This window comes from Paroedura picta, chromosome 9 (genome assembly GCF_049243985.1).
Source record: "Paroedura picta isolate Pp20150507F chromosome 9, Ppicta_v3.0, whole genome shotgun sequence".
Classification (NCBI taxonomy): domain Eukaryota; kingdom Metazoa; phylum Chordata; class Lepidosauria; order Squamata; family Gekkonidae; genus Paroedura; species Paroedura picta.
Genome location: NC_135377.1, coordinates 16,636,876 through 16,781,054, shown reverse-complemented (window position 1 = coordinate 16,781,054; position 144,179 = coordinate 16,636,876). Strand labels below are relative to the sequence as shown.

General features: G+C 45.2%; 3 protein-coding genes across 4 annotated transcripts; 2 read left to right on the top strand and 1 right to left on the bottom strand.

Moving 5' to 3' along the window:
• The first annotated feature begins 23,424 nt into the window (after positions 1-23,424).
• TRHR (thyrotropin releasing hormone receptor) lies at positions 23,425-44,964 on the top strand. Its single transcript, XM_077351650.1, has 4 exons — positions 23,425-23,909; positions 24,655-25,496; positions 39,432-39,818; positions 40,344-44,964. Exons 2-4 carry the CDS (start codon positions 24,714-24,716, stop codon positions 40,350-40,352), a joined length of 1,179 nt encoding a protein of 392 aa, XP_077207765.1. The 5' UTR covers positions 23,425-23,909; positions 24,655-24,713; the 3' UTR covers positions 40,353-44,964.
• Positions 44,965-90,439: 45,475 nt separating this feature from the next.
• Positions 90,440-137,240, bottom strand: NUDCD1 (NudC domain containing 1). Its single transcript, XM_077351647.1, has 10 exons — positions 136,982-137,240; positions 130,773-130,927; positions 123,890-124,075; positions 120,768-120,951; positions 116,757-116,945; positions 112,069-112,279; positions 106,398-106,542; positions 103,458-103,583; positions 93,919-94,075; positions 90,440-91,560 (listed from the first exon to the last, which is right to left on the bottom strand). The coding sequence occupies exons 1-10, from the start codon at positions 137,103-137,105 to the stop codon at positions 91,268-91,270; spliced, it is 1,770 nt and encodes a 589-aa protein (XP_077207762.1). The 5' UTR covers positions 137,106-137,240; the 3' UTR covers positions 90,440-91,267.
• Positions 136,031-142,629, top strand: ENY2 (ENY2 transcription and export complex 2 subunit). 2 transcript variants are annotated; one of them, XM_077351649.1, is made up of 6 exons: positions 136,031-136,053; positions 139,534-139,604; positions 140,136-140,234; positions 140,945-141,015; positions 141,987-142,061; positions 142,309-142,629. In XM_077351649.1, the coding sequence occupies exons 3-6, from the start codon at positions 140,167-140,169 to the stop codon at positions 142,383-142,385; spliced, it is 291 nt and encodes a 96-aa protein (XP_077207764.1). In that variant the 5' UTR covers positions 136,031-136,053; positions 139,534-139,604; positions 140,136-140,166; the 3' UTR covers positions 142,386-142,629. The 2 variants fall into 2 exon arrangements, with proteins under 2 accessions (XP_077207764.1, XP_077207763.1); XM_077351648.1 differs by lacking the exon at positions 136,031-136,053 and adding an exon at positions 137,409-137,547.
• The last annotated feature ends 1,550 nt before the right edge of the window (positions 142,630-144,179 follow it).

The window sequence follows — 144,179 nt, the reverse complement described above, 5'->3', positions numbered from 1 at the left end:
GCTCAATGCAGGATCAGCCTAAAGCATCCAAGATAAATATCTGTCTAGCCTCTGCTTGAAGACCGCCAGTGAGAGGGAGCTTACCACCTCCTTAGGCAGCTGATTTCACTGATGAACTACTCTGACAGTGAACATTCCCCCCCCCGCCCCGATATCTAGCTGATCCTGTTCTACATGTAGTTGAAACCCATTACTGCAGGTCCTATCCTCTGCTGCCAACAGGAACCTCTCCTTGCCATCCTCCAAGTGACAACCGTTCAAATACTTAAAGACAGCAATAATGTCCCCTCTCAACCATCTCTTCTCCAGGCTGAACATTCCCAAGTTTCTCAGCCTTTCCTCTCAGGGCTTGCTCCCCAATCACCCTCATCACTCTCCTCTGCACCCTGTCAATTTTGTCCACATCCTTTTTGAAGTGAGGCCTCCAAAACTGTGCACAGTACACTAGGTGGGGTCTGGCCAATGTGGTATACAGCAGGACTATGACATCTTGTGATTTCAATGGGATCCCTCTGTTGATACAGCCCAAGACTGCATTCACCTTCTTTACCACTGCATCACACTGTCTGCTCATATTTAGCTTACAGTCCACCAGTACCCCAAGATCTCATTCGCACACAGTTCTACCCAGAAGCGTATCTCTCATTCCATCCATCCAGTTATGAAAATGGGCTTTCTGCTAGCTCGTATTTATCTCTTGCTTGGAATTTTGACGTCGTTTGGTTCTTTAATTAGAAAATGTTGCATACCCCTGGATTAGCCAGCATAAACTGTAGGCTCAAAACCAGCAGGGGACATATTTTAATATTTAACGACAATGTGATTATGTGCAGCCTTAGGAAGGGGTAGATTCTGATCAATGAAGAGATCAGTAGGATAATGAGATAGGCCACATGTCTATTCATATTAAGGATTTCACAAGGATAGAATAAAAACATATTATGGAAATACTGGACTAACCCTTATCTCTGCCACAAGGTTAGAAATTTGTAGAAAATGGGAAAGAATGATAAGACTTTTTGCTGAATTCTGCAGAAGGCACTGATAAGATAACTTTTTACATAGAATGCATGGAAGTCTATTTGCAGTTTGATATATTCACTGGAAATTGGTCAATATTCTTCCTCTATCTTCATGAAAGTCTAAATATTGTTAGACCTATTTCAAAACTGAATTCTTTTGAAGCAGGTACGGTCAGTGGGAATTGCTAAGTGCCTTAAAAGAGTCTCCCCCCCCCACACCCATTTTAAAGAGAGAGAAGGGCTCTGTTGATACAGCCCAAGACTGTATTTGCCTTCTTTACCTCCGCATCACACTGTCTGCTTATATTTAGCTTACAGTCCACAAGTACCCCAAGATCTTGTTCACACACACTGCTGCCCAGAAGTGTATCTTCCATCCTGTATGCATGCTTCTCATTTTTGTGACCCAGATGTAGAACTCTGCACATATCCCTATTGAATTACATCTTGTTTTCATTTGCCCACTTTTCCACTGTGTTCAGATCTTGTTAAACTCTATCTCTGTCTTCTGGGGTATTCGCTACTCCTTCCAATTTGGTGTCATCTGCAGATTTAATGAGGAGTCCCTCCACTCTCTCTTCCAGATTATTGATAAAAAGGGATAAGGTAAAGGTAAAGGTATCCCCTGTGCAAGCACCGAGTCATGTCTGACCCTTGGGGTGACGCCCTCTAGCGTTTTCATGGCAGACTCAATACAGGGTGGTTTGCCAGTGCCTTCCCCAGTCATTACCGTTTACCCCCCAGCAAGCTGGGTACTCATTTTACCAACCTCGGAAGGATGGAAGGCTGAGTCGACCTTGAGCCGGCTGCTGGGATTGAACTCCCAGCCTTATGGGCAAAGCTTTCAGACGGCTGCCTTACCACTCTGCGCCACAAGAGGCTCTTTTTTTTTTAAAAAAAAGGGATGGCGGTATATAAATATAAATCAAACAAATAAACAAACAAACAAATAAAGATGTTTAAAAGTACAGGACCCAGTGCCTGTGGAACACCACTGCTCACCTCCCTCCAATCTGATGAAATACCATTGGTAACTACTCTTTGGGTGCGGTTTCTAACCAGTTTCCTCTCCACCTAACCATCTGAAAATCCAATTTGCAGTCCTCCAGTTTATCCATCAGAACATCATGGGGAACCTTGTCAAAAGCCTTACTGAAATCCAGGTAAACAACATCAACTAATAAGGCCACCCCTTGGTCAAAGAAGGAAACCAGGTTGGTCTGGCAGGACCCCTTGTAGACAAATCCATGCTCACTTCCTCAGATCAACAAATTGTCCTTCACATGTTTGCAGATCACCCCCTTTCAAATCTGCTCCATTATTTTCCCTGCACTGAGGTCAGACTCACTGGCCTGGATCATCTGTCCTAACTTTTCTGAAGATTGGGATGACCTTTGCTCTCCTCCAGTCTTCTGGCACATCTCCAGTCATCCAAGAGGTCCTAAAGATGATGGATCTTGGAGCACTCTTGGGTAGGAAGAGAGCATTAGGAAGATTTTTAAATTTACTAACTAATTAAGAAAAAAATGTTTATTTACTTATTTCATTAGTGTTGTAGGCTGCCACTCCCAGACAGCTGGCTGGCTCGCAGTGGCTAACATTAAAATTTCAAAGACATGTGTAAAAACAATAAAATACCTTACAAACAATCAAACCCTCTCCCCAAAGTCCTCCCCTCCCTACTCCCCGACTGCCAATACACAAAAAGAAAATGCAAGCCAGATAGGAGGAGTGGTCTATGATACCCTCCTCAATCTGACCTCAACCAAAGGCCTAGTGGAAAAGCCCATCTTGCAGGCCCTGTGGAACTGCATTAGTTCCTTGAGAGTCCGCAGCTCTTCTGGGAGCTCATTCCACCAGCCCTGGTCCTTGTCAAGGCCAGGTGAACCTCATGTGGGCTGTGGATCACCAACCAGTTGGTTTATGCAGAGTGAAGAGTCCTGTGAAGGGCATAGGGTCCTTCAGATATGCTGGGCCCAGAACATGGGTGGCCTTAAAGGTCAGAACCAAGACCTTGAACCTGATAATGACCAACTCTTCTTCTTCTGAACTTGATCTGGAATTCAACTGGCAACTGATGCTGCTGCCTTAGGGCTTGATCCATTGTTGTCAGTGCTTTGCTAGCGTAATAGGAACTTCCCTGGTGCATGAGTCTCTTCCACACATCTTTTGACAGAGTGTGGCTCCAGGTGGCTATCCAAACAAGTGGGAAGGATCCAACCCAAACTTCCCTAATCAGATAAGTAACTTCTTACATGCATGCAGAGAAAAAGGTGGTGGGAGCCAATTAAAAATATTGCTTCTTCCTCCTCTTCCTTCTTCTCCTCCTCCTTTTTGCAATTTCAAATAAGATCAGTTGCAGAGAGTGTTTTCTTTGGGGACAGCTCGCTAATGAAACAAGCCAAACAAGTCAGACGCATCTTTGCATGCATCCTGAAAAATACATGAATCTTTATATATATATATATATATATATATATATATATATATATATATATATATATATATATATATAATATAATAATAATAACAACGAAAGAACAGAAGCATACGTGGGTGTCTTGCCTACAGTCCGTGTTCTTAGGTTGTGCACAGTTCGTTAGCCATAAATAAATAAGCGCTTTCAGAAAAATGTAAGATTTACAGTCAAATTCGGCAAGAGCTCATAGCCCCCCTCTCCCAATCAGGCTTTCCTATTAACAGAGAAGCACTAAGCATATAAAATGCTTTCAGACAGGAACCGTGAGCTCTTTCTTTAAGCTATCAAATTTGGCTGGCTGGCTATTAAGATTAGAGGATCCTGGCCTGTTATTTTATTACATTATATTAATAATTAGCTAACTATATAATCCTAATTAATTATGAGATGTTATTGTAATTGCTATGGTTTTATAGAAAGATTTATTCTATTGTTTCTGTTTTATTATATCTCTTAAGCGTTGCTATTGGGATTGTATATAGTATTTGATATTCTGGTCAATGACTGGAATGAATGAATGAATGAATGAATGAATGAATGAATGAATGAATGAATGAATGAATGAATGAATGAATTCCTGGGATTGGAATAAAAGCTCAGTGCAGATTCAGCCTAGGTCTCCATCCCTCCATTAGAAATCTCTTATTTTCTGGGTGACCATTCATTCATTCATTCATTCATTCATTCATTCATTCATTCATTCATTCATTCATTCAGGAAAATATAATTTTGTGAAGACAGGCTGCATAAAAAAATCTCCATAGGTTACTTACAATGCAGAGTGACACCAGTCTAATGTAGTTGCGCTATCACTGGTTGCAGTGGCATGTTTAGGGTATGGCGACCGGAACTCAGTGGGGGCCTACTGGGCCCTATCGAGCCCCATGGGTGGTGGGAGCCACATCCCCCAACCAGCCCACACCCAGTGTCACCCACCCCAGAAGCTTGGGAGCAAGTCACAGGTTCACTTTGCTGAAACCATTTCTTGAACTTTGGTGTGATATACAAGTGTAGAGTCTCAATATCGAAGGGAACCTTCACACTTGTGCTGCTTGGAGTCTGCACACATGTTCAATGAGCGATGTGCATGCTCAGCTACTGACAGAGCATGTGTATCACTCTGTTTTGGTTCTTGCAGTCCACAGGCTGCATAAGTATGACATGCCCCTAACAATCATGGATATAAAGGCCCCATTACAGTGCAGCTGGCACCACAGAGCATGTGCTATGTGTGCTACTAGGATAAGGCACTTCTGGATGTGTGATGCAGCGGTAAAAAAGGTGAATGCCATTTTGGGCTGTATCAACAGGAGCATCACATCAAAATCACAAGATGTCATAGTCCCATTGTATACGGTGCTGGTCAGACCACACCTGGAGTACTGTGTGCAGTTCTGGAGGCCTCACTTCAAGAAGGCCATCGATAAAATTGAAAGGGTACAGAGGAGAGCGACGAAGATGATCTGGGGCCAAGGGACCAAGCCCTATGAAGATAGGTTGAGGGACTTGGGAATGTTCAGCCTGGAGAAAAGGAGGTTGAGAGGGGACATGATAGCCCTCTTTAAGTATTTGAAAGGTTGTCACTTGGAGGAGGGCAGGATGCTGTTTCTGCTGGCTGCAGAGGAGAGGACACGCAGTAATGGGTTTAAACTACAAGTACAACGATATAGGCTAGATATCAGGAAAAAGTTTTTCACAGTCAGAGTAGTTCAGCAGTGGATTAGGCTGCCTAAGGAGGTGGTGAGCTCCCCCTCACTGGAAGTCTTCAAGCAAAGGTTGGATACACACTTTTCTTGGATGCTTTAGGATGCTTAGGGCTGATCCTGCGTTGAGCAGGGGGTTGGACTAGATGGCCTGTATGGCCCCTTCCAACTCTATGATTCTATGATTCTATGATTCTAGGAACAGACTGGGGTCTGAACCTTTGTGTTTTGATATCTTAATCTGATAGTTTAGTGACTCTAGCCAGGGGTAGGCAAACTGTGGCCCTCCCAAGCCTCACTGTCTTCCCCCTAACCTACAGGAATTCCCCAGCATGGAATTGAGAAGCCTAAGGGGAAACAATCTCTGTAGTTGGGAGTTCTGGGCTAATTCTGCACTTACTTTGTTTATTCTGTTGTGGATCCTGCTGAATTCAAATTGATTTGAACTCGGATCTTCCTCTATCCCCCCCTCCCCATTGAAACAGAAAAGTGTTCTGCACATGATTAGGGAAGCTCAGAAGGGGGGAAGCCAAGCGCAGCAGGAGCCTCTTTCTTTCTATTCCTGAAGGGGGGAGGGGAAGGATTGGAAACAGCAAAAGAGGGGGAATAAATCCAAGAGGCAAATCTCTACCGAGAGAAGTTAGGACTTCTGGAGTTTCTGTCGAGAGAAGTTAGGACTTCCCCTTTAAGGGAAGCCTTGCAACATGGGCATGAGGAAGCCTTTGAACTGAAATCCTGGCCAGTCAGGGCTTTTCTTCAGCAGTGGAGGCTCAGCAGCAAGTTATTTCAGGGAAAGCAGAGAGCTGCACCTTTAGTCATGCCAATTTTTCAAATATTGAGGGTTATATCCAATCAAGGATATTGTGGGGAAAAGGTAGGGTCACTCTGGATCAATCATGCTTGATCCAGAGGGAAAATTTAAATCGGCCAAAATCAAAATTGAAATTGCATTCAGTGTGGATGGCAGGGATTAAATCGACCTGGGATTGGAATAAAAGCTCAGTGCAGATTCAGCCTATGTCTCCATCCCTCCATTAGAAATCTCTTATTTTCTGGGTGACCAACTACAATAAGGATCTCTAAGACAACAGAAAATCAGTAAAGCTGTATTGCAGGAACTAAACTTTTCAATATATTACAAAAGTTTGCCAATCAATGTCACCTGTTATATTTAGGCTTGACTAAATATTCCAGGTGTTGCCACAAACAAACTGAAGGTCATCCTTGTCAAATGATATTTGTTTGGTTAATGAGTTGCCTTTGGAACATATTATGTTCATTTTGGTTGGGAACAAAACATCAGCGGCTGCAGAGTTTAGCCACATATTGCTTGGGCTGGATCCCAGTGACCTTTTCTGCCAGTGGAAGGTTTTGCCAGTCCCCCCCTCCCTGCCCCACAATAGACTCTCCCCATTTCTCTCCCATCTTGACCTTGAAGGGACCCCTGTGGCCTACAAGCAATATTCTGAGGGCTCAACCATCTATACACGGTTGAGATCTGTTGTGCTGTGCCAACAAAAATGATCTGTAGGTTCAACTTGTGTTTTTTAAAATGTCAAATGAGTGTTCCTAGTTCTGCTTCGATAGCTATGGCTGCATCCAGACATTATGGTGAGCTTTAATTAAACCGCAGTTGGGCCTGAATACAGCTTGTTTCCTGCTCTTGCATTCCCACCTCCCTCTTCCTCCATTGCATGGAACTTGATGAAGCACAGCAGCCCAGTTTAGTAAAGCTCCGCTCTGCCATGGGCCCTGAAAACAGAGATTGGGGCAAAGAGTCTGCTCCCCACCAGCTAGGAGTTGAAAGTGCAGCTGCATCACCACATCCTTGAGTCTCTCACTGCTCACAGCACCCTCCCAGTTGCTTTCAGAGAAGGGCACCAAACATCAGCTCACCATCCACCAGTGGCAGGTGGCCACTCTCACCCCTTCCCTAAGCATCCAGTTCACAGCTTGCAGATCAGGCAGGTATAGGGACACCAGGGCCTAGGGATGCCAATCCCCAGGGGGGACATGGGGATTGCTTGGAATTACAGCGTATCTCTAGACCTTAGAGATCAGTTCCCCTGGAGAAAATGGCTGCTTTGTGCAGTGGATGCTATGGCATTGTACCCAACTGAGATCCCTGTTCTCAGGCTCCTTCCCCAAATCTCCTGGAGAGTTCCATCCTTGCTCTGACAGCCCTCCCCCACATCCCTTGCAGGTGTCTGGGAGGGGGAACCTGGCAACCCCACCTTGGCCAGAGGTGATTTTACCTGATGTTACCTGTCCTGAGTCAACCAGAAAAGGACAGACTATAGAACTGAATTTGTTACTACTACTACTACTACTACTACTACTACTACTACTACTACTACTACTACTTATTTGAGCACAAATATCGTATCACCTCTGGCCCCCCTCTTCTCCAAGCTTCACAAACCCAACTCTCTCCGTCTCTCCTCATAAGGCATGGATACCAATCTCTTAGCCATCCTAGTCACCCTTGTCTGAACACGTTTCAACTTATCAATATCCTTATTGAATTGAAGAGCCCCAAACTGGACATAATATTCCAAACTAGCTTCAAAGCCCGTTCGCTGGCCGCACCCTGATTGGCCCTATTCCAACTCGGACACCCCGGACACGTTCCACCTCCCAGGCTGTTTCACAAATATTAAGAGGAACAATGGATAAGGATGAAGTCCTGCCAATGCTGAATAGAGTGGTATTAGAACTTCCCTTGCTCTACATTCTATGCTCCTAGCCTGATAGAGCATTAGCCTTCTTAGCTGCCATATTGCACTGTTGGCTCATATTCAATTTATTGTCCACCATAACTCCTTTGTCCCTTTCACATGTGCTACTATCAAATACCCCATCTTGTATTTGTGCATCATATTAACCAAATGTAATACTTTACACTTCTCCCTATTAAAATTCATTTTGTTGGCTATGAGTGCCTTCCAGCTCAACCTCCTATCTGATTAACTGTGCTGTCCTGAGCAGAGTTACACCATTGAAGTTAACGGTCATTGGAGGATGTATCTCTTCTTCAGTTTACACGGTGATTAACAAGTCTTACAAAATGTCCCTTAGATATTGGTGATTTCAGTTTCACACTTTGCTTTAATTTTAGAAGAACTATAATAACCCATTAAACGTTGAGCAGATTGTTTGATCAATTAGTTGCTTTGTTGTCAAGGCAACATATGTACTTATAATAAAGTAACCTGTGATCTTTGTTTATGTTGTTATTGATAATTTTAATACTGGTTTCCTCCAAGGGGCTTAGGACAGCCTGCATAGAATCCGTTTGTCCTAACAACAACCCTGTGGGGCAGGCTAGACTCACAAGAGAAACTGGGAAACTTAGTCTGTTTCATGTCACACTTATGGTGCACAGGGCTTTGTGGTTTTGGCAAAAAGAGGCTGACATGGCTTTTCTTCTAGAATTTAGCTACTGCTAAGGCTATTGCTGTGAGGGAGGCAAGCATGATACTGCCCAATCTCAACAGATCCTGGAAGCTAAGCAATGTCGGTACTTGGAAGCAAGACCACCAAGGAAGGCTCTGCAGAGGAAAGCAATGGCCAACCCCACCGGCTTCCAGCTTGCCCTTTGCTGGGGCATAAATCTGTTGTGGCTCAATGTGGGGATCTAGAAGAAGAAGAAGAAGAAGAAGAAGAAGAAGAAGAAGAAGAAGAAGAAGAAGAAGAAGAAGAAGAGCTGGTTCTTATATGCCGCTTTTCCCTACCCGAAGGAGGCTCAAAGCGGCTTACAGTCGCCTTCCCATTCCTCTCCCCACAACATACACCCTGTGAGATGGGTGAGGCTGAGAGAGCCCTGATATTTTTTATTGTGTTTTAACTATTTATGTTGTAAACCGCCCTGAGACCTATTGGGAGAAGGGCGGTCTAAAAATTAAATAATAATAAAAAAATAATAATATCACTGCTCGGTCAGGACAGTTTTATCAGTGCTGCGGCGAGCCCAAGGCCACCCAGCTGGTTGCATGTGGGGGAGCACAGAATCGAACCTGGCATGCCAGATTAGAAGTCCACACTCCTAACCACTACACCAAACTGGCTCTCTAGCTGGGGTTGGGTTGCCATGTGGTGGTTATTGCAGGCAATGCAAAAGCCAGTTGTCAATTTGATTCCCAGTGATCAGTTTGCTGTAAAGGTGCAACTTCAGGTAAGACACCTGCACAAGCCTACTTTATAGAGGAAGTCCTACCACCAATGGAAGATGCTCAGTGAATGCAATGCCCAATGGCAGTGGGGACAAGAAACACACACGATTTGTGCACTTGGCTGCTGTCTCAGAATGGGAGATAACCCAAGATGTCTGCAACGTGGCAAGGGCTTCTGGGACAATGTCTCACCCTAGTGGGAGAAGGGCTAGGATGAATGGTGGTATCCCCTTCTTTTGCTCTCTGCTTAGGCCTGCGGGAAACATAAGGGATGAATGGAATGTGAGGAAATCATAGAACCATAGAATCATAGAGTTGGAAGGAACCTCCTGGGTCATCTAGTCCAACCCCCTGCACTATACAGGACACTCACAGCCCTATTGCTCATCCACTGTCACCTGCCACCCCCTTGAACCTTCACAGAATCAGCCTCTCCATCAGATGGCTATCCAGCCTCTGTTTAAAAATCCCCAAAGATGGAGAACCCACTACCTCCCGAGGAAGCCTGTTTCACTGAGAAACCGCTCTAACTGTCAGGAACTTGTTCCTGATGTTTAGACGGAATTTCTTCTGAATTAATTTCATCCCATTGGATGAAATCATGTGCTACTCTCTCCAGCCTAACCACAAAAAGAGAAGAAGAGTGTTGTGACTGTAAGAGCAGTCTGTGATCAACCATTGCAGAAGGATCCATAGAAGCCTGCAGGTGACCAAGGACATTTATAGAAGAAAACCTGAGGCCAGTTCAAGACTTAAGAAACAACATATAAAGCTAAGTATTATTTCCCCTCACAGGTACCTTGTCACTCCTTTGGAGGTGGTTGCTATTCATTTTCTGTTTGACATCACCATCTTTAGATTAATCCATGAATCTCACTCAAAAGCTTCTGCCCTTAAGAATGTACATAACTTCCCTCAAAGTTTCTTGGAGATTGGAATGCCCATCAACATTTGCTCCAGACCTTGCTTTGGGCTACATTGGACGACAACTTAGCAGGTTAGGAAAACCCTCTTGGGAAGATGCCTAGCCTTGTTGACTTCCTTCAAAATCCCTCCAATGTTTTGCCTCAAGGATTCTTGATTCCCCCTTGACTTTGACCTGGAGCCAAATTGGGTGGCCACATTCAGCTTGTCCTCCTGACACACGTCTCCGGCATCTGGACCTCTAGCAAAAAAAGCGAAGGAACATGTCTGCTTGGGAAAGGAGTGTGGGTAAAAAAAATACTCTCCCCTCGCTAATATCGTTAGATGGGGGAACAGTGCTGAGGCGAGAATTGCTCAGAATTTTAAAGCTCTGAGATCCGCAGAGCTGCAGGAGGTTGAGGCCAGGAATTCAAAACTGCCTGTTATGAACACCGGAAAAAGAGACTCTCGCTGCTGGCCTCTGATGAGAGGATCAAAAAGCACAGCAGGGGAGACCTAACCATTGTAAAACCAGCTTTGTACCTTGGCGACTGACTTCAAAACATCTCCTGGGCTTCTCGTTCCTCCCTGTCAAAGAGAGGTGTTTGTCCTATTGTTAACAGCCTTGCATGTCATTAGCTGGACAGAAAACATATTTAAGCCAAACATATAACTAATGTAGGTTATATATTGACAGTGTGGTTTAGGGGTGCAGGGGTAGTCAAACTGCGGCCCTCCAGATGTCCATGGACTACAATTCCCATGAGCCCCTGCCAGCGTTTGCTGGCAGGGGCTCATGGGAATTGTAGTCCATGGACATCTGGAGGGCCGCAGTTTGACTACCCCTGGTCTTTACGGTGCCGATGGCCTTGAATCTGGCTCTTCTACTGGAGACCAAGACGACTAGCCGTCCGAAACTTGGCTTAGGGTGATACAGCAAGGGGCTTGCCTCTCAGCTTGGTGATAGCCAGCTTGATGTTGTGGTTAAGAGCAGCAGATTCTAATCCGGAGGGCCAGGTTTGATTCCCCGCTCCGCCACATTGGGCTAGTCACAGTCCTGATAGAGCTGTTCTCACAGAGCAAGCCTGCCAGGAGTCTCTCAGCCCAAGCTACCTCACAGGGTGTCTGTTGCAAGGAAGGGAAGGCGACTGTAAGCAGCTTCAGGTTGTGAAAAGCGGAGTATAAAAACGAATTCTCCTTTTTCCTAGCATTTGTTGCCAGGGGCTCATGGGAATTGTAGTCCATGGACATCTGGAGGGCCACAGTTTGCCTACCCCTGGCTAGAGTCACTAAACTATCAGATTAAGATATCAGAACTCCAAGGTTCAGACCCCAGTCTGTTCCTCTGGAAGGTCCCTGGGTGGCCTTGGACCAGCCACACAACCCTCAGCCCAGTCTGTCTTACAGGGTTGTTGGGAGGATAAAATGGAGGAGAGGAGAACAATGGAAGCTATTTTGGGACCCCATTGGGGAGAAAGTGCAGTTGCCAGCCTCCAGGTGGTGCTGAAGAGAGACCGTTCTAGATGGAGACAGAGCTCTCTGTTACTTTGCAAGCGCCACGTCCCCATCACTTTTGCCAATGTGATACTTTGAGATTATAGCTAATTAAGCATTATGGACCCAATGGCAAAATTTAATATATGAGAAAATAGCCATTGAGGAGCAGTTTCTTCTGAAAACATAGTGACAAGCCTAGGGACCCGTTCTGGCTGCTTTACACAGTAATTTTGTTCTTGTTGGAAATAAAAATAAAATTTTGAACTGCCATCGTCGATGCTCTTCTCAGCTAGCTTCCAGGTGGTGCCTGGAGCTCTCCCACCATTACAATTGGTCTCCAGACTACGGAGATCAATTTCCCTGGGAAGGCAGATGCTATGACATTATACCCCACTGAGGTCCCTGCCCTCCCCAGGCTCCACCCCCAAAGTCTCCAGGTATTCCCTTTTTTAGATCTTGCAATCCTAGGAGAAAAGCAGGGTATATATGAAATCTATAGTGCTTCACAGTCAGAGTAGTTCAGCAGTGGAATAGGCTGCCTAAGGAGGCGGTGAGCTCCCCCTCACTGGCAGTCTTCAAGCAAAGGTTGGATACACACTTTTCTTGGATGCTTTAGGATGCTCTGGGCTGATCCTGCGTAGAGCAGGGGGTTGGACTAGATGGCCTGCATGGCCCCTTCCAACTCTTCTATGATTCTATGATTCTATGAAATGTTTTTTGTACTTGAACACAGAAGGACCAGGCTGACTTAGATGTCATCAGACCGCACCTAAAGTAATCCCACTGCAAGAATGATCTCCTAGTTAGAAACATATGTTGCACGAACCGGGTTTTTAAAAAAAAACTTATTTGAATGTCCATATCAAATTGCAAAGTATGAATGCAAAAACTATGCACCTTCCAGGTAAATACATCGGAGAGCAGGAACAGACTGCAGGGAGAGAGATGTCCAACATTTCTCGACAAAAGTGAAATGGCATTGCTTCGATGGCAAGATGCAGCCCTCCCATGCCCAGATCCATGACATGGTGGCAACAGGTCTTGCTGGCCTGAGAAAATAGCCACTGTTATTTTGCTCGTTCTTTCACCGCCGCTGTGCTTTCGGACTGTAGCAGCTGAGCCTCAGGAAGCCTCCTGCGTGGCTCAGTTCTTTTGCAAAGAAAGATGAAGGGGGAAGAAAATCTCCAGCTGAGATGACGGTGCATTCGTTTGGCTTGCTGAAGTAGACACTTCTTGCTTCCCGTTTTCATGAGGCCCTCTGGCTAAAAGTATCAGTGCTGAAGCCTGTCAGCTGGACTCGTTCTGCCCTTTGCTAGGAACCAAGGATTCAAGGTGGGAGGGAGAGAAAAGAAGAAGAAAAAGCTGTTTTTTTAATACCCTGCTTTTTACTACCCAGACTGGCTCTCACTACACCAAACTGGCACAAGGGACCCAATAAGCAGGAAATGGACATGGTATATATTAACGGGCCTGGGGGTGATAGGAGGCCTTCCATTGGCCACAGAAAATTTTAAAAAATGCTCATGGAAACAGGTCATTTTTCTGATGTCAGTAGTTTTGAGCTTCTTGCAGATGAATAAACAGCTATCAAGATGCAAAAGGTGTTGTTAATCGGAACAGATTTGGAAAGTAACCCCCTGGCTTGCTTCTTAAAAACCTGTTCTTGATTACTGCTTTTGTACAATTACCTCGGGAAAAGATGAAGGGGGTTAAAGATGACTGGAGGAGGAAGAAAGGATGGATACATTTCTGAAACCATTCCATTTGCAGAGGGGAATTATGGCTTTTTAGCTTTCAGACGAACAAAGAGAAGAAACAGAACCTAGCTGCCCCAATGACTGCAGCCCTGCAAGGTTTGACATTTGAGCTGGGCAGTGAGAAAAGCATTCTGAAGAGTTTGTCTCATGGACAAGGTGGGGCTATCAAAGAAGGTAGTCTTGCCTGGCGAATGTGTTCAGTACAAAGTTCTCAGCCACCATTGCCAGACTGTGCCTGACAGTCAACCAATGGGAAGGTTGTGGGGTGGGGACATGTTAGGGAGTGGCAACGTGAACACAATGACATCACTGCTGGAATCAGGAAGTGACGGCCATTGTTCTAGGGATAGCAAGAAACTCTATGACCAAACCATAGAGTTTCTGGTGATTCCTAGAACTGGTGCCATTGCTTTGGGCTTTCCCCCAGAAGTCATGTCCTCACACTCATGGTCCCAGTGATGTTTTCCTTGACTTCCCCCCACACACACTGCGTCTTGGAGGGGGGTAGGGAATTCTCCGCCCCATCCAAGGACTTGGTAGCCCTGTAATCTCAGCACATCTCATGATTTTCCCAAGGTTACCTAGTAATCTTTTTAGTTAAAAGAGGGTTACCTAAGAGCCCTAGAACCTAACCTAACCTTACAAAGTCTGCACCACATGTAGTAGACACAGTCACTCACACAAGCCAAGGTCTAAACACAGCCCAGCTCATGTCCAGGAGTCCCAAAGGAGCACAAGAAACCAGGCAGCAGTCGAATTCAAAGTTGCAAGCCAAGGTCAAGGCAAGAATACAAAAGATGAGAGCACAGTCAGTGGAGTGTGAACACAGCATTGCTGCCACCCTGCAACTCTCTCCAGCACCTTTTCAAATCACAGGCCCTGCCTGCTGGTGCTAATGTTATGCCGCTGGTTTGTGACTCCTGTAAGTACTCTGCATTGGAGCTGAGGCTAGCTCAACCCTGAGCTTTCATTCTTGTGCTTCATTTCCATGCAGCCTTCTCCTTTGCTGCTCACAGGGCTCAGGAGGCAAAGGGGGGTGGGGGTGAGTCATCTGGTCTTGGGACTCCCGTGAGCAGCCTGACACCAAGGGGTTGGGGGACCTCAGGACTTCGGCCTGGTTGTATCTCTGGGTCTTAGTTTGTCTGTACTTCCTGAGCCAGGTGCTGCAGGTGTCTGGGAGTCTCAGGTGCTGATCCTGCAGGTGCAGGTTCAGGTTCCTGTAAATACTCCCACTTCCGACTCTGTATCCAAAGAGTCCTCTGCTCTACCTGGCTAGACCATGACACCACAGGTTCCCACTCTTTTCAGTGGGAGAGTTATAGCTATCTGTAACTCTTTCCCACGGAAATGGAAAGTTCAACATTCTTTGCTTTAGCTGGATTGTGCCGTAAATGCGCACTCGGAACACTTGGCCCTAATAGATAATTGTCATGAAAAGCTTTCATTATCTAAGCCCTTGGTCCCCAACCTGCGGGCCGCGGCCCAGTGCCGGGACGCAAAGGCCATGGCGCTGGGCCGCGGCTCCCTCTCCCCGCCCCCCCCCCCGCAGTAAAAAACTTCCCAGGCCGCAAGCTTGCGGCCCGGGAAGCTACTTACTGCGGGAGGGCGGGGAGAGGGAATCAGGGCCGGGCCGCGCCCGTGCAGGCCGCACCCGCGCGGCCCGCGGGTGCGGCCCGATCCACGGGTGCGGCCCGCGGGCACGGCCCGATGCCCTGCCGGTCCCCAGCCAAATAAAGGTTGGGGACCACTGATCTAAGCCAGTTTTGGTACTTGTAGAGAACATGACATTTTGAGACAGAAAAGAAATGTCCTCTCCTCCCCCTACTTCCTGTTCTTGGGGGCTTTCAGCAGCAAAGCTCCCCCCCCCTTCCCAAAGCGTATTTTTGTAAAACTTCAAAGAAAACCTGGCTGAAGTTTGCTCAGGTAGACAATGCTGCTTCACAAAAAGTACGATTGAACTCTGTCCACAACAATTATGGACAACTGGTCATTGTTTGGAGGTTAAGGCAGAGAATCCTTTTAGCTACTGATTCGAAGCTTAGTGAAGGGGAAAATAAAAGATTACGTAGGGCAGCTAATGACATTTTGTGTATTCGCTGGACAAAGGAGAGAACGGATCATTTGATGAAAGGAAATGGGGGTTGGGCCCTTGCTCTGGTAGAGGAGTGCTCTTCTTAGGTTACCTGGGGAAAAAAATAAACTGGCCAGATTCATGGAAGGTACATCTATCAACAGTGTCATAGAATCATTAATAGAATAATAGAGTTGGAAGGGATCTCATGGGCCATCTAGTCCAACCCCCTGCACTATGCAGGACACTCACAACCCTATCGTTCATCCACTGTAACCTGCCACCCCCTTGAGCCTTCACAGAATCACCCTCTCTGTCAGATGGCTCTCCAGCCTCTGTTTAAAAATCTCCAAAGATGGAGAACCCACCACCTCCTGAGGAAACCTGTTCTACTGAGAAACCGCTCAGGAACTTCTTCCGGATGTTTAGATAGAATTTATTTTGTGTTAATTTCATCCGATTGGTTCCGGTCTGTCCCTCTGGGGCAAGAGAGACCAACTCTTCTCCATCCTCTATATGGCAGCCTTTTAAATACTTGAAGATGGTTATCAGACCCCCTCTCAGTTGTCTCCTCTCCAGGCTAAACAGACCAAGCTCCCCCAACCTTTCCTCATATGTCTTGGTCTCCAAACCCTTCACCATCTTTGTTGTCCTCCCCTGGAGAAAAAAAACAAAACAATGTTTTACTACCACAGTCTGTTCCAGATCTGGCTATGGCCCCCGATAACTTCTGCACTTTCTCAGACATTGCAATCCCACTGGAAGCGCTGGCAAAAGTTACCAACAACATCAAAAGGAGGGTTTCCCTTTTCCCCAGTTCATTAATCCCCACTCTTAGCACACCTTGAGAGGGGGAGATCCTGGTGGATCTTCTGACTAGCAACACAGACTTTCTGCCCCCCCCCCATTCCCCAATGAGAAAAGCAACTATTACATTTCTACTGCTGTTTGCAGGAATCCGGAGACAGATGTTCAATGCATAAAGTTTTTAGCAAAACATAAATAATAAATTCAAAAATGATAATAGTCATGCCAAGAAAAAAAAAAAAGGAGGTTCTAAATAATGCCAAATGAACTGCATTTGCACAAGAAATAATGCATAGCCCTTAGAAAAGACCGGCAATTAGCAACATGTTCGTAATATTTCAAAACGATCTCATCATAGCTGCTAATTAGTGAACACTATTTTCCCCCTCAGGTGCTAATCAGCTTGCAAAATATTATCAAGAATATTAATGCAGCGTCTATTTAAGACATTACATTTGGGGCTCCAAATAATGTGCTAGGGTTAAAGCCAAGTTTTTAAGACTGAACATTATGAGGGGCTTGGTGGGGCAGAATTCTAGGCGAAGGAGCTGTTGCAGCTCTCAGGAAGCCTCTTTCACAGTTTCCCAACCATTGTTCACTCTAATATCCAAATCCTTGGCTGAGTGATGAACACAAGGATTGCCAAATGAGAATATTCTCAGAAAAGGCAGGAAAAGTTGCCTACTCATGGGACTCTCTGGGTGCGGAGAGGAAGACTGGTGTATAAGTTAAAAAAGAAGCAGCTCCTTCCTCCAGGCATGATGATATACCTGGGACATGTAGCCTTTGAGATGTTGGAAGAGATGCTGGGGGTTTGTTCTATTTGTGCCTGGCTGCCAAAGGCTTATCTGGAAAGTTTCCTATATGATAAATGGCCAGTCTGTTGACAGGGTGCTTAACATAGCAAAGGTGCACAACCAGATTAAGGTGTTGGTAAAGTTATTCGGTAACTGACATGCTTGTTAGTGAAGAGGAGAGACAGGGATAGGGTCCTACCTGCATCACTCGTGGAAAGAGACTAAGAAGAAGACAAAGGGTTGGTTTTTATATTGGATGAAGGAATCTCAAAGCAGCTTACAATTGCTTTCCCCTCCTCTACTCACAACAGACACCCTGTGAGGTAGGTGGGGCTGAGAGAGCTCTGGAATAACTGCTCATTCAGAACAGAACTATCAGAGCTGTGACAAGAAGAAGAAGAAGAAGAAGAAGAAGAAGAAGAAGAAGAAGAAGAAGAAGAAGAAGAAGAAGAAGAAGAAGAAGAAGAAGAAGAAGAAGAAGAAGAAGAGTTGATTCTTATATGCCGCTTTTCTCTATCCGAAGGAGTCTCAAAGTGGCATACAGTCACCTTCCCACAACAGACACCCTGTGAGGTGGGTGAGGCTGAGAGAGCCCTGATATTCCTGCTTGGTCAGAACAGCTTTATCAGTCCTGTGGCGAGCCCAAGGTAACCCAGCTGGCTTCATGCAGAGGAGCAGGGAATCAAATCCGGCTCACCAGGTTAGAAGCTGCTGCTTTTAACCATTACATCACGCTGGCTCTTCAAAGGAGCAGCAGAATGTTGCCGTAAGAATAGCAATTTGGAGACGGCCAAGGAATGATACCTAACAAGAGAGAAAGTGCTGTCCTCACTATCCTAATTGTCTGTTTGTTGCCCATGCAGAGTCTTCTTCTCAAAGGCATGTTTAGGGTATGGCAACTGCAGTTCCTGCCCTAACTGATGGGGGTTCTGCAGTTCCTGCCATAACTGATGGGGGTTCACTGGGCCCATCAAGATCTTGTGGGTGGTGGGAGCCACGAGCCCCAGCCAGCCTGTGCCTGGTGACACCCACCCCTCTAGTTGGAGGATGGCCTGACTTCCTTATGGTTTGGACCTGAGCCTGGGCATGATGACCTCTTAGGACTGTGTGATGCTTGATGGCCACCTGGTTCAACCCTCCATTGCCTTCCCTATGGCACAGGTGTCAGTGTGGGCTGCCCTCCCTACAGCAGCCTGTCCTTTCCCACAACAGATAAGCACTGGCTGGCCTGATGCAAGATGGGATTTTATCAATGGGATGCCTCCAGCTCAGTTCAACGAAACCTTGCATGACAGACCATGGCCATGGCTTAGTGGTAGAACATTTGCTTGACATGCTGAAGGTCCCAGGTCCAATATCTAGCGCAGGACTTTTCAGCCTTTTCAACATGGAGGTACACCTGAAATATTTTTCAAACTTCGAGGTACCATTACAGTATGTTGACACAATTCATCCTATATAACACTGTGTGGTTGTTTTTTCTTTCTTTTGTTCCAGCTGTTAATAACTGTGCAGAGTTTTAACCCCTGATGAATCGTCGAAGGCTTTCATGGCCAGAGTGACTGGGCTGTTGTGGGTATTTTGGGCTATGTGTGGTCGTTTTATACCCTGATGCTTTGACAGCAAATGTGGCTGCCATCTTTAGAGGCAGGACATGGCAATATGGGAATCTCTGCAGAATATCTTGCCGTGTCCTACCTCTGAAGATGCCAACCACAGTTAATGGCCAAACATCAGGGACTAGAACTGCCAGACCATGGCCATGTAGCCCAGAATGGCCACAACACATCCAGAAGGATATAATTTTAGTTAGGATTGTGCTGTGGGTAGCTAGGCTGTGGTGTACCCAGGGGTCGCCTAACTCCCTCAGTCTTGGCTGTAATGAATTATCTAATTATCTAAAAATTATCTATCTCTCTTACTTAATAGCCTGCTTCTGTCTTGCAGAGAAACAATAAAGCATTTGAACTGGCTAAACAGCTGACGAGTTTAGCTTCATCAAAAGTAATGAGAAAACAGGCAGTTTAATGTAATGAACCATCCATTTATGCATCCTTTAATTTTTCTCGTGCACCCACGAGAAAGTGGAGTGAGGGTGCCTTTGATCTCTTTCTCAGACGTGACTTGTTTGGAGAAATAATTTTTCTGCACAGACATCCCCTTCCTCCATCTCCAGCATGAGGGTTTTTAAAAATAGCTCTTTGTGCAAGCGCCTGACCCCTGGACAACTGGAGCACCATTACTGTGGTTTTGTTAAATGCTGCTATCAGCCTTGTAGGGCAGAGAGGTCAACCATTCGGGATGTTGCTGGCATATTGCTGGGTCTTTTACAGAAGTTGTTGTTGCATCTGAAGAAGGGAGTTTTGACTTTCAACAGCACATTTGCTGAAACCTGGGCTGAATCTGAATGGAGCTTTTATTCCAGTCCCAGGCAGATTCAATCCCTGTCATCTACACTGAATGCAATTTCCATTTTGATTTTGGCTGATTTAAATTTTCCCTCTGCAACAAGCGTGATTGATCTGGAGTGACCCTACCTTTTCCTCGCAATAGCCTGGAGTGGATATAACCCTTGATATTCCAAAAATGGTCATGAGTAAAGGTGCAGGTCTCTGCTTGTCCCGAACTAACTTGCTGCCTCGAGCCTCCAATGCTGTAGAACAGCCCTGATTGGCCAGGGCATCAGTTCAAAAGCTTCCTCATTCCCATGTTGCAAGGCTTCCCTTGAAGGGGAAGCCCTAACTTCTCTCGACAGAAACTCCAGAAGCCCTAACTTCTCTGGCCTTTTGGACATATTCTTCCTCCTTTGCTGTCTCCAATCCCCCCTTCAAGAAAAGAACAAAAGAGGATCCTGCTGCACTTGGCTCCCCCCCCTTCTGAGTTTCCCTAATTATGTACAGAACACTTTCTGTTTCAATGGGGAGGGGGGGATAGAGGAAAACCAGAGTTCAAATCGATCTGAATTCAGCAGGATCCACAACAGAATAAACAAAGTAAGTGCAGAATCAGCCCTGGTCTCCCAGGGGCAACTGGACTCCAATCCAGCTCTTCTATGCAGACCAACACAACTACCCTTATGGATCCTTACAATAAGTCCATAAGGGAGGCTAGTATTTCTATGCCACTTATCACAGATGGGCCGTGGGTTTCAGTCCTAGCAACATCCATAAGGCCCACTGGTGTATTTTCATGCCTTAGCAGAGGTGTGAACCTTAGTTGTGTTCTTCCCTACTGTGATTCAAAGCTTAGGCAAGTTTAATATAAACCATGAAGACACACGTTAGTAGGTGAGACTGAAATCCAAAGGCCTGTTATTTTGGTCCTAGTCATATTGTAGGGATGTTAGCCTCCAGGTGGGATCTGGGACCCCCTGGCATTACAGCTCATCTCCAGACAACAGAGATCTGTCCCCCTGAAGAAAATGGCTGCTTTGAAGGGTGGCCTCAATGGCATTGTACTCCACTGAGGCCCCTGCCCTCCCCAGGCTGTACCCCTAAATGTGCTGGAGGTTCCCAGCATGGATCTGGCTGCTCTACCCTCCCATCCCCCCACTGGTGGCTGGTGGCGACGAAACCTGGCAACTCCATTGCAATGTCATAGAAAGACAAAAAGAAAATAGTCAAAGTGAGCTATCTTGCTAAAAATATGCTTTTAATTTTTTTTTAATTTCTTGTTAGATTTCTAGACCTCTGCTCTCCAAAGATCTCGTGGTGTTTTACAATAATAATTAAAATACAATAAAATCCATAAAAACACCCCATAATAACAATTACAAATTAATCACAATTAATCCGATAGCAATTTAAATCATGTAAGACCCCTAACCCTCACTCCCCTCTGTTCAGTCCAAGGGTCAGTTCTCTTACACTAGGAGTGAGGGGCAGATGTAATCAACATTGGGGGGGGTCCTCTGATGAACACATCTGGATGCTGCTCCAGCCTCAACTGTATGCATGGCGGAAGAGCTCTGTCTTGTAGGCCCTACAGAAAGCTGGCCACTCTGGCAGGGCCCTCAGATCTTCTGGGAGCTCATTCTACCAGGCTGAAGCCAGGGCTGAAAAGGCCCTGGCCCTGGTTGAGGCCAGATGATGCCATGTACATTGACTGTTGATGTCATAGCCACATGTTTTCTTCCAGTTCTCAAATTGGTTCCAGATTTTGGTCATGTGCACATTTCTTACCATGTCATTGATGAATGAGCTAGTTGGAAGCCAGGAAGAACTGCAGTTCATCAGTCCTAAAATGGTTGCATTAAGATTGCAGTATTTATTTACGAGATTTTATTTACCAGATTTGTATCCCACTTTTCTGCTCAGTTAGGATCATGAGTACTTCATTGGTATTCCATAACCCAGTTGACAGACTTAGCATTGTGCCTGACTTTAGATATTCTGCTACCATAGTCTCCCATGTCTGATGGGAGATGTCCATAGGGCATACTGTCACTGAATACCTGCACAATGCTGTTAAGAACATCAGAAGAGCCCTGGTGGCTCAGGCCAGTGGTCTATCTAGCTCAGCATCCTGTAGACTCCTAGAATCCTAGAGTGGGAAGGGGCCATACAGGCCATCTAGTCCAACCCCCTGCTCAACGCAGGATCAGCCCAAAGCATCCTAAAACATCCAAGAAAAGTGTGTATCCAACCTTTGCTTGAAGACTGCCAGTGAGGGGGAGCTCACCACCTCCTTAGGCAGCCTACTCCACTGTGAAATGCATCCAGATGTTAAGGCATCAATATAACCCTGTCAGCTCAGATTGCCATCCATGTTGCAGGCACATGACTCACACAAAGGCCAGCCAGTTATACACAAAGGCCATCAACAGGGCATAGAAGCTGAGGTCTTCCCCTGAAGCATGGGTAGTCAACCTGTAGTCCTCCAGATGTCCATGGGCTACAATTCCCATGAGCCCCTGCCAGCAAACACTGGCAGTGGCTCATGGGAATTGTAGTCCATGGACATCTGGAGGACCACAGGTTGACTACCCCTGCCCTAAATTACCCTGTGGCTCTGGGATCCAGAGATTTAGTGCCTCTGAATGTGAAGGTACCCCTCAGTCGCCACTGATAGACCTCCATGAATCTATTTGATCCTTTTTAAAGGCCGTCTGCTCCTGTGACCACCACTCCATCCTCTGGCATCAAACTCTACATTTTAATCACTTTCTGTGCAAAGCAATATTTCCTTTTGTCCATTGTGAATCTGCTGCCCTTCATTTCCATTGGAAGCCCTCCATGTACTTTGAGACAGGGAGTAATTGGATTGTCCTGCATTGCTATTCTGGTACAAGCACCTTGTTACCCAATCCCACAAAGGGGATACGTGCATAGACGCCATTGCTACGTTGGGAACCACACAGCTCACCTGAGTGCCAAAGGGCATCTGCATGCACATCTTCCCTGTGAAATGCATCCAGATGTTAATGCATCAGTATAACCCTGTCAGCTCAGATTGCCATCCATGTTGCAGGCACATGACTATGGGCTGCATCCCGGCAGCTCTCCCACTCAGTCCTGCCCAGGTCACCTCTTGACTACAGCCCAGTCCAACATCTCTTTTGCCTGTGCAGGTGCCTGGCGTAGCATGTTTGGTGACTTCTCTTTCCTTTTTCAGTAGCTGAACAGCTGGTTGGATCCAGTCCTCTATCTGGATCGTGTTTGGTGTCAATGTGCAACATGCACACCATCCAGGTGCTTCAATGATGCCAGGAGCCTGCTATTGCGCACCTGACACTGCTATTGCGCATGATCTGGTCCTTTCCCCCTACTCTTTATGGCAGGCTACAAAACCCACCCGTCAGCACTGTCAACTGTTGCCCTAATATGATGGTCCCTTGCACCAACTCGCTTTAAAAAAAAAGCTTATGTTCAAAGGAAATCTCTTCCCACCCCAAAGGCCTTTGTGTCATCAACAACAGCCTCTTCACCCCAAGCCAGTTCTGAAATCCAGCTCAACCCCCCCTTTCCTTCACCCAACCTGCTGTTTCTGGAACGGCTGCCGTTGACAGGGAAGCGGAGACCCGCACATTAAAAAAAGAAAGAACTGCGGAAACTGTCAAAATGAAAACAAACCGAAATAACAGAGAGAAACAGGCTATGTCTCTTTAGCGAACCTGTGGGAAAGGGAGGGGGAAATCAAGTCATTCTCTCTCCCCCTCTTTCTCCTTCTCTCTGTTAGATGTGAAAATCCTAACAGGTTAGTGGGAGAGGAGGAAGACAGAGCAAGAGAGTTACCAGATATGCAGTCCAAATGCACTTTCGTAGGGGAGCATAAGCAGTACATCATGCTTCGGGTTTTCCACGAGCGCTCCGGAGAGAACTGATGCCTCTCTCTCTCTCTGTATGTTCTCCCTTTTTCTTTTCCTTATCTTTTTCCCCCTAAGCCATCCTAAGTTTAAACCGGGTTACCCAGAGAGATCTGTTTCTTTCTCTCTTTGTGGGAAAGGACAAGCCGGAAACCAGCGACAACTCGATCCTGTCCGCGTTATTGGGGTGTTTGTGATTCGACAGCTTCTGAGCTCGGAGTTGATCAGTCACGTCCGCTTGAAGGGCAGAGAAGATGCTGGCTCTGTGAGGCACGAGCCAGGAGGTGCGCGGCATGGTCGAGGAGCGAAGGGCCAGGCGCGGGGCTACCTGTGGCAACTTGTGACGGAGCGCACTCCATCCACTCCGGTCAGGCTGCCGGTCCCCACTGAGCCAAAGGTGAGTTCTTTGCAGCGTCTTTTCTACAGGGACAGGGGAGGGAATGGAAACAGTGCTAAAGTCTGTGCTGTGGCGATGAATGCATGCTCCCGGGGAGAGCGTATAATGCCGCACGAGAGGGCTGTGACCCTAATGCTCCCGACAGCCAGACAGCCCTTTCTTTGCACTCTTTTGTCTCTGGCTCAGTGACCAATCCTTTGGGTTACCTCCCAGGGACTAAGAGAAAATGATCGGTCCTGTTTGGCTGCAGATCCAGGCTAGTTTTAGAGCGGCAGCAGGAGCTCTGCAGCCCTCCCTTCTTACCCGTCCCCACGCCACTGGTTTTGCCCCCTTTTGGATTTGGCTTCGTGAAATGCGGTGAAATGCTTCGAGGCTCCTGCGGTCCTGTTTCCAAGCCTCCTTTCCCCACCCTGCCTCCCACCTTGTTTCCCTGCCTCCAAATGCCCAGGAGTGAGAAGAAAGAGCCCTAACTTCACAATTCTCCTTTCTCTGGAGGCAGCCTCCTCGACGCTCCCTGGAACGCTTTCTCCCGCTGCAGTCTGAGGGGCGTTGTGCAAAATGGGCGTCAAAGCTGAAAGAGTCCATGGCAGACTGGGAGATGGAGCTTCTTGTGTGGGCAGCCAAAGTCGCGTGGGGGCCAGGGAGGGAGATCCACAAACACGTGGAGACCAAGGGAGGGAAGGGCGTAAAGGCATCCAAGGGAGCTGCGTCTCATGCACTGTTCACTGTGGACAACTTTTCTTAGGGAGGCGAGGAGAAAATGCGCTGATCGGGCGGCTGAAGAGCAGACGCGGCTGGCTGAAGATGGAGAACAGCACGGGAGGTGGCCAGAACCAAACGGGGTTCCTGCCCAGCCGAGAGGCCGTCACCGTCGAGTACCAAGTGGTCACCATCTTTTTGGTCCTCCTCATCTGCGGCTTAGGCATCGTGGGCAACATCATGGTCGTGCTGGTGGTGCTTAGGACAAAGCACATGAGGACCCCCACCAATTGTTATCTGGTGAGTCTGGCGGTAGCGGACCTCATGGTCCTGGTGGCTGCAGGACTCCCGAACATCACGGAGAGCATCTATGGATCCTGGGTCTATGGCTACATCGGATGTCTCTGCATCACTTACCTCCAGTACCTTGGCATCAATGCTTCTTCTTGCTCCATCACCGCCTTCACCATTGAGAGGTACATAGCCATTTGTCACCCAATCAAAGCCCAGTTTTTATGCACTTTCTCTAGAGCAAAAAAGATCATTATTTTTGTCTGGGCGTTCACCTCCATTTACTGCCTGCTCTGGTTTTTCTTGCTAGATCTCAACACGATAGCCTACAAAGATGCCACGGTGGTGTCCTGTGGATATAAGGTGCCCAGGAGCTACTATTCTCCCATTTATATGATGGACTTTGGAATATTTTATGTCATGCCCATGATACTTGCCACCGTCCTGTACGGCTTGATCGCCAGGATTTTGTTCCTCAACCCCATTCCTTCAGACCCCAAAGAAAACACAAAGACATGGAAGAACGATTTGGCTCCCCAAAGTAAAGACAAAGGGACCAACAAGGGTATCAACAGCGCAGTGGCTTCTAGGAGGCAGGTAGGAAAATGGGCTCGCAAACATTTTTTTTGGGGGGGGGGTGTTTTTAATGAATGTTGTATTGCACGAAGGCTTTCCTGCTGGATTCGTTGAGGTGGAGCCTCTATATCCAAAGGCAGTTTACCTTTGGTACAAGCAACAGAGCATGTTGGCATGCATGTCCTAGTTGTGAGTTTCTCAGCGGTATGTGGTCGTTTGCTATTGGAATTCTGAACCAGATTCTTGTTATTATGCAGTCCAAAGTGTCTTCTTGCATGATTAAGGCCAGTTTGGGCATCAGGTTTTCAGGATGGACTTCAGAACTGTTTGGTTTGACCCATGTTGCATACCCGCTGCCTAGGTCTACCTGCAAGAGCAATCAGGGGTGGGCATGGGGTGGGTATCCAGGCAAGAGAGGGAAGCCCAGAGCAGCGTCTGGGGAGGCATCTCTTCTGCATATAGTTTTGGTTCAAACTGTTTGTCACGAAAGGGGTGTGTGTGCAGACAGCCTGTCTAATGCAGGCAGCTGAAAAGAAACTATTGGTGAAGAGTGCAATCAGATCTGCATGGTCCCAGGGTTGCATGGCACAAGGGGACCAACTGTGCACCTTTAACAGGGCAATTAAGAAAAGCGTCTCTCAAATGCTTTTTTTGGAAACCATTGGAAAAGAGCACTGTGTGTGGTGTTCTCAGGGGTTCAGTGTTGGATTATGTAAGCTGTGCAATGTGCATGATTGGATGTAATGTGAAGAGTGTCCTGCAGGGGGCGTGGGAGGACATGTGTATTTAGCATAGTTAGATCAGGAACTTCCTGATACTTTTCAAATAATCTCCTCCAGCATCTTGATTGGATCAGCTGGACACTTCCTGCTCCTTCAAGCACACTTCTTCCCTGCTTGCCTCCAGGACTGGCAGAACAGACTGAACTCATAGCATAGATATTTCAACAGGACTCTGCCTCTCCTTTTTCCTTACAAAGTTGTTCCTCTTCGAAATAAAACCATGTTATCCTTTTAAGCAGCTTGGAGCTCAGCATCTCTTTGCATATTGAAACTCTGCCAACTCTCAGTGCCTTGGGAGTCCATGTGGGTCCATGTCGCCTTGACTGAATGCCCCACTGGCAGGCTTGCAGTTGCCTATCCCTCTACTGGGGCAGAGAAGCACCTTTCTCCTGGCTAAGGAGTGGCGAGGGAAATTCTTCCTAGCTTGTAAGAAATGGAACCCCCATGTTCAGAGGCAGTTCCTCTTTCCAGGAGTTTCCCATCAAGCTTAAGTTCCTGCTAATCACCTTTAAGTCCATATGCGATCTGGGCCCTGCCTCTCTGCCCATGCCCCTCAAAGAGCACTACTCTCAGCCAACTCCGACCGGCTGGTGGTCCCTGGCCCCAAGGAAGCTCATTTGGCCTAAACCAGGGCCAGATCCTTTTCTGTCTTGGCCCCCAACCTGGTGGAATGAGTTCCCAGCTGAAATCGGGGCCCTGTCGGTGCTAGCATAACTCCGCAGGGCCTGAAAAAGGGAGCTCTTCCGCCAGGCATTTGGTTGAGGTCAACTGACTCAACAACAACAACAACTACTGCCCCCCCCCCCATATGCCCACCATGTACGCCAAAGGCAAACTGCATTGGCCAATCTGTGGGGTTGCAGCTGATACGTTAACAGTTCAGCTATTAGTTATTAAGGATGTCATTGTTATTCCTGTTATTGCTGTTATTATTAATTGATGTGGTTATTGAACTTATACTGCATGTGTCTTTTAGTTTCATGTTCTTTGTACACCGCCCTGAGCCACAAGGGGAGGGCAGTATATAAACATGAATGAATGAGTGAGTGAGTGAGTGAGTGAGTGAGTGAGTGAGTGAGTGAATGAATGAATGAATGAATGAATGAATAAATGAATGAATGAATGAATGCCAGGCACTAGAGACCCACAAGAGCAGAGGTATCATGTTAAGATGTGGACAAGGTGACATCTCATTTAAAAGGAAGCCAAAAGTCATGTAAAGTGATTTTTGCTACACCGTAAAGCTGCTTAACTCCTCCTGATTTGAATGAATGGGATTGAAGCAGCTTGCGTCCAGAATGGCAGCCTTCGTGCTTACCTGACTACAAAGCTTGGAAAGAATTCTGGACATACCCCAGATTAAAACTTGAATCGATGCCCCACAAGGACAAAGGAGGATTCCCTGGCGGGGCCTGAGTCCACTGGACTCCACAGAATTCCAAAGCTGTGCAGGCTCTGAAGCTACACCAGCTTGGTGTAATGGTTAAGAGTAGTGTCTTCTAATATGTCAAACTGGGTTTGATTCCCCGCTGCTCCGCATGCAGCCAGCTGGTTGGCTAGTCACAGTACTGATAGAGCTCTTCTCACAGAGCAGTTTTGTCAGAGCTCTCTCAGCCCCACCTACCAACAGGGTGTCTGTTGTGGGGAGAGAATTGAAAAGCGGCTTTCAGACTCTGTTGGGTAGTGAAAAGCAGAGCATAGAAAACAACTTTCTTTCTTCCAAAGATAAAACGGAGGAGAGGAGAGAAGAATGGTGTTGTAAGCTGTACAAATCCCCATTGGGCATAAAGTGGCAGAAATAACTAAATCCTGGTTGCCAGTGTTCTGTCTGAAACTGGTCTTATGCATCCAGCCCCGGTTAAAAAAGAAAAATCACCAAATCTGAATTAAAGAAAAACAAAACGTTTTCCTGACCTCTGCATTTTTTGGTTCGTTTTTATATGAAACCATCACTCTTACGACAGGTTAAGTGGACTGGGCACTCTGTGATCAGGCAGCAAGCAGAGCTTAGAACAGGGGTAGTCATGTTCATGGACTACAATTCCCATGAGCCCCTGCCAGTGTTTGCTGGCAGGGGCTCATGGGAATTGTAGTCCATGGACATCTGGAGGACCACAGGTTGACTACCCCTGGCTTAGAAGAAAGGCAAGCCGGTGACAGCCATTCCTTCCTTTTTGCCTCCAGAATTTGGGAATCAGAGGCAGATTGACTGTTTTAGAAGGCGGAAGTTCCATTCCCAGCTTTCCTAGTGAATGTAGCACATCGTTTCTGGTCCCTCCAGGGAGAGACCCAACTTGAAAGTCGCTTCGGTAGTTCTATCATCATCATTATCATTGCAGTCCATACATCCCATAATAACCCTAAGCAAGCACTATGCAGCAGTCAAATCAACACTTCTGTGGCAGCAGGCTCAGTCAAATGACAGCACAATAGCTAAAGAAAGGAGATTCTGAAAGGGAAAAGGAACCTCTTTGCCAAGAACTGAGAAACAAGCAAGCAGGCAAGCAAAAAACAAAAACACTTCTTCAAGAGCTCAGCTGGCTACCGTGCAACTCGCAGGGATGACCTCTAGTTTAAACTGAACATAAGTAAATGTATTGATGCTCATTCAGAGAGCAGATTTTTTCGTCAATATGCAGGCATATATTCATATACAATACCAGGGTATGCGTCAGTACGTGGTGTGGGGCAGCTGCTAGGGTCCAGGGTTTGTGGTGGGGCTGACTGTCACAGACCCACCCCCAATGCACACACCCCTGTTCTCCTCCCCTGGTGGGATGGAAGGGGAGGCATGGGGGAGGGGGTCTGGGGTGGGTGGAAGGGGCCACAGGGCACTCTGCCTGGGGCCTCTCCAAACCTGGAACCAGCACTGTACACTGGCATATGTTAGAATGAAAGCAGCCAGTGAACACGCCCTGTGGTAGCCTCAAAGTTGGAAGGGCGGGCTACATGCTGGTGCACACAGTTTTGTAGATTAACACTGGTCCGTGGCCATCCTTGTATCTTCACACCAACACAGCACAGAGGACAGACAAGGCAGTGGTCCTCCATGCTGACTATAGCCCAACCAGAGGTTGCCGCCTGAGAGACAATTCCTTTGCTTTTGACACAAGGATGGCACATCAGATGTCTGTAGATTTGGCATGGATATTTAGGCTGCCTCTGCCTGTGCACCTGATTTAGAGAGAAGGAGGCTAGATAGGTAGAAAGAACTGGACAACCTCAGACTGCGTACCACTGGCTGTAGCACTTGTTGACTGTTTCCCCCATGAAGCAGGGCTGTTGCTCAATGGTGAAACCCCTGTTTTTGCATGCAAGAAGATCTCAGAGTCAACCCCTGGCACCTCTGGGGAACAGGATCAAGTAGCAGGTGACATGAGAAAACTCTACCTGAGATCCTACATGTGGTGTGGTGGTTAAGAGTGACAGAACTGGGTTTGATTCTCCACTCTTCCACAGGAAGCCAGTTGGGTGGTCTTGGGTCAGTCACAGTTCTTCCAAACCTCTCTCAGCCCCAACTACTTCACAGGGTGTCTGTTGTTGGGAGAGGAAAGGAAGACAATTGTAAGCTACTTTGAAAGCCCTTTGGCTAAAGAAAAGTGGGGTATAAAAACCAGCTCTTCTTCTTCATCTTCTCTTTGAATTGCTGCTCGTTTGAGTAGACAATACCAGCCTTGTGAGGGTTAGCAAAGTGTGGCTCACAGTTCTCCTGGAATTACATCTCCAGGCTCCAGAGATCAGTTCTCCACTAGCCACGAAGTACATCTTTGCTTTAATCAGGGGTAGCTAAACTGTGGCTCTCTAGATGTTCATGGACTGCAATAACCATGAACCCCTGTCAGCTTTGCCAAATGGCAGGGGCCCATGAGAACTGCAGTCCATGAACATTTTGAGAGCTCAAGTTTGGCCATGCCTGCAGTGTATGTTACACTGTAGTAAAAGAAAGGGACATCCTACAGTGACATCATATCTTCCCTCCAGCCCCAAACTCTCCCCTCCCCAAAGCTCTGCCCTCAAATCTCCAGGCCTATTCACTCAATCTGGAGCAAATAACCCCAGCCCTGATAGCGCAGCGGTCTGACTCCATAGAAGGCAGCTTCAAGTATTTACCTCAGAGAAGAAACATCTCCTTAAAATAGGACATTATCACAGAGGGAAGGAGCTTTCAAGGGTAGCCTTTTGTCTGCTACACTGATTTTTTTTTTATTTGCAGAGCATCCTTCATATATGGGAGCGTTTGAAGACCGTGATAGCTTAGCTACAGCCTGAAGTGGTTCTCTGTGTTTATCCACTTTGGCCAGCTTGCAAGTATAAATCAGGCCTCGGAGGTTTCAAAATGATTGGCGGGAGATCAGCCTTGCTTCATCCATAAAACATAAATTGTTGTGATTCACCCAAACTCTCTTATCTCCAGGCAGAGCATAAAGGTGAATCTCAGTTTCCATGATCCATGTACACCTACGGTAGCTAAAATTTTAAAGGAGAAATTTTGCTCTTGTCCAGAACAATCAGTGAGTCTGGTTTCTCCTAACCAAACTTGGATAGAATTAGGGGCTTTGACCTTTTGATCTCCATTTGCTTTCACTGCTTGAAACCAGGCTCCCTGATTACTATTGCCTTTTTAAAGCAGCTGGAGGGCTTTTAATGGGGATTTTAATGTTTTTTTTTTAACTGTGGGTTGTTGTTTGTTAACCACTATGAGCAGTCACATATGGGAGAGGCGGGTTATAAGTACAATGATAAATAAATAAAATAAATACAATTCAGGTCCTTTTTTAAAAGGATGCTTCTTTTTTCCTTTAAAATAACCTTTAATGTCCATGAGCTGGATTCATTCCTGTACTCAACTCTGAAAAGAAATTGGGCAAAGATCCCTCAGAACATCACTCGCCTCATGACGAAAAGTTCCCTGATCTTTTGAATGAAAGGCAGCATCTACAGGGAAGAGAGACGTTCTGCTACATATTCCATCCAGGCTCTCACATTATAAACAAAATATCACACAGAATCCACAAAGCCCTTCTGTGCTCCAGCCTGCTGAGGGACAAGCCCTCTCATGGTTGCTTATTGTATTTGCCAAGTCCCTCTGTTCAGCCCTTTATGCGCTGGTTCAGGCATAAACACCTCACTCCTCCCACAGAAACGTTTTTTAAAACATTCTTCCCAGATGCCTCCCTGTCTCTGGACCTACACCGGTACATAAAGCCATGCTAGCACGTGTCAGAGATCATCTTTTCATCACTGCCTTTCGAAATCAGCATCCTTTTCAAAACCTGGAGTGTTTGGCTGCTTGATAGGATGCATAACTGAAATCTCCACGGAGCGCACTATCCCCGAGAGCTCTTAAGAGTATAAGAATAATCATGTTGGATCAGACCTACAATCTATCCTGTTTTCCACAGTTTCCATTCTATGGTTGCCAGACCCATCAGGGTAGGGTTGGGCAGGGCATTCTATGCCACTCAGGCTCTGTTGCCCACCACAGCTGCAAGTAAGTTTGGGAAATATGTGGAAGTTTTTGGGGTAGAGCCTGAGGAGGGTATAATGCCCATTCTCCAAAGCAGCCCTTTTCTCCAAGGAAACCAGTCTTGGCCATTTGCAGATCAATTGTGATAGCAGGAGATCTTGAGGTGGAGGGTAGCAAGCCTATCTCCAAGGGGATTTTTTTTTTTAAGGGGGAACATCAGCTATGTTGCTATGTCACTTCCAGGAAATAATCCCTATGTGACATTAAGTAGGGTCATTTTCTTCCTAACAGATGATTCGCCAGGCATGATGGAGAATAAGTAATTCTGCACATGCTGGATAATGTATTTTCTGTGCACTTTAGCAGTAGATGTTCCTGTTTTGCACAGGAAGGTCCAGCTGCAACAGCACATTGGAAATGGAAGCACAGGGGTGGAAGGGACCATTGAAGGAGTTGAAGGTTTAAAGTGAATGCAAGCTGGTGCAGAAATTTAGGGAGAAGGGTATGGTGCCTGGAGAAAGGATTTTAGAAGAGGTACTTGGAACAGGAGGACACGTATTGTGTCCATTTTGCAAACTCCACATACTGGATATGTTTGGTGTAGTGGTTAGGAGTGCGGACTTCTAATCTGGTGAGCCGGGATTGATTCCGTGCTCCTCTATATGCAGCCAGCTGGGTGACCTTGGGCTCATCACATCCTGGATAGAACTGTTCTGACTGAGCAGTAATGTCAGGGCTCTCTCAGTAGTGCTTGCAGCAAAAAGTGGTGCTTGTAGTCTCTCAGCCCTACCTCCCTCACAGGGCGTCTGTTGTGGGGAGAGGAAAAGGAAGGCGACTGTAAGCTGTTTTGAGACTCCTTCTGGTAGAGAAAAGTGGCATATAAGAACCAACTCTTCTTCTTCTTCTTCTTCTTCTTCTTCTTCTTCTTCTTCTTCTTCTTCTTCTTCTTCTTCTTCTTCTTCTTCTTCTTCTTCTTCACAAATGCATAAAAGGATGGACATCATCTCTTCTGCTGAACTGCCCTCTTCTGATGTGAGCAGCCATTCTGTTCTCATTATTTGGTCCAATTAGGCCAATTAAATGAGGCCACATTTAAGGAAGAGTGTAAAATCTGAGACGGTAACCTTGGCTAGGATCAATATAGCCCAAAGGGAAGAGCGTCTTTTGAAGAATGTCAGATCAAGGTCTCATTTTTCTTATTCAGAACAGACAGCTGCTGAATGCCAATACCATGTTGGAACATATTTCACCATTTTGTGATCACAAGGCAAATAAATTAGATCTGTATGGTCACACTGATGTGATCTTGTGTTGCAGAAAATGAACAGATGCAGATCTGTTGAGGTTTTTTGTGTAGCTTGACACTTAAAGGCACTTGTTTAATTATCTCAGAGGGTCAGTCACCTGGACAGTATGGGAGGAGGCAGTCCTTCGAGAACTGGCAAGATGAAAATGATGGGCAAATGGATTTTTCATTGACTTGACTCTCAGAAGTTCAAAAAACATTCCCCAAGAATGTTCATTCCACTTGCTAATGCCTACTTTCCCCAATGCCTAATAACTCTGTACGAGATTCAAAAGATATGTGCACAAGGATTTTCAGGTATGCACTGAGCAGGGCATTTCTCAAAAGCACCATTGAATGACCTTGGACAAGTCACAGTCTTAATAGAACTATTATTGCTGAGCAGTTCTCCTAGAGCTCTCTCATCCCCACATATCTCTCAGGGTGTCCATTGTGGGGAGAGGAAGGGAATGGTGATTTTAAGCCTCTTTGGGACTCTTTTGGGTAGTGAGTAGCAGGATATAAAAAACAGCTTATCTTGTTCTACCATCTTCTTATTAAATGGGTCCCCCCTGCTGAGAGGAGACATTAAATTAAATTCTCTTAATTGTAGCTTGTACTGTGTTTGCACGGACAGAGGAATGCCATTATTCAGGGGAAAGAGAAGTTTGGAATCCTCGTGCTCCTCTGATTTGTGGCTAATGCCTATTCCAAGGTCCTGGGCACACTGCTGGATCTTTGCATCTACCTAAATAGCCTCTTTGACAGAGAGACAATTGTAGTGTGGGACACACACTGTGCAACAGGGGCCCGTGAAAGGACAGGTGTCATCAAATCAGCCATTAACTGGGACTTTTCAGCAAATCTGTTTGGCGTGAGAAGAGAACGCTTGAACTTCCAAGGCCGTGTAAGACCACAATAAACAACGGCCTCAGCATCCCCTCTGCCTGCCACCTATCACGTATCATGGAGACGTGCAGCTATGCTTGTGTCAGATGTGCCGTTTCGCTTGCATGGGAAGCGCCTTTTGGAGAGAGGACAGGTGTCCTAAACTTCACCCGAAACTGCCACAATTATGTTTCCCTTACAAAACGAAATCAAAAGGAACTCGGGTCCTTGCTGGCCAGGGAAACCGTGGTTCAAGCACCTCCCTCCATCGCATTATGAATCGGCTGGCAGCTTCAAAGGACGTGACATTTCACAAGGACAACTAGACCTGAGAGGCATCTGTTTGCCCCAAAGAATGTATTGTCGAGGGCATGCTCTATCTTAATCAAGCTTTCTTTCTCATTTTTAAAATTAAATTTCACTTGTTGAGAATGAAGGGAAAGATGAGGGAATGCAGGAGAGACCATGCTTAAGGAGGTCTGATTTATACATTTTAAAGCTCATTCATTCATTCATTCATTCATACGCCAGCATTCTCACAAATGGGGGCACAAAGCCACTTAACTGTCATCCCCCTCTCCTCCATTTTATCCTCCCAACAACCCTGTAAGGTAGGTCAGACTGAGAGAATGCAACTGGCCCAAGGTCATCCAGCAGGTTTCCATGGCACCAGTGGGGATTCAAACCTGGTTCTCTCAGATATTAACCCAACACTCTTCACTGCTGCATCTTGCTGGGTGCTAGCTATGTTTGTATTAAATATATATTGGCAGTTCCCCAATGGAATTCAGTCCCTAGATGTACAGAGGCTAGATTCAGATCAGGACTATTTTCCCAACCTGCAGTGGCCCCAGGAATAACACATTTACACAGCCATCTGTTTCCGCAGCAGGCCTGATAGAACATCCCCCGCCCTGCAGCTTGGCTGTCTAGTGAACCCCCAAGAGCAGGGGTAGTCAAACTGCAGCCCTCCAGATGTCCATGGACTACAATTCCCAGGAGCCCCCTGCCAGCGAACGCTGGCAGGGGGCTCTTGGGAATTGTAGTCCATGGACATCTGGAGGGCCGCAGTTTGACTACCCCTGCCCAAGAGCATTTGGCTCACCACTTTGGAAGGTTCAAAGCTAAACTGGATCAAAGCAAGCGTGATTTTAGGTGCCTGCAACTTACACCTTCCACAAAACAATCAAGGCTCTCTTTCTGCAGGAGAGAAATGGTCCTCGAAGAAGCACAGTGAATGCTTTCACTTCATCTGAATGTGACCTGCGGCTGCTAAATATCATTAAGTAGATGAGAAACAACCCTGCATAGGAGGGCCCAGGCCAGCCTGATCTCTTCTAGACCTTGGAAGTCAAGCAGGATCACCCTTGGTCCATATCTAGATGGAAGGCCACCAAGGAAGGCTATAAAGAGGCGACAATTACAAAACACCTCTGTTCATCTCTTATAGGGTCGCTAGATGCTGGCTACAACTTGATGCTACTTTCCACCACCAGACATTAGGAAAAACCAGTGACCCATTTCCATCCCCGAGAAGCCCTTCACGAGAAGAGTCAGACTATATAAGACTCATTTATTTGTGTGTGAGTGAAACAACCACAGGGGGCCCCAGGCCATGACACGAGGAGGCGTAATAGCTGCTGGGAAGGTATTTAATCAGGAAACTGGGGCAAGGGGCAAGGATTCACCTTCTCGCAGAGTGGGGTGATGCTGCCCTCAAACCACATAGCTGTTAGTCCAGGAAGGTCCCACAACTTGTGGGACTGACTTTCCTGGGACTGGAAAAGATAGCTGTGCAGGTGAGAACACAAAAAATCACCTCTATCCTGCTGTCTCTGGAACCAGCCCATATTTGTTTAGGCATGTATCAATGTGGCACAAAAAATACAATACAATGCAGAAACCTTTGATGGCATCCAAGATATAAAGCAACATACAAAATTAATTTGAGGATCTATAAAACAATAAAAAATGGCAGTTGACCAAAGAATAGTAGGTACAAAGTCTCAAAACCAGTACCCTTTACTACTTTAAGCTTGGGCCATAACTATAGATAAAAACTTGGCAGAGTGGGATGAAGGAGACCCAGGTTTATATTCTCATTCAGACTTGTCACTCCCATCAAAGCCTCTCTTTTGATGGCTACTTAGAACAGCCTTTCTCACTCCAGAACACCCTGGAATATTCTTCAGGCTTTGAGGAACCCCAGAAGTGATGTCAGCAGGCCACATCTCCCTGCCACACCCCTGGAAGTCACATGCCACCAAGTGGCATCATCCATACATTCCCACCAGATGTCATATCATGTTCTTCTACCTGCACTCCACCCAACACCAGAAATGGCGCAGCAACTTACTCCGCTGGGCCAGGAACAGAGCTTGGGTAGGTATTGACCACTCCATCACCCTCTGGACTTGAGTCACTACCATGTGTGATTAGACTAGGCCAGCAAGCATTTTTATGACCGGGTCCCTGCCTCTTTCCATTCCCCCAACAGGCCCATGATTGGCCATTCTGGGAGGGATGGGTAGAGTAGCAGATCACTTTTATTGTATAGGCCAAAAATCTTTGACTAAAAAGATAATAGATAAAATTCTATTAACAGTTCCCATAGACATATGTAGTCACATCACCTGATAATTTATAATTAACTAAGTAATTAATTAACTCCCACCCAATCGGTGAAACCGTTCTGGGGCCAACAAGAAATCTCAGGGTTTCACAAAAGCCCTGTTGAGAAAGAAAATCTACCAGCTGTAGAAGCACTATACTAAACAAGAGAGTCATCTTTAGGGTTTCTCTAATGTCGAGTTGTTAATTAGTAAGGAGGGCTCAACATTTTCTGGAGCTGACATTACAAGGATGTAATTGCAAGGAAGCAGCAATTATAACCCTGTGCTAATTGGGAATATTGTACACTTGTGGGTATCTTTTACTTCAACAGGGAAGTTGTTGTGGTATAAAGGAGGTGGCCATAAGAGAGAAAGGAAAGACCAAGAAAGCCTCTCTCTTTTCTAAGTATCACTTCTCCATGCGAATGTGAAGAGCTTTGTTAACAAGGACCTTTCAGACTGTTTACTGAACTAAAGCTCCACCGATGAATGGCTTGTTGAGTGCTTTCAATGCAGATTGCAAATGGTTCCCTTGGAAAAATTGTGCTGTTCCTGAGAACGTGTTAACGAGTCTAGGTAGAATGTATGAGTTTGAACACTTCAGCCACGTTCGTAATTTCCTTTTTCCGGAGATAACTTGCACACGTAACATAATGGGTAGAATATGAGTCAGGTTAAATCCCCTGTGAGCAATGGATGAAGTAGCCTCCAACATCCAGACCCAAAGGAAATCAAAATCTCCAGATGAGCCAGCAGAATCTGTGACCATCAAACTGTACTTAGCTGCATTTTAGAAGAACAGTTTTTTATACCCCACTTTTCACTACATTACAGGTTTTCTCAACAAGGGTTCCATGAAACCTGGTTTCTTGACAGTCCTAAAATCACCAACAAGATGAAGCCTCATACAGGTTGACTCTCTTACCCTTTCTAAGTCATACTAATATATTTGCTAGCTGCAGGAGTGGATTCGCAGGGCCCTAGCAGATTATAATTACTGTATGAGCAGGCAGACTGGGGGCAGAGGGACCCCCACAGTGGAAATTTCTGTGCTTCATTTGATGCTGCAGGTGCTTTCCATGGCCCTGCTGGGTCAGCCCTGTTCATAATGGAAGAGGGAATCCGGCAGGGACATCAAATGTCCCTGTCAGCCGCAGAGCTGGACGGGGCGTTCTCTCACACCGACACTATCGAGAGAGTGGCATGCCACTCTCTTGCCAGTGTGTGGTGGAGCCCCCATGCCCCCTGCTCCCCCTTGCTGCCACCACCATGCAACATGGTGGACTCTCCCAGCCCCGGCATTGTGTGTGCGCTTGCACTACATCAGTGCAGTCCCCCGTGCATTCTTGGGATGTCGCGGGGCATGCCACCCCATCGCAAAGACATGGCAGCAGCCTGGCACAGCTGCTGCCGTGCATAATTGGTTAAGAAGTGGCAAATCATGATTTTGTGATTTCCCTCATCTTGAAGCAAATCTGGGGAAAACTCACACCAGCCACGTGAGAGCTTTGGGTTGCTGCCAACGTCATGTGGAAGCAACACTAAAACCTGCGAGCAACAAGAGTCTGTCTAGGGGCAAATTCCTCATGTGGAATCGGTCCTAGGTTTTTTCCCCTAAAACATAGGACTTCGGTGAGGGGACTTGAATTCTCTCTCTTTCCGCACCATCGCATGCTGATCTGTTTCTTCCAACAAAGGAAGCATTAGCCACCCCAAACACTGAAAGAGGAGCCAAAGGCAAAGCCCAAAAGAGGATGGCTAAAAACTGAAAACTCTTTTTTATTCCAGTCAGAAGCAAGTTTTCGAGGCATTTTGCAATCCTTCTCCAGAGGAATCTGTGTGTATTAAGTGCTGCCAAGTCACCTCTGGCTTATGAATCAATGATCCCCCCCCCAACAGCCTATCCTTAAAGGGCTTCTTTAGGTCTTATAAACCTTGGCTTCCTTGACTGAGCTTCCTTGACTGAGCCAACTTGTTTCATGTTGGGTCTTCCTCTTTTCCTGTTGCCTCCCCTTTTTCCTAACACTATTGTCTTTTCCAGTGAGTCTTGTCTTCTAATAATCTGACAGAAGTATGTTAGCTTCAGTTTAGTCATTTTCACTCCTGGGGAGAGTCTTGTTGAGCTTGTGGGCATTTTTGGAATTTTGTGTCAGTGCCACACAAAATGGCTGCCATTGGTGCTGAAGTCAGTCATAACATGGTGGAAGGTTGCAGGTGAAGCCAAGCACACTCTCAGTAGTCTAGAGTTCAATTGCACTCATGGGAGATTGCCAGGTCCTACTTAGAGGTTAACAACCCAAGGGTCGAATGAGGTGTAGGCAATCCAGGACTGGCCATTTGCTTTCTGGAACAGGCTCTTTGAATAAGAAGTGAATCTCTTACAGGAAACCCATCAGCAGGTCCCTTTGTGACCATGGGTACCACACTGGACATCACTGCATTAATGGCTTTATCCTACTGCAGGGCAAGAATTGATTATGCCTGCCTTATCTCACTTTAAGTCCTTGGATAGCTATCTGAAATATGCAGAGGATCACCTGTTAACATTCTTACTGGCTAATAGTATAAAGTCAATCTTGAATGAAGCTGCAAAATTCTGCTTCCTAGCATCTAGGAAACATAAAGTCTCATTGCAACAAAATTGATAATTTTAATGTTTTGCTGTCTAGTTATATCTTATCATTGTTGATTTTTTAAAATAATCAAATGTATTTTTGCTACTATTTGCTACTATTACTAAATCTAATTGACCCTACTGCAGGGATGGCTAAACTGTGGCTCTCCAGATGTCCATGGAGAGGCTCATGGGAACTGTTGTCCATGGACATCTGGAGAGCCACAGTTTGGCCATCCCTGCTCTACTGCTCTCCTGCTTTGTTGATTTCTGTTGCTGACAGGTTATCCCTTTCCATTTCCTCCAAGGTCACCAAGATGTTGGCTGTGGTGGTCATTTTGTTTGCATTATTGTGGATGCCCTACCGGACCCTGGTGGTCATCAACTCTTTTCTGTCGAACCCTTTCCAAGAAAATTGGTTCCTGCTGTTCTGCCGAATCTGCATTTACCTGAACAGTGCCATCAACCCTGTGATTTACAACCTCATGTCCCAGAAATTCCGAGCAGCCTTCAGGAAACTCTGCAAATGCCAACAGAAAACACCCGGAAAGCCCACTAACTACAGCGTGGCCCTCAATTATAGCGTCATCAAGGAGTCCGATCACTTCAACACTGAACTGGATGACATCACCATCACAGATGCTTACCTGTCATCTTCAAAGCTGTCTTATGAGGACGCCTGTATATCTTCTGAGGTAAAGGCCCACTCCTGGTTAAGCCAAAGGGAATGAGTCATCCCCCACAAATTAGTGAAATCTGTATTCTTCCACAGCCAGGGAGAGATCTTAGAAAATGATAGGATGAGATCATTTCCTCAGGACCCATAAGCTGTAAAATCTTACTGCATGGGTTATGGAAACATTGACTCAGACACGTTCGAACTCTCATCAATCACCATCATGGGTGATCACCCTTTATTTTCCTGAAAAGTTTGAAAGCAGCGCTCTATGTAATCTGCTGTGTGGGAGCTACTGATCGATCGTGGTCACACATTTTTAAGCGGAGATGGGGATTACTTCTTGATTCGTGTATTTATTTCTTATTTGTTTGTTTTATCACATTTGTACGCCGCCCTCCTCTAAGGCTCAGGGCGGTTAATGTGGGAATTAAGTTTTATTAAATATTTGGTATTCTTCAGAGGCAGGGAAGCTTTTGACTTGTGTGAGATGCTTTAGGCTTGCTTTCCTCTGACATCTAAAAGTTTCCATTTCTCATTTCAGGTCATGTAAAGATGGAGAAGATTTGTGTGCTCTGTAGCATGGCTGCTTCTTCTGCCTTATTTGAGATCACAGAGTTATTCAGTTCTGAACCGTTCTGGTGGTGTTCTTTCTTTAAAATGTGATCAAAGAAGACTCCAAAGGCTGCATCTTGTCATACCATCTGTCATTAAACAGGGCATGCTTTACCGAGCTAAGAGGCCAAACAGTGTATGCCATTATTTATGTGCCACTTGTGCATACTTTTCTAAATCATCGACTGTATATAAAAACTGCTCCACTGAATCCTATAACACAACTTCAGACTGTGGTTTTAGGTTTCCAGCCTTAGCGTTTGGGATTGACTTCAACAGTATTGGAAGGATGTGACTTTGCCCAGATAAGGTCACATTTTCAGAGTGGCATTACCCAGCATGAGAAGGAGAGATCACTTGATGTGTTTGTGTGTGATTTTTGTTTGTTTGTTCTTCCAGTCACTTACATATCTCTACATGCATTAGACTTTTTTTTTTGTGGGAGTGGGGGCATAAATCAATCAAACAACCAACCAACCAACCAACCAACCAAACAAAGAAACAAACAAACAAACAAACAAACAAACAAACAAACAAATCTTGTAGGGTTTTCAAAGGCAAGAGGCATTCAAAGGTAGATTGTAATTGCCTTCCTCTATGTAGCAACCCTGAATTTCTGTGATGGGCTCCCATGCCAATACTGACCAGCATTGAACCTGCAAAGATTGATGAGATTGGGCTATCTTGGGCTATCTAGGCCAGTGCATTAGACATTTAGGCTCTATTGATTTGTTACTTGGGATGACACAGGGCACCACAGAGACGTAAAATTTGGTTGGTCTTAAAGGTATCACTGGACTCAACCTTTGTCCTGTTGCTTCAGACCAACGTGGCTACCCAGCTGACTCTATGTACATGACGCTGTTTAGGTTTCCTTTCCCATATCTGCCCTCATGTTGAGCCAGATTTGCACAGGGAATTCACAGAATCATAGAGTTGGAAGGGGCCATACAGGCCATCTAGTCCACCCCCCTGCTCAACGCAGGATCAGCCCTAAGCATCCTAAAGCATCCAAGAAAAGTGTGTATCCAACCTTTGCTTAAAGACTGCCAGTGAAGGGGAGCTCACCACCTCCTTAGGCAGCCTATTCCACTGCTGAACTAATTCAGTATTTTATTTATTTATTTATTTATTATTTTTATACCATCACTCTTCCAATGGTCTCGCAGCGGTTCACAACAGCATAAGATCAAGAAAAATAACTTAAAAACCCCATAAAACACCCCTTGTTGAAACGCAGTTGTCAGGAATGCTTTCAAGCGTGTAGGAGTGGAGCATTTGATTCACATTAGGGCCATGACATGAAGGGGGGGGGGGTTAAGCCTTCCTGCCAGCACTGCTTTCCTCAATGACCAGGGGATCTACCATTTGCTCCACTAAAGAACTTCACATGTAGCCCATCAAAAAATGCAAACCTTGACTTGGACATCAGAAAAGTTGGTTCTTATATGCTGCTTTTCTCTACCCGAAGGAGTCTCAAAGCGGCTTACAGTCACCAGCTGCAGGTGAGGAAAATAGCACGGGGAGTCACTTCAGACAACTTAATAGTTCTCTTTCCAGACTACTGATTGGTTCTACAACCCTGATTCCTATTGGGTCATTTATCGACTGTCCCATTCTGTGGATTGTACTGATTCTGTGTAATCCACCTTAAATCCCAGTGAAAAAGGCGGATTATAAATAAATAGATAGATAGATAGATGATAGATAGATAGATAGATAGATAGATAGATAGATAGATAGATAGATAGATAGATAGATAGATAGATAGATAGATAGATAGATAGATAGATAGATAGATAGATAGATAGATAGATAGATAGATAGATAGATAGATAGATAGATAGATAGATAAATAAGCCCCTCTCCCTGTATGCTAAGCACCCCAATCTGAAGTGGGTCTCTGAACATCTGAGAATTTTTTCCAGGTGGAATTCCTCTCACACATGTGGCTCAACAGATCCTGAGGCAGATATGGGAAGGACATAAACAGCATAACACATAGCTTGGCCGCCAAGATATTGCTGCTTCCAGCTTTGCCAGGTAACCAGCAGGTGCTTGTGGGAAGGGACATGGAGGGCTGCAATGCCAGCTGCAACACTATGCCACTTCTGGTAAAAACCCAGAACTGCTGTTAGGAATTCCTAGAAACTCTATGGTAAAACCATAGAATTTCCACTGATTCCTTGTGCTATTTGTCACTGCCATGTTTATACCAGAAGGGATATAGTGACATTGCCATTTAGATTTTTGCCTCCCCTCACCACTTGGAGTGGCAGAAGATGGGGACAGGAACCTGAGCTACTTCTGTGAACTTCTCATAATGCTTGAAGGACACCAATCACATCAATGCGATTGGCAACATTTTTATTTCCCAAATCAGAGCCAATGAAACTTGGACGGCAAATGGGCAAGGAATCACATGCTCTCTTCCAAGTATTACTCGTGATGTTGGCATGCCAGCAGCCACATCACAATGCATTCCAGGCCTTCTGGGCCTCCCAGATTTTCTTTTGCAAATTGCCCTGAGAATCCCAAGGTAGAAATGGAAGCCACTCGTACATCTTGTTTCTTCTGCTCCTCTTAATAGTTAAAGTGGCTCGCTATGGAGATTCACATTGTACATACTGTGATTCTAAAAGGAATCTATGGGGTAGGTCTTGCCCTCTGAAGAGTTTCAGGACTGGATTTTTGACTACTGCCTCAGTGGGAATACATCAATGTCAAATCATGAAGATCCACGCTAAGGTCCAAAAGGAAAAGAGAGGCAGGAAAATACCTGTGATGACTGACAGAAGGTATGATCTCATCTGCTCATGACATTTCAAATTAAGCATGGATATGAACAATGGATTTCTTGTGGAGCCCAAGCTGACTGACCTGAAGAAATCTACTGCCTAGCATGCATTGGGGGTGCAATTGCAAGCCACTCTCCCACATTCTTGTTTCCCTGAAGTCAATTGATTGCCCTGTCAGACAGAAATTCAGGCCACAGAATCCATTTCTCCTCAGTTAAGACAGTGTACAAATTCAGCATTACTGCATTTATAAAATGATTCAAGTTAAATACCTTTTAGGAGGATTTTGGTCTACGTAGCTGCATTATTTGCCATTTGAATTCCAGGGTGTGTTGGAAAGAACTTTGTGTGGTGGATCTATTTGTTTCCTTCTAGCTGTCAAAGCAGGCACCAAGAGTTCAAGCAGAACAAGAACTGATGCTTGTTACCATAATGACCCACTACATATCATCTGCTTCCAGACTAGGACAGATATCATGGTACTTTGTCAAGGCACGACAGTGAATGGATTTTGGAAAGTGAAGGATATGAAATCTGTGTGTGTTTCCTAGGGCTGCTAGCTCTGGGTCGGGAAATACCTGGAGACTTTGGAGGCGGATCTGAGACTGGGTGGGATTTGGGCTAGGGACGGACCTCAGTGGAGTGTGATGCTATGGAGTCCACCCTCCATTTTCTCCAGGGGAATTGATCTCTGTTGCCTGGAGATGGGCTATAAAATGGGAGATTCCCATGTCCAACCTGGGAACTGGCACCCCTAGTTTCCTTGTTTTATGAGAGGCTTACACAACTCATTTATAAATAGATTTAAACACAAGAAAAACTATAAAGCAAAGGGGATTTTTAAATTCCATTTTTCCTCTTTTTTGCTCAGCTTTTTCTCAACTCTGGTTCTTTGTTGCCCCTTTCCTTAAGGCTTTCCAATATGCTACATCTGTCCTTTTCTTCCATCCATCCTACTTCCCGGACTCCTCCCTCAGACCTCCAGCTTCTGGGATCTCCTCTATTTTGTAAGCCCTCAGAGGCAAACCCGACAGGGCAGGGCAGCCATGTTTGTTGTCAATGTTGCTTACTTCATTATGCATTCTCTGCTTTTTTCCTCAAAGTAAACCAAAGTATCTTACAACAACAGGGGAAAATGTATAGCTTAGAGAAAACAAATAACTAGCGTTGCCTTTGACTATAGCTTTGACCCCTCCTCGATCCAATTGGCCGGCTTGTCTGAGGCCATGAGAGGGGAAGCTACAAAGCCAAAAGGCTCATGGCTCTGGCCATCCGCAAGCTTTATACCCAGCAACAGGAAGGAACAATGACAGCACAGCTCAGACTGGAAGTACAACTCCTCTCAGTCTTTCCCTCACTTCCAGGATAGTTCTCTTCATGAATAAAGTATCGGGAGAGTGGATCTAATTTTTACACATGAAACACAGCTAAAAATGGCCCCCACGCATATTAAAACTGGGAGCAACAGGACTGTCCCCCTGGGTTTAAAAATTTCATCTGCTGCTCTACCTTTTCATTTCTCACATGAAACGGTAGGGTAAAGCTATTAAAATGGGATCGCAGTGAGATATAAACAGGAGAATGACTGGGATACATTTTCACTCCAAAGTAAATGCCACCATCAAAGCTAATTTTCTGAGCAAAGTTATACAGTTTATTTAATTTTATTATTGAATTTAATCCATTCATACCCTGCCTTTTCCTCAGTTGGGGAACCAAGGTGCCTTACATCAGGGGTAGTCAACCTGTGGTCCTCCAGATGTTCATGGACTACAATTCCCATGAGCCCCTGCCAACAAATGCTGGAATTGTAGTCCATGAACATCTGGAGGACCACAGGTTGACTACCCCTGCCTTACATCATCCTTCTCTCCTCCATGTTATTCTCATGACAACCCTGTGAGGTACGTGAGGCTGAGAGATCATCCACAGAGCCCAAGATCACCCAGCTAAGTGAAGATCTGAACATCCTCCAAAGCCAAAAGGCAGGGGTGAACAAACATGGTGGGCTGTCAAGCTCAAACATTCTAGGACACACTTTTTGATTGAAGGAAATGCTTTAGATTTGCCCATATCAGAAATATGATTAGCCAACATTCCAACTGATGTTAATTTCTCATCTATAGCTTTCATCCAAACTGATTGATATGTATCCCATTTCAAAGCTGATGGCAAGCCACCTTCAGCATACAGAACAACTTTAGTCTCGATTTGAAGTAATAGAATCATGCTCTTTTCCCCAGGGATATTTGTCCCAAACTTCTGTTTCCTTCCCAGATAAACGTTTCCCTTGCCACCCCACTACACAATTTGTTGTTTATGCGAACAATCCTTCATCAATTTGAATATTTATGACTATTCCAGGATATCATATGATCAGGAGGCATTCTCTCATTTTCCCATGAGGTTGTAGATATAATGCATTTACCCTGCCTGTCTATCTCATGAGTTCACTGGCAGTCTTCAAGCAAAGGTTGGATACACACTTTTCTTGGATGCTTTACGATGCTTTGGGCTGATCCTGCGTTGAGCAGGGGGTTGGACTAGCTGGCCAGTATGGCCCCTTCCAACTCTATGATTCTATGATTCTATGAGTTCACTCCCAGTCATGGAAAGGATATAGAAAGGAGGGCTGCCTATCCCTTAGCTCCACATCATTCATCCACATTTGCCATTCACACAGCTGTTTTGAATTAATGATATTAACTGTGTTCCTTTAGCTGGATTCAATCAGCTTTTCCATTCAATCTTGCCCAGTTCCCCCCTTTGCTACAGCCACCTGGTGTCCATGCAGGTCCTAGGATCCCCTATGTAGCATTTTTGGTGACCAAAGGGAACGTCTTGCACCTTTTTCATTCACTGAAAATAGTCTTGGATCCAATCCCTTGTTAGTAATCTAGAATCGGTCAGAATAGAGTCAGTCATAGAGGGTATAGGCAGAATCCCATCCTTCACAGCCTAATGACTTCAGAGGACTCATTTGTGTCCATGGACACTGCTTAGGGTTTCACTGACCATAACCATGCATACAATATTCTTCTACCACCTCAAGATTGTAGGGCTTCATGCTGGCCACCTATATAATCCAGAACACAGTGGAGGATACAGTGCTCTCATCCCATGATGACTTACCCTTTTAAAGAAGGTAGGTGAAAATGTTGGGGAGATGTTGATGTGGATCCATGATGCTCCCTCTCTACTGTTCCTTGGTGACCCTTGTTGGGGAGGAGAGGAAGGAAATCGATTCTGCAAGAGAAATAAATAAAAATAAATATGGAGTCAAGTGTGAAGCTATCCTCCAGCCTACAGAGTTTCCATCCAACAGAAGTCAAAGCCAGGCTCCTCAGATTGGAGTAATGCTCCTTTTAAATAGTTGGATCCACATCATTAAGAGAACATTGTGTAAACTGGGTTTGAGGCCAAGTTATAGGATTATTTTTGAGAGGAGTCAATTTTCTATGAGTTTTTTTAATGCCTTTATTTGATCATGTTGATGTCATATAAGGAAGATTCAAGCAGTAAAATGGCAGAGAGTTTTGAACTGACTATATCATTTATCATCATGGTTTATCATTGGGTGTACAAAATTATTTCTCAGGTTTGCATACATAGGTTTCCTTAAATTAAGCTGTTCTATGATGGATGATGAATTCTGTTTTCATGCTTCAAGCTTTGTGGCAGCATAAATGATTAATTCTGCTTGCTTTGGATATTCTGATTCCTGTGTTGTGCTTCTGTGTATGAACTGATTTGTAAGGACTGGTTGGAACCATCCAAATGTATATTTGTATTCATATTAATATTATTATCTAACAAAGTGATGTATGGCCAATGTCATTCTCCTCCCCCCAAAAAAGGATAACTCTGGTTATTAATTGTTACTCTATCCATGTGATAGGAAATGTTTGGAATGATATTAATTTTTGTCTGTATTTTCAGCCATGGAGGCAGATGCATGATATGAGTTTTCATGGCCATTGGCTCCCAAAAACTAAATAAATATTCCAACGCAGAAATCAAATGCTCAGTTCTTCTGATAATATTTGTCACACTTACTTTGCACCAGCAGTGCGCAAGAAGAAGAAGAAGAAGAAGAAGAAGAAGAAGAAGAAGAAGAAGAAGAAGAAGAGTTGGTTCTTATATGCCACTTTTCTATCCCCAAAGGAGTCTCAAAGTGGCTTACAACCGTCTTCCCTTCTTCTCCCCACAACAGACACCCTGTGAGGTGGGTGAGGCTGAGAGAGCCCTGATATCACTGCTCAGTCAGAACAGCTTTATCAGTGCTGTCAAGAGCCCAAGGTCACCCAGCTGGCTGCATGTGGGGGAGTGTAGAATCAAACCCAGCTCGCCAGATTAGAAGTCTGCACTCCTAACCACTACACCAAGCTGGCTCTCACCTAAGGCACGGATCTAAATACTCCTTTCAGCCAAGTAGAATCTGATGTCTCTCCAACATTTTTTCAATCCAGAAAGACTTCCTCTAATGGAGATAGTTGATTAAAATCCTTCTCTATGGAAGAAAAGCTTAATACACGATGGCAGGATTTTTCTTTTAAAGGACACTAGTAACTATCAAAGGAACACATCGGAGGCTGGTTTACTCACAAAAAAAAAAGCCCCATTGTTTTCAATAATAATTACCTCCAGGAAAGTGTCTTCGGGAGTGCAAGCAAAATGCCTAGTTGGCCAGTTCAAGAGAGGGACTAGCTCAATCTCTGGACTGATCTAGGAAGGCAGTTTATGTGCTTTCCTGCACCAGAGAAAAGTACCACTATCAGCAGAACAGATGGGAAAACCACTCTAGAGTTAACTCCTAGTCTTTATATATATGAATATAGATTTGTATGAATCTACCTCTCAACAATGTATGGTAAAAGAAGGGAAATTAACCTTGCTTTAGAAGTAAGACGATAACAGCGAATAAACAGATAAATCTAATTTGAATTTTTCAGCCCATATCTTCAGTTCTACAGGAGTGATTCTATCTACATTAACTTCATAATTGAACTGGCAAGTAATCATGTTTAATGTAGAATATGTTAGCATGGTCTTCTTGCAGATTTTCCATCTGGACTTATCTGAAAGTGTCACCCTTTTAAGAAAATTTTTAATAAATGCAGTTTACGGTGTAGAAATGATTAATTGAGTTAAAATACTATGCTCTGCTGAATATTTAATGGCTTTCTTCACTCTTCCCCACACTTAAATGTTTCCCACTGACTATGTAAACATTGGCTGTTAAAGTATTTATGTATTTTTGTTTGATTTTCAGGAAAAATAATCCCAATAGTTAATATTATTTAAATTGATTGAGCATTTATTCCTGCCCGTTAATATGAAATCTGATTCCTAAAATGGCTAATGACATTTAAAATAATTAAAATCATCCCTTTTTACAAGACTTGAATTACAAAATAGTAAATGGATGCTAATAATAATAATAATAATAATAATAATAATAATAATAATAATAGGATCTCAAACCCAACAAAACAGTAACAAGAATTAAAAAGTGTACTAAACTCAGAAATCATACTAAAAATCTTGCACCAGATTTGCTCCTTTAGAAAGCTGTATTTTAAATTTTCAGTCAGAAAGAAATTTTCAGTCAGAAAGAAAAAGTTGCTTTGAAGTTTAGATAGTAGAAACCTAATGCAAACGGTCGGAATTTTTTAACAGAACACTGTATCTGGGATATTTGCCTAGTCAAACTGCGTCCCTCCAGATGTCTATGGACTACAATTCCCATGAGCCCCTTCCAGCAACCTCTGGTGACCGCTGGCAGGGGCTCCTGGGAATTGTAGTCCATGGACATCTGGAGGGCCGCAGTTTGACTACCCCTGCTCAACAGCATATCTTTCTGTGATGAGAAATCTGCGGGCTAATTGGTTGTGCCAACCTTCAGGCAATCCTTTCTTTCCCTTCATTGCCGCTGTGAACCCAGCAAGCAGATCTCCCAAAGACGGCACACACTCTGTTTTCTTAATTAGCTGCCCTCAGACACACAAGACAGCATCCACTTGTTGATGCAAAAGTTTCTCCAGGTATTTGCAGTACGGTGTACTCAAGACAAGTTAGAGATGATCTAATACTCTGATTGAGCCTGGGCATTTCTTCCATCCTTCATCACATCTATCAGCTTTTCTGCAAGATTCCCTGGTTATATGGTTTTTCTGATGTGATCCATTCTTCCAGTGAGGAAGGGTCTTCCTTAACAAAATAGCAATGGCAGCAACAACTAACATAGCACTATTGGCCACCTGTTATTTTCTGCTTGCCTGAAAAATTTGCAGTAAAGTGGCGAAGATTATTCATCCTGTTATTATTGTTTTGCTTTGTAACGTCTGATTTCTCTTCCTCCTCCTGTACGACCAGGTCATGGTGCATGGTAGAAAGGAGAAGATTTGTGAAACCTGTTAATATTTATTTTTCCAGGAGAATAGTTGGTTTTGATGTCCCACTTTTCATTACCTGAAAGAGTCTTAAAGTGACCTACAATCATCTACACTTCCCTTCTTCCATCAGGCACCCTTTGAGGTAAGTGAAACTGTGAAACCCCTGACAGAACTGCTCTGTGAGAGCAGCACTAATCAGCGCTGTAACGAGCCCAAGGTCACCCAGCTGGCTGCATGTGGAGGAGCAGGGAACCAAGCCCAGCTCTCCAGAAGAGAGGCCACCACTCTTAACCACTACAGAATCTGGCTCTCCTTCCTGGAGGCTCATGCCAACTTAGAAAAGGATTCAAATTTGCAACAAATTAAATATTAAATTAGGTTTCAAAATTGTTTTAAAAAGTAATTAAAATGAATAATCATCACAACTGATTCAAAACCTACGTCCGCTGCCTCTTCGCGAAGAACTTATAGGTGGTTACTAAACTGAGGGGGTCTGCAGCCTTTCCCCTCCTGCCTTAATGGCTACAATGGCTAAGGAACCGGCCACTTCTGTTGCTCTCCCTCCTCCTCTCCCAAGCATGAATTCTCTCATAGTTTCTGTGCCTGGGAGGGGGAGGAACCTGCATGCGTATTCCTGCTTTAAACTGCCTCCTCTCTCCCCCACCTTTAGTCCTCCTCTGGCCTGCCTGTTAATTAGGGTGCTGATGTCACTACTTGGAGGTGTGGCAAAGAGGAGGAGGAGTCAGCTGACATCACTTCCAGGGTTCCTCGAAGCCTGAAAAATTATTTCAAGGGCTCCTGCACGGTCAAAAGGTTAAAAAACGGCTGCTCTAGTGGTTGATTTGATATTACAAATCAAGCTTGGTGTAGTGGTGAGGAGTGTCGACTTCTAATCTGGTGAGGCGGGTTTGATTCCCCGCTTCTCTCTCACATGCAGCTAGCTGGGAGACCTTGGGCTTGCCACAACCCTGATAAAGCTGTTCTGACCAAGCAGTAGTATCAGGGCTCTCTCAGCCTCGCCTCCCTCACAGGGTGTCTGTTGTGGGGAGAGGAAAGGGCAGGCGAATGTAAGCCACTTAGAGACTCCTTCGGGTAGAGAAAAGTGGCATATAAGAACCAACTCTTCTTCTTCATCTTATAAAAACCTGTAGTTTTAATCTGGAGGGAGATATGTCAGACACCACTCATCTCAAAACATTCACCCATTTTGAAAGTACATAACCCAACAGAAATACTGTGCGTGTATGCACACACACACACACACAACATGTGCTGCTGGTGGTGGGGTAATGCCACACCATGAAGGAACTGGAGGGGCAGCCTACAAAACATACATTGCAAATTTCTAAAGCAAGCCAAATGGCAGGAAGAATACCAAGGGAAAATCATTAGCAATGAGGAATACAGATGCACTCTTTCTGATAAAGCCTTCACTGTCTTCTGTTCCAAGACTGTTCTCAAATAATGAGACACGACATATGAAACATAATATGTAATTGGCCTCTCCTTAAAAAAGATTTGCATTCACTTTACTTGTCGTAATCAGCGGGAAAACTAGCTGCCAAGGTACCCCAAACATTTTCCTGGACTTTAGACCTGAAATATTACCAGGTCAGTCAACCAAGAGAAACATCAACTCTCCAAAGAGGCCTTCAAATGACTTTCCTGAAGCAGTGTGTTCTCAAAAAACCCATGCTCCTGTTTGTTTGTGTGTTTTCTTTTAATCTCAACAGGGTTACATGGGTGGGAATGGGGAAAAAGAAACTACCCAACAGGCAAAACCCATAAATTTCTGGAGTTGTTTTCAAGCCAAGGCATTTTTTTTCCTTTACAGAAAACAAAACTGCAAGTGTTACCTAGCTGTACTTTGGAGACTTTGCTTACTCCAAAATAGGTGGCAAAGTCCTAAAGGGGAAAAAGTAATAGACCCGCTGTTCTTTGCAATCTGTCAAAATGAAAATGGACAACCGAAGTGTGAAAATGCCCCGAAACATATACAATAAAATAAACAGAATAGAACACACACCACAATTTAGATTATACAATCAAAGAACAATAAAAGAAAAATATATACATCCCATTCTGCAGGGCATTGGACTAGATGACCCTGGAACTCCCTTCCAACTCGATGTTTCTATGATTCTATGAAAAATACAATACAAAGGAAGGAAGAGAAGAGAAAATGTTTAAACAAATCCAGGCAGTTCGAAACTAGTGTCTGTACTGGGCTATCCTGGTTTGCCCTAGAGTGGCTGGAGACAGCAGCTGGCTCAATTGTTTCCTGCTTGGCAGAAGACACCAGGCACTTGCACCAGAGACCACAAAACAGTTGGCTTCATTGTCACCACATCACAGCCATCATACGGCATCCCTTAGAGTTTTCAAGGCAAGTGGTTTGCCATTGCCTGCCTCTCTGCAGCAGCTTTAGATGTCCTTAGTGGCCTCCCTTCCAAGTACTAGCCAGGGTCAGCCTTGCTCAGCTTCCGAGATCTGAGAAGATCAGGGCTGATTCTGCACTTACTTTGTTTTTTCTGTTATGGATCCTGCTGAATTCAGATGAATGTGAACTCGGAGCTTCTCCAATTGAAACAGAAAGTGTTCTGCACTTGATTGGGAAAGCTCAGATTGGGGTAGGGAGCCAAGCGCAGCAGGAGTCTCTTTATTTTCTTTGAATGGGAGGGAGAAAATTGGAGACAGCACAGGAGGGGGGAATAAATCCAAGAGGCAAATCTCTGATGAGAAAAGTTAGGGCTTCCCCTTTAAGAGAAACCTTGCAACCAGAAATCAGGATGTCTTTGAACTGACACCCTGGCCAATCAGAGAAGACTGCTTTGCTACGAGGCATGGAGAAGGGGAGTTAATTTACAAAAAGCAGAAATCTGCACACTTCCTGATGCTGATTTTTCAAATATTGAGGGTTATATCCACTTCTGGATATCATAGGGAAAAGGTAGGGTCACCATGAATCAATCATGCATGTTGCAGAAGGAAAATTTAAAATGCCCCAAATCAAAATGGAAATCGAATTTAGTGTAGATGTGAGGGATTTATTTGACCTGGGTTTAAAAGATTAAAAAGCCCCATGCAGGCTACACCCAGGTGAGCCTAGGCCATTCAGATGAGGGAGAATTTTATTTTGCCACATCCCAATTCACTTTGTAGAATTATCCTCCCTGAGCAGCTTTGGAAGAAAGTTAAATCTGTCGGGAGACCAGATGTCAGTTACACCTCCGGGATATTTTTGAAGCATTCAATAAAAGCTCAGAACCTACGGAGCGGAAGTGGGAAAGGGGGAAATGAAAGGATCCATTAGCCATGCTTTTCTGCCCTAATCAACAGCATGATCCAAACAACAAAGCTGGTGTATTAAAGTACATTTCTACAAAATTAATTGCTGTGCAAGAGAGTGATAGCCAAGATTTCCAGGGGGAGATTTTGTGTATGGATTACTGGACTTCATTCAGGCCTGTTTCCCTACATTTTTCAGACTACCTGGAGCCAGCTGTTCATTGGGCTTTCCAGCAGTTTCTCTTTCTCCCTTTGTTTGAAAACATGTCCCTATAAGGAATGGATATACTTTATGTACAATATTTTAATGTGACGGGTGTGCATAATTACCGAAACAAAATGTCAGCTTTCATTGGGAAAGGAATAGTCGTTATTTACTCATTTGTTGTTAGGCATGTTTGACAGCAAAAAAGAATAAAGGAAAAAAAGATTTTGAAAGGAGCAGTGAATCATTCGCATCTGGATGAATCAAGCTGAAGTCACAAATGTACGGTCTGGAGAAATAGTTACTGGAGAGAAAGAACATATCTACTTATTGACTTCTAGACCATCCCTCCTAAACCATCCCTCCTAATCCCTTTCTGAAATTGAAAGGGTACAGAGGAGAGCGACGAAGATGATCTGGGGCCAAGGGACCAAGCCCTATGAAGATAGGTTGAGGGACTTGGGAATGTTCAGCCTGGAGAAAATGAGGTTGAGAGGGGACATGATAGCCCTCTTTAAGTATTTGAAAGGTTGTCACTTGGAGGAGGGCAGGATACTGTTTCTGCTGGCTGCAGAGGAGAGGACACGCAGTCATGGGTTTAAACTGCAAGTACAACGATATAGGCTAGATAGCAGGAAAAACTTTTTCACAGTCAGAGTAGTTCAGCAGTGGAATAGGCTGCCTATGGAGGTGGTGAGCTCCCCCTCACTGGCCGTCTTCAAGCAAAGGCTGGATACACACTTTTCTTGGATGCTTTAGGATGCTTAGGGCTGACCCTGCGTTGAGCAGGGGGTTGGACTGGATGGCCTGGATGGCCCCTTCCAACTCTATGATTCTATGATTCTCTGAATAACTCTCAAACTACCTTAAAAGCATTAAATGCGAGCAATATTTATCTACACCCCGTTCTTCTCCCAATGGGAAGCAGCAGGTCTGCCATCTTTGCACTGAGAAAGTCCTGGAGATTCTGGGGGGGGGGGACCTGGAGAGGGGAACCTGGGGAGGGGAGGGTCTTCAATGGGGTCTAATGCCATAAAGTCCACCTTTCAAAATGGACATTTTCTCCCAGGGAGACATTTTCTCCTGGCGAATTGAGCTCTGTTGCCTGGAGATAAGTTGTGATCCTGGGACATCTCCAGCTACCACCCAGAGGTTGGCCACCCAAGTAACAGCAACTTGCGACATGGCTCTCCCCTCTTCTGTTATATACTTGCAACAACAGCCCTGTGATGTAAGTTAGACCTAGGGGGACTGGCCCAAGGTCGCCCAGAAAGCTTCTTGGCAGGTTGATTTGAAAATGGTTCTCCCACATCCTAGTCAACACTGACCACTACACAATGTTGGTTCTCAGTCAATACATCTCAGTGACAGTCAAAGCCAGGGGTAGTCAAACTGCGGCCCTCCCGATGTCCATGAACGACAATTCCCAGGAGCCCCCTGCCAGCGTTCGCTGGCAGGGGGCTCCTGGGAATTGTAGTCCATGGACATCTGGAGGGCCGCAGTTTGACTACCCCTGGAAGCCAAGGGATGGCACAATTGCAGGAGTGGCACAGCACCACGAGAAGTTTAAAATGCCGATAAAAAAAGGGTTAGACTTTGCCTCGAGAGGATCTTCGGTGGCCAGATGGAGTTGTGTCTGGAAGAGACTGGGCCATTGTTTCTGACATGTCTAGAGCCCACAGGGACTGCAGCTTGGCAAGACGGGAGGGTTTTAATGGCGGCTAGAGATGGAGAAGTCCTGGGGGCCTGTGTGAATACATGACAAAAGACAGGCAGGCTATCAGGACTTGGCTTCTGCTTGACAGAACTGCTTGCTGGCTCAAGGAGCCCTGCAGAGCTGAAATGCAGAGAAGCCGTAGTCTGAATCTTTTGTTTGAAAGATGATGGTGGGAGATGATGGGAAAAGCTGCTTTGAGTTGTCAGTCAGAGAATAAAGTAATGTATAATTTTTTTTAAGTATAATAAAAACCAAAGGTTCCATATTCTGTATAGAAGCAACTTGAGGATGGAGGCAAGCAAGAAGGAGGGAGCGAGAGTGCCCCACTTCTTAAAGAAGAAATGGGACGGTTCCTTTTAAGAGGGGAATGTGTCCTGCTGTGGAATCATAGAGTTCATTATCAAATGATTTTAAAGGTCCTAGGAAGATCCTGTTATGAAATACAAAATTCAAGCTTCGATTGCTGCTGGTGAACAGATGTTGCATTTTCTGCTATTTACCCATCTGTTTTTCTGAGTCAATATAATCACAACGTTTTTCTTGCTTTATACCCCTTTGGTATCTCTGGGGGCTACAAAACGTGCATGGAAGCATGTGCAAAAACAGACGCATGAGGAGGGTTTTCCTGGGGATTTATTGTAACAGTGCTGGTTGGTTTGGCACACTTTTCTCAGCCTACTAAATCTGTAAGTGCTCTGGCAAATTCTAGTCTATGTACAGACTAGTCTCTGCTGAATAAAATAAAATGTACATAAATAAACCAATAGAAATGAGTTCTGAAACCAAATAGTTCCCTGAGCCATGTTAGAAAATCACTTTTAGCATAATTTAAATATTTGTGTTCATGCATTTATGGATCACAGCTGGTTGTAACGTACCAAGTAAGAGCATGTGTGAGGTCAAAAACATTATTTAATCCCAATAGCCAGGAAGAACCTGGGGCGGGGGGGTTATCATAGAATCATAGAGTTGGAAGGGGCCATACAAGCCATCTAGTCCAACCCCCTGCTCAACGCAGGATCAGACCAAAGCATCCTAAAAGCATCCAAGAAAAGTGTGTATCCAACCTTTGCCTGAAGACTGCCAGTGAGGGGGAGCTCACCACCTCCTTAGGCAGCCTATTCCACTGCTGAACTACTCTGACTGTGAAAATTTTTTTCCTGATATCTAGCCTATATCGTTGTACTTGTAGTTTAAACCCATTACTGCGTGTCCTCTTCTCTGCAGCCAACGGAAACAGCATCCTGCCCTCCTCCAAGTGACAACCTTTCAAATACTTAAAGAGGGCTATCATGTCCCCTCTCAACCTCCTTTTCTCCAGGCTGAACATTCCCAAGTCCCTCAACCTATCTTCATAGGGCTTGGTCCCATGGTCCCAGATCATCTTCATCGCTCTCCTCTGTACCCTTTCAATTTTATCTACGTCCTTCTTGAAGTGAGGCCTCCAGAACTGCACACAGTACTCCAGGTGTGGTCTGACCAGTGCCGTATACAATGGGACTATGACATCTTGTGATTTTGATGTGATGCCCCTGTTGATACATCCCAAAATGGCATTCGCCTTTTTTACCGCTGCATCACACTGCCTGCTCATGTTTAGTTTAAAATCCACAAGTACCCCAAGGTCTCGTTCACACACAGTGCTACCTAGAAGCGTATCCCCCATCCAGTAGGCATGCTTTTCATTTTTCTGACCCAGATGCAGAACTTTATTAAATTGCATCCTGTTCTCATTTGCCCATTTTTCCATTGTGTTCAGATCTCGTTGAACTCTGTCTCTATCTTCCGGAGTATTTGCCAGTCCTCCCAATTTGGTGTCATCTGCAAACTTGATGAGTAGTCTCTCGTAATCTCTCAGATTCAGCCTTCGTGTTTGTAATATGGAGACAAGAACATTGATCTACCAGTTGCGTAGTTTAAGGAGTGTTACATCACCAGATGCCCTTAGACCATTCTGCCCTTACTACTAGGGTGCTCCACTTGAATCATTTTGAGCACATGGGATAAGCACTGCAAATATTATAAGCAAGAGAATACATGTGTTTATTTATTTCCTTTGCTTGGGTACCCAGTGGGTAGCAAACTGGCTGACATAATTCTCTTTACATCTTCAATGTAAATACCCATAAATACACAATCCAGTGCTTCTCCTTGGTCTCTGAGCACCTTTGAATGATCTTCACACTGAGAAGTGAGTTCTAGAGCTTAGGAACAACAGCCAGGAATCTTTCGTCAAGGATCCAAAGAATGTCACTGGTATGTCAAGGTCAGTATTGTGTATTTTAATTGACAGCAACTCTCCAGGACTGAGACAGAGGTGTTTTATTACCTGATCCTTTTAAACATGAATGCCAGGGATCGAACCTGGGACATTCTCTATGATGATGAAGAAGAAGAAGAAGAAGAAGAAGAAGAAGAAGAAGAAGAAGAGTTGGTTATTATATGCCGCTTTTCCCTACCTGAAGGAGGCTCAAAGCGGCTTACAGTCGCCTTCCCATTCCTCTCCCCACAACAGACACCCTGTGGGGTGGGTGAGGCTGAGAGAGCCCTGATATTACTGCTCGGTCAGAACAGTTTTATCAGTGCCATGGCAAGCCCAAGGTCACCCAGCTGGTTGCATGTGGGGGAGCGGGGAATCGAACCTGGCATGCCAGATTAGAAGTCCGCACTCCTAACCGCTACACCAAACTGGCTCTCATGCAAAGAAGATACTCCACAGCTGAGGTACAGCCCGTCTACAAGGCAATGGAACTTCTGAATAAAAATGACTAGAGCCTGGCTTCAATAATACAATTGCCCCTGAGGACAAGACTACAGTGGGGTATAATGGAAGAGCCCCATTGCCTCAAGGAATGCAGACTTTCTGCTGGGTGGTAATTCTTTTCCATGGGTATTATTTTGGCACAGTGCTTTGTGGAATGCACTCAGTGTCCTATAACGAGGTATGCTATGAATTTTGAAGTGAGCATGTCTGATGGTTGTACTTCCTGTTTGACTGTGTCATTGAGACGTGACTCAATTACTGGGTCATGTTCAGTTTGGCGCCCAGCGAATGCCACTGAACAGGTTTGCATTGAGTTTTTATGCAAAAACACTGCCAATCCAAGCAGACTGGCAGCCTTTAGCATAGTTAAGAACTAATGGGATGAACGGTGAATGGCAAGACTGTTTTAAAATGCAGTTTATAATTGACTGGTTTATACAAGTTGTGATTGATTGAAATATCTATTTAAACAGTTTTGACCTAGATAGAGCAGCAGCAAAGCAAGGAGAGGGAGAAGTAAAAACTCGACCAAGTGAGAAAAAAATGGTGTTATACTCTTAGGATGAAACCATAGAAACACCCTGCCAGGACTGGGTTAAAAACAGACTCCCTGTGGTGGATAGGATGTGAGCTGAGGCAAGGAGTGTTTGAACATCCTTTCCTATAATATTACCAAATACTTTGTCTAGTATTAGCCTACCTGGTCCACTCTGGTCATCTTCAGGCTATGCCTACCATTCGGGCAGGTGCATATCTAGGGTATGGTAGCTGTGGCACGTACCATGGGCACCCCTTCCTGGGGGGTGCCACTGAGATGCTGGTTTCCTGGCCTCCTCACCTACCAGCTGTGTGGTGGTGCAACTCTTTTTCCTGTTGGGGCAGACATGTGGCACAGCATCTGTGGTGCCTTTAAGTGAGACAGGGCAGGCCAAAGTACCAGTGGTGGGGCAACTTTGCCTGCCCTGGCCAGTCCGGCCTGCTTGCAAGATGGTGGTGTGTGGAGGCACTCCGGTGGGGCTGGTGTCTGGGACAGCAGGCCTCTGTGGGTTGTCCATCCTTTCCCTTCTGGTTGCCCCTTCTTCAGTTGCTCTCAAGAGAAAGGCCCCCTGCCAGTAGCGAGGAGTTCCACAGGGCACTTCCTAGCCGGAGCAGCTCTTCTGTCCTGCCATGTGCTTGGGAGTTGACGGGGCAGAGGGCCAGGCTACGCTCACCCCAGAATGCTCCCTGATGTCTATCATTTGGAGATGAGCTGTAAAACCAGGATATCCCTGCATCCCACCTGGAAACTGGCATCCCTCTTCTGCACTGTTAATCTTTGTCATTGTTGATGCTGCTTAGTTGGCGCTATTTTGCTTTCGATCTTAGCTGTGGCTTTCCTGATTTGTTATTACCTTGCAGCTGCAAACTCATCTATTATAATTGTTCTGCTTGGCTGCGGTTTTCTTAATTGGATGTATTCAGTGCCAACTTGTTGCTTCGATATTCTTAACCCATGCTAGCACTAGATGACAACTGGGAGATACATGCTCAAAACACAGAAGTGAACGTGGCTGTATTCAAATCTCAATAGGAATGTAAGAACCAGTTGAGCTGGAATCTGGCAAGAGTGTCACTACTTTCTTTATAAAGATATAACATGCGTTCATTTGTTTCCAGGCCCATTTCTATGTGTTGGTTTTTAAAGCCCTTCACAATCAAGGGCCAACCAAAATGTCTCTTTGTACTATCTTTCTCTGTTCTTTTCCCCAGTTGAAGGATGATCACTTATTTTCCATTCAAGCCCATTCTGATCACCCACCTCTGGAATGAGTGCCTGGAAGAGTTGGGGAGGGCATGCTCCCTTCCGATTTGAGAAAACTTTGAAGGTATTCATAGGATTATGAATACCTTGTTCATTTAGAGAGTTACAAAGTCAGGGATTAGATTTCCTATCTGAAAATGTCAAAATGTGCTCCTGGGAGGAGACAGACCATACTTAGGCTGCAATAAATAAAACATTTACATAGCTTGCCCTATGGTTTCATATTAAATCGCTGTGTGTGTATGTAAAGTGCCTTCAATTTGTAGCCAGCTTATGGTGGACTCATACGTTTAAGAGGTGGTTCATAGTTGTCTGTTCCTACACAGCAGCCCTGAACTTCTTTGATGATCTCCCATTCAAGTACTAACTGGGGCTGACTCTGCTTAGCTTTCATAGTTTGACGAGCTGTGAGGGGAAATCATGGGTGTATTTCCACAGGTGTGTGTGTGTGTGTGTGTGTGTGTGTGTGTGTGTGTGAAGAGAGCTCTAGTGACCTCAGAAGGTGCTGGACTACTAAAGCAAAGGTGTTTGGGGAATAAACACAAAAAGAAACCTCACAATCAAAAAACTTTTAACATTTAAAAGAAAAGCCAAAGCATCTTAAAAGCCTGCATACCAACTGATTTGTGTACATAACGGTGATTCCTTCATTCCAGCTACCTTTCCCCCTTTTTTGTAAATAAAATCTTTCACTGGTTTATTAGTAAAAGTGTCTCAGTGCCACCCTGACAAAGGAATTTCAAAGAAAAGACAGTTCTGAACTTTCCCAGAAGCTCCCAGGGCTGAGTGACACCAAAAATATCTACTAGTGACAGGGTGACGCAGGGAGCATTTTGGAAGGAAAACTCACCTCAGTGGTGGGGAAAGGGTATGGAGAGGTGTTCTGTCATAGCTACCCTAGGCCCTGCCAAAGCTAGAAAATGGAAATGGGTTCTTCAGATCTTGCCAATGCCTCTGCAGTAAGAAAGTGTACAGAGACTGGAAAAAAGGGAGAGGAACTGCATCCAAAATTACTTGAATTAAGAACCTAAATGCTAAAAAGATATGAATGTATAGGCCCAATAATTCTGGCAGCCAAATTATTCAATATTGACAGATATAACATTTATGGTGACAACATTGTCAACTATGGTCTCATAGGTTGGTCAGTTTGGAGATCAGTTCATGGGGAGGGGGTTTCTGGGGACGGGGTCCCCAAAGGTGTTGTTGGTTCTGTTTACCGCAGCCTGGTGGAAAAGCTTCATTTTACAGGTCCTGCAGAACAGTGGTAGCTCAGGCAAGGCCCTGATTTCTTCAGGGAGCTCATTCCACCAGGTGGGGGCCAGGACAGAGAAGGCTCTGGCCGTGGTTGAGGTCAGACATGCTTCTTTGGGGCCAGGAATCACCAGCCAGTTTGAATTGGCAGAGTGCAGAGTTCTTTGGGGGGTATAGACAGTGTGGCAATCCCTCAGGTACAATGGGCCCAGACCACATATGGCCATAAAGGTGATTGCCAAGACCTGATCTGGAATTCAGCTGTTAACCAGTGCAATTGCTGGAGAGCAGGCCGGATGTGGGACCTCTATGATGATATGTCCAGCTATGGAACAAAAAAATTGATTCAATTTTCTTAACTGAAGCAATTTTCTGAAATACCTGTGAGCTTTCTGCAGCTGTCGTAAAGTTGAAGGATGCTAGCTGCAAGTACTTGAAGGTGGAGAGTTGTGACAACTGTGGGATTTTTATGATCTGTCAATCCTATCACTTCCTCTGGAGCAAATGGAGTCTTTGAAGGGTGGACTTCATGGTATCACATCCCCACTGAGCTCCATGTCATTCCCACATTCAATTCGCTCCAGCCTCTGCCCTAAATCTCCAGGAATGTTTCAGTCCAATGGTGGCAACCCTAGTATGCCAAGAGGGAGCACCCATAAATGTAAGCCTACTTCCAAGTCCACTGGATGGGCTCAGAAGAGTGTGATTTTGCCTAGGATGGCTCTAAAAATCTTCCAAAGGCCTTCAACATAGACATTCTGAGAGGGCAGGAAAAGTTCCAGTCAAACTTGGCTCTTTCTGGTTCAGAGTGATGAAATTGCTTCACAGCCTAAATAATATTAAGGCTTATGAAATGTTGATGTGACAGCCCTCTCAGCCGGCTGCCTCTGTGATAGATAAAATTCTAGCGCACCCATTCGTATTGGAGATCAAATCATTTAATGAGGCCAATATGAAAGTGGAAGAAATTAATATATCATGAAGAGGAAAGGGAACTAATTGAGTTATTTCTGCATATTTTAAGAGAATAAAAAAGGTTATCTTTCTTTCTGCGCTTTACCCTGATCATTTTTAAATTAAGATGGAAAGAACTGCGGAGGGAGGGAGGGAGGGCCTATAAGAATGTATTGACTGTCTCTGATTCTTCCCAAAATCATTAACAGGATGTCACTAAAAGCCTGATGTTTCAGACTAGGTTTTCTAAAGCAGGGGTAGTCAACCTGTGGTCCTCCAGATGTTCATGGACTACAATTCCCACGAGCCCCTGCCAGCATTTGCTGGCAGGGGCTCGTGGGAATTGTAGTCCATGAACATCTGGAGGACCACAGGTTGACTACACCTGTTCTAAAGCAGTTATATGTGTCTGCTCTGAAATTGCTTCAAAATTAGAACTTTTGAAAAGTGGGCTTTTCTCTCTCCTCCCTCCCAACCCCCCCCCCCAACCCCCTAAGTGACTTTGGTATACATTCTCACAATTCCCCATGGAACAGCCTTCACTGTGGGGATGAATTCTGATTCCATTTGTAACCTCGGATGCTGGAATTAAAATGTTGTTTGTTTGTGTATACCCCTGCTTTCCTCTTGGCTCAAGGCTGCTAAAAGTAAACAGATCTTTCTTTCGGGATTGAAAAGAAGGAGGGACAAGGTGAGGTCACAGGTATGTTGCCTGGTTGATCAAAGGGGGGAAGAGAGGTGGGTCAAAATCCTGCACATAGTTCAACTACCAGGTAAAATGTTTCTGAGTAAGGAGGAGCTGGGTAGAAGCAGTCTCAGTTTATTCACTCATCTGATGTTTAGGCAGGAGAATTAAAGACCAAATTGGATCAATCTGAATCGAGCACATTCTGTTGGAGAACTGAGAACTTTTGTCAGTCCTCATTAAAGTGCCATCAAGTCACAACTGACTTATGGTGACCCCAGCAAGGTGTGTTTAAGGCAAGCAAGAAGCAGAGGTGGTTTACTAGTGCCTTACTCTGCAGAGCTTTCCTTGGTGGTCTGTCTTCCTGGTTCCAGCCCTGCTACATAGCTTGTATAGCCCAGGTAAGCTCAATCCCATCAGATCCTGGAAGCTAAGCAGGGTTGGCCCTGGCTAGCACTTGGAAGGGCAGCCTCCAAGGAAAATCAGGGTTATGATGCAGGGACAGGCAATGGAAACAACCAGAAGATATCCCCCCCCCCAGGTGTGGGTGTGGTGGCGGCTGTTACTATAGAGTGTGGATGGGTGGGAAGAGGGAGGTTCATAGATTAGTTTTTTGCCACCAGTACGGTTTTATAGGAGCCTCTTGTGGAGCAGTGGTAAGCAGCAGAAATGCTGTCTGAAGCGATGTCCATGAGGTTGGGAGTTTGATCCCAGCTGCCGGCTCAAGGTTGACTCAGCCTTCCATCCTTCCGAGGTCGGTAAAATGAGTACCCAGCTTGCTGGGGGGTAAACAGTAATGACTGGGGAAGGCACTGGCAAACCACCCCGTATTGAGTCTGCCATGAAAACGCTAGAGGGTGTCACCCCAAGGGTCAGACATGACCCAGTCCTTGCACAGGGGATACCTTTACCTTTATGGTTTTATGGTGTTGTTATATATTTTATGTGGGTTTTAAATTTTATTTTAAACCACCATGAGCCGCTAGCGTCCAGGAGTGGTGGTTAATAAATAAAAATACAAATAAACGAAACCATCTCTGAACATCTCGTGCTGGGCATCCAGATAATCTTAGCATTTCCTGGCTATATTGCACGCATGACATGTCATACATACAATAAATCATGAATGCTGACCCTGGTGACCTTCTGAGATCTGACAAGATCAGGCTATCCTGCGCTGCCTTTCCTGGCAGAATGCCTTTGTGGTTAAGTGTCCATAACTGCCAAGAGACACTGATTCAAGGCACTCGGTGGGACTAGGTGTCTTTCTGGAACCGTGATTGTCTTTAGTAAATAGAGTCGCCAACAAACGGAGAAATGTGAACAAAGGCTTCATGGGATGTTTTTTGCCTCAGTGCTGCAAAAATCTCCAACAGTCTATTTCTACACATGAAACCACTCTTAAAGGGACAGGATTTTTTTCTCCCTCCAAGTTGTTGGCAACTCTTTTAGAAAATGTATTTGTAGGTGTGAACTCCCAATCCTTCTGCTAGCTTCTGGCCTGTTAAGAGCCAGAAACTGTTGGTAGATCTCATGTGATTAGCAACCAGAAGCTGGTCCCACATCAAAATGAGTGTGTGAATGACGGCAGATGGCAAACACGGAATATCATTCCCACCTCACACATGCAGAATCTCTTGTGCAAGCAGAAGGTTTAAGGAGGAGAGGGGGGACATTCTCACCCAATTTCATCTCCTTTCTAGAGCTGCTAGTCCCACATAGCTTGTCTGTGTGTTTCCCTGACCCTGGGATCACCTTTTAGAGTCTAAGGAAGCAACTCTAAGCAGGTTTACTCAAAAATATGCAACAGTTCATTCAATAGACTTAATCGTGGGAAAAGGTTTTTAGGATTGTAGCCACAAGCAGCAGCTGGCCAGGGAAAAGGGGAAGATCTGCTTCCATGCATGTGTTGTGGTTGCAGTTCATAGGATCAAATTTTTTAAAATGTAGGACCTGAAAGAAACATTCTATGTCAATAAGAACTCAAAAGTTCCCCAGACAAAACAACTGATTGAATCTATTTGTCCCGCTAAGCAACATTCATGACAAAGTGAACAAGCTTCTTCTAATATTCTTTTATCAAATATTCCAGAAGTTCTTAAAACATATTCATTTCTTCCTAATTTGTTGAAACTTTTGTCCTTCACCCTTTAACCTATATGTGTTTGCGCGTGTTATTTATTTTGCCAAATCTCACATTTTTTAAAATTTCATTTTTATTTTCATGTGAATGTTGTTTTCTTATAACTTGGTGTTGGGAATAGCCTTAAAGGGCAATGAAGAGGGTTACGTGGAATAAGAAACAAAAACTGCTGGCAAAATGCACTAATTCAGGGGTAGTCAACCTGTGGTCCTCCAGATGTTGATGGACTACAATTCCCATGAACCCCTGCCAGCAAATGCTGGCAGGGGCTCACGGGAATTGTAGTCCATGAACAACTGGAGGACCACAGGTTGACTACCCCTGCACTAATTGGTGTCAGAGTCTCTCATGGTATCTTTCTACAGTTCAAACCACATGGAAATTAGGAACATGCCCTGAGCACTTGCAATTATACAGCCAGATTTTGCTGGTTTTTTTTTTAAATTATTAGTATTATATCATCTTAACATCGAAATGTCCTAAGTGTAATCTATATTTAAGGAATGCGAAAAGAACTGAGACTAAACAGCTCCAGTACTGCATGCCTAATTAATTCCAGCAGATGGTAACTTTGATGTCCATTGGCAAAATGTTACATATCATGTCAACGTTGTAAACTATTCTGCTAATCACGTTGTTAAGAAGTGGGAAATTCAATGACAGCTAGTTGACCCACTGATTCCCCCAAGCCAGCAAGGGTGATTTGCAGATATGCACAGTCCTCCATGCAGTACTGCAAAACTCAATGTCAGCAGGTGGGAGATGTATTCTAGGCATCCCCTTCCTCCTAAGAGGTGGTCATCTAGTACAGGGGTAGTCAACCTGTGGTCCTCCAGATGTCCATGGACTACAATTCCCTTGAGACCCTGCCAGCAAACACTGGCATGGGCTCACGGGAATTGTAGTCCATGGACATCTGGAGGACCACAGGCTGACTACCCCTGAAAAAGTACAACTGACAGCATTGCTTCAACTAGGGATTTCCTAATATGCATGTCGTTTGGCTGCGTATAACAGACTGGATCCTATGGAAGAGCCTGTTGTGACACTGTGCACCAGAGGGAGGTGTTATTAGCAGGATAAATTTTCAAGTTCCATCCTAAGGATTTCAGGATTGGGACCCAAATAAATCAGTGCCAGAGGGAAGACCAGCAACTATGCTAGGCATGGACTTTCTGGCCACTCTTCGCAAGGCTCCTGGTTTCTGAGACTTCTCTAGAGAGCCAATTTCAATGGCTTTTCCACGTGTTTTCTGAGCACAAACCAACCTGGTATGTTATCAAGTAAGAAGGTGGTATAGAGAGCCAGTTTGGTGTGAGAGCTAGTTTGGTGTAGTGGTTAGGAGTGGGGACTTCTAATCTGGTGAGCCAGGTTTGATTCCCGCTTCTCCACATGCAACGAGCTGGATAACCTTGGGCTGGCCACAGCACCGATAAAGCTGTTCTGACCGAGCAGTGAGATCAGGGCTCTCTCAGACTCACCTCCCTCACAGGGTGTCTGTTGTGGGGAGAGGAAAGAGAAGGTGATTGCAAGCTGCTTTGACGCTCCTTTGGGTACAGAAAAGTGGCATATACGAATCAACTCTTCTTCTAGATATTGACTGCACAGATTCAAGCTTACTTTCAGAGCGTTTGCAGCCTGTTGTGTTAGGAAAAAGAAACCTGAGAGACTTGATACTGAATTTATACCCAATACCAAATCCTTTATGTGTGGCTTGATCAGGAAGTCAAAGAGAACACACAGTCTTTTAAAGGTTCCTGTCTTAAGTATCAAGTAGAAGAGCAGCTATTCTTCCTCTATCATTATCCAGTCCAATCAGAAGAACTCTTTCTAAAAATCAGCGTGCCTTCCTGGCATCTCTAAAACCTAGAGCTGGCAAGGACAATAGGAATAGGCTTTCAGCTTAATAGGTTTAATAACAGCCATGGCAAAAGACACAATAACTAAATCATGCTCTTTTGAGTAATAGCTTACGAGGGTCTTAGGTGAGTGATGGTCTATCATTGTTGAAAAACACCTTCCCTTCTTAGCACCTTCCATAGTCTGCATGGTTTTTTAAAAAGCAGGTCCACCTGGAGGGGGGGGAACCTTTTCTTAAAGCATACAATGCTGTAAAGGGCATTGAAGCAAAGAGATCTCAAGAACAAGATGAATAAGAAACAGCAAAAATGTCACATGAATCATTCCTTGTGACAGTGATTGAAATGGTACAAATCTAATTAGTCACTGTTACAAACATGAAATACAGTTTTGTTCAGCCTAGTTTTCCAGGTAGGCAAGAACCCGCTTGCTTGACTGACCTAGAACATCTATACATTGCTTGACAGGCAAAGGGAGTCACCATTACTTGTATATTGAAGTTTTTCATATGTTGACTTAGAGTTCCAAGATGTAGGTCAAGTGATTTGCACATACGCATGTATCACTCTGCAGGATATTACAGGGTGCACCTAGCAATTGCATTTGCCATGGAACTTGTACTGATGTCCTCATACGGGAAGAAATGGTCATCTTGTTTTCCATGATTAGAATGTCCACTTAATGTAATAGAAGACCTGAACTGGTCATTCTGGTTTCAAAGGGTGGCAGAAAATATCAGAAAGCAAAATGGAGTCTGGGGCAAGGGAGCTCTGTTTAGGCCAGGAGGGACTGTGGCTCAGTAGTAGAACATCTATGACGTGATATGCAGAAGGTCCCAGGTTCAATCACTGGCATATCCAGTTTGAAGATAGAGCACCTGTCTGCCTGGAGGAGACAATACTGACTTTCATAGACCTTCAGGATATGGCATCTTCAGGTGTTCATGTATTGTTTCCAAGGCCAACGGGTAACAAGATTAAAGTGGGGATTTAAAATAAACCCTCAGAGAATATTTTGTTGCACAAAGGTTCTTTTTCAGCCCTGGGATTATCTTCAACCATTGAACATCTTTGGTTCCCAAAGTCTGACAGAAAAACAGAGAACTGTTTCCCCCTCCCCCCCCCCATCCTCAAAGGGTGTGTTTTTTTTCTTTCAATTTCTTTATTGCCTTTCCCCCCTTTTGTGATCTATGTGGTCATTCCGTGCTTGATGTTTTTGTGGTGGTAATGACCCAATTTGTTTGCTTTCCTTTAGAGCTGGGAGTCAGACTGAGTTGCTCATGTAACAGTATTTTATACTCTTTATTATATTTATTTATTACATTGTGTGCTACAATGAATGATTTCATGACTTGAAAAATGGTATCAGCAAAGAATTTAATGTTCTTTTTTGAGGTTTGCCATGACATCTAAGTAACTTAGAAAAGAGACTTTATATTCTCTTGGCAACTGGATTGGAGATGTGTTTCTTATGAGTTTTGGACTAAATTTGTTCCGTGAGTCTATGGCATGGATCCAATAACTCCCTTCCACTACCTAATGAAACTTCAGTTGAAGGAACCATGCTCTGCTGGAACAAGGCATCCAATGTGCAGCAAGATGTCTACAATACTCCCCATGTGACCCAGAAGTGACATCATCTCATATGGGATATTGGGCTGACACTCTGGTTTTTGGGCAAAAACCCTATGGTAGAAGGCAAACTTACCATAAAGTTTTGGCCAAATACCAGAACATTGACCTAACATCCCAGACTTGATATCACTTCCAAGACTCAAGGGCAGTGGCATGGGCATGTTGCTGTACATCAGATGGACCTCCTTGCTGCTCCCATTAAGTCCCCTTCCTGTGTGCTGTCAGGATTTGGGAAAGCAATCCCTTAGGGCAGTGGTCCCCAACCCCCGGTCCAGGGACCGGTCCGTGGATCAGAAGGTACCGGGCCGCGGCTCCTCCTCGACCTCCTTCCTGGCTGCTGCCTTGGGGCTGCCCTGCCACTCTGCCACTGGCTCACCTTTGGTCCTCTCCAGTGGCTGCCATGCTGGGGCTCCCCCTTGGCGTGGCACTGCGCAGCTGCTGCTGGCAGTGCTCCCCAGCGGGTGGTGAGAAGTCAGGGGCTCCGGTGGGAAAGCAAGGGGAGCAGGGGCTCAGGCAGCAGCAAGGTCCCTTGGCAAAAGACTACCCCCCTGGGCCTCAGTAAAATTGTCAAATGTTGACCGGTCCCTGGTGATAAAAAGGTTGGGAACCACTGCCTTAGGGTTTTAGGGAAGGGGTAAGTAGTTGAATATTTGAAAAGGAAGCACAATTTTTAGATAGAAGAAGAAACAGAGAAAGAAAGAGAGAGCAATTGCTGCATTGACTAAAAGATCTTGGGAGTACTGACTCTCTCTCCCTCTCCCTTGGGGACCTGATGTGAACTAGTGGAATAGCAACTCTGTGGGGGAGCCCCACGTACATCTGGTAAACCGATAAACAACCTACCAATTTCTTGGTTAAAAAAAGAAACAAATTTGAATAAACACAAACTAGCAGAATTCCCCACTGCTCAAAATATTGTGTGATGGGACTGTAGATTTTGTCTTGTTTTGAAAGTTTGCAAGATGCTTTGAGGGAAATCAAGGCAGAAAGTGCCGATGGAAGCGAACAGAGGAATAAACAGAATTTTGGAATCCTGCTTGTGCAGATAGACTGCCAAAGAAGAGGTAGACAAAGAACAAGATGGGTGGGTCGAATCAAAGGCACGTGGATTGACCTTACGGAAAGAAATGACTGCAAACAGAGTCGGATGGTGGGCCTTTGTTCAAAAAGTCACCATGGGTCTGAAATGACTTGACGGAACCTAACGACAACTAGCAGGTAAACGACCCACGGAGAGGAGGAAAATGAAACTGAAGTAGTGGCTACAATGTAAAGCCACCTGGTGCCTTATGAATAAGTGACCTTTGCAGACCTATGCCTTTTGCCAACCTCTTCAGTTCTCCCCTCAGAAATGAACAAAATGGAGGTTTTCCAAAGCAGCGGCTAATGGCAATCTCCTTGCTTGCCGCTTTCCCCCCACCTCAGAAGAGCCAGTGTATGCCACCGTCATATTAAAGCATGTTTTCTTCACTTACCGGAAAACAATACTGTCTTGTTATTAAAGCTCAGGATTGTGTTTCCTGACTGGAATGGACTCTTTGCCTAGGCAGCAAATCACCACAGCAGACTGTTTGATTGTGGGGAGCGAAGCACACTTTCATGTTGGGCATAATCATCAGAATTGAATGTTTTCCTTGTGAAACACGAGCTACTCAGGGCCTAATTTATGAAACACTTAAACACGGGAGGCTCCGAGGCGCCGTCAAGCATGAAAGGAAGCAGAACTAAAGAGCCCCATCAGTACTGTGGCTATGAAAATATTTTTTTCCCCTCCTGTAGCTGAAGTTTAACCTTTTAAATTAATCAAAGTTCAGGAGAGGCAAGGGATGTCTCTTAAGCAGCTGCTGTGCTCCATGGAGAGCCCATCTGCTAAAGCCAAGCAAGATTAAAAACAAATCCAGGAGATCAGTTGCACCTGCTTGTATCATCATAGATTGCCCAAGAACGGAAGGCTTCGGGTGCTCGACAAAAGCAGGTTTGATTATTAATACACACAGCCCTTCTTCTAAATTTTGCAATACGCTTATTGAGTATCAGCTAATTGGCTTGATGCCATCTGGGTGAGGTGCTTAAAACCACCACTGATCTTTAGAATGATTTCCGCTTGAGCCCTTATCGTGTTTCTAATTCTGCCTCTCCCACCCAGGTTCACTACTAATGGTTTAGCCTGAGTGCATGCATGCAGGAAGATGAACTGGTTGATTGATTTTCTTGGCGCAGTTCTTTCTGTTTTGAAGAGTACTCCAAGAGGAATGCAGTCCAATGAACCCCTTTACAGTATAAATGCCAGACAATCTGTGACAGCGACACAGACATCTCATCACCCCCACCCACTAGAAAGCAGAAATAGCATTGGAGCGCTAGAATTTTCCCTAGTGTCATTGGTCTTTACTATATGTTACTATGTTATGTCTAGGAATTTTCCCTAGTTTCTATGATCTTTACCACAGAGATTAGGGGAAATTCCTAGAAAGTCACCTAGATGTAATATTATTTCCTCTTGAATCTCCACCATCCCTAGGTATCACTGCCAACATCTTCCTGAATTTACCAGGACAGAACTGGGAATACTGCTCAGTCCTAGAAATTGGCTTGAATACCTAGGTTATGTAATACAATAATAAATGTGAAAAGTGCTTCTGAACATGTGAAGGGTACCAATGCTTCAGCAGTAAACAAACTATAGGCAGCCCACATAAAGCTGGAATTTGGGGACAGAGCCTTGAAATCTCTGATCATGAAAGGCTTAAGACTCCTTCCATTTAAAAAGACAAATAGTAAGCACACACACTCATAGCTGTATTGATTCCTCATGAAGTGATAACAAGATAATAGTAGTGGCTTAAATACAACGCCCAAAGAATCAACCATGTCTCTAAATGGATCTCATAGTTTTTCACCAGGGGCAGAAAGGAACTAAATTAATCCAGTGGATAAAACATTATTTTTCCCTATCCAGAGAGGCTGACATGTTTGGGAAGAAAATTGAAAATTGTGAGTCCCAGAAGAAGGTTTATAAAGTTATATGTTGAGGATAGACAACAGTGGGTGGTGGACTGTCAAGTCCCAGCCGGTTTATGGTGATCCTTATACAGTTTTAAAGGCCAGAGGTGGTTTGCCATTGCCTGTCTGGACTTCCTTGTTGGTATCCTATCCACGTACTAACCGGGGCCAACCCTGCTTAGATTCTGAGATGTGGCAAGATTGGTTGAAACTAGACCAAATAGAGAGAATTTCAATATGTGCACTTGGTGTAGCCTAATGGAAGTGTATGTCTGGTGGAACCCAGGGAAGGTGGGATATGGGGAGATGAAGGACCTCAGCGGGGTATAATGCTATAGACCCCACACTCAAAAGCAGCCATTTTTTCCAGGAAACAGACCTTCATCTTTCTGGAGAACAGTTGAAATTCAGGGCCATCTCCACATCCCACCAGAAAGACTTTTAAAATTCTTATTGGTAAATGTATTTGCTGCCACTCTCTTCAGGGTCTCAGGGCAGCTCAAAATAGTATAAATTACGGAAGAAAACAAAATACAGATTTAGGGATTTCACTTAATAGATTTAAGAATATTAACACCAGAAATCAAACACTGAATTGCCCGATTCTCGCTATTCTGTGGGAGAAGGCAGGGGGAGGGTCGCCAGAGCCCTAACTGAAATCTAATTTGGTGGGTTTCTGCCAATCAGGCCAGCAATCCCAGATGCTGTTTCAGCCTCCCCCGCAGGCCTGGTGAAACATCTACGTCTGACAAGTCCAGCGGAACTGATGACTGTCCTGCAGAGCTCTGATCTCATTTGCCAGAGTGTTCCACCAGTCGGGTTGCAATGCCAGCTAGAAGCCAGGGCTCAGTAACAGTGACACATGATGTGGGCATACAGCCACGATATCCCTCCCGCACTACCAGCCCATCTGTGCTCCACTGGGATCGACACCAGTTAATCCTTGCATGCACGGCCTGAGAGCATGACACAGAATTGTGGAAATGAAAGAACCCTAAGAAACAGAAACAAGAATGAAACAAAACCAGCATAAAACAACCGTAGAGCAAAACAATTGCTTTCGGAATTAATGCTGAAAACAAACCAGAGGAAACAAACTCTAAAATGTATGCTGAGTCCACCCTCTCTCCAAGGTGCTGAAGTTTTTACATTGTCCACGGTGGGTCCAAATTATGAGCGTTTTGCCGCTCTCGCAGCACACCAGCACACATCCCCCTCCCCAGCCTCCCCCCCCCGATAAAGAATGTGTTTGCACTAGAGCATAACACATATAGCAGAACATGAGATGGAGCCTACATTGTCAGATTCAAGCAGTGATCTTTTAAATTGGTAGGCAGATGTGCACACGGGCACAGAGGGAAAAAAAATAAGTTTTACAAAGTGGTGCCAAAAGGTTAGGAAAACACAAGAGATGATATTCGTTGGCTGGCATTTCTACGAAGAGCACAAATGAATACACAATCCAATCGGAGGGAGTGTGACCCCTTGCTGACTCTCTACACAGGATAATTATCAGCAAACCAACGAAGGGCAATTACACCTTGCGCTGAAAGAGCACCCCTCATGTTTGTGGAGCCCAAGTTTTAAAGGGGGAAATTACTAGCTGAATTCTCTTTCTATAATAGCAACAATTATATACAATAGCTTCTTAGAGGGAGAGGGGAATAGGGACAAAGTGCACTTGCATCAAGGGGTTAGCAAAAGATCTCGCCAGATATACCCAGCCACTTGCTACAGGAAACTAGGTAGAGAATTGGATCCTTTCCCTAGATAACATGTGCATGTGAATGTGTATATCACTCAGAGCTCTTGCACAGACTGGCTTCTCCCTTCACTTGAATGGAAGAATAAGCCTCCATCCTTATTCCCTAGAAACATAGAATTGGAAGGTACCTCCAGGGTCATCTAGGCCAACCTTCTGCTCATTGTAGGGTCAGCCTAAAGCATCCATGAAAAATATCTGCTTAAAGACTGCCAGTGAGGGGGACCTTGCCAACTCCTTAGGCAGCTGGTTTCACTGCTGTACTATAAATTCTCCCCCCCCCCCGATATCTAGCCAGTACTATTCTACATGTAGTTTAAAGCCATTACTGTTGGTCCTCTCCTCTGCTGCCAATAGGAACCCCCTCCTTGCCCTCTTCTAAGTGACAACCTTTCAGATACTTAAAGAGGGCTATCATGTCCCCTCTCAGCCTCCTCTTCTCCAGGCTGAACATCCCTAAGTCCCGTCAGCCTTTCCTCCTAGGGCTTGGCCCCCAGGCCCTGGATCATCCTTGTCATTTTCCTCTGCACCCTCTCAATTTTCTCCATGTACATTTTGAACGGAGGCCTCCAGAACTGCACATGGTACTCCAGATGTGGTCTGACCACTGCGGTATCCAGTGGAAGTATGACATCTTGTAATTTTGATGTGATGTCTCTGTTGATGCAGCCCAAGACTGCATTCATGTTCTTTACCACTGCATCACACTGCCTGCTCATATTTAGCTTACAGTCCATAAGTACCCCCAAAATCTTGTTCACACACAATGCTACCCATAATTGTATCTTCCATCCTGTATGCATGTTTCTCATTTATATGACCCAGATGCAGAACTCTGCACTTTTCCTTATTGAATTGCATTTTGTTCTCATTTCCCCACTTTTCCAGTGTGTTCAGATCTTGTTGAACTCTCTCTCTGTCTTCTTGGGTGTTCAGTAGTCCTTCCAATTTGGTGTCATCTGCAGATTTATTGAGGAGCTCACTGATAGAAATGTTGAAAAATACTGGATCCAATACTGTGCCCTGTTGCATCCAATTGTTCACCTCCTTCCAATCTGATGACATACTATTGACAATTGCACTTTGGGTATCGTCTTCTAACCAGTTCCCTTTCCACCTGACCATCCAAAATCCAGTCTGTAGTTCTCTAATTTGCCCATCAGAACATCATGGAGGATTTTGTCAGAAGTCTTACTGAAATCCAGGTGAACAACATCAACTGAATTTCCATGTTCTAAGAAGCCCATCACTTAGTTGAAGAAGGAAACCAGGTTGGTGTGGCTCCCCTCCATTATCTCTTCGGTTTGGCTTGGCCAAAGTCCCAGAAGCCCCTTTTCCTGGAATATTCCTGTGCCCCATTCCCTCTGCATTCCCAGGCCTGAAGGCCAAGTGGCCTCTCAATCAAAAGATATTTAGGCTGGTGCTCTCACTTCTAGGTGAGAATTGTGGTTTGCATTTTTTTTTCTTTGAAGAGATGCCCTTTCCTGTGTGAACTCAAAGACTTGCATATTCTACTCCTAGGGGTGTGGTGGGGATTCTTCACTACCAAGTATCTTGGGTTACTGTGATCTCTGTTACAGGGATCTCAAGGGTTACCTACGATGCTGTGTATGTTGCCTGTTCCTCTCCTGAAAATAAAGCTTCAGATTCTTTTGCCTAAGTTCTGAGATTGCCTAATTTTCTGGGGACCTTACTGCAGTACATGACAGAAGGCCTTGTGGGAATATATGTGCCTCATAATATGCAAGGAGAATATGCAAGGAGGGTCTTTGTTATTGAACAACACAGGTTAAAAGTAGAGGAAACCATCCCAAACAAAATTAGATGTGCAAAGCCAACGCCTATAATGTGTCTTAAATCTGCCATTACAATTTGGTCCCCTGTAGAGATAACATGAAAGATACATAATTTTTGTTGTTGTTTCATTTCCCTTTCTAAGATAATTGTAAGACACCGCCCTGACTAGGCAATATCCAGCTCATCTCTCCCTCTCCCTGGTTCCTGTGGACTTATGTCTCACCTGACTGTTCCCAATTCCAGGATGTTCCCTGAAATGCCTGGTGCCATTTGATGCACGGAGCAAAAAAGGACATCTGTTTATTTGCTACATGAGCAGATGTCAAGCAGATAAAAGCTACAGCGAAGTACAGCTTGGGGATTTTAATACAAGGCATGAAGCTGCATTCTAAGGACCGGGACTCAGATTGCCTGTCCATTTGCTGAGAAAATACGATATAGTACTGAGCAGAATTTGGTAATGGCACAGAATATCAGTCAGGAATTTATACAATCCTGGCCCATTTGAAATGAAGCCCTCTGGCAGTGAGTTTAGAATGCTTCCTTCCACCCTTGTTGCTGGAAAGAATGTATACAATGGGGACGACATTTTATTCCCACTTAAAACCTTTGTCATGCACTGAGGGATGTAAAGGAACAATTGTGTTGGCAAGAAATGGGGAGAAGGTTGAAGAGGCAAAAGCAGAGGCAGAATGATATAAAGTGTGAATCAGAGGAGAAGTCACATTCGTCTGTTGTGCTCCAGATAACCAGTTCTTAGGACACCTTGATTTATTTATTAAAACATTCATATCCTGCCTTTCCTCTGGGTTCAAGGGGGCCGACAATAACAATCTCCAGCTAAAACAAGAGATATAATTATAAGCACCAAATCCCTTCTCCTTCCACCTTAAAAAGATGTCTGCTGTTCCATCCTCCCCTGCAGATCTCAGTTCTGCCCTAAAGTTGTGTAGCAATCTTAGCTGAATCTCAATGAGCTTGCCTTTTACTGGGTAGCCCACTATGAACTTCCCTGGGCATTGGTCACTGTGGTACACGGCCCTAGTTACATCTAGATTAGATTACTGCAGTGTTTTATAAATGGGGCTGCCATTGAAAAATGGTTGTAAGGAATGGGTCATAGGAACCATAGGATTCCAGTCTCGGCCCATCCACACAGACTCCCAATCTGTTCCCAAGCATAATTCAAGGTGTTGGTGTTGACCTTTAAAGCCCTGTATGGTTTGGGACTCACATATCTGAAGGACTGCCTAATCCCTTATGAAACCACCTGTCCACTGCTGTTCTCTTTCAAGGTCCTGCTTTGGATGCCCCCTCCTCCTGAGATGAGGTGGGTGGAAAACCAGGACATGCCTTCTCAGTCATGGCACCAAAGCTCTGGAACTCTCTCTCCTTTGTCCTCTTCTGTTGCCACATTCCACCAGCAGGTGAAGACATTTTTGTTTTGTTTGGCATTGCCTCAGCAATTCCTTTTTCCTGCCCAATGTTTTCATTGCTATGTGTATGTTCTTGTACATGTATTTTAGCTCTGATTTCCATTGCTTTAATGGTGTGTTTTGTTGGTTTCAAAGGCCTTTCCATGTGTTTCCTGAGCACAAACCAACCTGGTGTGTAATCAAGTAAGAAGGTGGTAAAGAGAGCCAGTTTGGTTAGGAGTGCGGATGTCTAATCTGGTGAGCTGGGTTTGATTCTGCACTCCCCCACATGCAGCCAGCTGGGTGACCTTGGGCTTGCCACAGGACTGATAAAGCTGTTCTGACCGAGCAGTGATATCAGGGCTCTCTCGGCCTCACCCACCTCACAGGGTGTCTGGTGTGGGGAGAGGAAAGGGAAGGCAACTGTAAGCCATTTTAAGACTCCTTTGGGTAGAGAAAAGTGGCATATAAGAACCAACTCTTCTCCTTTTATAATCATGGGTTTTTGAGAAATGTATCTCCATTTTCAACCTTTTCCCCAAATACTGACTATTTAGTTTCACACTGGAAAAAAATATACATATATAATATGGGGATCATCCTTAATAACAGTGTAGAATATTCCTCCAAATCCTGTCTACTTTCCCCCCACAGCTCATACACCCCTTTTCTCAGTGTTTCTTCCTTGGTCTGTTGTACTGTTTTTCTATGTTTGAAATCCAGTAAGTCTTTAGTTCTATTTATACTTCAAGAACGTTTCATGCATTTGATCAGCGCCTTCCTACAGTTATAATCCATCTTCATTCGCATTAGCATCATGCTTTAGCAAGGTAATCATCCTGATGATTATTGTAAAAAATGCAATTCTTCAGCTCGGAGAGAAAAACAAAAGCGGATCGATTTTAGCATTGGGGCAACAAAGAGGCCTGTACAGAGTAGCTTGAAGGCTTGCCTTCCATTACTGCAAACACAATATATAAATCAATTGTCTCAGTGTCTCCAAGGCAGCAAAAGAAACTACCATTTCCTTTTAACAAAAGGGAAACCGAGCTTAAAGACCTTCACTGGGAACATAAAAGTCTTTCCAGAAGTTGTTTTTGTCTCAGAGTGTCTGAAACATCAGCCATGACAATCCTTTGTATTAGTGTTGGGCTGGACTCCGAGGAGCATGTTTTACAAATGTTTTTATCTCTTGCAAAACATGCCTTCCCCCGTGCAATTCTGGCACCCTTTTGCCAAAGATGTGGAATGATTCGCAGTTTGGGTGGCCAAAGGAACGCCTTCCCAGCAGCTGGGCTGATGCTCTCATACACAGATGCATTGCAAGGACATGAACGGCCAAGATTATGTTGATATAATGTACAACCTCACTGTTTTTTTTTAATGTGTGAGCATGAAAACCATGGGACAGGATCTATGGTCTTTATAATGTCCCCATTTAGCCACATGAAATAATATGCACATGGATTAACTGCGGTTTAGTCTGGTTAATAGATCAACACTTGTTCTTGGTGTGCATATACGTACTTGGGACTACTGAAGAATGAGCACAGGGACAAAACACATTTGGTCTTGTTTACTGTAGATTTGTTTGTGGACTAGCCACTTAGAGTCTGGTTTAATGTGGTCTTTGTATTATATATTGTGTTTTGAGGCCAAAATTCAAGGGGTACGTTTTTAAATTTGTATCCTAAGTGGATAAATGGCTTTATTTTGTATAATAATAATAATAATAATAATAATAATAATAATAATAATAATAATAATAATAATAATAATAATAATAATAATAATAATAATAAATTTATTTCCCATCACTCCCGAGACCAGCTCATAAAAATGTCTAATAAAACCCCAATAAGACCCCATTAAAAACAGACAGCTTTTCATGACCTGAAAGTCTCATAAAGCAACCTACAACCATTTTTATTTGATGTATGTTAATGATCATATAATCAAATGTACTTTGTTTGCTGGTTTTTGACAGTATTAATAAATCTGGAAAACAAAACCCAGAACATTGCCCTGGAAGAGGAGGAGACTCACTTTCCCCAGCTCCATGGTCCCCATCCAGATTGGAATAGGTATGCATGCATAGCTCTTTGAATATGAAATGAAATGTTTTCCTTCACCTCCAGGATTCAGAGCCAGAATATATATAGCAAAGGGAGAACTGTAATCCCCCCTCTGGTAACCAGCTGTTGGACCATTCCATATGTTCACTGCTCTGGTAGCTCTGTTATAAACCATACACATATGCCCTAAGTCAGTGGTCCCCAACCTTTTTATTGCCGGGGACCACTCAACGCCTTTTACTGAGGCCTGGGGGGGGGGGTAGTTTACTCCTCTACTCTCAGCCACTGCCCTAACGCTCTCTGATCGCTATGGTAATGTTTAAACATCCCTTCAAAATAAGATGCAGACACGCCACAACAATGAAGTGTGTTGTAAAGGGCTGGGGGGATGAAGTAAAGGGCCGGGGGAGGGGGGGGAGAAGGCGTCCTTCGGGGCCCACCTCCAATTAGTTGAAGGACCACATGTGTTCCACGGCCCACAGGTTGGGGATCGCTACCCTAAGTGATCGCGCACTATGAACCAAGTGGACATGTAGAATACTGGAATCATTTGACTGCACCAGCAGCCTGGGTGAAAATGGTCTGCTAAGCCACGGCAACCTGAAGCTGTCATGTCAATGAGGTCACAGGAGACATCCCGGCCCAGAAATGTTTTCCCCTTTGAAGCTTTTAACCACCACCTAGAAAATCCAACTGCTGCCTGTGTCAAAAGAATAATTTGCTTATCTGGATTCTGAATGGATGGATTCTGAAAATGCGCCCTTCATTTATTTCCCCTTCATTCTGAGTAGAATGATTTATCTTTATCTAACGAGACACCCAGGTCAATGTAGCCTCAAATATCAAGAAAGCTGTTCACTTATGAGTGTTTTACAGATTCTGCAATAGGAACTTTTCATCTACTCCTGATCTATTATCTCCCTGCATCTTCCTTTCATTGTCATACAGCTTCACTGAACGTAACTGATTGTTCTAGGTTATTTTTATACCCCATTTTAGTCTTATCTTAGAGGCTTAAAGGCACTCCGAGAAGCTACAGACATGATTTTGGTGACATTAATGACAACCTCTTTGTGATCTCACAGGTTCAATAAATAGGGTCGCTCAGTAAGCACCCGTCCAATAACAAGGGAATTAACCCCATCTCTCACAAAACGGAGAACTCATTGAGAATATCTGACTCAAAGCTCCCATGAATGTAACATGTATTGTTTAGAAATCTAGCTTGGTATAGTGGTTAAGAGCGGCAGCCTCTAATCTGGCGAGCCAGGTTTGATTCCTCACCCTCTACATGCAGCCAGCTGTGTGACCTTGGGCTTCCCAAATATCTGAGGGACTGTCTGTCACCCTATGTCCCCTGCAGGGCTTTGTGCTTGGCTGGTACCAGTCTGCTGGTTATTCCTGGCCCCAGGGATGCTCACCAGGTCTTAACCAGGGCCAGGGCTTTTTCAATCCTGGCCCCTACCTGGTGAAATGAGCTCCTGGAAGAGTTGCGGGCCCTCTGAGAGCCTTCTGATTTCTGTAGGGCCTGCAAAATGGAGCTCTTCCACCAGGCATATGGTTGGGGCCAGTGCTAGCAGAGATGGTATGGGTCCCCCTTGATATTGGCGGCGTCCATCTGGACACAAGTAGGTCTCCTCTGTGCCATCCCCATAAACTTTCTCCCATATGAAGTTTTGCCATCTGTTGGGGTTTACGATATTGTTGATTGGGGTTTTAATGGGTATTTTATGGGATTTTATTGTTGGATTATTTGTTGTTACCCACCGCGAGTCGGTCTCCGAGATATTTATTTATATAAATCCAATAAATAAACAAACAAACAAATAAATAAATCACAATCCTGTTAGAACGCTTCTCTCAGAGCAACCCTGTCAGGGTTCTCTCAGCCCCAACTACCTCATAGGGTGTCTGTTGTGAGAAGAGGAAAGGAAGGCGGTTGAAAGCCGCTTTTGAGATACCGCTGGGAAGTGGAAAGCAAAGTGCAAAACCCAACTCTTCTTCTTCTAGCCCCTTAGGAGAAATCTACATGTACTGATTGCCTCATTTACTAGATATTGTTTTCACGCTGTACAAAGTAATACAGCATGCCTTGTCTTGGGAAACTGGGCCTTCCGACTGCTCTTTCTGTAACACTCCTCTTCCTTCTGCCCTGGCAGCTCTGGGCATAAATCTGTTTGTCACCTCAATGGAACATTTTTGATGCATTTGATAAAGGGGCCTCCAGCTCATAACCTTCCATTCTTTTAACCTCAGCCACCTAACATGGTTGTCACACTAAAAGAATTTATGGGACCTGTTTTTAAAAATTCCAACCAGCAGACGGTTTGAGCTATGCACTTCTTCAGGGAAGCATAATGCTCTTCTCAGGGAATCAATTATAGTTATGCTTTTGGATATACATAGATGCTTAAAAGGTTTTTTTTTTTTTAAGCACATTCTGTTTTTGGTTGACGGAAAAGATGCTTTCCCCTCCGGTTCCAAGTAACAGGTTACATAACCGATGGTGCGTCTAAAAGAGAGAATACTGTGAATCTTGTAGAACTGATATGTGAACGTTTTCTCAGAAAAGCCGTTTGTATATAACTCCTAGCAGAATCTAAAGTATTATGGTAATTAGATACATCATAGCTCCCAAAAACTTGGAAAGGATAGGCTATAATCAATTGTGATTATGTGGAGTTCTGATTATTATTATTTTTTTAAAAAGCTTCAGCTAACCATTTTACCTGTTTTGAAATAACAGGTTCTGATACATGCACACTGAAGCTTTTTTTTTAAACATGCAATTATTAGTTTCCTTGGTTTCCTGCCTCAACAGATCATAGAATCATAGAGCTGGAAGGGACCTCCAGGGTCACCTAGCCCAACCCCCTGCACAATGCAGGAACTCACAACTACCTGCCTACCCACAGTGACCCCAATTTCATGCCCGTGATCCCCCCCCCACACACACACACACCAAAAATCTCCAGAATCCAGCCTGGCCTGGAGGAAATTCACCTACCATCCCACAGTTGCAATTAGCAGTTCCCTGGGTATGCAAGGAAGGGCCACAAGAGACAAACACTGACACATCCCTTCCTGCCCACCCACTCACAATCTGCCTAAGTTAATAAAATGAGATCTTCCATCCTTACACTATGGGGCACCATATCTCTCCTACCCACCCCACTATTCTTATCAACAGTGACCATGTGGGTCTTGTTTGGAAATCAGTTGAAATCATCTTAAATAATTGCTCAGGTGTGTTACCTGGCCTCCTGGCTATGCACAGATTATTCTTCCATGTAACTATATAGAACGAACCTTTCTCTCCTGAATTTAATAGCTGGCAAAAAAAAGAGCTTTCAGATAATCTACTGCAAATGCCAGAGGCTAATGACATTTCTTTTGGAGACCATTAGCTGGAGCTACTGGTTATCATCTTCTTCGTGAAAGCTGTTCCCCCCATGATCCTCTTTTCAAAAAATGATTAACAAGGTTGGAACCTGTGCCATATTATCCCGCTGCAGCATGAGGCATGTCCTTCTGTGGGGCTGAGCTTCAAGCTAATAATCTTCCTTGCATCACACTTTTTCCATGCTAATTTCTGGAGCACATAATCACCTCCTTGGAACTCCATTAGATGCCAGTGGGGAGACAGCCAATGGTGCAGAGGCATCAGTCCACACATTGGCTCTCACTCAACGTTTGACAAGGCTTGGGGTGTTGAAGAAAGAAAGCAGTGGGCCCACTTACAACAGAGAGGGAGGGAGCCAGCCAGTACCATTCAACATGTAGTTTATAGCTATTACTGCGAGACCTATTGTCTGCTGCCAACAGGAACTGCTCCCTGCCCTCCTCCAAGTCTTGCCCCAACCTTGGACTGCATCTCTGACTTTGGACTGGAACACCCCAATGCTGTGCATATCCCGCTAAGCGGCACAGCCCATGAGTGGCAGCTCCTGTCCACCTTGCCTGGAGCAAGAACGGCCTCTCCCTTGGAGCTGGGGTGGTCCCAGCAGAGTGCGGCCCTCAGGCCCATTGATTCGTTGGCTTTACTTGTCAACCCACTCTTGACCCAGAATCTTGTTCATGATGAGTCTGGCTACAAATCAGGCTACAAAACACAAGTACTGAGGCCCGTGAAACAGCTTGCACCCAGAAAGCCCTTCAATCCATACACAGATGGCCAATGCAAGATCTGGTTCTAATGCTTCGTGTTTGGAGCATGTGGTCACCCAGGAGAGCTTTTATTGTGCTCCAGATCTCTGGAGAGTCAGAGAACGTTGAAGGAAAACCAGCATAGGCATCTGGCATCACCAGTTTAAAGGGCCATGGGGAAAGCTGATGTGGTGTGTGCATCCTCACTCCTCCCCGAGGATACTCCTTGCACATAGGCTGACTGCTGGTTTTGAAAGGATGCCGAGTGTGCAGCTAGAGTTCTCTTTGAGAGCGGGCACGTAGCCACTGCAAGAATGCCTTCCTTGTCTCGTCTCCCAACCCGGGCTGCAAACTGAGTCTGAATAAACACAGATATCAAGAAAGGACACTGTATGTTTTGGAAACATTCTTTTATCGTAAAATCCAGCTGGACAGGCCTTTCTTCTTCTTTTTGGTTATTCTCAGACTGTCCTGGTTCTATTCTCTTGTCATGTTCAGGGCAGAGCCCTGTACTTTGACTTACCCAGGGTCCCTGGGATGCACAAATACAATTGCAATCAATTATGTTAGGAGATAAAGAACAAGTTCGACAAACCAGTCCAGAGTCAGGGAACCAAAGGTCCAGTCTAAAGACGGGGCAAGAGTCCAGGGTCCAGAGCTTGGAAGTCAAGGCAGGAGACGTGGTCTGGGTTTCTAGCTGGAAAAGCAAGCGCAGGTGAACGGAACAGCATGCATGGGAAAGGCAGCACTCTGTTGAGCGGGTCAGCTCACCAAAGGGGTCATGAGCAAGGTTGCTTCAACATCGAGCCTTGTTCAGTGTGTTCCTTTTGCCTGCCTCTTTAGCTGACTCTGACTCATATCTCCTCCGAGACCAGGTGTTGCTTCTTATAGCTGCTTCCGTTGCCCTCCGGGTGCAAGCCCTTTGCCTTCCTACCCACTTGTCATTCCTCCTCCCTTAACTTCATGAATTAGCACTGATCACTGTTGTGCAAGTAAACAGACACATATTAATCTCTCTCAAGCTGTCAAGGGCTCTCTCTGTCTTCTGCACACTGCTGGTTCAAGGGAAGCCAGCGGTGACTGACTCTGATATCTGTCCCGTTTCTTTCATCTCCTGCCAGAATGAGCTGCCTGGCTGGGAAATGTTCTCGCTTCCTGATGCTCCTTTAGCTGGATCTGCTTCCAGACTCAGCTGCTCAGGTGGGCTTTCCACTGGTGCAGGTTCAATTCATCCAGAGGAGGAGGCAGCTGCCTGGCCCATGAGAGCTGTGCAGAACATTTTGGACAAGCGTATCTTTGGCAGCGGCTGTCACTACAACTCAAGGATCGTCACTGTGTGACTGAAGTATGCTGCAGGAGCTATTCTGTGTCTGGCTCTGTCTTGTGCAGGAGCTATTCTATGGCTGTGTCCACAACATTGGGTCAGAATTCCAAAGTTGGCTGCAGGTTTGACAAGGTTGGGGACCGCTGAGCTACTGTGACAAAATGAACCTCCGCTTTCACAGGTGATTGCCTACTGAATCCCAGTCCTAGAAGGCAACATCTGGGGAAGGTCTCAGCCTCTAGGCTAGGTTCTCTCGATCAAGGTTTCATGAAACCCTGGGCGTTCTTGATGGCCCCAGAAGGGTTGCCCAGATGGGTGGGAGTTCATTAATGTTTTATATTTTTAAAACTTGTTAATCATTTATGGGGTGATAGGACCATATATGGTCATGTTAACCCCCCCTCCAAAGTGCCCAATGATGGGTCTGGAGGATGTGGGAAGGGGGGGGGGTCCTGGAAGGGTGTGGAGACAGCTCTGCTTCGGAACCATATTTTACATGATCACACCACTTCTGGAGGTTCTTCAAGTCTGAAGAATGTTTCAGGGGGTTCTCAATGGTAAAAAGGAAGGCTGCTCTAGGCCCTGTTGTTGGTCCTCTAGAGTACGGGTAGACAACCTATTGTCTTCCAGATGTTCATGGACTACAATTCCCATGAGCCCCTGCCAGCAAACACTGGCAGGTGCTAATGGGAATTGTAGTCCATGAACATCTGGAGGACAACAGGTTGACTAACCCTGATCTACAGGTTACAGTTCCACTTGTGGGAAAGCAAGGCTGCGATGGCCAGCAGGGGGAGCTGTTCTGAAGTTGCCGTTCCAGTGTTGGTACCAACTGATCCATGGACCGGTCCCGGTCCCCGGACCGGGGGTTGGGGACCACTTCTCTAGAGGAACTGGTTGGCAACTTTGTGGAAATAGGATGCTGGACTGTATGGACCCTCCCTGGTCTGATCTAGCAGGGCTCTTCTAATGTTCTGACATTTTTACCATCCTCATCCTTGATGTTTAAAAATAACTCCACATCTTAAAGCTCAAACTCCCAAGTCAAACTCATCCAAGAGAAAATAACTTCTAAACATTATAAAACTCACCTTGGGTGTTTTTCAACAAACAGCGGTGGGAAAACCCTCACAGAAGTAAGCTGATAAATCAGGCTTCTAAAGAAGAGTAACCTTCTTTCAAAGTCTTAAAGTATATATTCAACGGCTTTTGGGTGTCAATTCTAAATCAATATATTTTTAACAAGATAAGAACCTACAGGCGAAAATAATTTCAAATTCTCTGTTCAAATTCTCACTATTTTTGTTGTTTCTCTTTAAATAACATTCTTTAAAACCTGCATTGATACCCCCTGCAGACTATTCAGTTGCAAGGCATTTTTTTAAAAATTTCCTTATTATGAATACTTGTTTGGTGTAATGGTTAGGAGTGCAGACTTCTATCTAATCTAGTGAGCCAGGTTCGATTCTGCACTCCCCCACATGAAGCCAGCTGGGTGATCTTCGGCTTGCCACAGCACTGAGAAAGCTGTTCTGACCGATCAGGAATATCAGGGCTCTCTCAGCCTCACCCACCTCACAGGGTGTCTGTTGTGGGGAGAGGAAAGGGAAGGTGAATGTAAGCTGCTTTGAGACTCCTTAGGGGTGAGAACAGCAGCATATAAGAACCAATTCTTTTCCTCCTCCTCCTCCTCCTCCTCCTCCTCACACAGATCTGTGGAAATACACCCATGATATCCTCTCAGAACTCATCAAACCATGAAAGCTAAGCAGGGTGAGCCCTGGTTAGTACCTGAATGGGAGATCATCAAAGAAGTTCAGGGTTGCTGTGTAGGAACAGACAACTACGAACCATCTCTTAACCCTATGAGTCCACCATAAGTTGGCTACAAATTGAAGGCACTTCACATACACACACAGCGATTTAATATGAAACAAAACAAACAAAACAAAAGAGCAATGCAAATGATAATTCATGGAAATGAGTTCTTTGTTTTGCAAGAAATTGCTGAGAAATGTTCCGTTTCCAAGAAAGATTCTGTGCCTTGCCATCAGCAAAGTTAAATGAACACTCTTATGTATAAACCGGCTGTGACACCTTTCACAATTAATTAAAAGGCCAACCGACTTCAGGGTAGGATTTCTCTCTTCACCAAGCCTGGATGCGTCATTCCTAAATATTGTGCCAAGTGAAAATATGGCCAGATCGCACATAGATGTAGCAGCTGGAATTGCTGGTGGCAACATTTTTGCTGTACCCTTCGAAGTCCATGGGCTTGAAGACTGTAACCCTGTTTAATTTAGCATTGCAAATCATTCATAATTACAAATGTCGGTTTCTCTCTTAATCACTCTTAACCACCACTTATTTATAATTGTGAGTCATTGATTATTTACTTTTCTATGTATTGTGTTAGAAATGGCTTGCCATACAATCCAATGCTAGAACTTGGAGTTAGCCAAGACAGATGATTGAAAGGACACGCAGTAATGGGTTTAAACTACAAGCACAACGATATAGGCTAGATATCAGGAAAAAAATTTTCACAGTCAGAGTAGTTCAGCAGTGAAATAGGCTGCCTAAGGAGGTGGTGAGCTCCCCCTCACTGGCAGTCTTCAAGCAAAGGTTGGATACACACTTTTCTTGGATGCTTTAGGATGCTTTGGGCTGATCCTGCGTTGAGCAGGGGGTTGGACTAGATGGCCTGTATGGCCCCTTCCAACTCTATGAAAACAGACAGAAGAAAGGGACAATGTAACAGACATAATTCGCTGTATCAACACATAAATGACTACTAGGTCAGAGGCATCGCAAGGGAATTAGAAAAAATAACGGAGACTCCATCTTTCAATGGCGATTTGCCATGATGACTAAATGGGATTTCCATGAGCAGAAGCAATATACCTCTGAATGCCAGTAGTTGAAAGGCAGGCTTTGGTTTCGATGACCACTGCTTGAGACCCTTCTGGGCATCTGGCTGGAAAACCAGAAGGACCACTGATTGGTTGCTGCAGGACTCCTCTTGTGTTCTCTTCATTTAGCAAAATTTAATCCTGAGTTGCAAAGCCAGAAAGGAGCGTCGTATTCTATGCATGAACATTGTACTCTCTTGAAATATCCTTTACAATGAAACGACATTCAAAATATAATATTCATTGCAGCCTATTCTAGGATCATTTTATCATACTTTTCATGGGCAGGAACATCTTCTGGAGCTCTCATCTCTCAGTTTACAAGGGCATTTCAGATGTTCTTGGGACAGACTTTGCTTCTGTTTGGATTTTAGGATACAGTTTTGGGTGGTGGTGGTTGGTTGTTAGTGCCGCCATGCTGTGATGTTTTTAAGTCTTTTAGTGGGAGTTTTAATGGGGGTTTTGGACACTATAACCCGCCACGAGCCATTTGGGAGTGGCGGGAAATAAATTGAAATAATAATAATAATAATAATAATAATAATAATAATAATAATAATAAAGAGCCTCTTGTGGCGCAGAGTGGTAAGGCAGCCACCTGAAAGCTTTGCCCATGAGGTTGGGAGTTCAATCCCAGCAGCCGGCTCAAGGTTGACTCAACCTTCCATCCTTCCGAGGTCGGTAAAATGAGTACCCAGCTTGCTGGGGGGTAAACGGTAATGACTGGGGAAGGCACTGGCAAACCACCCCGTATTGAGTCTGCCATGAAAACGCTAGAGGGCGTCACCCCAAGGGTCAGACATGACTCGGTGCTTGCACAGGGGATACCTTTACCTTTAATAATAATAATAATAATAATAATAATAATAATAATAATAATAATAATAATTTTGTTGTTGTTATGTGCGAAGTCGTGTCCGACCCATCGCGACCCCATGGACAATGATCCTCCAGGCCTTCCTGTCCTCTACCATTCCCCGGAGTCCATTTAAGTTTGCAATTAATAATAATAATAATAATAATAATAATAATAATAATAATAAATAATAATAATAATAATAATAGTCTGTTTAAAAATGTGACACCTTATTTTCAAGCAACCTTTAATTACAAGGACTTATCCCTATAGTTTGCTATCTGCCCAAGGTCAATAGATGGTTTAGAAATATTTTTATTTACATATTTCTCACAGGGACAGTGTAGGTTAAACGTAGTAAGAGCACAATCAATAAATGGCACATTCAATAAACAGCCTATTAGGATATTTAAGTCTTAAAACCACCAGAAAGAACTGAAGTACAGTGTAAGTATGACACATTAAGTAGTACAGAAATTACAAAATAGGATCCTACTTCGAATAAACTATCTACAGCAGTATAGATAACAGCCTTGATCATTTGTTCAAGTCAGTCTGTGAACTGTATTTACAGCCCTTAAGTCTCTTACTCTACAGTCCACTGTTTTCTTGTAAGCACAGTGGTTCTTCTAACATGTCCATGAGGGCTTTCCCAGAGAAAGGCCAAAGAAATACCTAGGCTGAAATGAATGGGAAACCTGACCTGAAATGAATAGAGAGGCACGTCGGCACATAAACTCATGACAGGAGGCTGTAGAGCTATATCTAGTCTACGAAACAAAAGACAACTTTTTGAAAGATTCAGCAGTACAGTGGAGAAGGCACTTTCCTTTTTTTTTCCTCCCCTATTTTCAGAACGTAAATTCAGAATCAAGTAAATCAGGACGGACAAAAGAAAGTTCTTCACGGAGTATATATAATTAACTTATGGAATTAGCTGCTGCAGGCGACAAAGAGAGTGTTAGATCGATTTCACTTCAATTTACGGATGAGAGGCTACCAGAACTTATTAGCCGTGATAGCTGAATGGCGCTTCCATCCAGAGGCAGATGCCAGTGGACAGAGGGAGCAATAGCCAAGGAGAACAGAGGTCTTCCTGCTCCTCCTTGTGTGTTTCCTGGAGAGACACAGGAGGCTCCTCTAGGAAACAAAGGATTGAACTCGGTGGCTTGATCTAGCAGGGCTATTATGTTTCTGTTTTGCTAGTTCAGCTTGCTTCTTGTTTGTCCTGCTTGGTGTATCTGGACTGATCCCTGGAGCAGTCCTACCAAGAGATAATTCGAGGACGCTGATTTCCTGCCAGTGGCCCATAACCACAGTGCAGGCACAAACGGCCCACAGACACAAGGGCAGATCGAGTGGAATTGCAGACTTATGAGGTTAAGTGAAAACAGCTTTCTGTTCTCAAAAATGTGCAACAATCTCAAAAGGAGCAAAGACTTTTTCAGGCCAGATTTGCTGTGCCAGGAATCTCTTCCTCACATCAAGGGACATTTGCTGCTCATCAATTCCCTTTTATTGTTTGTTATAATAAGAACTCAGGAAGGGGGGAGGGGGGAATGACAAGGCTGTTACTTCCATTGCTTAATCTGTCAAGAGAACGAAAATTAGTTTTCAGGAGTTCCGGGCTTCATAAATATGATTCTGTATGGAATTGATGAACCATTGCATAATAGATGAATTGTTCTTTTATGCTGGAGCTTTTCATCAGATGGCAAAATCGTGTTTCACAGCTGGGCTGGCTGACACAGGTAGATATTAGTTTATTCCCTGTAGGAGTTAACTACCTGTCCATTATGTCTTCAAACTCATTGAGCTTTGAGGAGCCCTGAACTGAGATATAAGCACAGATATACTTAGTTTCATGTGTGTGGAAACTCCCCTGGATATTTGGGGTCTCTGGTTTTAAAGAGCTGAGCTGTTTCTATCTTAAGAAATGTTCTCCTTCTCTTCCTCAAATGCATCCTCGATGTGCAATTTTGGCCCAACCACTTATTGTTCAAGACCTACAGAAATTACTGCAACTAAATTAATACATCTTCTTCCCATGTCATTCTTGCTTCTGCCCTTGACATTCCATGTTGGACTCCACCCTCTTCTACTACCCTATTACAATGTTAACCTCCTTGAGGAAAAGACCCACCACTTTGCAAATATCATTCCATCAAGATCTGACCTTGTCCGATCTCGGAAGCTCAGCAGGGTTGGCATGCCTAGTATTTGGATGGGAGACCTCCAAGGAATATCAGGGCCATGATGTGAAGGCAGGCAATGGTGAGCCATCATTTCAAGTCTCGTGACTTGAAAATTCTATGGGGTCGCATAAGTCCGCTGTGGCATTCCCACCCAAAGCACCATCTACCTTGGAAAATATATTTACTTCATTATACCCTGCCTTTCTCTCCAATGAGGGCCCAAAGTGTCCTACATAACTCTCCTGGCTTCTGTTTTAATCTAACCTACCTGTGAGGTAGGTTCGGCTGAAAGTGTGTGTCTGGCCCAAGGGTACGCAGAGTTTCCACAGCAGAGTGGGGCTTCAAGCCTGGTCTTCTTCTATATCCTAGTCGGACACTAACCACTACACTAAAGGTAAAGGTATCCCCTGTGCAAGCACCGGGTCATGTCTGACCTTTGGGGTGACGCCCTCTAGTGTTTTCATGGCAGACTCAATACGGGGTGGTTTGCCAGTGCCTTCCCCAGTCATTACCATTTACCCCCCAGCAAGCTGGGTACTCATTTTACCGACCTCAGAAGGATGGAAGGCTGAGTCAATCTTGAGCCGGCTGCTGGGATTGAACTCCCAGCCTCATGGGCAAAGCTTTCAGATGGCTGCCTTACCACTCTGCGCCACAAGAGGCTCTTTCCTTCTAATAAGTCCAGCCTTTTGCCCACAGAAGTCAGCAGAGTCTGCTCTGGCAGCAGCTTCCAGGATTGAGGTCTCAGACAGGGATCTGTCATATTACCCTTTTAAGTGAACCGGGGACCTAAAGTGTGCAAAGCACACTTTACTCTACCGCTGAGTCATAGCCCCTCCCGTCGCTGGAAAAAAACACAAAAGATTTTTTTTTGGGGGGGGGGGTAAAAATACCCTATTTTATTTCTAAAATACTTGTAGAGCTTTCCATGTCACCTGAATTGAACAGTTTGATCGCCACCTTCACATAGAATGAGATGGGATTAGCTTCAATTTAGTGATGCCTGAGAAAAGCAGATGTTCGTATTTCCCCTCATTTATTCAATGAGCCAAGTAAACTCATTTAAGAAGTGGAAGATAAAGCGGGGGATAGTTTTAGTAAGCTTTAAGTTACAATTGAATTCTTTGGGTTATTTTCCTAAAGGTAAAGGTAAAGGTATCCCCTGTGCAAGCACCGAGTCATGTCTGACCCTTGGGGTGACGCCCTCTAGCGTTTTCATGGCAGACTCAATACGGGGTGGTTTGCCAGTGCCTTCCCCAGTCATTACCGTTTACCCCCCAGCAAGCTGGGTACTCATTTTACCAACCTCGGAAGGATGGAAGGCTGAGTCGACCTTGAGCCGGCTGCTGGGATCGAACTCCCAGCCTCATGGGCAGAGCTTTCAGGCAGCTGCCTTACCACTCTGCGCCACAAGAGGCTCATTGTTATTTTCCTAGTTTACTTTAAAAAGAACCCAGGGACTGTTTGGTTTTTTACCTTGAAAATAAAAGACTGACTCCCTCCATTCAGCTTTTAGTAAGGAATTATAGCGGAAATCTGTTTGGAAAAACAGCAAACCACCCATTTTTACACATCCAGATTCTGCCCACGGGAAAGGGCGGAGAGAGGAGGGGAAAAGAAACAGCATTTCTCACATCATCATTAGTTAAGGCTTTCCCACAAAACACAGCATCATACTGATGGGCTAAAGTGGAATTGTTTTGGTCCTCCTTAAATATAGGCAAATTCTACCATACAAGAGGTCATGCTGCTAAAATAACGGTACACGTGACAAGCTGCCTTTGCACCAATAGGCCATTGTCGTTTCCTATGCATTTGAAGAGTCACTCCTTTGAGATAAAGTCGAATACAGAGAGGATAGATTTGGCCCTTAGTTCTCAGTGCTTACTTTGATTACAAACAGGACTTTTGCTGTGAGAACAAATAATCTCTCGTTTGTTGCTTGGAAGCCCAAAACCGTATCGTGGGTCTCCAGAGTGGCCACCAGCTGTTTAGCCACCTGGCCTACTTGTCTTCCTTCCTTCCGGTTGTAGAGGACGGTGGAAAGGGGAGTCGGCTGCCGATAGATGAACACTCGCCTCAGGCACTCACAGAGGGCGGAATAGGAATGGCTTGGGGAGCAGGCCATGAACTTCTTGTCTTGCTTGGAGGCTTGCACGTAACCTAAAAAGCACAGAGGCAATCAGAGCAGGTAGAGTTATTCCAAATGCACCGTAACCTTGAAACAGGGAAATAAAAATAATCTGCTAGAATGAGCTGCTGCAAAAGTCTCCGTCCGGTTTCTGCAAGCCTCTTGGACACACGAACACGCACAGCTACTTTATACTGAGTAGGACTCTTGGTCTGTCAGTGGCGTATTGTCTACTTAGGCTGGCAGCTGTTTTCCTATGTCTCAGGAGGTGGTCTACCACATCATCTACTATCTAATATGTTTTCAACTGGAGATGCTGGGGCTTGAGTCTTGGACCTTCTGCATGCCAGGCTTATGATCTACCAGTGAGTCATGGCTCTTCCCTCCCCTTCTGCACCTTTGCATCCTCAGGACTAACTACTATAATGCAATCCACTTAGGACTGCTCTTCAAGGCCATCCATACGCTGCAGGGAGGCAGCTCTAGGTGACAGCCACGATCCTGACCGGGGAAGTCATTTGAAGAGTATTGTACTAGTGCTAGTGATTAGTTGACCCTCTATAACTTTCTTTTTCACAATGGCTGCTATGCATCTGTAATACAGGCAATACACAGATGACATGTTTGTAAATATAATTTTTTTAAAAAGACAAATCAGGAAAGTCAAAGAAGTACACAAGGGATACATAAACAATATGCAATTAATGACACATATCTAGAAAATCCAAGCAGGTTGAGGTACAGCAATGGACTAATGACAAGAACATGACCCCACAAACATTTTGTATGCTTCTGAGTTTGCTCAGAAGTGTTATGTCTTCGTAAGCCATTAAATAAGTGAACTACATACTTTTGGGCAGGCTCGCTCAACCGGGGTTCCATTAAACCCTTGGGATTCTTGAATGCCCTGCAAGGGTTTCCTCCCAAGTGGGTGGGAGTTAATTGATTTATATATACATTTACATTTGTTCAACATTTATCAGGCGATATGACCATATATGGTCATGTCGACCTTCCCCTCCCCAAATGGTCAAAGAGGGACCTGAAGGGGGTGGGAAGGTGAGGGGTCCTGGTGGGCAGGTACACAGCTATGCTTCCCAGCCATATTTTGATGAATTGCACCACTTCTGGGGGTTCTTGAAGCCTGAAGAATGTTTCTGGGGTTTCTCAATGGGAAAAAAAAGTTGAGAAAGGCTGCTTTAGGGACTGCCTACTTCATCAAGTTTCTGTTTGATCTTCCATTTCTTAAATCAAATTGTAAAAATATCCTAAGTACCATTTTTCTGTTTTAAGGCGCGCCAGCCCGGGAATCCAATCTGGGTGGAAAGGTAGCACAGAAATGATTCACATAGATGATCTTTAAAATTAACTAAGAAAATCTTTGTGAGCACTCTGTTTGAACTGTTGTGAGATCAAACCAGCCCTGACATGATCCTATTCACTTGCCCCAAATCCACCATTCGCTAATTACAGCATTTTCACTTCCGAATTGTCCGTAACATCATGTGTTCCACAGGGCCTGCAAAATGGAGCTCTTCCGCCAGGTCTACAGTTGAGGCTGGGCAGCAAGGAAGATCGTGGCCCCCTAAAGGAGTGGCGGTAGCATATTCCACCTGCACCCTTTGTCACCCTTCCCCTCCAGGATGTATTATTGTGAGGATTATTAGGACTGGGATGAGTTTTGCCGCCACATCTCCATCCCCATGGAGTTTTTACTATATTTTGTAATTGTTCTTATGTCTATTTTAAGTAGTTTTATTGGAGTTTTATCCAGACATTTGTAACCCACCATGAACCTTCGTGGAATGGCAGGCAATAAACTGACATAATAATATTAATAATATTAATAATAATAGTGATGATGATGAAAGGCAAAAGACCACTCAACAAATCCCACTCCCCAACAAAGCCGCTACAAATCAAGAACAATACAAGCAAACTACTGGTGAATTTTCAATGGAACGATGCATGCTTGTTAGACCACTCTGATGATGAAGTTGCCATGATGTATAAAGTGCTTGGATTGCTTCTGAAGGATTTAATTTGGAGCGCATCCAAAATAGCCTACAATGGTTTACATCTGTAATCATAACGGAGCAGGATCATTTATTCAACACTCCCACAAGAGCTTTCCTGCACGAAGCCAGTCCCTGGTTAATTCAGAAGAAGGCTGGTCTTGATGAGAGAATGAAATAGCTAATATGCCAATCTCCTCGGCTGTCATGGCACATTATTTATTCAGCACGATAAACCACCCCCAAATCAATTTCTATTTCTTTCGGAATTGCTGTTAATAATCAACAAGTTTCGATCAGGGAACTTTGGTACGCATGATCTGGCTGAAATGGTAAACATTTATGGGCAAACGCTGCACAGCCCAGTTCCTGTACCTAAGGCATTGAAAGTAGAAATGTGCTCCCACATATCCTGCCGATCTGGGCGTGGCTGCCAGAGAAGAGCGTCAACATCATGGCGCAAGCAGAAACACGGCATCTCCTTAGGATCCACCACGGCTGAGAAGAGATACTGGTTGCTCCCCAGATTTACCTAAGGAACAAACACCAACCACTCAAAAAATATTCAAGACATGCGCATGTCTATAAGCATGATTGTTCCTACAAGTTTAAATATATCACTGGCAACAGGAAGACGATAATGCAAGGAGAGTGCTCAGTTGAAGTGATCATCCTTGAAGCTCCGTCTCTCCTTGCAAGGACTCACTGCCCTGACGTGGATGGCCCAGGCTAGCCCCATCTCATCAGATCTCAGAAACTAAGCAGCGTCAGCTCAGGCTAACATATGTATGGGAGACCACCAAGGAATATCAGAGTCATGATGTGGAGACAGGCAGTGGCAAACCTTTGAACATCTCTTGCCTTGAAAACCCAACAGGATCACCACAAGTCAGGTGCGACTCGATAGCACTATTCACTGCACCCGCCACCACCAAGGGTTTAGTACACATTGTGAAGGCCTACAATAACCAAAGCAACTAACGGTATTGTGACATTAGCATTATTGGTTTGCATCCTACCCTTCCAATTAACTCAGCAGAGCTCGAAAGGTTCCTCCAACCCAGCATGGTGATGATTTATACCAAATGTCTCGATGGCCCACTAAACGGGTTTGCATCTTTCCCACCCATGATTGGGCATGTGCAAAACACTACCAAACAAACAAACCAGCAGCAGCTCTGAGACCGTTTATGCACAGGGAACATCACTGCCCCAGCTCCATTGCAGGAGCACAAATCGGGGGCAGATGAGGTGCACCAGGCCAAATGCTCCCTCGTGTGGGTGCAGGGAAGAGGTGGGGCAACCTGCCACGACTAAAACTCCTGCCTGCAGCCCGATATGAAACCTCCAGTGCATAAACGGTCTGAGTGATGCTAACGCCGGCTGAGCTCAACAACTAAGGGTAGGATCTCAAATAACAGCAGCAACACAGTATTTAGGATAGACGTCAGATCTGTGACTGATCTCTGACCGAACTTTCTATGGTTGCATTTGCACCGCCAGCCACCATCTCCCTTCCCCTGCTGCGCCACTGGACAGCTCAGCCAAAATAAATCAGTCCATTGCTATTGTGGGCTCGCATGCCCATGACTTATTGCCACCATTCCTTTTTAAAAAATGGTCTCTCACTCTTCCAACGGTAATAGAAAGAGCTAGAGTTGCCCTGCTTTGAAAAACGAACGTGGAGGAATTCAGAGAGCACGTGAGAATGGATGATTTGAACTTTTGTGTGCAACAGCAACTATAATTGTTTCAAAAAAGAAAATAGCCTTCCAGGTTGCACCAGGAAAAGTACAGCAGCAGTTATGCAGAAAGCCCACTGCACTAAGTCAGGAATACAGCCCTGAATGGACTGACAAAACTGTTGGGTTGACAGCTCTGAGTTGGGAGATACCAGGAGATGTTGAGGTTGGAGCCTGAGGATGATGGGATTTAGGGACGGGGACTTCAGCGTCATAGAGTACACCCTCCCCAAAAGCTGTTTTCTCCAGAATTGATCTCCATTGCCTGGAGATCAGTTGTAATCCCCAGGAGATCCCCAGCCACTATGTTTTGGGCTCAAAGTAAAGTGTGCGCCTAGGAAAGAAGCAAATTAGATAAAGATATTAATTTTGGACATCAGTCCTGACGAAGACGTTTCGAAAACATTAACGGAAGTCGCTTTGACGGTGACTGACTGTGGCTGATTTCCTTTTGCTTTAGGATGCTTTGGGCTGATCCTGCGTTGAGCAGGGGGTTGGACTAGATGGCCTGTATGGCGCCTTCCAACTCTATGATTCTGTGATCCCTGTACAACTCCCTCTTGAAGAAATTTTAAAAAGAAGCAGAAAGATGTTCACGATTAGAAGATTTATTTCACCTTGGACTTCCCCCCCTCCTGCTACTACCTAGAGGCTAAAATAATGAACTGGGAGGGGTAGGTCCCAGTGAAGAAACAAATATAAATATAGCTGCACTGGGAAACCAATATGGTAATAAAATATCCAAATTGGACTTATCTTCTCTCTTCAGTGATTCTTTATTCTTATTATTTCACACAAGTCCCAATGCGTTTCGCCTTACAGCTTTTTCAAGGGACAATGGTTTTTATATTTAAGGACCAACTTCAACTTATTAAGGAATCTCTTGATATAGTATAAGGTCATGCTAACAATAGCTAAACTTAGCTTGTGGCACTCTTTGTTGTTGTTGTTGTTATGTGCGAAGTCGTGTCCGACCCATCGCGACCCCATGGACAATGATCCTCCAGGCCTTCCTGTCCTCTACCATTCCCCGGAGTCCATTTAAGTTTGCACCTACTGCTTCAGTGACTCCATCCATCCACCTCATTCTCTGTCGTCCCCTTCTTCTTTTGCCCTCGATCTCTCCCAGCATTAGGCTCTTCTCCAGGGAGTCCTTCCTTCTCATGAGGTGGCCAAAATATTTGAGTTTCATCTTCAGGATCTGGCCTTCTAAAGAGCAGTCAGGGCTGATCTCCTCTAGGACTGACTGGTTTGTTCGCCTCTACATAAGTCCAATTTGGTTATTTTATTGCCATATTGGTTTCCCAGCACGTCTATATTTTTCTACTACCTAGAGGCTGGCAACCGCAAAACGACAAACATGAACGGACTGTCAAAACAGACAAAATGTCCTTCAACAATCCACTCGTCAAGGTGAGCAGGCTGGCAGGTACTTGGGCATCCCTATTGCAGTGGGCAACAGAAGTCGAAACTTTTATCACCTCAATTTCTCGACTCAGTTCTTGGACTTCCAAAAGATCACGTCCTGTTTTGCGGTTAGTTTGACTTATTGCACTGCGTTCTAAAATAGCCCTTCCTTCGTCTGTTGAAAGAATCAATGCCAGTGTTGTTTTCTAAAAAAAAGATTCACAGCTCCAGAAAGCTTTCTGGTTTTATATTTGAGATTTATGTATTCCATTCTTTGCACCCTCCTGTTACTTAGCTTTAGCTTCCTGCTTTTGGCACAAAAGCAGTCCATTCAGGATTATAAAACTTTCAGTGGAAGAGCCAATAAAGATAAATTCCCAGAGAAAGGATTCACTAGAGGAACTTCAATGTTTCTCTCCGTATCGCTGAACAGCAGACTGGATTTGACTGACTATATTTCATGCGTGGTCTGCAGTAATTATGTCACTGCCAGCTTCTTCAATCATCATATTCAATCATATTGCTTGAATCAAACAGGGCCCTTCACTTATCATCTAACACAGTTATAGGAACTGTAGACCAAAGTTTTTGTAGGATCACCAAGATTATTCAAAGCAGAATCTATATTCTTTCTTCTCTTAAACGCAGCATTCTTGAGACTGCCCTCTTCCTTCACAACTTAGTTAAAAATCAAGAAGGCATGTTTATGAGCAGGGATCCTGTGCTTATTAAAGACCATAAACTCTCAGAGCACTAAGGGGTACATGAACAGAAGTGTTGCCAACTCTGGCCTAAGGAATTCTGGTGATTTGGAGATGCACCCCAAGGAAGGCAGGGCGTGGGGAAAGGACACTGCCGTGTTCCCCAACATAGTGCTGCTAGATGACATGGTATGTGGCAGGTAGCTGCCACATGTTTCACTAGGGCCTTTATGAAGACAGGACCAATTACTTGCTATATTTATACAAATGAAAGGGGCTATTAGCATGGATCCTCCCATCTGCTCACTGGAGAGGAATCCAGGGTCTTGTGAACTGTAGCCACAGATCAGCTGTAAGTGGTGAGGGCTAGATGTGTATATATGTTTCATTTCCCCAGATAAGTGAAGTATCCTTCCCCCAATTGTTTTCTAGATTTTCCTTTCCACCATGAGTAGTCTTTGTATGTATGTGTGTGTGTGTGTGTTATCCCCAAGTTTAGTTTATGTGTGTTTATATTCCCCATCCCATTTCCTCTTTTGTGTGCCTGACTCCGCCTTCAGAAGCAGCCATATTGTAGTGGCTCCTGCCACCCATGTTGAAGAAGAGTTGATTCTTATATGCCGCTTTTCTCTACCTGAAGGAGTCTCAAAGCAGCTTACATTTGCCTTCCCTTTCCTCTCCCCACTACAGACTCCCTTGTGAGGTGGGTGAGGCTGAGAGAGCCCTGATATTCCTGCTTGATCAGAGCAGCTTTATCAGTGCCGTGGTGAGCCCAAAGTCACCCAGCTGGCTGCATGTGGGGGAGCGGGGAATCAAAACCGACTTGCCAGATTAGAAGTCCACACTTCTAACCACTTCACGAAGCTGGCTGGTGGGTAGAATATGTGGGTATTCTAAAGCTGGTCAGCAGGAAGTAGCCCCTCCAGTCTGTCACTCGGAGTGACATTGGACATTGTCCTGTTGTGCTTGTCATTCAGTACTCCAGATCACCTCTCGGGTATTTCCAAGATTTTTCTAAAATAAATAATCATAGTTGCAGGGCATTTGTGCTTCCAAAGTGTGAGTTTGAATGAAAGTTCAAATCCTCTTTTAAAATTGTATACATTCTCCTAGCCCGCTTTTCCACTGAATGAATGATGGAGACCTGTCTCATGTTCTCATTAAGTGGCACTTTCTTTCACTACAACTGTGGTCCAGCAACATTTTGAGCCAGCATCTACCTTTGAGACAGGGTGGCAGGAGCCACTAAAAAATGGCTGCCACCAGGGGCGGAGTCAGGCACACACCAGAGGAAAGGGGATGGGAAGTATAAACACACGTAAACCAAACTCAGTGGGGATAACACACACACATACGAAGACGTTTGAAGAAGAAAAGTCTTTAATTCTTGTTAACACCAAAACATGGATCGGTTTCACAGCTTTCCTCGGTGGCTTTATTGAGGAATGAAATGTACATGCAATGGTGGTTTGCTTGAAGTCTCCAGACAGTGTATCTTTAATCATAAAATGATATGCAGAAAATTGCTTGCAAAGGATGAAATCTGCGGGGCGCCGAATACTGGTAGCAAAGCCTACAAAGCCGATTGGCCAGTCGCAATCTACAAAGCCGATTGGCCAGACCCACTGACGGGTTGCCTCCTCCGTAACCCACCTGGAAGTTGGCAATACTATTACCAGCCAAAATGTGGGTTGTATACTTCTGTTAGCCCCTTAACTATAAAGAACAGAAAAGTCCCTTGAGAAAAAAAAATCATTAGTATTCCAATATGAAAGAAAAAACAACCATCCGTCTGCAGCAGCAATCACATTTTCCCAGGTTGGAGTGCTTTGAAAGGTAAAAAAGAGAGTATGAAAGCAGAATTACTAATGCATCCATCACTATTATTAAAGCGAAGGAAACATAAAAGACTGCTAATTACAGCCATTTTCTTTAATCACTGACTAAGCAGACGTACGATATGAACGTCTTCCGGATTACTCAAGACAAATGCCCCCTTACGCTGGCCGTTTGTCTCAAAATGAAAACACGTCCATATGGGGTAAAATAGTCTTGCAAATTCAGATTAAACAGAGGCAGACACAATAGCGCAACTGGGAGCAGAATCAGCCCACAAATGGAGCAGATTCAATCGTGTCTGGGCTCCAGCAGCATGAAATAATGTGCATGCCCATATTAAGGAGTTATTACAATGAGCAGATGAATGCTGCCTTTAATCAGAAACTGGAATGGAAGGGAGCAGATGGCCAGGTGTGACCATTTACTATGTGCACAGCAGTAAGCGCATAACTTTAGTGTCACAAATGTGTGATGCGGTTACATCAGAAGAGTCCCGACCTCCATGAGCATTGCCAAGGGAAACACAAGTTGCCTATTTGTGAGGCCCAGCTCTCTCGCTCCCCTTGCATTAGGCTGCTTTTGAACTCGAGGAGAGATCAACGTGAAAGGGAGCTATTCTATGGATATCCAGACTTCAAAACTCTTGGGATGGCCAAGACTCACGTGCTCTGCCGGTAAAACTCATTGGTTTAAGTGCTATATCCGTCTCCATCTGAACTTCATTTTTCACTGGCAAAGAACATGTGATTAAGCACTCTGGAACATACCAAAGTGAGCGATACACACTTTGAAGGGGCGGACTCTGCTTTGCAATGTAATGGTACCCCACGGCTGATGCTCAAAATGAAGCCCCCCACCACCAGAGAGGCAGAGTTCTTGTTTCTGAAGAGGATTACAAATCTAGGAGACACATCAGAAATCTGAAAGAACACAGAAAGCGTACCCTGGCTATGAAATTACAACTGGTCAAAATGGAAAAGATGGCAAGAATTTACAAGTCTCCCAGGAAGCCAGGATGGGGCACCCAACCATTCTGCTTCTCTGATGATGGGATTTTCTATTTGGAAGAGACTCCTTGTGGAAAGCTCCAATGTCAAGACTACTAGAACCACTGACTGCAACCATGTAAGTGCAATGTAAATAAAACAATGATTTATGGTCATGCCGTTCTTCTCAGAGTGGGGCCCCTCCGTCATTTATTCTCACCCACTGAGTTAGTTACCCTGACAAGTAACTGGCCCAAGTGACCTAGGAAGCTCTCACCAGGACATCATGCTGCCCAACCTCCCACAATGGTGCCTTCTCCTCTCCTCTTAGTCATGGTGTTTGAAAGAATATGTTTTCATGGATCACTTGGTAGAATCCAGTGCTGAATAACAAACAGGCAGAAGTCTAATGCTGAAGAAGTCAATTCTTAGGGCTAATGGTAATGGAAATATATGGTCTTTTGACTACTGGGGACCTTTTGAAGTTACAAAAGAGTAGTACATTAAATGCTGTAATTATTGTACCAGCGTCTTGCCTGTCATGTTTTAAAGAAACCAAGGTAACTGGAATTATTAGACATTTTAGCGTCCTGTTTAAAAAGGCCCTGTTGACGGTCTTCTAAAAACGCGGCAAACAGATATTAAAGAACAAAAAACAGTGACACGGAGCTTGTCTGACTGGCAATTATCTCATCCCGATGCATAAAGGGGAGCGTGCACCTCTCATGAACTGTGTGTTACCCATCCAGTGCCTTTCTGATGCTGTCACTGGTAATTATCGTTCCATATAATGATGCTGGATGACGAATGGCAGCAACCTTTCGACTCGGATGCCAACGAGATGAGTTGTTATCCTCACAACTACTTAACGAGAAGGAGATGGGTTTTATAAGAGCAGCATGGGTTTGCCATACAGTCTTCCAAAAAAGAAGAGAGAGAGTGGGGATTATTTGGAGGGAAAGGCTACTTTGATTCAGAAAGCTGCTAGCATTACATTGCCTAAAGAGAATTCAATACCTTGCTAGAAAGCATGATGTTGCTCGTGTATAAAGGTGTAGCGATTGCCCAGCCCCAAAATGAGTCTCTTTCCATCAGGACATGAAAGCCGTCCCTAAGTGCAACTAAGATCAATCCAAAACGCGATGCTTGGATAGCTGTGATCATGTCTTGGGTCTGGCATCCGGCAGATAAAGCTTTAACAGAAAACGCAAGGCTTCATTGGCCAAAGGAGTCTCAGAAGACCCACAGTCCGTAAAATGAAGATTTCCCTCACTGGCTCTGAGACCCATCAGTCAAGACTTATCAAAACCTATCTAGTCTCTACCGTAGTTTCACCTGCCGTTGGGCCATGTTCTTTATCCAGGTTCCAAGGCACATGGGAGCCCTGATGCACACAGAAAGGTTAACGGGTACAAATAAATCAGATGGCTATATTCACTAGCTGGAAAAAGTATTACTTTGAAACTTAAAATGCTGGTGTTGGCCAGTTTGTCATTTCAAGGAAGAATGACAATAAAACCGGGACTAGATTTATTTCGCGAGTCTTTAGTATCTTTGGCCTATGGATTTTTTTCTCTGCTTCTGTGATCCAGTTTAATACGGAAATGGAAACAAAATGTTCCCACGACTACCCAGGAAGCTGCCTCATCAGACCATTTGTCCACTAATGTCCATATTGTCTGCTCAGACTGGTGGTGGCTCTCCAGGACCACAGGTCTTTCGCATCACCCACTGCCTGGGCCTCTTGATGAGAGGTGCCTGGGATTGAACTTCTGCAGTTCAAGATGCTGGTGCTAATCTTTAAAGCCCTAAATCGTCTAGGACCAGCTTTCTTATGGGTCTGTCTTTTCCCTTATAACCCCGTCAAAAGAGTTAAGATCTATGGATCAACATCTGGCCGGGATCCTTGGTCCGAAGGGGGTGAAACTGCCCTCAACCAGGGCCACGTGGAATGTGCTCCCAGAGGATAATCAGGGCTCTGCAGGACCTAAATCAGTTTTGTAGGGCTTGTAAGATGGAGCGATTCCAGCAGCCTTATGGCTGAGGCCAAAATAACATCCATCAGTAAAGGCTGGCCTCAGAAGGATGGGATAGAAATTTTAAAAATTATTATCATCATCATCAAAGGAGAAGCTCTTCCACTAAGCCGTGGTCCCTCTCCTGTATCTCACAGTAGCTGACCGGTGAGCATGGAGTCTTCATGTCAAGATTAGGCTCGAAGATCTCCTGAATTGTATTTAGTACCACCATATGACGGTGCACACAACAACATTAAACAGAAACAAAGAAACACAGCCACTCCGAAATGACCAATGGAAAATGAACCTTGGTGGTGGAAAGCGCCATCAAGTCACAGCTGACTTCTGGAGACCTCGTAGGACTTTAAAGCAAGAGACATTCAGAGGTTGTTTGCTACTGCCTGGCTGCAACCCTTGGTATTCCTTGGAAGTATTCCTAGCCAGAACCGACCCTACATAGCTTCTGTGATCTGACAAGATTGGGCTAGCCTGGGTGAAAGCTCACAGCCAAAAAATTTCTTTACTCCTGTAAAAGATCACCAGATTTGGATGTATTCTTTTAAGTCAGAAATCCGATATTAGGACGATGATTAAATGTGTCTCAGATAGCATCAAACCAGCTACTGCATTTCCAAACTTATTTTTATTAACTACTCTGGACCAACTTCCATGAGCCCTAGACGAAAAGGGTTCCGAGGAATTCATACATGATTTATCCCTGGTGATTTGCATCTTCCTCCTCCCACAAAGACAACTTGGTAGCTTCTTGAAAAGGTCTCCACAGGAGTCACTGCACAATTATTTATGAGTCCTCTTTTGGGTTTCAGGCTTAATTATAAGACCCATTGCTTTAGGAGAGGGTGGAGGAGACAATTCAGAGCTGCAGAGGTCTGGATTAGGCTGCCTAAGGAGGTGGTGAGCTCCCCCTCACTGGCAGTCTTCAAGCAAAGGCTGGATACACACTTTTCTTGGATGCTTTAGAATGCTTAGGGCTGATCCTGCGTTGAGCAGGGGGTTGGACTTGATGGCCTGTATGGCCCCATCCAACTCTATGATTCTGTGATTCTATGGAAAGAGGCCACAGTACGGAGGGAGTGTACCCATTCCTTGACCTCAATCTGCCTCCCCAAACTGCAGTTTACACCACTGACACAATCATGTCGATTCTCACATTAAAGGGATCGAAGAGACTGTCAAAGTTCAAAGTTACTTTGAACTTACCACATGTGTGACCTTCATGGTGTTGCCATCGAATCTGCACAGACTTGTGCTGTCTTCAAGGAACATGTCACATTCTTCCAGCTCCTGAGCATTACACGGAGGGTTTTCTTTGGTAGAGTCTGGATTCTGAAATCATACCAATTTTTTTTTTAAAAAAAGTTCTAGCCATTTCAAGTGGGCATGCAGGAGCAGTAATGAAAAAATGATTTAACAATGCTGAATGAAAATTCAGACCCAGGTAGTAAAACCAACGTTGCTAAGAAGCAACGCTAAACAGAAAATATCTGAGAACATAAAGAGGAGAACAGATTATTTTGTTGACACGGTGGCTCCTTGATCAATTCCATGATCATGCATTCCTCTGAAGGAACACGTTACTCCTCGTCTGTATTGGTGCAGCCCCATGGAAGCCAATGGGGCTGTCAACAGGAAGTGCCTTTTATCTGTCCAAAATGGCAACTGTATGGTATGAGTGATTCTTATGTGGTAATGGCCCCTTGATCCCCCAAATCTGAGCAAACCAAGGAGAAGGCAGTCTAAGTCCATTGGCTGATGGTCTTTAAAAGGGTACAACTCTGTTTAGGATAGCTCTGCAAGTTACCCCTCAATCCTGTCTACACGGAATTGAGAAACAGGTCTCACTCACTGTTACTTATATAAACTTGCCTCGCTGGGTAGGATTCAGCATGGAAAACCAAACTATGGTTTACCAACACATTTATGACCTGAACAGGGGTAGTGGATGGCCAGGATAAGATAGCAAACCTGAGTTAGGGGTATTTACGTGCCACGGCTAGGAATACCAAGATGAGGCAGGCAATGGCAAACCGCTTCTGACCATCTCTTGCCTTGAAAACCCTACAGGGTTGCCATAAATCAGACTGAAATAATAATCAAGAATGACATGGGCTATGGCGGGGTAGTCAACTGCGGTCCTCCAGATGTCCATGGACTACAAATCCCATGAGCCCCTGTCAGCGTTTGCTGGCAGGGGCTCATGGGAATTGTAGTCCATGGACATCTGGAGGACCGCAGGTTGACTACCCTTAGGCTATGGCATGGGGAACCAAGCAGGATTGGTAGAACGAGCAGATCCTACTCCTACTATCTTGCAAATGAGCCCTTGTGGTTTATGGAATTATGTATAAGTGATTTCTGCCCATTCCCCTTTCTCATGGCAGACCTGAACGCCTCATATCCTTGGAAGTGGCTTTTCTGGTGGGAACAGAGTGTAGAAGGAGAGTAGGGTTCATTCCGCACACATAGGTTAATGCACTTTCAATGTGCTTTCGCAGCTGGATTTTCCTGGGCAGAACAGGAAAATCTACTTCTAAAGTGCATTATCTATTGTGTGCAGACTAGCCCTAGAATCGGCAAAGATTTAACCTAGAACTTTGATTCATTGCAGTTCTTTCTTATCCAACCGTTCTGGTCTGCTAGGTTTTCTGACAATTACAGCACATGACACACAGACTGGCATAATGCCTGAAGTAACTTTTAAAGAGACATCAGTAGGTGGACCTTAAAAGGACTCCTTTCTGGTGACATTTTAATGACATTCACTGATTAAATGTTAATGTTGATTTGATATTAAAAATATATGGTTTTCACGGCTGTGAAATTCGTTCTTGTTAAGAGGATGGTGCCTTATGTGCCCTGCAAAAGCTTCTCGGATCATCGAAGATTTGTAATTTTAATTCTTTGCTTTGCTTGCAAGTAAGTGTTGCAAATGGATACTGTCCTAAAGTAGGTTTTTAGTAAGAATGGGCACGAACCAGCTCACGAGCCAAAATTCAGGCCAAGCTTTTTTTTTTTTTTACCGTTGAGCAACCACTGAAACATTCTTCAGGCTTTGAGAAACCCTAGAAATGGCACGATCATACAGAATACAGTTGCAAAGTATAACTGTGTACACATGCACCTGGGGACCCTCCCCTCCCCACCCCACCCCACCCCCTGGCCATTTTGGGAGGGGGGTGGGTGGGTCGACATGACCATACATGATCATATCTCCCGATAATGTTTAACAAATTTAAAACATATATAAAAAAATAATCCCACCCATTTTGGGAAACACTTCCATGACCATCATGAAACCCTGGATTAATGTGTGGCAAACTGACAATACATCCTATACACAATGTTAAAATCCACATGGCCTTTATAAGGTGCCTTCCTGAACTAGTCTGGGACAGTATAGTCCTGTTACCTTCCAAGTAAAGCTCTCCTGAACAACTTGTTTTATACAGCTTATAAAATGACAGGTGTGGGGGAGCCCTCCCAACCTCCTTGGGCAGGCTGCTCCACAAGGTGAGTGCCACAGCAGAGAGAGCGCATGTATGGGGACGTGGATGATCTTGCCTGTTCGCAGGGATGGTGGTCGGGGCACCTGCAGAACCTTATGGCAAAACGTAGGAGGAAAATTAGTTCTTCAGATATAAGGGTCCAAGGTCATGCAGGGCTTCTACTCATGGTAGTTCGTACCGAAACACGGCGGCCAGTCGAAATAGCTTTCCAAATTTGTTTTTTTTAGTCTAGTTCTGCTGACTCAATCATGGGATGGGGGGGAAGAGAAGGCATTTTTTAAATCTGCAACAATCCAGTGGTCTCTTGTGTTTTACCCAGTCTTGTTCCCTTGAGCATTGCTTCCGACACTGGGGGAAAACCAATTCATATTTTACTTGGCAGCTGCATAACCCAGGTGAGGTCAACCTCATCCAATCTGGAAAGCTAAGCAGAATTGGTCCTGGCTTGCTATGCAAAAGCAGGCAATGAGAAATCACCTCCAAACATCCCTTTCACTGAAAACCCATTAGGATCACCATCAGTCAGCTGTGACTTGATGGCAAAAAAAAGAGAAAGCACATATTGCCAGGCTGTAATTTGATAAATGTAACTATATTTTACAGGTCAAGAGCTTTATTTCATTAGTCACTTTACCATTTCATCGGAGGTCAGATGCATCAGACGCTTGGCTATCGCTTCGCTCTGGGCAGGGTCCATGATTAACTCCCCCTGTGAGTCACCCACAATCAGCTCTGGCCACATACTTCCTTCTTCCTTCTTCATCAAGGAAATCTCCAAACTGGAAGAGACAAATACTGATTGTTAAAATAGATAAGGTAGACTGGTGTGCGGGATGGGTCTCGTACGCAGATTCTGGAAAACCAAAGGTATACGATTGCTGGGACTGCGTATATTCCCCCACACAGGTTGAATTTATCATCCCATCTGGCATCTGGCATTCTGATCCTTTCAGCATTCAGGTATCTTTTCAGAGCAACCGGCTTTGTCCTAATGGATCATGCAAACAAGATCAGAGCAAAGCAGGATGTTAAGGTTGGTTCAAGAGCCAGGCCCTGCAAGATGGGCTCCAGGAGTGCCCAGGAGATAGCTTCATCAACGCTGGCATGGGCACTTCCAAAACGTGGCCTTGGCCACAGCTGCAGTTTGCACAGGGGCAGCTGATAAGCTTCAAGTGCTCCATGTCTGGCATCCAACCTAGCCCTCTGTGGGGACCGAGGTTTGTGCCTGCATGCGATTCAGAATGGATTGCGAAACCTTCGGCAGCCGTAAATAACTGCAAGATTGCTGTCATTAAAGCCAACAGGTAGCAAGCGAGAACTTCCAGTGGTCTGAGCTTGGGACCAGAACAGTGATTTTCAACCAGGGTTACTATTTACTCCAGGGTTACTAAAGCTGAGGATGGTGGCTAATTTTTATATCAATTCTGGTTTTACACTAAGCCACTGCAGCTCAGTTTTATGTTCATTTCTATTTGAAAGCAAGAGCTGTTGGGATGAACGGAGCTTACTCCAAATTAGTGTGACTGTTATTATGTATTCAAGGTTTTAGCCTGCTGTCCAAAATCGCCAGAAACCACCTTTTCTCAGAAACGCTATTTGTGCCCTACCCCATCAGAAATCTACAGCTGGGCTTGGGGCCATTCTTGTAATGCACCATAACAAAAGGATGCCACAGGTAAGAGATAAGATCCTTTGGCGTGAACTCCCTTCATTACTGTTCTATGAGCCAGCCCGTATTTTCCTAATGTTTCACAGGATTTGCGCCGAGTTTATTCTCATGCACTTTTTCTAAGTTAATTCATCCTCCTTTTCTTTCTTTCTACGAAACAATCACTGAATTCCAAAATACTCTCCCAGGAAAGACACCTTTGAGAATGGAAACACAGAACACCTCCCCCCCAGCCCCCCAAGGAACATTGGAAAGAAAAGTTCTTTTTCAGTAGAATTCAACCAAGACTATGAGCAGCTAAATGTATAATTTTCCACTTAAGGAGCAAGCCTCTCTCATTAGACACAAGACTCTTAAGGATGAAGTCTTCTAACGCAATTCACAGCAAAAAATAACTTGTTTAGCATAAGAGGATAATATGTCATTTTGGCACTTTATCGCAACCTAATCATTATTGTGCCACTCTGCTTTATAGATGAATTTAACCGTTAGAGAAGTCACTCATTTTTCTTTCTCCTACACTGTCATTAAAGTCACCCAATTACCAGGGGGGGTGGGGGCACACTGGGGGAAGAGGAGAAGAACTGCCTTTGTGAATATTATATCAAGATTTGCAATGGAGAAATTATCACGCGTATAATGGAAACGGGTCCCCACCTTTTTGCAGGAAGCAAAAGGTGCAGGAAGCAAAAAGGAAAACAGATATTAACGGGGAAACAACTTCCTTAAGTTCTACTTGAATGTTCCAGAGCAATTCCAAATCATTTGTAATAAACTGGGCATGTTTTAATTCACGGATAGCTAGTAATTTTTACAGAATCCGACTACGTGCCACCAATAATGAGAGCCCACATCTCTACTGTCTCATTCCACCTTGGTGCTGGAGGCTTACTGCCTTACTCTTTGTTTTGGTTCCCCATTGTACAATGGCCTGTTCCAATCCGTTGTTTCTAACAGAGGTGCAGTCTCTTATCCTGTCTTCATATGTTGGTTCATTCCCGCCTTCCTGGATTTGCTTGTTGTCGTTCTTAAGATGCCTTAGTCCATATAATAATGAAAGCGCAGTCCAGCTAGATCAGGCCTATGATCCAGAGGGTCCAGCACCCCATTTGCAGCAGTGACAGCCAGATGACTCCAGGAACCTGGATCCATCCGTCCGTCCGTCCGTCCGTCCATCCATCCATCCATCCATTCTGTACCGCTGCTCTCCAAGAAGTCTCGTGGCAGTTCACAGCAATAAGATACAGCAGTGACAGCCAGATGACACCAGGAACCTGGACATTCTTATTTTATTATTATTATTTTTAATTTTTGTACCGCTGCTCTCCAAAGAGTCTCGTGGCGGTTCACAGCAATAAGATACAATAAAATAACATAAAACCCCTACAAATGCCCCACACATTACAGTTAATCAGATGATGATCTAATCCTATTAAAAATTCTAATCTCCTCCCCCCCGCTAGCCTGTGGTCAAGTTCTCTTCTGCTGGGAGTGAGGAGCCAAATATAATCGTAGCTTGTGTGTTGGGTCCACTGGACAACCTTGTCTTATGTGAACCTGCCCTTCAATCATCTTCAAAGGCCATACTTCACGTGTTCCTGCCAAATTAAGCTAGGTAACCTGAGAAAGGGCCTTTTCTATCATGGTGACTAAATTTTGGAAACCCATCCCTGGGCGATTCATCACTTCTCCTTTGCTGTTGTCTTCTACCAGCAGATTAAGACTTTTAAACTGGTATACCCCTACAAATTTTTTGCTGGCCCTCCTCCCTGGTTAGGTTACATTTCTTATGTTTACATGTTTTTATTGAATGCTAAATCTATTTAATATGCCATTATAATGTTTTTTGTTAATGTTTTACTATTTGGCTTCAACCTTTAGATCCCCCTCCCCATCCTTGCTCTGCCACTTTCCCCTCATTATTTGGATTAGATCTGAAGATTTCCTCTGAAGCCGCAGGATAATCCTCTAAATTCTCCTAAAAATGATGTAAATCCCTTTACTTTTCCATCTGCCGTTGGCTTTCAAGTGTAAACAGTGTTGCCTTGGTTAAAACAGAAACCCAGCACTGCAATGGCATAATGAGAAACATTGTTTTGTGCTCATCCTCATTAAACAGGTCAGTGTGCAACTTTAGCATCCACCCGATGCCGTCTTACACAGGCAACTGCATGGGTTAGTACCCCAGCATGCCGTGCAACAAAAGTTGCTCTCCCCCTAAGTAGCCAAGCAGCCAACCTCTTGCTCTCATGCATGAGTTGCAGAGAAGGGGGAGGGGATATGCCTGGATAATAGCCACTGATATTCCATGGAGGACAGCTGAAATAGAAGTACTGACTTGCATCTGGATTAAATTTCTGCTCGGGAAAGACACTTCCATCAACAGACCAGCACTCTCCCCCATTCCCGCTGCAGGTATCTGAAGGACAGACATCTCCCAAACATGAAGATCACAGGGAGATGATCCTCTGACTGTCCCATACATTAAAGGCGTTTGTTTGGTGGAGACCTGAGAGAGGGCCTTTTCCGTGGCAGCCCCACAATCTCCCCAGGGAGGTGCGCCTGGCCCCCTTCAATGTCAATCGTTAGAGGAGGACGTTGAAGACAGTTTTATTTAGGACAGAATTTGATGGATTTAGATATTATTATTGGCAATCGTTATCCAAACGTGGCCCAAAGAGAGTTGAGAAGGAGCTTTCCCACTGGAGGCTCTCCAGTTATGGGCTGCCCAATTCCTTAGCTTGCCTAGCCCTACCTTATTCCGGGTGGAAACATTTCTCCCCCCCACCAGGTTTTGGCATTTTTATACCTGTTTTCGGTATTTTAGTTCCCTCTTTCTGGCCTGCTCTCAGCTTGTAATGTTTATCGGCTGCTGGTTACTGAATGTTTCCTGCTGATAATTTCAGGGCTGGAATCGTATTTACTTTTTGTGGTTCACTGTCTCGGGTGAGGTCCTCTGGAGAGGCAGGACAAAAGCACCCCAAATAAATAAATATGGCTTGATCTTCCGGAAGCGAGATCCTTGTACAGAATACTGACGCAGCACTATTCATTAAAGCAGAAACCTCTGCAAAGAACATTGCTTCTCATCCCGAACAGGTTCATCTGCGATTATTTGGCTTCTGCAGGAAGAACCAAGCTCTGGCAACACTGGTCTAAAGGAGGCACATCTCTCATTCTTTGTTGCCTTCATTCACTTTTTTTCTTTCTACAACAGCAGCTGAGAGAAGCTGTTTGCCGGCAGGTGACATAAGGAAATCCAACACCTAACTGGAAGACAGCTTGCTGGCAGGAGGGAGACAGTTCCTAATTCAGAACAGCAGGCTACAACGCCGAGGAGTTTGGGAACGGAGATTCTGTGCAGCGACATGGTGAGACTGCGTCTCTGGCAGTCCTCCTGGGCAGGCACACAAGTTTGCATAAAGGCACCAGAATTTAACGAGACCAGCTAACAGCGGGCGCAGAACAGAGCTGGCTCTCGGTTGGGCAAAGAAGAAGGGGACCGATTTGTGACCGATTTCCAATAAGGAATTCACACAGTGAGAACCCCTGGCAGAATCCCACTTTTCATTTAGCTGAATGCATGTCTCTCTCTCTCTCTCTCTCTGACTCCAAGCAAAAAGTCAACATTAAGTTTGGGTGAATGTCGCCCAACATTAAATTGGGGGCAAATGTCACCCAAACTGCTCTGGGAAGACAATGGGCCATTTTGCAGAGAAAGCCGAAGAAGAGACCTCCTGTCGTGGGAATTCAGTCTGCCGGACATTCATCAAAAGCAGCAATCGGCCGGTTAATAGCTGAGAGGAGGAGGTCCTTCTCCAATATGCAGTGCTTTTTTTTTTTTTTTAAGTCACCACTGGATGCTGAAACAGAAAATGCTTGCTGCTCATTGACACAGAGAATGGGTATGGACGAAGAACACTTATCTCAGTGTGGCTGCATTAAAAAAAACAACTCTCCTTTCACAGCTGGACGTACATAAGAAGGCGGTTTTTATACTCCACTTTTCTCTACCCTGAGAAGTCCCAAAGCAGCTTACAATCACCTTCGAAGAAGAAGAGTTGGTTCTTATATGATGCTTCTCTCTACCCGAAAGAGTCTCAAGGCAGCTTACAGTTGCCTTCCCTTTCCTCTCCCCACAACAGACACCCTGTGAGGGAGGTGGGGCAGAGAGAGGTCTGACACAGCTGATCTGTGATCTGCTCAAGGTCACCCAGCTGGTTGCATGTGGGGGAGCGGGGAATCAAACCCGGATCCATAGATTAGAAGTCCGCCCTCCTAACCACTACGCCAGGCTGGCCCTCCCCACAGCAGGCACCTTGCGAAGTAAGTGGGGCTGAGAGAGCCCTGAGAGGTATAAAAACGGCAGTGGAATTTGAAGGCAGGGGCACACCGGATTGCACAAAACACTGCAGGATGAAAGAGGAGGCTAAATTAAAAGGACAGGGAACTCGGTAGGGTCCCATGTCATAAAGTCCACCTCCAAAGTGTTTGTTTTCTCCAGGGGAAACTGATCCCTGCAGTCTGGAGATGAGGTGTCATTCCAGGGCATTCCCAGGTCCCACCTGGAGGCTGGCATCCCTTCTCCACCCCAAAGACAGCACATTATCAGACTACACAGGATCGCAATAAATACCTGTTGTTTTCTTTAATTATCCACGTTGAGCTTTCATGGTCAATTGACGAATGAAGGGTTCCTTCCAACACAGGGAGGAGAGGATCTTTCAGCGCGACCTTGATACGATCTGGAGCAAAGTCAACTTGTATGTCCTCCTTTGCGAGTTCTTCCGGAAGGCGAAACGTGACTGTCAGATCGTCTCCACTTTGTTGCCAGTAGTAGAGGGGCTCTACAGACAGAAACAGGGAAGAGAAGGCATAACCGGCTGCAGTCCTGAGGTGATCTGGATGAGGAGGCTTGGTGGGAAAGTGTTCAGAAAGCCAGAAAATACTGTGGGTACTTTTGATACGAGAGTTGAGGCCAAACAGCACCCGCATATCTACTTCAGGCCTTTCTTCATAAATGTTGAGATTTGATTTGGGAAGTTCACGGCCTCAACCAGGGCCAGAGCTTTCTCCATCCTGGCCCACACCTGGTGGAACGAGCTCCCGGAGGAGATCAGGGCCCTGACGGAACGTGAATGGTTTCGCAGGGCCTGCAAAAAGGAGCTCTTCCGCCAGGCATTTGGTTGAGGTTGACCTGTACCATCACTTCCCAAGGGCCCGCCTCCTGAGCCCCTTCCTATGGCAGCCACTGCAGTTCCGCCCAACTCACTGGGCTATCAGTATGAGTTACTTGAATGTTTAATTTTTCTACGGTTCCATGTTGCTTGTTGTTTCATTTCATTCATCATTGTTAATCTAAGTTATCTGTATTGTTCCTGTTCTGTTTCATGTGAACCGCCCTGAACCTTTGAGGAGGGCGGTATATAAATGAATGAATGAATGAATGAATGAATGAATGAATGAATGAATGAATGAATGAATGAATGAATGAATGCATTTATGTCGGCCTTTCCTGACTTTTTTTTACCATTGAGAAACCCCTGAAACATTCTTCACACTTTGAGAAATCCCACAAGTGTACACCGTAAAGCAGAGATCTCCCAACTTCTTGAGCCTGCAGGCACCCTTAGAATCTCGAGACAGATAGTGAGCACGACCCCAAAATGGCTGCCACAGAAGATGGAGCCAAACTGAAAATGGCTGCTGTGACACGTGGAGGCAATGGGAATATCTCACTTCTTGCCCCTCCAGGGGACAAGGAAAACCTGAAGGGAGGATGGATCCATGCGCTGGTGAAGGAACCCTGGGATGCATACAAGCCTTCCTGATCTTCCACGGCCTGCCTGTTACCATAGTCACAGGAAACCTTTCCAGCTGAATGAAGGCAGCCAATAAGACCTCTTGATTAATCGCCCAACTCACTTTCTGAAGTCCACTGGAGCTCTGAGAATTTCTGCTTGGACCTACGAGGATCCATCAGCCAAGGAAATAGTCTGCATCTTGATGAGTTGCACATGTGGTACCACAGGAAAATCTGACACCACTTGCTCCAAGGGTGAACATCTTAGTGTGAGTAAGGGCAGTTTTCTGTATGTCACTGTTAAATTAATGGAGTGCTGAGAGAGCTCTAACACAGCGTTTCTCAACCTTACCTTTGCTGCAACCCCAAATTTGGGAGTGGTGGTGACGGCAGCGGCAGCACACACGAAAGTGCGCATGCGCACGCAGGCGCACAACAATCGAGGTGGCACTGAGGTGGCCATTGCCATGACTCCACCTGCCTCCGTACGCTACTGCCCCGGTGGCCAGCAACCTCATGACCCCGGGGAAGGGGCCACGCGACCCCCAAATGGGGTTGCGACCCCAAGGTTGAGAACCACTATTCTAACAGAATTGTCACTGACATGTGGAGAAATGGAGCCTCAAACCCGGTTCTCCAGATTAGAGGCCGCAATTGTTAACCACGACACCAAACTGGCTATACTCCCCTTTATCACTGTGACCGGAAGACCTGCAGGGCAAACGGCACAGGAGCAACGATCTATGGCGTTCCACGACCATATCGGGACATTCCAGGGCAACAAAGCTAGGCAAGTGTACTTTCCCAGCAACCTCTCCCCTACTGCCCTGCTGCCAGCTCACTGACTCAGCAGGCTCAAAATGACACCTTCCAAGGCATCGGAGGCTGCAAATACACGATGGGTCACACTACTTCATGCTTGAGAGTTTATAGTCAAGTCTGAAGCCTTTTCGTAGCCTTCCGCCAACTTAAGCAGCTTGATCACTGGCGGAAAAAGTGCTTAAGCTGCAGGAAGGTTTCCAACTTGGCTGAACAGAGCGGCTGGCTGCAGGCCAGCTATCAGTATCTAAACACAGAAAACACATCTAAGAACAAGCTTCTTTGGAGAAGAAAGGCTCCAACACAAATCCTGGATGTACCAGGATGGATTAGCCTGTCATTTCATCAGGCCCAGCATCCTGAGTGCCGAATGCTCCCCACGGCTTCAGAAGTCAAGGCCGCTTCATAGAATCAATGAGGTGAAACGCAGCAGTGGTTCTTGTGCTCACCTCTGCGGGTTGTCGGTTTCTGTCTCGAGGCATACCTGCGTTAGGCTGCCGTAGCCTCAGGTCATGGCCAGCAAGCGATTCAGCCTTTCAAACAAACCTCATGCTGACAATTACCTGAACTGATAACTTGACATCCCTGCTTGGAGATCAGTGAAAGCGGTGTGTGTCTGTGTGTGTGTGGGGGGGGGGGGGGGGGAGAAGCAGACCATTTCAAGGTGTACACAAAATACTATGTTAGGCAGTATCATGGCCCTGGATTTAACTTTTGCAAGGCTCACTATCAGAACAGTCCTCCTTTTTGAGGGTGTTTCTGTATCATACGGAAAGGATCAGCCCCCGAGGGGGTCTCATCTCTAGGATAATTACCCAGTGGAGTCACCATGATTGAAGAATAACTCATTCTTTTACATTTTACCCTTTATGAGCAGGCAGACTTGGTGGCAGACAAAGTGAAAATGGACTTTCTTCTCACACACCCCTATCCTTTTTCCATCTGTGGTGCTACGGCCCTACTGATGTCTGGGAAGAATTGGGTGTTACTGCTACCATCTTGATTGTTTAATGGTTAATTCTTAAAAGCTAACTGCATTGTTATTTTAACTGTTGTGATAGAGGTTTTGTAAGGGTATGATTTCATGGGGATTTTATTGTATGTTAGGAATGTTGAAATATTTGGAAATGTTATGGGATGCATTTATAGGAGGTGAACCCCCGCGAGCCAGATTGCTGGGAGCAGCGGTATATAAATGTAATAAATAAATAAATAATGAACTCTGGGTGAATTTAAAAAAGAGTCATTTTTTCCTAATAGCTTCTGCCTCAAAGAAAAATGTGAAACTTACAGCTTTTTTAAAATAGCAATCCCATCTCCGCTCTCTCAGGATGATGAAGAAGAAGAGTTGAGTTTTATATGCCACTTTCCTCTAACAGAAGGAGTCTCAAAGCAGTTTACAATTGCCTTCCCTTCCTCTCCTCACAACAGGCACTCTATGAGGTAGGTGGGGCTGAGAGAGCCCTGGCAGGACTGCTCTGTGAGAACAGCACTATCAGGACTGTGACTCACCTAAGGTCACCCAGCTGGCTGCATGAGGAGGAGCGGGGAATTGCACCCAGCTTGCCAGATTAGAAGCTGTCACTCTTAACCACTACACCACGCTGGACAAAAATACTTGAATACTTGCCATCCTGTGCAGAATGATTCCAGTTTAAGCCCTTCAATTTTAGTGAGATTAGACCAGAGGTTCTCAACCTTCCTAATGCTGCAACCCTTTAACACAGTTCCTCATGTTGTGGTGACCCCAACCATAAAATTATGCAAGTGTTCTTTCACAGAAATTAAACTGAAACTGACCAATGGTGTGAAGATCAATTGTTCATGATTGCATATAAATTGAGTTTTGGGGTTTCTCAGTTCAGCTCTGCCTCTTGTCCCACCATGTCGATCTCGCTCTTTTCCGCTGCTTCAGACAGACGAACGCTCTATCTCGATCTACCCTGCAAGGCTGTTGTGCGGATGGGCGCCCCCTCCCCCCCCCCCCAGCCAAGCTGCTTGCCCTGACGCGACCTCTACCAAAGGATCGTTCAACCCCCAAAGGGGTCCCGGCCCTCATGTTGAGAACCACTGGATTAGACTATACCGAGTCTGTAAAGGGCTGCACCAGAAAAAACAGCCTGCGAACCGGCAGAGAATCATTTGGCTTGTAGACATTTTATACTTAGCCATCAGCAGTAACCTGTTTTACCGTACAGATCAGAAGATACTGCTCCATGATTCAACATGCTTGCAGAGTTACAATAAAAAGGGAACTACTCAGCTCTGAAATAGGATTTTCTAGATTCATCTTCGTTCTGTATGGCTCCAGCAGCAGTGCCTTCTACTGATTTCATCTACAGTGAGCCTTTCTCCAAGTCCAGCCTTGTGGTGGTGATGGAAAATAAAATGTTGCAGCCAACTTACGGCAACTCTGCAGGGGCTTTAAAGGCAAGAGATAAAGAGAGGTGGGTTTGCCATTGCCTGCTTCTGCAGAGCAAGCCCGGAGTTCCTGGGTGACTTACACTCAAGCAGCTGCCATTCAACAGCAGAGAATACTGCCCTGGAGATACGCTAAGGCCAGAATGAGAACATCTTCTAGAAGCAGTGCCAGATACTCCTCAAAGGGCTTCTGCTGACCTGGTGGGTCAATGGGAAGACACTGCTTTAAAGGAACCCCTAAGACAAGAATAGGCTCTATGAGATCAGGAAACCAGGGTTACCTTTCTTGCTCTCCTCTTCCTCCTCCTTTTTGCTTTCCTCATCTTTGTTCTCGCAGTCCTGCTTTGTAAACGTGAAGGGCTTGTAAGAGATGACCATCAGGCCATCACCGCTGGGTTCGATAGCTGCGTAATGAGGAACGGACTTCCCTTGAAGGACGTGACGCATTGAAACCTCGTACTCCAGGACACCTAATAAAAAGTAGAACATTCGGCTAATAAAGATCACGTTTCACGTCCTGGCTACGACGGCCAAAGTCAAGAAAACCCAAGCTCTGAGCAGATACCTTGGAACTGCTCCACCTGGCTGGATTTCAGGATCACTTTTACCAGGTTGGATGAGACTCTCCATACAGTGGAAAGGAAACTGGTATTATGCTAGCTGTGGGCCTGGGGCCACACAGACCTGTACATTTAGATAATATGGGGCACTAACATTTCTATTAGCAACTGGGTATTATGCTAGCTGTGGTCCTGGGGCCAAACAGACCTGTACATACATTTAGATAATATGGGGCACTAACATTTCTATTAGCAAGGACCTACTCATATTAGCATTCACACCTTTAAAAGCACAACAACTCTGTACAAGCTAGTTGGACTACAATAACCATATACAAGCTAGTTGGAATTTCCTGTTCAAAGATCTAAGCTTGATAAGCTTGTCATGAACATACCTCTCTTTGCTCAGCTGCCTCCCCTCATTTCCTGATCTGGAGATCTTCCCAGGACCTACAAACTCTCTCTGTCTCAGTCAGGGAGTATACCATGACCCGGATTCCCTTGCCCTTTCTCCAAGTCTGGGAAAAAGGAATCGTCATTGTCTTCAGGCTTCTGGCCCTAGAACTGAAGCCGGAATCTGTTTCCCTATCGTGTCAGCCTTGAGAGGCACTCTCCAATGATACACCTTGAGTGTACAGCATCCTAAAGGCTCCTGTGGGCTCCCATTGTGTTTTGGGTGGTCATGCATGTGGGAGGATTGGCAGGCTCCCTCTGACTCCAAGCCAATAGGTGCCTCTCATGTCTTTCCTTTAGAATTTCTCTTCTGGATGGCCTTCCCAGATGCCCAAGATCCCTGTCTAAGCGTCTGCCTCACCCTTTTTTTCTGCATCTTGCGTCTGCCTCTTTAAAGTTTTGAAACTGAAGAACTTTAACTGAAAAAATAAGCTTTTTTAAAAAAATTAAAAAATAAAACGCTGGAATTGTAGTGATGCGGTGTGATTACAACAGCTTCTGCAGAAATCCATGCACAGCAGTTTTAGCTAATTTTTCCTGCGCTGAAGCAGCTGCACATTAAATATCCTGGTAGATAACATTACAGATTCCTTAGGCTGCCGCTAACCAGAATATTTTAATTTAAGCTTCCAGCTACTTATCAGCATTCCCCCTTCTACATTTTTTCTCTTGGCGGTTTGTAATTAAAATACGCCTGAAAAGATTCTTTTCAGCGTAAGAGGTACTGGCAAGGCTATCTTTCAAAAACCTAAGGATATGGATAAAATTAGGCACCATCACAACAGCTACCAAAGCTCAGGGCTGCTGAACAGATGCCTGCAAACAGGGAAAGGGAATGCTGGTTTCTACTGCAAGGCTCTTTGCATCGGCAGGTCAACAAGGACAAAATCTAAAGACTCCGAGATCTTATGGAGTTCCTCTTCCCACCAGGAGGCAACATCATCCAGGGACATGGGCTGTTTTTGTCCCGATAGGCAGAAGTTTAACGTTGCCGCTTAACCGTCACCTGGGGTGCAAAAGAGCTCTTGCTGTGTGCAGAGGAAAGACTGGGGGCAGGCTGGCTTCAGGAGAGAGCAGCAATCCTGCTAACAAGCTTATTTGATTTTTATAAACTTGGGGTAAAGAGAGGAGAGGTTAATCAGTGGCAGCTAGCCATGCTGGTGACAGAGGACACCTGTTTGCAGAGGCAGTGAGCCCCTGAATGTCATGGTTCAAAAGCAACATTATGGGATGGGCGCAGCCTCTACGGCCTGTGTCGGCCCTCCAGGACACCTGGCCAGTCAGCGTGTGAGATGGGATGCTGGACTAGAGGGATCACTGGTTGGATCCAGCAGGGCCCTTCTTGTGGGTGAGGATGCGTGCGCACACACCACACACACACACATGCACGCACGCTTCTTGGTTGGTGTGGGCTGGGGAGGAAAGGTCCCAGTTTTTCCAGTCTGCATGAGAAGCTGCATTCAAAGAATAATGATGGGCCATCACTTTTGATGACATGGACAAAGCCAACTTCCTGTTCTCTCCAAATAGATGTTAAAGACTAACATTTGCGTAAATAACATTGCCCTTCCGTTTCTGTAAGGCCCTGCAAGAGCTTTAGTTTTGAGAAAACTTGTATGAAAATGGAAGAAGATCAAGAGTTGGATTTTGTACTCCGCTTTTCACTACCCGAAGGAGTCTCAAAGTGGCTTACAATTGTGTTCCCTTTTCCTCTCCCCACAACAGACACCCTGTGAGGAAGGTGAGGCTGAGAGAGCCCTGAGAATACTGCATGGTCAGAACAGCTTTATTAGAGGCCACCGCTGTTAACCACTACACCAAGAAAAGGGAGGAACAGAAACAAAGTCATATTCCATTAACAGATAAGAGTACGCAAACTGAGTTATGCAGCCGATCCAATGCTGGAAGTATGTTCAGGACTGTGGCCAGAGAGATATGAAAAATTTAAAAAAAACACACAAATCTTAAAAAGAGAAAAAGATGCTTTTTCAAATGCAAATACATCCATTGCACATGACCACATACAGACACAGCACTTGCACAGAGGTATGTTATTGATTTGCCCTGAAGACAGAAAAGTCCAAACACAATTTCTCTAAATCCCCCATGCTCCCAGGTGTCAGAGTCTGCATCCCACAATTTACAAGGTGACACACTGAAAGAAGATACACTGGTTAAGGTGAGAACCCCCAAAAAATCAATTTTACTTTTGTCTATCAGCCCGGACACCCCAACGAGATCTAGATCATTCATTCCCCAAGCCTTCCGATCTTAAAACAATGTTCTCTCTCTCTTTTTTTTAAAGTTATTTTACTTTCCAACCTCTTACCATCTGCTAAGATGTGTCATGCATTACATGCTTATTTCAGCCTTTAAGTTGTGATAGACATTTTTATTACTCTCCTTGGGCAAAGAGGAAAGGCATAACTATTTCAGACACTGATCCCACATTGGGCAGGGGGTTGGACTCGATGGCCTGTACGACCCTTTCCAACTCTTGATTCTATGAAATAACAAATGACTCTAGCAATACAGGTTGGAACATCTCCTAATAAACCGACTCTCAATGCTGCAAGCAAGAAGTTCCCCATTCCCCTGGGCGAGCTTGTTCTTCCTCTCTCAGCCTTGATGCTGAGAAGTTACCCCTGCAGGTGGCCTTCTATGAAACGGAATGACGTGAGAACCCTCCAAGCTTGACTTCTCACATCTTGTGCTGCGGGAAAAAGGAGACAAAGTAATGCAGGGATGGGTAGCAGCCCTGTGTATGTCCCTTCAAGGTCCATTTTCCGCAGATTGCTATGTGCACGCTCATTGCGCCTTTGGTGTGGCGACTTTTGCGGAATCCTGATAAAGCACAGCCACACAGCAGTCGTCCTTCTGGCCTCCTCCTAATAACATCGTGCAGAAATAAGCCTGTAAGGCTTCCAAAGTGATTATTCTTAGGATTGCTGCCTCCCCTCAAGGTTCCAGCAAGCTCCAAGAATCTCAAAACACACATCTGTTCTTTCACTAGCAACACGAAAAGGCGCCAGGATTCTTGAAGCTTCTCTGAACTGGAATGGCAACTTCAAAACAGCACCCCCTGCTGGCCATCGCAGCCTCGCTTTCCCACAAGCGGAACTGTAGATCAGGGGTGGTCAACCTGTGGTCCTCCAGATGTTCATGGACTACAATTCCCATGAGCCCCTGCCAGCAAACGCTGGCAGGGGCTCATGGGAATTGTAGTCCATGAACATCTGGAGGACCACAGGTTGACCACCCCTGCTGTAGATGACTTACCCTCTTTAGACGCTTCTCGAATCGTAACCCACTCCAATGAAACGTGGAAGCCGCTGCCGTGAGCGTCCAGGTCGTCCTTCTCCACTCGCAGGAGTAGTACCCCCACAGAATGGGAATCGGCCTTCACAAAGGAGACGCTGTGGACTATAACAAAAGGACTCTCTAATTCTTCATTGAATAATATCTGAAAGAGAGATGGATCTGCTTCAGACCAGGTGGTGCTTCCTGAATGCACAAATGTGTCCTCCAATTGAAACAGAATGCCCAGGTCAGACACAAAGTTCCAGGGAGAGGCAGCTCATTAACTACGGGCACTTGTGAGGTTTCTCTTCCCCCATGCAGAAGAGGAGGTAGAAGAATGAATTCTGGTGTCTCTGAATTGCATGTATTTTCCAGTTCGGACAGGTCAACAAACAAGAGGCTGATATGGAGCTTACAAAACCACCCACTCTGAACCCACAAACCATGTTTTCTCAACCTGGGGTTCGTGGAAGGGTTGTTCCTGGAAGGGTTTCCTGACTGGGTGGGAGTTAATTATATATTTTTAAAAACACTGTTAAACATCTATTGGGTGATATGACCACACATGGTCCCCTCCTTGCAAAATGGCCAGTGATGGACATGGAGTGGGGTGGGAAGGGGAGAGGCCCTGGATGGGTGTCTACAGCTCTGCTTCCCAACCACATCCTAACAGATAAAAGAGAGAAGCCTCCAAGAAGTGGGTTCGAATCCCACTCCTGACACCTGGTTGTTTCATTTATCATTAAAGTAGAGGTTTTACACAGATATTGTTAACTGATTTTGATAGCCTGGGACAGGTTCTGTCTTTTTTCTGTTAGGATATTCATTCAGAACCGCCTGTTTTTTTCGTGTTGTAGTTGTATCCCAACCACATCCTGCAGATTAAACCACTTCTGGGGTTTCTCAAAGCCCGAAGAATGTTTGAGGTATTTCTCAATGGTAAAAACATTTGAGAAAGGCTGCCGGAAACTACTGCTTCCTTTTCATACACTAGAAACAGGATGAATGGCAAGGCTTTGCAATAGGGGTACAACACGGTCACCAGTTTGGGAGAGAAGACCAGGAGAGGACCTTATCAACACCTGCTCTCGGAAGGACTCTGCAGTCATGGGACACACATTTCCATCAAATAACTATCTCTACTAAAATTGAGCCAGGAAACCCCTAATGTTAATTTTGCTTCGTCCATGAACTCACCAAGAAGGCTTAGGGAAAGCACCAGTTCAGTCTCAGCACTCTCCTCTATAAATTGGAGGTAAAATGACTGACTTACTTTACAGCAGGGATGAAACTACGGCCCTCCAGATGTCCATGGACTACAGTTCCCATGAGCCCCTGCCAGCATTCTGGAGGGCCGCAGTTTGACTACCCCTGCTTTACAGAGTCACTGTACAGATCACTGCAGTACTGTATGTGAAATGCTATGAACATTCTAAAAGACGACAGAAAAGCAAAACAAAATATTTTCACTACTACTACAACACCCTTTAAGAGCCTCTTGTGGCACAGAGTGGTAAGGCAGCCGTCTGAAAGCTTTGCCCATGAGGCTGGGAGTTCAATCTCAGCAGCCGGCTCAAGGTTGACTCAGCCTTCCATCCTTCCGAGGTCGGTAAAATGAGTACCCAGCTTGCTGGGGGGTAAACGGTAATGACTGGGGAAGGCACTGGCAAACCACCCCGTATTGAGTCTGCCATGAAAACGCTAGAGGGCGTCACCCCAAGGGTCAGACATGACACGGTGCTTGCACAGGGGATACCTTTACCTTTTTACAACACCCTTTACCATGATGGGAGGAATTTTTTCAAACATGGCTAATTTCTGAGCTATGGAAGGATGGCTCATTTTGTCATTCAGGATTTCTGCAGATTTTGCTCAGGGGCCTTAGCCTTCTCTGGGAAATCCAGCCAGGCAAATGGAACCCACAACTTGGCCTAGAAATGCTCTTGGGGCAATGCTACGATTAGCAGCCATCTACAGCTAATTAATGCTGGAGCGTTTGCAAATGTGTCCTCCCGCCACATATAATAAATATTTAACTCTCCTTCTGAATTCAGCAGCGGATCCGGCGACTTGTGCGCAAAATCAAATTTCACATTCCGAGAGGCAGCTAAATTAAGAGAACTGCACGCAAAGGCGCAGTTCAAAGAGCAGGAACAACCTCCGAAAAGGGGAGACACGTTTCTTTGAGCGTTCTACAAATCTTTACCATCGAAAGAAAAGAAGTTTCCCATCTCAATCTCAGCTCCAGTATGCTTTTATCACTGGAATCAGTTTATTTATTATCTTTAACTATTAAATAACAGTCCCAACACAACGTACCAGTAACAATTCTAACAATAAACAGAATTAATTCATTGAACAATTCCAATAGAACAACCCCTAGGGAGGTCAGAAACATTGAGATTGTGGTTGGAATGAGGGGGGGACTGCCGGATGTTTTTCGGTCGGATTAACCTCAGTCGAATGCCTGGTGGAGGAGTTCCCTTTTGCAAGCCCTGCGGAATTCTGCATGTTCATCCAGGGCCCTGATCTCTTCAGGGAGATCATTCCAGCAAGGACCTCCCTTGTTGAGGTCCAACATACTTTGGGGCCAGGGATCACTAGCAAGTTGGAAGCAGCAGAGCATCATGCTCTTTTGGGTCTTCCTTATCTTAGTGGGACACTTCAGTTTCTCCATTGCAAAAACAACAGCATTAAGGGGGGGGGGGAATGAAGAGCAACTGTGAAACTCATGCAGTTTTGGGACTGTACTTTGGCAGAATTTTTAAAAAGTAAATAAAGTTGTGCAAGGAAAAGCCCAAGAAGCAATTCAAGGTGGGCAAAAACCTGGAAGGCATCAAGAGGCAGTGAGACTTTCCCCTAAGCACTTTCAAGCAGTCAGGGATAGAGGCAGAACACCTGCGACACGTCGTAATCTTCTACACCAGGGGTGGGCAAACTGTGGCCCGCCAGACGTCCATGGACTGCAATTCCCATGAGCCCCTGCCAGCAAATGCAGAATTGCAGGCTCATGGGAACTGCAGTCCATGGACATCTGGAGGGCAACAGTTTGCCCACCCCTGTCCTACGCCCATGAAAAAATGGATGTTTTCAAGACTTACTTCCCACTTTTCGCAGGCCCCTTCTCCACGCTTGCCTGTGCGGATCAGATACAGCCTCCCTGTTCCGTCGGAAAGGGTCACCCAGGTGGGAGACGCAAAATGCATCGAGGCGCAGAGCCGATTGTCGCAGGCCGTCAAGTCTGCAGGAAGCCTGAATACTTCTCGCGGCTTTTTCAAAGCGGTGTCCTGTTATGCGAGAGACCGGAAAAGCCGCTGAAATCATTATGGGAAGAGAGCAAACAAACGCAGCTTGTGGGAGCAACACACAAATAGATTCTCGCGGCACTGAGTGGATTTTCGTTCGAGCAGAAGCTTTGTCAGACTAAACTGATTAACAGCAGTTTCTGGCTGAAGCTTTTGGGGGCGAGGGGAGTTGGGGTGACGCCTGGTCTGCTTCAATCCGGATCCAATACAGTGGTTCAACGTGTAGACAGTTTGCAGCAGGAGCGGAAGAGAGCCTTAGAATTCTGAACCGGTAGAGGGTGGGGTTCCTCTCTCTACATGTCCCACTCCAGAAAAGCAACACAGGGAATGAGCTGAAGTCACAAGAGAGACGTGTGGCCCCAAAACGGGGATGTCAGCAGCAAACCAAGAAAGCCATTTGTCATGGTAACATCCCTTCCTCTCTGCACAACAGGCACTTTGTGTGGCAGGTGGGGCTGAACTTATTCTGAGAGAACTGTGACCAGCACAAGGTCACCCAAGGAGGCCTCATGTGGAGAAGTGAGAATCAAACCTGGTTCTCCAGATTAGAGCCCACCATCCTTAATCCTTACTGGTATCTGCAGACATGAGGTAATACCCAATGGTGACCAGGAAGTGCCACAGAATCAGATTATGCCGTCCTGCAAGCAGAAACCACTGAGACAGAGGGGGGGAAAAACATGCAAACCCAAATGCCACTGCTTTATAAAGTTAATCAGATCAAAAAGAGGAGGGGGAGAAATCTTTTTATCCATTGGTATCCCACATACCCCCATTCGACGGTGTATATGTTGATAGCGTATGTATCCAAAGGTTGACCATGGCTGGAAACTGGATTCATAGAATAATAAGAGTTGGAAAGGATCTCCTGGGTCTATGGAGTCCAACCCCCTGCACTATGCAGGACACTCACAGCCCTATTGCTCATCTGTCACCTGCCACCCCCTTGAGCCTTCCCAGAATCAGCCTCTCCGTCAGATGGCTATCCAGCCTCTGTTCAAAAATTTCCAAAGACGGAGAACCCACCACCTCCCGAGGAAGCCTGTTCCACTGAGAAACCGATTCTACACTATGTGATCCACAGTGTGTTCTTAGGAGAGGAAAAATAGCTGTATTTTGTAGATGTGTTTAAGCCCAAGTGGGCATGAACTACAATAATCAATACTGACTCTGTAGTTATGAATGGGGCTCCAGAGGTTGATTTCATTTGCAAACCACTTCTTCGCTATCCCCTAATATTAACTCCCATCATAAAGCCAGTACGCATTTTTCAGGGACCAATGAGTCTTTTAATGACCGTTTCCAAGGCAACAGATCCTTAACACTTAACACTGCCTGTGAACTATTCATTTCTCTCTCTCTCACACACACATATAATGACTTCCTGACCCATTTATCGAAAGGGCTTGCAGCTAGCTCAGAAGCCATGCATCGCTTGGATCTGTAATTTCTTAGTCTGGACAAGACACGAGGCAGGTTGAAGCTCTCCACCTCCAAAGCCATCAGCAGCATGAGGTAAAAGTAAGGAAAAGATATATCTTCCAGGGAATGTGCTATTCTTCTTCTTTTTTTTTTCTTTTTTTTGGGGGGGGAGGGGCGCAAAGCAGGTCACAGAAACACTGAGTTAATATTTCTGTTCCATTCATTTTTCTCAACATAAACAAGCTCTGCAGGAAGGGCCATATTTTGACCTCACTCAATTATGTACTCATGGAGGTGAGAGTCTTTTCAGCAATCCTCCCTCCTTCCCTTCCTTCTTTAACCCTGAGTCCGTCTGTCCTTCCTTAACCCAGTCCGTCCGTCCATCCTTCCTTCCCGCTATGCTTCAAGCAAAAGAAATCTTCGCACTCCTCACTGGTCTTGGTTCTCTGCCACTCCAGCCTGACAGTACTTCAGGATGAAGACTTTTCTAGTGCAGGTTCTCTAGCACCTTTTCTAATGACTCTCTACAGCAGACTTTCAGGAAGCCCTGGGATCTCTCATTGGCCCTGGAAGGGTTCCTGAATGGCTGAGAGCTAATTATTTTAACAGATTTTTAAAATGTGTTAAATATTTATGGGGTGATATGACCATATGTGGTCATGTCAACCCACCCAACCCCTCCCAAAATGGCCAATGATGGGCCTGGAAGGGATGGGAAGGGGAGGAGCCCTGGATGGGCGTGTTCATGACTATATTCTGCACGACTGCTCCACTTCGGGGCTTTCTTGAAGCCTGAAGAATGTTTCAGGGGTTTCTCTATGGTAAAAGGGGGAGAAAGGCTGACCTAGAGTTTTGCCCAGCAAGGCTTCTGATTGGCTGTGCAACGTTTTGCAAAATGTTCCTTTGGTAGCAGCAGCAAACGCAGCACAAGGATATTTACCCTGTGACTGAAGTTAAGCTGCAGCGATCGTTTCATGGCTGGCTCCCCCTCCACTTTACGAGTTGAGTCCACCACCACACTGCGCCAAAGGTGCACACACAAACAAAGAAATAGGGGACCTCTACTCTAGAGAGACTTGAGACTTGCAGCTGAATAAAAGGCTGGTGAGCTCAACTCAGGTGGAAAATTAGGCCACCATCACTCTGTTCCCTCTTTGGCTTTCCAAGCCCACAGCCTCCAGAACACACTTGCGCACTCGTCCCCTGCAGGGCCGCTAGCAGCCATCCCAGGCCAAGAGAGATGCCCTCTGCATCCCCACACCACACAAGATCTCCTTACAGGCACATTCAAAATACTAGATGCTGAATTAGAACATATGCGCTGCTAATGTTTCCAAGAAGCATCTTGGCTGATCCTTGGGGGATCACCAGAGCAACCTGCTTCCCCCCTCTTCCATTTTGTACCTCAACTATGCACCAGGATCCTCCACCTACCTGGCCTCCCTAGTAGGGATGTGTATGGGGAAAAAAATTGGTTCACTGAAGGTTCCGGTATAGGGGTATGGGTGATTTGGGTATCCCAAATCGATTAGGCTCTGAAGTATTTAAGGAGACATAGATATCTGTTTGAATGCTCCAAGCCATTCCAGCAGTCCCTTTTGCTTCCCTCCCCTTGGAAAGGGGGAACGCAAAATGGAGGTTTATATGGCTGTCAGCCATTTAAACTGAACAGCTAATCAGTGGGCAAGTCAGGTTAAATGGCCAGGAGCCATTTCAGGCAGGGAAGCAAAAAGGAGCACTAGAACGGATTGGAACCATTTAAATGTCTGGAATCACCCAAATTGGGCTTCTCTGATCTGGCCCATTCAATCTAATGGGGATTGTGATTCAGGTTGGGGGAGCCCCAACCCCCCCCCCCCCGGATTGCCATTGATTCAGGTATTTACAGGAAAACTATCACATTGCACACACCCCTATTTCCTAATCAAGCTCCCCATTTCTTTTACAGAACTACAGAGACTGGTGAACAGATGAAAACAGGCACCATCCTTTTTCCAGCCGAGGCTATTTGAAGGAAGATTTGAGATGACAAGTGTGTTACAAACTTGTCTGAGCAATCTGAATGTCTACGGCCTAAGCTCCATCTTCAAATGGAGTTAGGGGACCCCCCCTCCATGCTAACACTGAACTGTGCAAGTAACATGATTTGATGGAGCATTAGCTTTGTAAGTGCCAGCGGAATCATAGAATCATAGAGTTGGAAGGGCCCTCATGGGTCATCTAGTCCAACCCCCTGCACTATGCAGGACACTCACATCCCAATAGCTCCTGCCACCCCCTTAAGCTTTCACACAATATTTGATGAGCAAAAAGCTGCGATCCGTAACAGCCAGTGGAACTGATATTACAGGCCAGTGCAAACTTTGTTAATCCACCATAATAAAAATAATCAAAAAAGGCAGAATCTGGTTCATGTAAACAGGGCAATGTGAAATGTTCAAACAAAAAACGCAATGCAATACCAAGCAGGGCTACCAATGACGGGATGGTGTTGTTTACTCTGCTCAATAAATATCAGCAATTAGTAAAGTGATTTTGTTGGCATCATCAAGGAACGCGGAATGTTGCAATTGGCCCTCTTGGGGAAGTCACACAGTGAACATAATCAAGAAAGGTGTGCATTTTAATTACGTCCCCCAAGCACAACATTTCTGAATGACAAAGCTCTTTGACATATGAAGAGCAAATGAGGCATATAAAATTACATGAAAACGTTGTAGCGGTTTGAAAGAATAACCGCTTGAGATTACTAAGGATGCTAAAAAACAAAACTGGTGACGAAAACAAGGTACATTTCTTTTATTAAAAATGAAAGGACCGCTCCTGGAGAACAGGGTATTTATGAAGAAAAAAAAATCATTCAAAAGCCTTTTTTTTAAAGGTTGAGAGAGAAAAGTACTGTAGCAAAAAAGCCCAGATGCTTTGAAAGAAAGGACCGACAAACCAAAAGAGAAACAAGCTGATAATAAATACTTTTTAAAGCACCCAGAATATGACAGGAAAAACTGACAAAGCCAAGATAAAGACAGTGAAATACAACATAGTCACTGAGGCCCATAATGCAGTAATCCAACCTTTTTCAACCTTTTGACCATGGAGGAGCCCCTGAAATAATTTTTCAGACTTCAAAGATCCCCGGAAATGATGTCAGCTGACCACGTCCCCCTGCCACACCCCTGGAAGTGACATCACTCCCCACATTACTAACTCTCCTTTTGCTCCCTCTCCCTGTCTTTACTACTACTGTAGAAGCAGAGACGACCTGTCAGCCAAAGATGAGCAGACAAGGTAGTTTTGAAGCTGGCGATGGCAAAAACTTTATTCAAACAACAGTTTATATTGTTTGAATAAAGTTTTTGCCATCGGCAGCTTCAAAACTACCTCTTCTTGTCTACTCTTATTTTACTACTATTGTGGCAGTTCTGCCTTGTGCAGGCCGAAAATAAGAGAAGGAGCTGGGAAGACAGCCCCCCTCCCATAACATGCCATTTCACAACCCCCCCATAGACCCCTGGTTGGTAATCCCTGCAATAGGCATAGCTATGAAATTTCTTTTCCCAACCAGCCCTTTTGAGCTTAGAGCACCGTATTTCATTTTCTACTAACTTTCATATAAGCCATACTATACCAGCTGTATATATCTTGCCCGTGGCACTGTGCCTTCCCCCTTGATGCTCCATGGCCATGTGGAGCGACGGGCAGACAGATATATTGGGGTTCTGAACAGTGCATATGTGAAACAGTTGCAGCAAATGCTAAGCTTGTGGGCGCAGGGCAGTCAGAAGTGGGAACAGAGAAAGCTGTCAACAGCGACCCTGGATTTGATCTTAACCCACACAATTGCATGGCCTCAACTCATTATCCAACATGTGCGGGTTTCCTGACAGAAACAGGCAGAGCTAAGCTGGGGCCGATTTAACCTTTGCTCCATGCTCCACACAAACATGGGTGGGCGAAGGCAGGTTTTTGAGGCCGAACGTACGAGGGAAAGAGCTGGAACACCACAGAAGAAACGAGGCCTGTGGGTTTCCACGGCTGGTGTGCACAAGAAGCAGACTTTGTGAAAATATATATGAAGTTGACTAGAACAGATTTCCGAACATCCGTTTATCAACCAGCAAGTCTCTAAAACAAAGCAGGTCAGAAGATATGAAACGACGGCTCAACTAACTGTCACATCCAGAATTGTATTAATAGCACACTGTATTAATACAGAGCCAGTTTGGTGTAGTGGTTAGGAGTGCGGTGTAGTGCTTAGGAGTGCCAGGTTCGATTCTGCACTCTCCCACATGCAGCCAGCTGGGTGAGCTTGGGCTCGCCACGGCACTGATAAAGCTGCTCTGACCAAGCACTGTTATCAGGGCTCTCTCAGCCTCACCCACCTCACAGGGTGCCGGTAGTGGGGAGAGGAAAGGGAAGGCGACTGTAAGCCACTTTGAGACTCCTTTGGGTAGACAAAAGCAGCATACAAGAACCAACTCTTCTTCTTACAGTCATGAAACTGCAGGCTCAAGCGCTCTCCATGGTGCTGCCCATTTGCAAGCCAACAGGACCCAATCCGTCAGAATGCAAGCTGGTCTCTCCTTCCAGGAGTCCTCAGTTATCCCTTTTAGGCCACAAGAGATCAAGCGATGGTGACCAACCAGTCATGACCAACTCTTGATGGAGTCTTCTGGAAAATTACCTCCCCTCTCCTGCTTCTCCCCCTCCCCCCGGAAGCTCCCAGATTCCCAGGATGAGCTGATAATCTCATCCCTTATGTTGGCCTCAAAGATGGTAAGGGGCCTTGTAGGCTTAGAGTCCCAATTGGCAACACCTGCAAGATGGAGTGGAGCTGTTACCACATACAACAACCCCCTGAGGATAAATGGGAGTGCCTCACAATGCCCTTCTCTAACTTTCTTCTGCTACTTTCTTTTCTTTTTTTAAGGGGGCAAAGAGAGACAATAGGTAATGTTTTAAACCATGGTGTAGAAAAAGAGACATGCCAATGTTTTCGGTGTTTTTCTCCCCTCCCCCCGCCCCCATGTCTCTTTTTTCTGTGTTTTTCAGTTTTCATCATTGGTTATTCATGCATCCTCCTCAAAAGGAGCAGGGGACTCACTTGGGTGGCCTGCAAGGACACCCACCTCTACATCACTTCACCCCAATGACTGCACAATCTTGACAGCTAGGAAGCTGAGACCCTCACAAGGGGGGTGGGAGATGTCAACCCCGGATGCCTGATGGTTTGTTCCCTCCCCCCCCATGGTCTTACCAGAGTAACAGATAAATTCATGACTCTTCCAAGCTGATCGACAAAGTAGACATTATCTTGGTGCCAGGAGTCTAGCTGCAGGTAATTGTACATGCCAAAGGCACGCATGTGTTCTAAGGTGTACTGCTCATCTCGAAGTTTGACTTCTGCTACCGCTGAAAAACAAAGCCGGAGGGGGGAGAGATACTATTTTAATGTACGAAAGATTGCAAAACTATTTCAGCATTGTAAAAAAGAATTCTGATTTGGGTGCTTCATGGACAATGGCTGTTTGGAACCTGGGTCTACAGTAAAAGTCGTGCTGAAAAGTGTGTTCTGATTTTTCTCCCCCAAGCACACTCGAAGCTGAGCTGACAGTCAAAAGAAAGCATCGCTGGACTGCCATCTGCTGCTCCTAACTTAGGTTGTATTTACAGAGGAAGCAGGGAAAGATGAAGCTCTCTTTCCTGTTGTCTGAAGCATCCATTGTCATGGCAGCCCAGAAATGCAAAGGAAAAGAAAGCTGCCAACAGGAACAAAGCAGCCCTGGATCTTTGGAACATTTGCCTTTGAAATCACATCTTTCCAGCTAGCCCAAGCTCGTGGCTTTCCTTTGCAAAAACATAATGTTGTGCACATGCAGTTATTTGTGTGTATCGTTTCAGATGCATTCTGCAGCACTGTAAAGACCAAAATGATTTTCAGGGCGGATGCTGTTCAGAGTCAAAGCTACCTTCATTAGATACAAGTCATAGAGATGCCTGAGGCCACAGTCGGAAGGTGGGAAAAACACTCCTCCCTTGAAAGCTCTTACCCCCCAAATCCTGCAGGTGTCAGTGAACTTGAATCTTGCATTTATTAGTGTCACTACTCAGGAGCCCAAATGCCCAAACATATTCTTAAGAGGGGAGCTGGATTTTTAATACCCCGCTATTCATAGAATCATAGTGTGGGGAGGGACCTGCAGGGTCATGTTGTCCAACCCCTACAGAATGCAGGAAATTCATAACTATCTGCCAACCACAGTGACCCCAACTCCATGTCCAGATAATATTCTCCCGTCTAACCCCCACCCCCCAAATCCCTGGCCAATTTGGCCAGGAAGAAATTCACCTCCTGACCCCAAAGTGGTGATCGGCATTCCCCTGGGCATGCAAGAAAGGGCCACAAGAGCCAAGCACCGACACGATCCCTTCTGCCCACCTACTCACAATTCACTTTAGGAATCTTAAATGGCCTTTCCCTTCCTCTCCCCACTACAGACACCCTATGAGGGAGGCAGGTCTGAGGGAGCTCTGAGAGAACTGTGACTGGCCCAAGGTCACCCAACTGGCTGCATGTGGAGGAGGCGTGGGGAATCCAGCCCCGTTTCTCCAGATTAGAAGCTGCTGCTTTTTAACTACTACGCCATGCTGCCTCTCATACTGCTTTTTGTTACAGCAGCTGAAATCCAGAAAAACACAACTGACTGCTACCCAAGTTAGTAAGTTTCGCAAGCCTGTTGCAAAACTACCAGTTTCAAAGAAGCTGTAATTTGTAACACAAACACACACAAATAAAAGGCATATCAAGGGGGGGGGGAGAGTGGTTTCTGGGACAGAATACTTTAGCACAGGGGTAGTCAACCTGTGGTCCTGCAGATGTCCATGGACTACAATTCCCATGAGCCCCTGCCAGCATTTGCTGGCAGGGGCTCATGGGAATTGTAGTCCATGGACATCTGGAGGACCACAGGTTGACTACCCCTGCTTTAGCAGATTTGTCAGTGACAGCACCAGTGCACCAACACAGCCCCTGGACCAGTCAATGCAAGTTAGGCAGTGCCAGCGTACGGACAGACCCTTCTAGCAACCTTCAGGATCTCAAAATGCTACCGCCTAAGAATGTTCTTTGCTTTGCACTGCCACCTGGCGGCTAGATCCTGCTGGAGCAGAAATACACATTCCCGGGAGGGCTGTGACTGCATCTTCAAGAGAGCCGAGACCTTCCTTCAACACAGGCACTCCTTTGCCTAATTATGTTGTTTATCATCAACATCAATGGCTAAGAAAAGGTATTACACTGATTTGGATTAATGTTCTGGATTTTGCATGGGCCATTAGGGCTGTAACACACACACACACTTTATATCACCATCTTTATCCAGAGTGAATGTTCACCTTGCTCATTTTGCATGCTTTTGGGTTTTGCATAGGAATCTCCCATTCTCAGTTATTTATTTATTTGATTTCTATACCGCCCTTCCATATGGCTCAGGGCGGTTTACATACAACATGCAGGATACATGGAACGAATTAGTACACAACATAAACAAATACAGCAAAAACAACAATTTCAGTGATCGTAAGCAATACAACAGGGACGGAACCCAGCCAAGGCCCCCGAGAGGACAGACTGGTTCAGGCCATGGAGGGATGTCTGAGGGGGGACCTGTTGACGGTCTCAGGCAAATGCCTGGTGGAGGAGCTCCCTTTTGCAGGCCCTGCAAAATGTTGGGAGTTCGGACAGGGCCCTGATCTCTTCAGGGAGCTCGTTCCACCAGGTGGGGGCCAGGACAGAAAAAGCTCTGGCCCTTGTTGAAGACCGACGTACTTCTTTGGGGCCAGGGATCACTAGCCAGTTGGCATTGGCAGAGCGTAACGCTCTTTTGGGGGATATAGGCGGAGAGACGGTCTCTTAGGTACACTGGACCCAGATAATTCCACTAGGCCAGGGCGTTTTGGAGTTTTCTTTGAAGACCATGTGCATACCAAACGTTGCCTCCCGAGCGCCGATCTGCCCAAAATTTGGCACAAATTTTGCCTTGTTCATGCCCATCCCTAGTGGGTAGCGTCACATTTAAGATCTGGAAGGTCCAGATTTGAATTCCTCACTCTGCCATGGGAGCAGGCTGGGTGATCTTGGTCCAGTCACACACTCTCACACCTGAACTGACTCCCAGGATTGTTTGAGGATAAAAGGGAAGAGGGGAAAGCATTGTTGGTAAGGGGATTTGGGTCCCTATCAAGAAGAAAAATGGGGCATAAATAAATAAATGCCTATATGCAGTGACTATAAGAGCCTCTATTGTTTGCATCATGCTTTTTGGCTTTTTAAAACACCAAATGGGGATGTTTTTAAATGAATGTGACGCATGGGTCAAAACATTTTTGACTTAAGCACGTACCAATTGTTAGTAAGTCTCAGTAAAGGTTATATTTGAAAAGTTTGTTTAGTTTGCATTTTGCTATTGTCCGCTTGACGTCACTAGCCCTGGGCAGCTCATCACCCATTTGGTTGGATTTGACAAGGCCAGAATCATTTCCTTGCTAGCAAACAAAAAAAATTCTAGTAATGGAACTGGTTGCCAAGTTTTTACAGCTGTCTAAAATTAACGCTTTATGATGCACTTTTTCCAGTTTTCTCTTTTTGTATGTCAATAAAGGTCCGGTTCTGATATTAGAAAAGGCTTATGTTTCTTGGGGTCCGATTGGAATCGGTATACATTTCTTGACTGAAGAACTTTTGAGATTGGCAGTCAAGCAGGTTATTTCTTTGTATTTAGCTATTGTTCTTATAGATTCCCAACCCCACCCCATCTCAATTCCTCTTTCTCTAATACAGACAGAAAGAACTATGCAGCATTATAACAGACGTATGGTTCACTTCAGTGTTGCATGCCCAACTTGAATTGCTTCCTTTTCTTTTTGAAATAATGTTTCCTAAGGAAATCTACACCATGGTCACTTTTAACCAGTGCATTAAAAATAGACACAGAAATAATAATTAATAATCCCAAACCTGAGATCTGTTGCATACTTCGTGACTAAAAGGTTCTTAAACACACATGCATCCTAAAATACCACGTCTGTCTTTGTAGAAAGTGGTAGTCAGATAATGTATTTTATACTGTATTATTTTATATTTTACACGTTCAATTTTATTGTGTAGATACCCTTTTCTCTTTTTCTTGAATGTATCACTGAATTATTATTATTTTGTTAAAGGGGGTAGTCAGGCCCAGGAAACCAATGGAACAAAATTAATGAACTAGCCGTTCCTGACAAAACCCCTTCCCAACCACTAACTCTATGCAATGCTGTGTGGCTTCTGCTTCAATGTATGTGAAGAAGAGTGCATGTACTGCCAAGCTTACACCTTGAATTAAACTTTCTCGGTCTGCTTTGGACCAACACAGCTACCCAACTGAATTGATCTTCCGGACAGACATGGCATTCCAGACTAGGAGCTTCAGTTATGCATATGGGGTGGGTGGGGTAAAAAGTCTGAGCTACGAACTAGGGAGTCCCCAACTGAATCCTAATTTTTGTCACAAACTCACTAGTTGGGCTTAGCTTGATTCTGCTTTTGATTGCTCCTGTGTAATAGAGAAGTGAACACTGGGCCATGTTACGGGATTGCATTGTATAAAATGGAGAAAGGAGGGCAGAATTATGTTATAAGCTACTTTGGTTTCCCATAGGGGAAAAAGCAGAGTATAAATAAGTAAGCATGCTTCAAGGGATGTGGAAAACACTTTGGACATCCCAAGGCACTGCAAGGATGCTGGGGTCATAGCTCAGTGGCAAAGCACAAGATTTCCATACAGATGGTGTTGGGTAAATGATTAGGTGCAGAAAATACACCTTTCTAGAGACACCAGACAGCTGGCACCAAGCTGGGCTAGATAGACTAGAGGTCTAAAGTTATGCTAGTTATGTGTTCATTCTGCTTTTGAGTCAACATTGGTTCACAAATCAGCTTTAGCATCTTATGTTTTCACCTTGCTTTTTAGCCAAGCATGATTCACAAATCAAGAGTGCTTTCACTCGAAAGCTCACGCCTTGAATAAATCTCTGTTGGTCTTAAAGGTGCCACGGGACTCTGATTTTGTTTTCTTGTGCTGCTTCAGACCAACACGGCTACCCACTTGAATCTAACTTTATTAACAGTTGCAAAAGCTCCCCAGGGAGTGACTTGACAAGGGCTCTCAGATGAAACTTACGGGGGGGGGGGGGGGGGGGCGCTAGAAGCAGGGCCTGGCCTTCCTCTGACAGCCTCACTAAGGCAAAAGAAAAGGAAACCCAACTGGATCTAAGCACAGCAGAGAAACACCTGGTTCTTCTGGGCTTCACCTGGCAAGGCCCAGCCCGGGGAGGGGAGCTCCCATCTGGATTGAGTCATAGTGGGGGGATGGGACAGAATACCTGGCTGCTTCTCCTTTCGTGACATCATAAATCTCTCTTTATGATGCCTGCAGGGCTCAGGCCTCCCTGTCTCCCAACATTCCTTCCAGCAGTTCAGGGCAGCAGACTCCTGTGAGGTAGGTTAGGCTAGGGAAGACTGTGACTCGCCCAAAGGCACCCAGTTCTCCATTTTACCCCTGGAACAACCCACCGGGGTAGGTTAGATCTTAGGGGGATTGACTGGTTCACAGTCACACTCATACTATTTTATACTCACTGTAGTCCTCCCAGGGTGGTCTGTTCAAGAGTCTAGCGCAGGACAATCCCTACTGCAACACTTATTTCATGTATACTGCACTTTCCCCTCTCTGATGGGGTTTACCACACGATCCTCACAGCAACCCTGCGAGGCGGGTTCAGCTGAAAATCTGTGCTGACCCCAGAACTCCCAGAAAACTTCCTTGGCAGGGTGGGGATTTGAACCTGGGTCTTTTCCATTTTTGGATAACACCCCTCTAACCCAAACACTTCCTCAATGCAACAACTCCGTGAAGTGGGTCCGGTTAAGGAAGCTTCGGAGGGTGAGCTCCATCACATTCTACTCCACTAAAGTCCCTTCCCAACCCAAACCCCACCTCCACCCCCCCCCAGACTCTCCAGGCCTTTCCCAACCCAAAATTGGCAACCCCAGGATCCCAGTCCCCAGGTGGGTCCTGGAGATCCCCTGGAATTACAGCTCATCTCCATGCCACGTAGAACACTTCCCTTGGAGGAAACAGCCGCTTGGAAGGGTGGACTCCGCAGCATTATACTCCGCTGAGATCTCTCCCTGCCTCCAATCCCTCCCACTGCCGACTCCACCCCTAAAGCCTCCAGGGATCTCCCTACCCACAGCTGGCAACCCTAGGCCAAAAAGAACGACGCGAGCAAGCGGTCCATCGGGCCTGGGACGACCCCCTCCTCCGTTTCATTTTCACGACAGTCCTGCAAGGTAGGCTAGACTGAGGGCGAGCGGGGATTCGAACCCAGGACTCCCGGAGCGCGGCCCCCCTCTGCGGCACTCACGCGCGTCGAGCGGCACTTGGTAGCAGGCCAGCGGCTCCAGGGAGAGCTTGTAGCCCTCGAACTTGGGGTCCAGCAGCAGCCGCTGCACGCGCAGCGAGCAATGCGCCGCCACCGCCGCCTCCATGCCCGCGGCGAACAAGTTCCGGCAAAGTTTCCGCCGAAGCTTCGGACGTCGGGGCTGCCGGGAGATGGACGCGCGCGGGGCGTGCCGGGAGGAGTAGTTTCCTAGCTCGTCTGGCGCGCCGCTTCCGGAGTCGGCCACGGCCGCCTCTCCCCGTCCCGGGCCGAGAAACGAGACCGGAACGGCATTATGGGACGCGTAGTTTTACCTTGAGGAATGCCCATGAGCGAGAAGTGAGGGCGGGGCATGCTGGGAGTTGTGGTTCTTGAGAGTCCAGCGGGGAATGAGAGTCGGCCGAGGACTACAATTCCCGAGGATCTCTGCTCGAAGAGAGGAGGGGCCGGTGTCTCCCCCCCTCCCCGCCCCGCTTCTAATAGGGTTAAGTCGCGGGTGCCCTGGAGACAGCGGCGGTGTCGCGAGTTCGGGTGGCGGGGGCCGTCCGTGGGTAAGGCTCCGCGGAGAGGGCAGGTGCCCGAAGGAGGCTTTCGGTCTTTTGGGGGACGGCCTGCTCTTTGCCATTGACCGGGACTGGGAAGGGGCGTGTGCTTGGCTCGCAAAGGCCAACTTGGGTCGGGGCCCCGGGGAGCCCTCCCGCCTTTGCCCCAGGGCTGGAGACTTTCGGGCAGGGGCTGGGCCGCGGTGGGCGGAAGGCAGCGGGGAAAGCAGCCCCCCCCCCCCCGCCCCAAGGGGGAGAATCCCTCTGGCCCAGGGGTAGTCAAAGTGCGGCCCTCCAGATGTCCATGGACTACAATTCCCAGAAGCCCCTGCCAGCTTTCGCTGGCAGGGGCTCCTGGGAATTGTAGTCCATGGACATCTGGAGGGCCGCACTTTGACTACCCCTGCTCTGGCCCATGCAACGCCACGAGGAGGAAGGAGAGGACGGCTGGGGAGAGCGCGGTCCTCCTCCTTCTCCTCCCCGGGTCTCCAAAACTCATGGGCGGGTCGCTTCAGGAGAGGCCCAAGGAAAGTCTTGTGTGCCCCCAAAATTGAGGCCACCGGCACCTTGAAGAAGACCCACAAAGGTTGACTCAAGGCGTGAGCTTTCCTCAGACTAGCTGGCACAAGGATCGGAAGCTTACAGATATAAGGCAAAAGTAAATTGTGGCCAATTAGTAAAGAATTCTCATCATATGGCTTAATTTGGATATTATGACACAGTTTACTAATTGGCTGCCATTTACTTTTGTTTTATATCTGTATGCTTGCGGTCCTTGTTCCAGTTTTTCGGAGGAAGAGTGCCTGCGCTCGAAAGCTCACGCCTTGAATAAATCTTTGTGGGTCTTCAAGGCTGGATTCTGATTTTGTTGGGCCACTTCAGACAAACACGGCTATCCACTTGATTCTGTGCAAAAGGTGAAACTAACTTGTGGAACTCCCTGCCAGGAGCTTTTTTTTTTTTTTTAAGGGAGGGGGATAGATCCCAAATTGGTCTTAGTAAACGGCACCTTCATGCCCTCGTGGCTGTTTGACATGGTGAGGACCAAATGAAACCTCCATGTTCAGATGTGGCATTCCTCTAGATCAGGGGTAGTCAACCTGTGGTCCTCCAGATCCCCATGGACTACAATTCCCATGAGAATGGGAATTGTAGTCCATGAACATCTGGAGGACCACAGGTTGACTACCCCTGATCTAGATGCCAGTTGCTGGCATAAGGACATGGGGAAGCCTTGAGCAGAGGGTTAGACTAGATGGCCTTCTTGGCCTTTTCCAACTCAGTGATTGTATACTGGAGCTTGTATATCCTGAACTGAGCAGCCCAGGCTAACCCCACCTCAGTTTGAAGCTAAGCACAGTTAACCCTGGCTAGTGTTTAGAAAGGAGACCTCCAAGAAATACCAGGATTGCAGCTTGGAGGCAGGCAATGGCAAACCACCTCTGAACATCTTTCGCTTTGAAAACCTACGGGGTGGCTATACGTCAGCTATGACTTGGCAGCCCTCCTCTTCCCCCCCCCCCCAAAAAAACCAAGAACAACCCTAAACCCTTCTAAAACTGTTGTCTTCAGTGAAATTAGGGCTGAATTGTGGATTGCCATGGTCCTGGTTTCGTCTCCAGGTTTTTTTGAGTCAGAGTGGAAAGCGCTGTCAAGTCAAAGCTGACATCTGGCCACCCCGTAGGGGTCTAGCAAGAGACAAATAAAAGTGGTTTGACATTGCCTGTCTCTGCATAGTGACCCCGACTTTCTTAATGTTTTTCCATCCAAATACTAACCAGATCTTAGCTTTTGCAGTCTGACAAAATTGAACTAACCTGGCCCAGCCACACCCCGGTGGGTCTAATTTAGATTACGCTATTCTATGATAAAATAAAATAAAATGGGTGTGGGGGGGGGAGGAGACTGTGGTATGCCCCTGGAGGTCCTTCATGGAAGGGTGGGATAAAAATCATTCTATTGCTTTAAAATTATTTTTATCTTCTTTCTTGGCAGAAGCAGCGGTAAGCTAGTACATCCACGCTAGTGTCAAAAAACTTGTATTCTGTGGGCTCCTTTTTTAAAATGTAAGTTTTAGCATGTTTTTTAATGTCTATTTTCCTCTCATGAATTGAATTTATTAACTTCAGAGAAGGATGTCATTGTGTTTAGGATTGCACTGATAGTCACGAATGTGTGACCTTACTGTTTACATTTTAAAAAAATAATAATTGTGCTTCCTAACTAATCAACAGATAGCTATTGTCCTGCATTTGGAGAGAGATCAGTGGCAAGCATTGTTTTATTGTTGTATCTGGCTATACAAAGCAAACCAGTGCAGGCACGCACTAGAGAATCTCAGAGCAATGAGGGATCTGTCCTTCCCACCAAACTGAACATGGCCACTAGACTTAAGAGGAAGCTTTCCACTGGCTTTGCGGTCCCAGTAAAGCCAAGAAATTTGTCACACCCCTGGCTAGCCACAAAACATGGCTAGTGGAGTGCCTTCAGCTTGCTGGCTCGGAAGTGCGTGCCCCCTCCTCCCCCAGCTTAGAGTGGAAGTTCATTGTCAGTGTACCCTGGCAATATTTCTAATCTTGTGCTTTCCTTTTTCATAGACCTGTTTTGTGTATACGGACTTGGAAGAAAATGAACAAAGATGCCCAGATGAGAGCAACCATTAACCAAAAACTCATTGAAACAGGAGAGCGTGAGCGGTCCGTGGCCTTTGTTTCTCATCCCAGCTATATGAATATATTGTGTCACTTACATTCTCACTGTATGATCAAAGTATACTTGATCAGACCAGAAGGCCTGGGGGGGGGGCAGGGTAGCAGTGTGAAAAACATGCACATGTTTTAGTGACTGTGTGTAACACTGTGAATGCCGATTTTGATCTTTGTAAATCAAGGTTTGCTGCTAGCTGATGTGAATTTATTTGCATCCGGTCGAGTTTAAGAAAACTTGAAGATACATTAACCAAGGCTCATGCAGAAGTTGATCTACTCATTTATTTTAAAATTTCTAGCCCAGCTTTTCATCCATGCCCAGTCCTCCAGACAATCTCTATCCTTATCCTTCTTTTGTTATTAAAAGTTCCGTGGCCCAAGAGTCTCGGACAACAATTTGTATCAAATACAGAGCGGTTTTGATTTGCCTTTGCTTGTCTGGCCAGGTTGGCAAGACCAGTTTTCTCATTGGGTAGAAGAGCGTTCAGAATCCAAGTATTCCTTTTAATCACTATTGCTTTTATTTTTAAATTCATTTGCAATTGTATAGAATGCTTGTCGTCCATCCTCCTCCACCCCAACTAAAGGGGAACCGAGACCAGTAAAACTGTTGTTCGATTGCCTACATTACCAGACACTTACAAAAAACATGTTATGTTGATTAGCAGGTGTCTAACTTTGTGTGTGTTTTTCCCCAGCCTAAAAGAATTACTAAGAGCCAAGTTAATTGAATGTGGCTGGAAAGATCAGTTAAAGGCACACTGTAAAGGTAATATTCAGTCGATTCCAGTGACCTGATGCCTGTTAAATGCATGTCTAAATAAGAATTTGCAGACTTCCTTTGAAATGTTGACAGACTGAAAGCTCATCCTAGGAGGCTCAGATACTGTGTTGTAGAATCCAGTGCCTTGTAGAACTAGATTTTTGATTCCAGAGGTTACTTAAGATGAATAAGTCCTCTGACCAATAACAACAAAATACTGTGAGAAAATAGAAAATACATCTCAGTGTTCATTTGCTTTGCCTCTTTGACTCCATAGTAAATTTGGGGCTGGATCCTATGTGTCCGTGGCAGAAGGTGGCAGCAGATAGAAACATAGAGTGGGAGGGACCTCCAGGGTCATCTAGTCCAGTCCCCTGCAGAATGCAGGCTTCCAGCTTCCTGTTGGATCTCTCTGTGACTACCTATAAGGATGATGTTGGTGGGTTTATATGGACTTAAGAACCATGATAATGGGGAGTCTACAGCGGAGAGGAGGAAGCATGGGCTGTGGGTCAGTGGAGAGCAAATTCTGTGCTTCTTTCACACCCAACAGAGTATGTGGTAGCTGATCCTATTATCTTTGTCTTGTTGGCTCATCTGTCTCTTAGCCTCTCTAAACTAATACGCATCTCTCTTAACAGAGTGTAAGTCATCAGGAGCACCCTGTAGGCTCACTTCCATTCCTTTTTCTCTGCCAATCAAATTATCTCTTCCCATCAGCACCAAGGATAATGCCCTCCTTCCCCCCCCCCCCCCCCCCCGGTTAATGTTGAAGAGGAATGTGTGGGATGGAGAGAATAAACGAGGGAATCCAAGAGGGCTACATCAGAAATTCCTTTGCCAAATAGCATGATTGAGGTGGGGGCTACTTTTCAAAAAATGCAGCTCCAAAACCCTGTTAGGTGCCTGCAGCTAGATGAGGAGAGCCTGTTTCTGAGTTCTGAAATGGTGCATTTGTTATGTCTACCTTGTTTTAGATGTCATCAAAGAGAAGGGATTAGAACACGTTACCGTCGATGATTTGGTGGCAGAAATCACTCCAAAAGGCAGAGGTAAGAGAATGGCTAGAGGTGTGTTCAGGCTGCACCAGCATAGAAAGCATTTGTTTCTGTTGCACCCCAAATTATGCATTATGGTCAAGGGGAGAATGCAACCCAAAGAGCTGCTCCTCTTTCACTGTGATTCCAGTGGAATCTCAATACAGTGCTCAAAAATGATTTTGCATCCATAGAAAAATAATACAGGGACCACAGGATAATGATTTTTTCTCACCCCTGCCCTTTCCTAATTGTATTTCAGCTTTGGTACCCGACAGCGTAAAGAAAGAGCTTTTACAACGAATAAGAACGTTCCTCGCTCAGCATGCCAGCCTTTGATTCTTCCGTTGAGTCTCACCATGTTGTGTTCAGTGAATCATGCCAGAAACTGGAAGACATGTTTTTTCCTCCGTGCTTTAGGGTGAAAGTTAACTTCTTTTTTTAAACATTTAGTTATTGGCAGTGTACTTTGCTACACTGAAATGAATCTTGATATTTTAATAAAAAACAACCCAAACACCTTACGACATATGTTGGAAAGAAACCCCATTTCTTGCCATTAAAGGTATGTTGTGTGGCTTAATGTGACTGACGTGTATCAGGTGTCCCTAGACCTTATAAGCATCTCCCAAAACACACCAGCAGAACCGCAAACAACAGGATCCGTGGCGGAATCAAGCATCCCATGTCGATTTCGTAACAGGTGAAATGATGCCACTGAGAATCTAAGGGAGCTCAGAAAAGAGTCCTCAAGCTACAAAGAATCTCAGCTGTGTTATTCTCTCTCTCTCTCAGCCTCCACAGACTTGGCCTTTACCTTTAGCATTCAGCCCATTCAGGCTTTTATTCTGGGTATGCCACTTGTCAGTGAAACAGCTAGATTCTTGAGACTGGTTAAAAGGTTAACAAGGCAGTGCCAGGTCAATTTTTAAAAAATTCTGGTTGTGCAACACAAGGCTAGTCCAGTAGATCAGTTGCTTAAGCTTTTGTGAGTCAGTCTTCACTTCATTACCCCAGACAATGTTTGTTGGTGTTTAAGCTGCTACTGGGCTCAAGTTTTGTTCTACTACTGCAGACCAAATGTGCTTTCACACATACTTTCAATCCACTTTTGTGATCATTTGCAAAGGGATTTTGCCATTTGACACAGTAAACTCTAGTTGCCGAGGGCACTGACTGCATTACTCTGCATGCTTGTAAGTGCTACCCAGCTGAAACTATCTTTTGCTGCGCAGTGAACAGCTTGCAAGACAATAATCAGAAAACACATCTTTCTCTCTCTGCGACCGCAGTGTTAATCCTAGGACTGTTCGGCTAAGTCTCCTTTCAAGCAAGGGGCTATTTTCAGTAGTGATTTTTTTTCTGATGGAGAAATGTCTTGCTTTGTGAAAAGAAGCTTTTCAACGTTGCAGGAAGACTTGGTGGAAGAGTGATTAGAATCCAACCTTGTATTACTATAGGGGGAAAACACAGGAGAAAGACTAGATGTGAATGGTAGTGAGGTTGTGTGTAAGGTCTATGCATGTGGATAAATCTAGCTGAGATTGGCCAATGAGTAAAGATGGATTAGGCCACTGAGCCAAGGTCACTCAAATAAAATTGAAACACAGTTTGCTGATTATGATACCCATGCATGTTTGAAACTTAAGTTCAATAGGATTTATTCCTAAGGAAATATGCATAGAATTCATGGGTGAGGTTGGTGCTGGTCTACAGGTGTAGATGTCACAGCAGGCATGTGGTATATTAGATTAATTTGAGGATAATTCTTATTCTGAATAATGACAAGTTTCTGAACATCTTACCCATATTTTTATATTTTGAGGGTGGAGATGCTACATAAGGATTATATAATCTGTACAACAACTCTGTAAAGTAGGCCAGTATTCTCCTATATTGCAGTTGAAAGGAGAGCGGAGATACAAACAGGTTTCTAGTCCAGGCAAGATCCAAAGCTAAAATTTCCCACCGCCTCTTTGTCTCCATGCTAGCTCTGGCAGCAGGCAATTTGGGATTTTTTTTGTATTCTGTAGTTTATTGCTACTAACAACATCCAAAATGTTCCTTTGGTACTTTTTGACATACAACTGGCTTTGCCAGAGAGCCAACGTGGTGTAGTGGTTAAGAACAGCA

Coding starts and splice junctions, on each gene's coding strand:
- ENY2 (XM_077351649.1), top strand. CDS start 140,167: ATGAACAAAGATGCCCAGATGAGAGCAACCATTAACCAAAAACTCATT. Junction 140,235..140,944: donor GAAACAGGAGAGCGTGAGCG/GTCCGTGGCCTT, acceptor GTTTTTCCCCAG/CCTAAAAGAATTACTAAGAG. Junction 142,062..142,308: donor AATCACTCCAAAAGGCAGAG/GTAAGAGAATGG, acceptor ATTGTATTTCAG/CTTTGGTACCCGACAGCGTA.
- TRHR (XM_077351650.1), top strand. CDS start 24,714: ATGGAGAACAGCACGGGAGGTGGCCAGAACCAAACGGGGTTCCTGCCC. Junction 25,497..39,431: donor CAGTGGCTTCTAGGAGGCAG/GTAGGAAAATGG, acceptor ATTTCCTCCAAG/GTCACCAAGATGTTGGCTGT.
- NUDCD1 (XM_077351647.1), bottom strand. CDS start 137,105: ATGGAGGCGGCGGTGGCGGCGCATTGCTCGCTGCGCGTGCAGCGGCTG. Junction 120,952..123,889: donor GGGCCTGCGAAAAGTGGGAA/GTAAGTCTTGAA, acceptor TCTCTCTTTCAG/ATATTATTCAATGAAGAATT. Junction 112,280..116,756: donor GGAAGAGGAGAGCAAGAAAG/GTAACCCTGGTT, acceptor TTCTGTCTGTAG/AGCCCCTCTACTACTGGCAA.